We start from the raw sequence: 120,133 nt of genomic DNA, 5'->3' as shown, positions 1-120,133 counted from the left end.
ATTCATAGCCTCCATGTTGACCTTTTGCTTGATGATTGGGGAACACATGGTGTGAGAGATTTGTTTCAGAATGAAACAAGAGTTTCATCATCTTTGGGACAATTACTAGGGAACTAAATTAGGCTCTTGTAACCAACATGGCCGTCGATCTGGGGGTTATAAAAGTATTTTGAAAATACCCGTAATCTGTGTTAAATCAGCGGCGTCCAAACTATAGCCCAGGTTCCATTTTAAATTAAGATAGCAGGCTTACTATACAATGCTAATGCATTGGTTCTGAATTTAGTGATGTAATTCAGCTTCTGCTCAAGGATGACTGATTTGGTGCCAAAGGCTGCCCCAAACGCCTAAAAAAATTAAAATAAAATCCCAAACTATTTGCCTTACCTTAACAGAAATCTGTAATGTATCAGTTATTAAAAATAAGAAATTAAAAAAAAATGTAATTACTTGACAGAGATTGGTTTAGGGGTGTCAGGCGATTACATATTTTAATCGTAATTAATCGCACAACTTCAATAGTTCGTAATATTAATCGCAATTTTTTTATTTGTTCTAAATGTACAATAAAATGTACAATAAAATATTTTTTCTAACGTTTCATACTGTTAACATAAAAGTGGAAACATTTTAAACTAATAGAAATATGGGTACATCATTGATACAGTAATTTCTTAATAATTCATAAAATTTAGTTAAAATTAAAAAGATGTACTGTACTATAAAAAACAAGTGCGATATTGATTTGTGTTGAGGTCATTTTTCTGCCACTAGATGGCATAATGGGGTAGATGCCACGGACTTCCGACTTCCGGGTTTTACACATCAGCGCCGTTTCCGGCCACTGCTGGCCGCGTTCCAACATCGCACCCCCACCCCTACGCCCCCTAACCGCGAGCTCCCGCTCATCGGCGGGAGGGCGTCTCGGCTATCTGAAATGCTTCGGACACTGAGACAGACACTACACACTCGCAGCCTCGCACCCGTCGACGGGAACGCGCAACCGAGGGTCACAAAGGCGGAAGCGCAAGTACTGGGACGCGGCCCACATGTCGCAAACCGGAAATGGAAACAAAGTTGATGGGTGGAAACCCAGAAGTCGGAAGTCCCGCCTCCTCCGTGGCATACAGTCCATTGCATTTATAAGACGGTGACAGCTCAGTGTATTTTCTTTTCATATTAAGAGCTATCTAATCTTTAACATGAAGTAACTTGTTAAAATTCGGTGCATTTTTTAAATCGTAAAATACAACTTGACCTCCACAAATATATGCATTATTCTTAAATTTATTACTGCAAAATTTTAAGGTGGATGTTGTCTGCTCGTTAATCAAATCGCGGGTTCAAAAAATTAGTGGCATTAAAGGAACTTTAAATTAACTCAAAATTAACACTAATTTTGACACCCCTACGTTTAATCAATTAAAGTCAGTTAATTCATTAATTAATTTGCCATGGTCTGAGTTTTGTTTGGATTGGTTTCGTTGGATTTTGTCATGTTTTCCTTGTGTCGATCTCTCATCAAGTTGTATCATGTCCATCTGTGCGTGCCAGTTTTTAGTTAAGTCTAGTTATTTCCCCGTATTTGTTGCACTTGTTTTGGACATTGTTGGTTTTATGTTTTTGGGATAACTCGTACCTTGTTTGCCATTTTGTTTTTGTTTAATCAAACCACATTTTTTTTAAGCATATTCCTGCTTCTCCTCCCTGCTTTCCCTTCTTCAACATGGAAAGTGTCAAGCTGGATGGAATACATTTCCCATGGAACACATGGAGATATAAACCAGAAATGGTCCACACCACTTGACATAAAGGAGTATTGATGCACTTATCCTGTTTTGAGGGGCGTCAACTTTGCATTTGAAGTATTTGTAACAACTGAATTCCTTTGAAGAATCATTTTAAATGACTTTGCAGAATTATCATATTGTAATTGGCCTTGTTTGTCCGACTGGATCTGAGTGAGGACTTGTTTGAAAATAAAATGTAATTCATTAGAAATGTCCTTAGGAGTTCGTGTCATACATTTATACTGATTTGGAAAGTGGGGGTGGCTGCTCTAAATAAACACGCCCAAATGACTTCTGGGGTTTGCACGGGGTTCGACCCATTAGGCATTCCTTCTTTTGTCCTTCATCATTCCTCTCATCCACCCAGCACGGTGTATGAAGCATGACCTCTCCTCTTCCCCCTCCGAGGGCAAACATGACAGACTTCAGTCTGGTTTCCATGGATATTCCTCTTAATACGGAGTCAAGGTATTACAGTGGAATGAGGCGCTTTACAAATGCAGCCTCTTTCAGTGTGGTGGCAGATTTAGGCCTCGCCAAGAATACAACTGATCCAGCATCTCAATCAAAGCTGTGTTTATTCTGGGGTTGTGTATATTGTTCTGTGGAGACTTCAAAGTGGAATGAGTCACTTGGTTTGGTGCGAGTACCACTTATTGTTTTCCATTTTCAAATAGTTAAATCCATGATGTTGACAAAAGTATTGGGACACGACTTTTTCACAACTCAAAAGGATATTTTGTTCAATTATTATATATCGTCGCTGTCCTGTGAAAAATGTCATTTTTAGTTAATTTTTACGTTTATGGGACGAAACTGAATGCAGACAGCATTAAACAAGATAACATAAAAAATGGACAAGTGTTTTTCACAGGACAGCAACGATATACAACAAATCTACCAAATAGGCATTCATTTCACCAGGAAAAAAAGTTACATTTGAACTTTTTCCCATTCTTTCGTAATCAGCAATAGAAGAAAGATTTGCTTTTGAAAAAAATGCAGTCGTTTCTCCCAGTAGGTCCACGAATGGGGTTGATCTCACATTTAGAATGGTGCATCACTGCCATCTACTGGTGGTTGTGCATCAGTAAAGTTGTTTCGAAGCTTGAAATTTACAGAGGAGCACCATCAGACCCTCTCCCATCCATTCCCTCCCCATAGAAGAATGGAATTGACAAGTATACTTAGCAATGGCAATGAATCATTCATTCTATTAATGTCCCACGGACACTTCTACATTCCAGGAATTTTTCAACTAACATGATTCCGATAAAAGTAGGTGAAGTGGATACAAAAATACATAGTACACATTTATATCAATCCACTAGTTCTTAAAATGTGACGTGACGCCGCATGGTGGTTCTCTAGGTTCTTGGTCATAATGATGTCACCCAAAGTCCAAAAATCAAGTTTTACGGCAGGACAACTATCTTCTTCTCCATCTTTTGTTTGGGGAAGATGAAGCGTCGCATAACGTCATCCAGCTCCTCCAGAGCCAGCTGGGCGTGAAGCACGGCAACCTCATCCGAGTCAGATCGAACCACCCACTTTAGAGCCCGGTACAGGTCCAAAAGAACATCGCTGAGGACCTGATGGACACACAGAAGCGATAGAAGTTACACCGAAGCCAGCTACAATCTTAGACACACAAAGAGATCATCCTCAAAATGACCCTTCACCCTCCACGAGACCGTCACCACCTGGCTAACCTTTGTGATGTGTTTTGCCAGTGTCTGTTCTCATGTCATTAAAACGTGTACAGCTGGTGCACTGCAGCAGCTGTTCAGTAATGACAGGGCTTGGACTGAGATTAGCACCACAGCCACACCTGAACCACTCATCACATTTGGTGTTTTGGTTTGGGAGGTCAAGGGTTGGGGGTTGCACCGCAAAAAGGTTTTAATGACAAGTGCCTACCAGGGATTGACTATTAAAAAATATAGGATCGCTGCTTAATTCATGGATTAATTAAGAGCACGATAGTGGAATGGTTAGCACGACTGCCTCACATTTGAGAAGTTCTGGGTTCAAATCTCAACGAATGCCTTTTTGTGTGCAGTTTGCTTTTTTCTTTAGCTTTCTTCCAAATTGCTAAAATGTGCATGTTGGGTGGATGGTTTGATGAATGTTACCTGTGAATAACCGTAATTAAATCAACAGTGAGAAGTGGCCTAATTGTTAAAGGTGGAGGGAGTGTCCCTTCCTGTGCTTGGTGAGAAGCTGACATTAAATTCAAACATTCCCAGTAGACACTGTGGGGACACAGTGGCGAGATGAAAGGATTTGTCACTGTGACTCCAAAAGTCCATCCTTATGTTGCTCTCCTTCCTCTTCATTTCTATTTCTGGTGACATCACAATTACACAGGTTTCAAAATTACCTCTAGAAAGAGTGAGCTTTTGTCATGGCATTGAAAGAAGAACCAAACCTTCCCAGTAAAAAATGTTTCCATTGAAATTTCATCTGCAATTGGAATAAAAAGAGAGAGAGAGAAAAAAAAAGAGAGCGAGAAAGAAAGAAAAAGGAGAGTGCGTAAGAGAGAGAGTGAAAAAGAGAGCGAGAGAGAAAGAGAGTGCAAAAGAGAGAGAGCAAGAGTGAGAGAAAGTAGGAGAGTGCGAAAGAGAGAACGAAAGAGAGAGAGTGAAAAAGAGAGAAGTGCGAGAAAGAGGGAAAGAAAGAGCGCGAAAGAGAGAGAGCGAGCGCAAAAGAGAGAGCGAGAGAGAAAGCGACAGCGAGAGAGAGAGAGCGCGAAAGAGAGAGAGAGCGACAGAGAGAAAATCAGTTGCAACTATCAACCCTTGACCTGAACTATATTAAGAACTGTGGAGCTTTAAAAGGAAGCTGTAAGAGGGTGGCCGGCGGCATCCTTCCAAAAAGAAACTCTCGGTGCCAATTCTGACATGTGCCTAAAAAATATGCATTGTACAGTCTTGAAATTGATATTAAGGATTTTGAATGGAACGCACATTTCAGGGGCCTTTTTCACACTGCTCTTAGCAACATGCAGGGCTTTGTCAACGAGCCCATTAGTTTTGGACTACTAGTTGTTATTGTGTTTTGACATTTGTTTAAATTCAGTTTTTAGAATAGGTTTATTCGTTTGTCTAAGTTTTCCTTTGTATTTTTTAGGGCACACATTCTTCAATTTAGTTTACCGTATTTTCCGGATTATACGTCGTACCGGTCAACAAATGCATCAAAGAAGAAGAAAGAAAAAAAAATCTCTGGAGTATAAATACTTTTTTTGTAATTTTTTTTATTTACAATTTTTTTTTCAAAAACCGAGACTAATAACAGTAAAACTTGTCTGCCTCAAAATCCCCATCCTTATTGTGGGTGTATTCGGAAATACCTCCACTGCAGCCATTTAGAAACTCAGAGTGTCGTTTAAAGGTGCCGTTTGGTTAATCAGACTGTCCCAAAAAAGGAGTGCCAGAGCGCAGTGCATCAGGCAGTACAAGGAAAGGACACAGTACAAGCACTACTTCTTCTTCGTCATCTTTTTCAAGAAGAATCAGACAGAGAAGTATAACGGTTTTATTTACTATTTACAGCAGCAAAAGAAGCAATAACCGAACCGGATTCTTTCTAGCTTTAGCCACAGTGCGATGAGGGATTCTAGTTAAAGGGATACTTGACCTATTTAGCCATTTTCAGGAGTTAGAAGATAATATTTTGTTTATAATTAATGTGATAACTTCATTATTTTTCATGTACAATTAATACCTTTAAAAACTCATTTTGCCACGTGCCGTCGACGGAAGATGACATCATGCATGCTCTGGAAACAGGTAACAACCAATCATGGCTCAGTTTGCTAACGTCACATGACCAAACCCAGAAAACTGGTTAGCCGTGAAGTTATCAAATTAATTCTAGACCAAATAATCACTTTTTAGTGCTGAAAATTGCTAAATGAGTCAAGGATCCCTTTAAGGTAAGCCATTTTAAACAAATAACTACTTTAACGTAGTTAGAAATATTTATGTAGCATCCTGCGTATTACGCCGCCTTTTTGTGGATTAAAAAAAAAAAAAGTGATGCGAAGCGACATATTGTAATGGGAGCCACCAAACGTCAAACCTCGATCCAGGCTGACACAGTTGACATGGCTGTGTGTCCTCACGTTACAACATTCACAAGTGGCAAACTATTTTAAACAGTCAAGCCACACAAACACACAAACACACAAACACACACACACACACACACACACACACACACACACACACACACACACACACACACACACACACACACACACACACACACACACACACACACACACACACACACACACACACACACACACACACACACACACACACACACACACACAGTGATATAGTTAAACATGACAGTTGAGTTTAAATAGACTCACAAACACATGCAGGCACTCAAACACAACGACAACAAGTTATGTTGCAGGATAAAATTATTCATCACAATGCAGTACAATGTGAGTTCAGGCCTGTTTTTTATTGCCAAGCTTGTTTATGTTGATGACTGTCACCAAGTTCTAATAAACAATGCACTTTACACATGATGCTTTTAGATTGATATTTTGCTTAGTTTTTATTGAACCCATGTAATATCGTTCATGTATCAGTTTTGCAGTAGAAGCAAGTCAAATGAAATAACACAAAATACAATTCATTAATATGATGAGTAGTAAAGTATAAAAGAAAATATTAATTAATTAATACATTAATGACAATAAAGTCCATCCATCAATCTTCTTAAAGAATAAGAAAATAAGTATCAATAAAATAAAACCAATTGCAGCATGCAGACGCCATAAAAACACGGAAACGATGCAAAGTCTCATGCTGATTCAAAGACCAAAGAATAGATAGGTCTGACAAAAACCACGAGATATGACATTTTGTCCGTATCGTACAGCCTTAAATCCAACCAGCGAAGGAAGGCACCCCCCCCCCCCCAAATTTAATGCCTCCCCTGTAATTTATTTCTGCAGCCAGGTCTGATGTGGGTGTTGCGCTGGTGGCAAGTCCATTTTTGGTGGGGCCGGGTGGGGTGTAGATGGGGGTGGGAGGGCGCCAAGGGAATATTTCGCCCAGGGTGCAAATCTAGTCAGAACCGCCTCTGCATAAATGACATTTTTGTGACACAAAAATGTTGTTTCTGTAAAACGCAGGTGTCAGAGTCCGGTCCTCGAGGGTCTGAGTGCATGTTTTTGAGGTTTCTCTACTCCAACACACAGGATTCAATGATCAGGATCATTATCAGGATCATTATCAGGCTCCTGCAGAGCTTGCTGATGATCTTAAATCTGAATCAGCTGTGTTGAACGTAGGAAACCTCTAAAACATGCGGGACTCAGGCCCTCGAGGACCAATATATTTGGTGACAAAACTCTCCAAATATGATGAAAATTGAGAAAATATTGTGGTCCCGGTGTTGAGTTAATGAAATTTTTTAAAATAATTTTCTGAACGCTTGCACTATACCTTTCTCTGACTCACACAATACAGTACACACTAACGTTCATTATGTTTTTGTTTTTTGCTATGTCACTCACCCTCTTTAAACATGTTTAAAGGAAAAAACGTTTGAGACCGAGATAAAGATGTCAATAAAAAGAGATGAACAGCAAAACTCTTAGTTACTGTATGCAAGAGCAGTGTGGTTTGGAAAAAAATACTCATGTCATCGCTTTTGATACGGCCCTCCATTCAGTTCAATAGGACTTTTTTTACGTGGCTTTTGGGGCATTGGGTTGTGGCCGTGGCAGTGGAGACGCACTGCTTTTTGGTGTAGAGCAGAGTAGAGCAGAGCAGAGTAGGGTAGATACCGTCGGTGGAAACAAGGCTATATAGACACATTCTTTGGTACCTCATTTGTGGGGATACATTAAATGGTACATGCCCCCTCCAAAAAAACAAAAACGTCCGAATAAAGGAAAATAAGAAGTACTAGCAATTGTAATATGGGTTGCTTGCTTCACATGCAGTACCACTGTTAGTGGTTCCGCTTCCTCTGTAGCAGTCCCATGATAACCCATAGTAAGTTGAATGTTTGAGCAAGATTTTCCTTGGGAGAATGCAGTAAACTGAATGCATTGCCTAAAGGGCTGTGTGTTTGTACCTGGGTGGTTTTGTCACTGAGGCCTCGGAGCAGCAGGGTGATAACATGGACAGCAGCTCTCCTCACCTCTGCTTCCTTCTCGGTCTTTACCAGGGCAGTGAGACAGGAGCTCAGCTGAACAACAAACAAGTGAGATATATCTCTGCTATGATTTTTTTTTGTCAACAATAGTTCTATTATGTCATGAGTGGTTCACAATGGAATCAAGTTTGTATCTCGTTACTGTCAAAGCATTTGCAATCATGTTTAATGATGTCCATCAGACTAAAGAAAGGTACAGTACTGCCAATTGTCTCTGCTTACCTCTTGAGCCAGCGGACCGAGTGCATAGTCCAGTCTGTGGCACAGTTCCCCCAGGTTAGAGAGACTGCTGGCACGGACGCTTTGGTCAGAGTCTCTGGTTCCTCTCAGAAACACTGACACCAAGGGACGACCCAGATGTGGTGCCAAGTCTCCTGCAGGAGGAGAAGGAAAAAAAATGAGAAGGTGGTCATCTTTAATAAAAAAAAAATAGTTTTATTCCAAGAAATTATCCAGAATCTTCCTCCATATGCTTTCAATGAGAACAGCCAAGCCAAGACTACTAGAGACAGCCAACATCAAACTACGCAGCTAAAAAATGCAAAAAAGAAAAGAAAAGTAATTAAAGCTTAAGGGTGGTGAGGAATACAGTACTCTATCAACCAAAGAAAGATTTCAGACTATTATGTGCACTAGTTATAAATCTCACCCCTCTTTTACAAGCTGTGATTGTTGCTGTACTGGCAGTCTTACAAAAAAAAAAAAAACGAGAGCAATGGCAACTCGTTATGGAGAGCTGCCGATTGGCTTGTTGTGAGATCTGTTGAGTGCATCTGTAAGTTACAATTAAATTGGCCCCATTCAGAAACATAAACAGCTCATTGATCTGATTATCCTTGACCACATACAAGAATCCAAACAGACACACAAAGCTGAGTTAGCTATGATCTAAATCCACATCTCAGTAGATTGGACACATAATGTTTGTAAAGTGTGCTGAACAAACTAAAATGTCCAGCCAACTTCAAGACATAAAAAAAGGCTCTCTCATTGATACACAGCAAAGGCAATCTGGCAGATAAAACCTAGTAAAGGAATGGGAAGTTTTAGCCATTGGGTCACTTCTAGCCACAGTTGTGCATTTAAACATGACAACAACGTGGGTTTTGTGGTGAATATCATCTACCTACCAACAAAATTAATATATCTGCCTATGCACTAAAATATATCTGAAACATTATTTAACCCTTTCGTGCATAAATTATGATAACCTACATATGAATTTTTTTCCTCAACTGTTTTTACTCTTTAGGCATGAAAAAAATTGATCACCTTCATTTAAAAATAAAAATAAAAATTTCCAAGGAGTTGGTGACATGTCCACTAGGGTGGATAACATGCATTTGAGCAACTGATGAAATATGTTTGTAAGAAAAGAATAACAAAAAAACAAAAATAATGTTAACACTATAGAAAATGTCTGTTTGATTTTTAACATTGTGTTCACATATTTTTAACATATTTCAAAACTACTACATGTATTGCAAAAAAAATTTACCCAAAGAAAAATGAACTTTTTATGAAGTAAATATAGTAATTTTCTTTTTCTGGCAACCATTCATCATCACTACCACTGTCATCACCTTCACTCGAGTCAGATGGTATATGGTCGACTACCCTGTAGGTTTTGCTAGCACTACAAAACGTAAGGACCAGGATCCTTACTCTCATATGAGGATTAAAATCCATAAAATATTGCTATAATAAAAATGAAATGATGATTTAAAGCAAATAAATAAATAAAATAAAGTACTGCAGATGAAGTATTTTCAAAAGTCCAATTTAGTGGACTCGTGATCAATCACCATTTCCTCAAATTGCAAAATCAATAGACAATGTTAATTTACTAGGACGATGGATATTTCATAAACCATAATAATAAATCATCCACATCCTTATTAGTGTCACAGTTAAACTGGAGCCTATACCTGTATATCAGTTGACTTTAGGGCGAGAGGTTTGGCACACCTGAGACTGGTCACCAGTCAATTGCAAGCCCCATATACAAACAATCATTAACTCTCATATTCACAGACAAATAACCTAACATGCATGTTTTTCGATAGTGGGAGGAAGCCAGAGTCCAGAAAGGAGGAAGCCCAGAAATAAATCCACAAGCACAGTGATGGCATAGCAAAAGGACGTCCACAAAAGAAGGCCGAAGCTGAGATTAAAACCTTGAACCTCTGAGCTGTGAAGTAGACATGCTAACCACTAGGCACTGTGCTTGCTGTCTTTGCCTTGATAAATCCATAATACTTTTTGATATTGTACTTGGGCAAGCCAGCCTTCGTATTAACAGTTTTATGGTGAAATTGCAACATTTTGAAACATCAGAGAGGTCTAATGCCTGCAATTACTTGAAATAACCCGCATAGGGGCACAATAAACTCAGGCCTTAAACTAGTTTGTTGTATGAATGGGATGCTAAATGATTTTTTTTTTAAAGTAAACAGGAGGAAAACAAACATTGGTGCAAGAAAAATAAATATTTACAACACAAACTGATTTACAGAGAACGGCGTGAGGTTCCCCGAGCTATAGGTAACAGTTAATTTTCATTGTGCTGCCATAAAACTCAAAAGTTTTCTTCAACAGCTTAGGCTTTTTATTTACAGTATACTGTAATCATATTGTTAAAGTTGGATTGCGCATTTTCAATGCAGTATATTCAGCTTTGATGTTGTGTTATGGATAAAGGTTTATTTATTTCAAATATGTCAACTATGTTTGTCCATTTGATATTGAATTTCAGAAATGCCTGAAAAATACAATGATTAATATATTACTGATTGTGCAGCACTGATTCAGAAAATGGATAATGATGTAATGATGCTCACCCATAGCTCTGCTTGCCCTCATTAGGACTTCACCCATTTTGAGGCGAAATTCCAAGGAGTGGTCCTTGTTGGATGTAGAGAGTGAGGAACCATGCTGAAAGTCTTTTAGGAGTCTTTCCAGAATTCTCTCAGGATAGAAATCAGCCAAAGCAGCAAGTCCTACAGATAGTATGCATCAAGTATTTTGGACAGGAATTCATCACAACTTTGCATGTAGTTCACAAACAAGCTAAAATCGTTACCGTGCATTTAGGGCTAGGTGGTTTGATTATATTACCTTGAATAGCTGACAGGTAGACGAAGGAGTCCTCATGTTCCAGATTTTCAAGAAATAGCTGGGGAAAACAAATAAATTGCTTTATTAATCACCACATACTAGTGTACACTAGAAGATGATGTACACAGTTGTATTTTGACTTCCAACAAGTCAGACATTCCAACCAAAGAGGATCAAAACTGATAAAGAACAACCAAACTACAAAAGGAATAATTCAAAATTCCCCCCAGGTATAAAGGTAACCTAGGGTTATGATATGGAGAAAAAAAAATCATAAAATGACACAAATACAAGAAAAATCAATATTGGGAGGTTCTGCTGTCCAGACAGATGTTTGATGACTGTGACAGGCATGAAGACATGTCGATTAAAGAGAATATTAAAGTAGGCGTTATTCCTTTTATTCCTAAGCCAACTAACAAGTCCCAAGGTATCACCAATGTTGCCCCTCGAGGAGCAGGCTTAAGTGTTCATTCATTATACAGTACACGCATACATCGAAATGTGCCAAAAGACGCCGTCAAAACCCACAGTCTCCATTCTTAAAAATGGACATCCATTCATTGCACCGAAAAAAGGACAGAAAATCAAGATTTCAACTTACAATTAGGACTTTCTCCTGGGCTTGTACAATTTCTTTGTCTCTGGATTGGACCATTTGGGTCAAAGTCCTCAGGGCAAATGCTCTGGTTGGAACATCAGGGTGACATGCCTCGAGTAGCCAATCAGAAAATGCCTTCGATGAACTTGAAGTTTCACCTGCCACAGAGTCCCCAGAGGACGTTGTGTGTTTGATACTGGATTTTTTAAGGTTGTTGTTGGCAGACAGGAGTGATGGAGGACTAGTCTGTGATTTCTTTGCTTCTGTCTTGTTTCTTTTCCTTGAAGGCAGATTGTTCTTGGATGATAGGCCATTGTCTTTGGAGCCTGGAGCACTGGTAGTGTGGTTATCTGGTCTGTACGCGCCATGGGTAGCAATAACTGCTCTTAAATTTGAGGCCAGCTCCTGGATGAACACCTCTGGGTGTTGCTGAGAAAGAGTCTCTAGCGGCTGGAGCAGTTTTGACATAGAGGAGTAGACGTCAGCAGTGAGCTGTGGATATCATAGAATAGTGAAGAGGTTAAATAAGGTCAAATCTTGCCTAGTAGAGATTTTAAAAAGAAAAACCTTCATCAGATAAGCACAGTACAAGTGAATGATTTCTTGATATGCTGTTTGAGTGGAATGGTCAAGATCTGCCACATTAAGGTAAGTAGATCATTGCATTTTAGTTAAGAGTGAAAACTAGCACTAACAAGCAAAATGTTATCGCTTCTTATTATAGATACCAATTCTGTATGCGAGATACAAATATTACATCTCTTTATTAAAAAAATCAAATTACAGTACAACTTCAATGTCATGTTTACTGTTCAGGTCCATTGTGCTGGTGTATAAAGGTAAAAATCATAAAACTGATATTGCCCAAATAAATATTCTATAAAATACTGTATTAAATACTATATATTTGAAAATGTTTTTTGTTGTTTTTGACTGACTGACTACAGTATGTGTAATAATGGTAGACAGTAACTCTCAAAATCGAGTACCTGAGGTCCAGAGAGCAGAGTTGCCACCAGGCCCATCCCCATACTCAGTGTTTGGCTTTCAATTGGGTTTTCAGTAATCACACCATTTTCCTGATCCAGAACAATGCATGCCCTCTGAAGCAGTGAGTCTATAAAGTCTACCACCTGGACAGAAGACAACATACAGAATTAAATCAAACATTGTCTTTGGAAAAATTGAACATCTAAGTACATCATTGTGGAAAATAGAACAGCAGTCACTACTTTACAACAGTACAAAATGGTTGTGGGAAAATTCTGAAGAGTACTGTATCTGAAAGCCTTCAACATTACAATGTCCAGAGATCAGCGTGCTAGAAATGAGTTTATTCAGCGATGCAATGCCAATGTATGAGAGTCATTTCTTAATCTTTCAGGCATTTCAAGACAAATATATTTATTTACTGTACTTATCAAATGCATTACCTTTATAGCGTATAATGCCCCTTCCCTTAATCTGCTTCAACTGAATATAGCAACTAGTTTGTTCAACAGCATGACTCAACATGGCCTGCTCCCTAATCTAAGTCAAAGACATAGCCAAGTACGAAAAAAAGAAAGAAGAAAAAAAAAGCATTTATCTTCCTCTCTAAACTAAGGACTCTGTATATGTACCTGATTTTAAGACAACAAATCTTGAATAAATTTAAAAAGAAATGTCTCTTGGGCACAACCAACACTCATCAAGATCATAGTATAATCACAAATGGACAACAGGGATCATTTGATCATGTTTTGTTCATGAATGTACAGGGACACTCCTACTTGAGGGATACTTGAATACATTAGAAGTTGTTCTAGTTGTAGACAAGCCTTATCTATTTTGCGTGACGTACTAAAATTGCGTCTGTCTCTGCCATATGGCTCTAGAATGGTGAGCCTGAATTTAGTCCCATTTCTCTAGATTACAGAGCATTGTGCTGACATCTGGAGTTTGACAATTACAGAGAAATTGTTTGAACAACATGCATGTGAACGTTAAAACAGACAAATAACGGCTACGGAGCAAATAACGGATCATTCGTTGTGATGAAAATGGGACATAACCATAAAACATAACATCTGTTACTGTACCAATGTGGCAAAAGGACTTGTCATTTATTGTTAAGCATTTCCGATGCATCTGTTTGAGTGCACATTCTTCACAAACCTGTATGTTTTTTCTCAGTATGACATCATGCTGAAGGGACTCCACCATTATGGCCAACACCTGAAGCAAAGCCAATGTGTGGCCTTGTCTTGCAACACGAGCCTGTTGCTGCTGCTCCACCTCCAAGAGCGTCATGGAAGATATGTCCAATTGCTGTCCATCTTTCTCCTCTTCTTCCACCGCTACTGCCGTCCAGCTAGTTAGCTCCTGCAAAACCATTTTGAAAATTCAAAACTATTTGAAGTTCAACATTCTGCATTCATCTGTTGTGTCACTATCTATTATTCTGTATTAATGATATTTAGTCATCACAAGTAGCTGCAGACTTGCATTCATAAAGGAATATACAGTAAATATTACCTGACTAGTATTTCATTTCAGGATGCTTACAGTGCAAATCAGAGTGTGCAGTTCATGAGAAGGGTGACAATATGCTTTAGCCTCTTTTGAAACATTACTTCCACCAGTATGCTAACCTTTACCCCCTGGTTCATTTTGCATCATTGACCTATATAAGATTGGACTTGTAGTCAGCGTTCTACCGAGATGAACAAATCATGTGATTAAAAAAATTAATACATCAAAATCTGGATGCTCACCTGCAGCAGGTCAAGGAAAAAATCACCGGGCACATCACTGTCTTTGAGTTCAGCCAACAGGTGCGTCAGGCATTCTAGTCTCCACTGCTCCCCTGACAGCTTCTCATACAGAGCATCATCTTCATCACTGGAAGATGCAATACAGGAATTAAATGCAAGAAAGGACAAACCATGGTTAAGATTCCTATAGTAGATATATTTTGCAAAGGGCACTCCTTCAACTGGATCCATCACCTGCAGCCTTCTCTGCAGCTCAGTTGGACTCCACCATTGCTGCCAGGGGTTAAATGGAAGCCTGCTGATACATCATTCTTCTGATCCTGTATTGCTGACAGTTGCCTGAGTAGTGACAGGACTGCAGAGGTTTCTGCATGGCTCAGATACCACAACAAAATATCCTGACATGGGGCTCTGAGAAGCAGAAAACACACACACACACACTCACATTTGTCGAATGATCCATAAAAACAACAAACCATGTGACATTGCTCTCTTCTCTTATTGGTCAGGAGCAAGAAAGCATAAAGGAAGATTTGGAAGAAACACGAGGAGCGAAACTGGCCTTTGTTGATAACTTTAATATTTAACAGTTCATACTAGCAAATGCATTAGAAGTGTTGCGCCTCTGCCATGTCTCTGTCCTAGTGTGTGTAGATTGATGGGTGAGCGTTCAAGCAGGCATACCAAGGAGCTTTTTAAATCATGTTTCATGTTTTTCATGATCTCTCCATTGATTAAAAAATACAATTAAAAAAAATCAAGATCTAAAAGAAAATTCATTCAATCAATCCAATAGAGAGCATCGTAAAGTAATCAAGATGTTACTTTATGCATCTTTTTATGCTCAACCTTTGACCCAATAATAAAAATGTCAGTGACACAATGTATACGCAATGTATCTTTACTTCACCTGGCCTCTTGTCTGTTAATAAAAATGTCAGTGTGTCAGTAAACAAACTAATGTCCCTAATGTGTGTTCTTTTTTTTCTTTTCTTTTTTTAAACAGTGGCCTTGACCGAAGTACCAGAGGTGTGAATGCAGCCAGAGAATCACAACCTCAATGTATAAGAAAATTATTTCCTCACATTTTAAACTACTGCATGTCTCTTCATTTTAGAATAATACACACGAAAAGACAATACAATACAATTCAAACAACGACATCACATCACTTAATTTCATTTATGACACTAATGATAATCTTAGGTGTAACCTGAATATCCACTCTGTGTGGTGTGCAACAGAAATATACAGCAAAGAATCAGACCACACATGCAGGCATGCAGGAGAAATGGGGCACAAAAACTGTGTTGTGCCCTAAAGTTGGGGTAAAGAGAGTTTGGTGCCTTGCTTAAGGTCCTATCAACAGTAGTCAGGATATTGACTAGCATCTCCCCGACAACTGGCTTGCAAATTATTTTATCTGCAGCTGGATTTGAACCATGACACTCGAGTTAAGTTCTTACAGATGAGCTATCCCATCATCCCCAAATATGGAGAAACAAGGATGCTTTGAAGATACCATGCATAAACAGTTGTGACAGACAATCTTAATAAAACAACAACTGTACCGTAGGTTGGCGACGTTCTGCTTGGTGAAACAGAAGAGTGTGAAGACAACTGGAAGAACTTCTTCTAATGCTTTGAGAAGAGGAGTTGAAGGGCTGTTGCCCACAACCCAGATCTGACCACAAGAACACCAGTGAAAAAAAAAACTTTGAGATGCATGACATTTGAGTTAGTAGCAAATGCTTAACCCTACAAATTCACACATACAGTACTCAATATGAACACAATAGCGCTTTTCCACCTTACAAAGCCCTCAAAGCGCTTTCCATTCAACTACTCATTGACCTACTGATGACGCAGCATCAGGAGCAACTGGGGGTTCACTATCTTGCTCAAGGATACTTCCACGTGGTCAAAATGGCATGAGATTGAACCCACAACCTCTGGGTTGGGAGACGACCACTCTACCACTGAGCCGACGCCCCCCACGCCTGTCTCGTCCTATGGCGTTTTATGGTTACGAAGCTCGTCTACACACTTTCCGGTTGGAGTAAGGATAACAAATTGTTCTTTTTTGCTGCAGTTCTTCTTTTTATTATTTTATATTTATCATGTTCAAGTGTTTTTCACACCAATGTTGACTGTAATAACATAGCTTAGTGATAGAAACCATGGGCTCTACTTTGGTGCCCAGTGCAAGTCTGATGCGAGGGAAGATCTAAATCTGCGCTGGGGCAGGCTCAACTAAGTTTTGGTATTTTCGCAGACTTATGCAAGCAGGTGCAGCAGGGCGCATTAAAAACAAAACAAAAAAAACATTAAAAAATACAAATTTAAGTTTTGTCAACATCATCGGAATCAAACTCCATCATAAATCAAGAACAACCTATTTTTACCACTTTTATCTCACCTTTTTAATGTCTTCCACACATTGTGTCATCTCCCATTCCTCCACAGCAACTTGGCAGTGATCATCATCTGGAAAAAAACATAAAGCACTTTCTTTTATTGGCATTTTTCCGACTGAAACAACAACATTTTATTGTAGTATAGAATGTTTGTTTGCCGATGTTATACAAATTGTCATGTTTGTTCATTGTTTACTATAACCAGAGACATAGGTGTATCAATCTTCTTCATGAAAGTTGCATATAGAAAATTTTAAGCCAAGTTGCCTCAAGCATCTTAGATATGTTTCAAAATTTGATCCCACTTAGCCTGTAAATTGTAATGTGCTGGAGCCCATTTAATTGATCTTAACTGTGCGGCGGTACACACCCTAGAATAGTTACTCGTCATTCACGAGGCTGATATACTGTACAATAGACAACAATTACCAACGTACACAACAAGGGACAATTTAATTAATTACTTAACCCAAGACCTAAGTTTTTGGAATGTGGCAAGAAACCTGACCACCGGAGAAAGTACACGACAAACACAAAGCGTTTAACATCAAACTAATTCCTATTTTGGTATTTTCTTGCACATTATTTTAGTTCATTGTGTGAGATTAAGAAAAAAAACAGTTAGGCACAAGGTGGTGCAATGGAGTAGAAGTCGACATTCTTTGATGCGTGTTCTATACTTTTTGTCCTCATCCAAGCATATGCAAGCTGACTTTGCAAGATGCAGGGTACAAACTAGTCATCAGTCAATGGCATGGCACACATTGACACACAACCACTCATACGTCCACCTATGGGCACTTTGGAGTCTTCATTTCATCAACCAGGCACGTACCATATTTTAGAATGTGGGAAGAAGTCAGCGTATCTACAGAAAAGACGTTGCATCGTGCTCCAGAGCACCATCGTGTCAATACTGTCAAAATAGCTTAGATATTTAAAAACGATATGCTTGACTTATTTGCTTTAGATCATGGTTTCTTGAGACTTACTGTATCACAATTCTATCTGAATCAGTGGTATCAGGCTCAAGAAGAACAATGTAGAAATACATGTCACAGATTATGTCATAACTCTATGTACTGTATGATAGATTTATTTCAATTTATGACTACAGTGAAAATAAAATCCATTGCATAAAGAATGTGTGCAACTGTTACTAACCAGCAGCAGTTATGCAGCGGTAGAGAGGAGACAAGAGAGGAACCAGCAAATAGGGCTGAGCAAAATTGGTCTTCTCTTGCACCAAGTAGAGAGCTGCCCTGGTGGCCACACACTGAAACTGTTGGGCTGTAAGCTTGTCTTTGAGGTGCAGGAGCTCAAGGATCTACACCAACATAAACCAATTAAATTCATGCAGTTACATGAGATAATTAATAAAATGATAACAATAAACACCAGATCAAATAACCCAAAATGATGGAAACAGTTACATTACAATTCAGCTTGATAAGTGTTTCATGATGGTTCTATATGAAATATTCCAACAGTCCCCTTGTTAGAGCTTTGTGTGTGTAAACTGACCTGAGAACAGACTTGCTTATAGTAGGCGTCAGCTGATGCAGACTGCTGGGGGCATGCTGTCAGAATCTTGGCTATACTGTCACACTTTTTCCAATCTGACTCATCCCCTAGAGGACATGGGCGGTATCACAGGTTAGACGTTAACAGAACATTTCTGTTTGGCGTTTTCAGGCTTCGATTCGTGATCTGCCATTCGCCCACCTGTTCCTCCCTCCAGGATGGCTCTGACTACAGCCTGGACCCCATTAGATTGCATCAGACGCTCAGATAGCAACTGACCACAAAGGCGCCTCAGCCAGGCAGGAGTTGTCCTGCTTCTGGAACCACTGGAACTTCCTACTGGACCAGACTTATGGGAAAGACATAAGACATTCAGTGTCTTTCCCATGACTGCATTTTGGTCTTATCATTTCATGTTTTTCTTTTTCTTTCTATTTATTTCATCCATCCATTCTATATCTATATCACATATTGTCATCCTGGTCATGGGTGAGCTATCCCAGCTGATTTTGGGCAAAAGGTAAAATACACCCTGAACAGATTGCCAACCAATTGCAGGGCACATATTAAACCCCCAACCTAGAACCTGTGAGGTGGATGTGGTAATCATTCTACACCATGTAGCCTCTATTTTGTTTCTTTGATTTTCATCAAGACACAGACATACCTGTTTGGCTCCACCTTGTAAAATAAGAAGCTCTTTGATAACCACTGGCTGATACACTTTTACCAGAAGACTTTGGAGAGCCTCCCGACTGTTTTTGCGTTCCTCTTCTCTGAGCTCCTATAGAGGAAAACAAATATGGAGAGAGGAATATATATTCAAAAAGGCTGCCTTGGCTAATGATGCAGTTTTAATTGGCCACAATCGAGAGGCATGAACTGAATTCAATCATCAGAGAGCGCAAATAAAACAATATGAGGATAGACTACCTGAACATCCTTTGTGCCGCCTGTCTTGGACTTCTGTGGCTGATAGCCAAGCTGACAGAGTGCCGCTATCATATCTCCCAGATGCCGCGTGAACACCAGTGTGGCAAGAGATGACAGTTCAGCTAAGCGCAACAGGATAGTTGTTGTCGTCAGAAGCTGGTGTGGTGCACTAACAGCAGTTTGACCACATACCATTTTTTCCACCATTGTGCCAAATGCAGATCTCTGACCCAGTGGTACACCTACTCCTGGAGCCAAGAATGGGCAGAGCCCAAAAGACACCACAAACTGAAGGGCTGCCCCAATTGTTTTCTGTTGCGTGAAACTGAGGACGTCTGGCGGTAAGGGGGGAGCCATCTCAGGGGTGCGTAGTTTGACAGAGGGAGCAGGTGTCTGCTTGAAAAGTTCAAGTTCAGCAGAAAGGTGGCGTGCTAAGCTGAGCAGCAGAAGGAGACACTCCTGGACAAAGCCCCACATCACATCCTCTGTATAATTTAAGAACCAACTTGCGCCAGCTATCACGTCCTCCCTCAGTCTCCTCGCTTCCTGTAGACTGCTGTCATTGTGCAGCTTTTCCAGGAAAACATCTCTGTTTGTCTTCAGTGCTAGCAGAAGTGCCTCCTCCTTTGAGGCAAGTGCATTACGCCCAGACGCATCTGTAGACAAAACATTTGTATCATCATTACACATAACAATATTGTGCCATCGCTAAAACAATTAAGGTCTACAAATGACCACAGATCATATACTTCATTATACAATTGTAAAAACGCTAAGTGGATATTTTTGCCGTGGCCGGCAACTCTCCTGCTAACGCTATTTTGCCGTGGCCGGCAACTCTCCTGCTAACGCTATTTTGCCGTGAATCGCGCGAGAAATTAACTACAAGTACCAATTCTAATGCTGATAGCAGTCTATCTCCGGTAGCATAACAAAATGAAAACTTCGTGAAAAGACACAGGGGGTGAAGTGATACAGAAACCCCGCCGGTGACTGACCAATCAGAGCCGTTCACGGCAAAATAGCACGAGCAGGAGAGTTGGTCACGGCTAAATATCCACTGCTTTTTCTCAGTCCACTTGTTACTTGGGCTACAAAATGACACAAGTACTAATGTTTGAAAAACACAACTATTTAAAAAAACGTTACAGTTTAGTTTATATTAAAAATGTTTTCTATCATTACTTGGAGGTATTTTCAGAGCGTATTGTCACATTGGGACTATTCCAGTTACGCGCCGATTTAAAAATAAAAAAACTTAAAAATAAACTAACCACTTACCTCCAAAAGGTTTCGTGAGCACATTCAACGCCGAGATTATTGCCGCAGTCATCTTATTATCACGTACATACATATCATGTGAACGAGTACTTATTATGTCTTCTTAAATTGTTAGCCAACTTGCTAAAAACATGTTAAATGGCGCTGAAATTAGACGTCACAACACATAGGAGGCTGGTAACAAGGTTGCATTCAGGAACTGTAGGAAGAAAAACACCTTCGTAAAAGCCAACAAGCAATGGCTAGCGATGATGAACGAGCATAGAAAATGAACTTCTATTTTTTTTATTGGAAAAAGCACTAGCGTTTCCCAGAGCTCAACACAAGTTTATTATCCAAATACTGTATACGTATAATAATAATAATATACTGCAAAAATAAAAATAAAAAAGTGTTCCCTTAATTGTTTTGAGCAGTAGTGTGTACTGCAAAAAAAAATAAAATCAAAACAATTAAGGAAACTTTGTTCCTTTATTTATTTTTAGCAGTGTAAAATACTTAGGTATTAACTTTACTGTGCACTGTATAAAAAAACGTTTATAGGTTCTGCCTTGTTTTATTGCATTTCCTGAAAAAAGGTGTGTGAAATTGTACAATTAGTTTCAAAGTGCAGTTATTAGATGATGCTATTTCACTGTATTACACGTTGTTACAGGACTTAGCAATGTTACGTTTATGTATTAATGCAGTTTGTCAGGAACTGGCAATTTTGTGTAATTGATATTTTGAGCTATTAGGTGGTTAATAAAACAGAAGATATTCATATTGTTTAGAAATAGAAGTTTTTAGTTATTTACCTCATGTTCACTGGTTGATAAATTTAATACTGATGCACATCGGTAATTTTATTGTGTATTCTGTAGGAAAGACTTACATTATAGTGTGCATTTACTGGAGATGTGACCCTTTGTAAAATTAAGACAGTAAATGAGACACTGTATGGGTTTAAATATTTTATGTACAAATTCTGATAAATACAATATGGAGAACACCACAGGCTTTTATCTACATTCATTAAATACAAGCAGCATTATCAATTGCCAGGTGAAAAGTATGGCAAATATTACAACTAGACTTCACTTCATTATTTTGAGACTTCATAAGATTCCACGACTGGTGTCATAAAAGATATTACAAATCTAAACTACACGTTTTCCACTTTTAAGAAAGACTCATGGAATCTCACACTTTCTGGATTCTTCTGTGACGGTTAGAAAATTATTTGCACTTGGATGTATTCTATTGTAGAATCATGTGAACTCTGCTTAGCTTGCTCTGGTCTCATTCTTCGCTTTACTGACGTCACAGCATTACAAAATATTAAACATGATATATTTAGTGACAGCTGTTGCAAAGGGAAACTGTCTGTATATTGTATACATTTACACATAAGAAAATTTGTCTAGCTCTTCTTTGCATACTGCCATGGTGAAGCATGAACGCACTGAACAAAAAAACCACCGCATTATTTCTTCATAGAAATGGTGGTTTGTAATCTGGCCCACAGTGAAGGGGAAAGCTCATAGTTTGGGTTTGAAATATCTTTCCACTCATGGGCCTTTATGACACCGTGTATTCTGAACATCTATACATTATATACATGTGTGCCACCAAAAGCTGGATACAGAAGAACATACAAAGTAAGATAAGATACAAGAAACATTTGACTCAGATTTGAGCTTTTGCCAGGTTGCAATGCATAAAAGAGAACATGTTAAATCTATCACCCTGATCATCAAAATACACTGCTTTATCTCGTCAGAATTGTCAGCCCTCTGGGCTTTAATTGCACAGACGTTTCAGGTAATCCTGTGGTATCTGGTTTGAGGTTTCAAACTGAAACATTGAAACTTTCAATGGAGATGTTCATAGAAGCAGGAGAAAGCAGGGAGGTGCTACAGCTGACAGCGAGGCAAAATCATATTGTTAAACAAGGCTATGTCACGAATATTTATTGAGTGTCCATCACTTGTATATTCCTTTAGACCACAGGTGCAAATTCGAGACCCAGGGGCAAGATCCGGCCCACCACATCCTTCTATGTGGCCCGCGAAGGCAAATCATGCGAATCCATGTCATGTTTCTTGCTAGATACAAAATTGCAAATTGTCCTCACTTTTAATAATGTTGAGATATTACAAGCGTTTTTTGTTAGCAATCCCTCTTTTCAAATAAATTTGCCTGTGACAAAAATGTGTTTGCCACCCTTGCTTTAGACAAATTGTCCCTGCAGTCTCCAAATATCCGTCCAACAAAACACTGCTGTACTGCTTCAACTTCAAGTTACTATACAGTCCAGTCTCTGAATTAAGCACACCTGCACAATCTAATGAGATCACCAATAACCCGTAGTGCTTAACCAGTTCCCTGCTGCAGGTTTGCTGTGATGGGTCAAATGCAGAGGCCAAATTATGTGTACATGACAACCCCCCCCCCCCCAACAAAAAAGATGATTTGTCATCTTCTACATAAAGGCAAAACAATTACAAACTCCTAGTATGAAGCTGTCAAGTTCCGCACAACTGCAAAATACTACCACCACAAATATATTAAGTAAATATTTATGCCGGTGTCAATTAAAACTGGCATTTTTATGGGAAAGAAAGTTGGAAACACAGAATTTGGGGTAAAATTATCCCATTGGATCCGATTAGATTTTGCATTGGTACCTCTAATGTTGTAATTGTGGCTATTATCTGCATATAACCATAAAACCTTCATTTTATTTGTCCAGTTTTCCAGAATAGATGTACGATGCTACTTCTCCTGCAAGATATGGAACAGAAGAAAATGCCATTTGGGTTTTTTGCGCAAAATATAAAAATACAGAGAAATTAGTATTTGGAGCTCCATCTCCAAACTGCTAATGCATTTTATCACTCTGTTTGTAAAAGCAATGAAGGTTTTATTGTACCGTGTATTACTGTGGATGTCCTGCATAAGTCTCCTCCTCCATTCTCTCTTCCTCCATCTCCACACCTTCTTCCATCTTTTCATTCCCTTCTCCTGGCTCTGTCTCTTCCTCATCACCTCTCCTCTCTCCCTCTCTGGTTACAGCATGGCTGCTGTGTCGTCCTCGTTGCCTCTGGCCACGGCGTACCTTATGGGTAAAGCTTTTTCTTCTTGTTCCCAAAGAAGATGTCTGAGTTAGGGCTGTGGCTGGACTAGGAGACTGGGGCAATGTGGAACATAACGAGGAAGGCGTGCATGTCTTGAACCTTGATAACGGGCCCTGGGCTGCTGTTGAGACTAATAAAGAGGGACAATCTACAGCTGCTGAGGGGTCTGCACATGTTGACGTTATGGTTGCAGAAGGGTGCCTTTGTGATTCTGAAGAGTTGATGAATGTGTGGGATAAACATTTCATTGCATCACTCTCCAGTTCTGTGCGCACAACAGTGTGGGACGATGTGCAGACTGTGGATGAATCGGGAGGTACAGAGCAGCAAGTTGTTTCATCGTGAACTATGGATGGAGAGTCTAGGGATGGGGGGGGGGGGGCAAGCACATGCTGTTTTATTAACGAAACCAATCGTTTTAAATTTGGGTTAGAATAAGAAATATGTTGTGTGTCCTCTCACCGGGGCCACTGCTGGTCTGGGACTCATCAGTCATCAGTGGCTCTGCCTCCTCCTGGATTGTCGGTACTGATGCAAGCAGACCTGAAACACAAACAATGATTAAACATGATAAAATTACAACACAGAGTATATTATAAAAGAGACCCATCAACTCACTTTTACAGATGCATTTCATCTGCTAGCTTCTACATTGTATTTTTCTACAGTCTAAAAAAAACAGCACTTAGAAGAATACAGACTTCTGCCTTGCTTTAAGTGCCATGCCCCAAAGTAAGGAAAGGGAGGGGGGGAGTACAATTTGAATATAAAATGTTGATTCATCAACAAATGAGCAGAACTTGTTAAGTAACAATGCACCCGCTTTCAATACATACAATTACAAACTACAACTACTGGTAAATATTGTAGCTGGAACCTTTCCAAAATATTTTAATGAAGAACTTCACTTATGAGCCCCCGTAAAGCTCGCATAGCAATATGAAGTGGAATATATTTATTCCACAAAGCCAAGAAATGTATCAAGAAATTCATGTCTGCCATCTACCATGGCCTGTATTCATAACAATAATACATTCCTACATAAACAGGAAATGTACTTGTTCTTTGGCACAACCCTCGACAAACCTTTGTGGAAATGGGTTAAGTCGTCTTTAAGTTAGGCAAGATAATTATGGGAAAGGAAGTAATAAGTCAATCGCTTTGAGGTACAGTGGAACATCAGTTCAAATGTCCCAATCAACAAATTGGCTTATGAACATAATTTTCAGAAAAAAAAATACTTAGCCCTACTAAGCACCTTATGTTTAAAAAGGCTTTAATGCCATCTTTATATTGACTAGTTAATTTGACTCAGTCATTTTCCTCCGGGCCCTTATTTTGAATTAAAAAAAAAAAACATCGAAAATACTTGTATTGTGATACACTTTTCAGCCAAATTGCCCAGTCCTAATTGCTCATGACAATTTTAGGAGGAAGCCTAAACGTATGTCCACTCAGCAAAGACTACCCCGGAGCAGACAAGGCAAAGGAAGATAGCCGGTGCTAATGTGAAGTACAGTGAGATAGGGGACAGGAGATTTAAAATGTCCCTTCCACTAATCTTTATGGTTAGTGTGTGAGGTTACCAAAACAAAAACGGACAAACTAACCGCTGTTACCAAATTGCAGTTGTTTGTTCATATTCAACCTAATAAGCTGCTGCGGCCAATGAGTAACATCATGCACGCTGTAAGCGTGAAATTACTAATTCAATTTCCTGGTGCCTTTGCGCTGGTCAATGGAGACTTCAATCACGTTCCTATCTCTCTACTCCTGGGCATGTTTGCACATAAATAATAACAAGACAGACTTACTGAGTCCTCTGTAATGTGAGAGTTGCTGGTAAACTTGTTTCATCCTCTCAATGTTGAGTCTGCTGCTCCCGGCGTGGTTGATCATTGGTTTCGGATAGTCCACACCCACCACACAGTTTGCCGCCTTTTGGACTGACTCTGGCGCGTTCCAGGGCTCGTAGATGTAGTGATTTGGGTAGTCCTTTAAGATGGGGATGTAACGCCTGCAGGAGGAGTTTGATCTTTTACAAGATTCAGGTCAGACTAAACAGCTGCATTATGAAGGAGATAAAGTTTCTCATAGATTCAATATAAAAAAAAAAAAAACATAAAAAACTGCTTATCACTCTTATGCGAATGGTAGGGGATCAGGATCATGTCATAAATAGCAAAAATCTGCGAGGAATTGACTGTACTGCAATTGCCTATAAGATACCTTAAGATGGCAGCAACTACCGAAAGTTGCATAACTCACGTGAATATAGTTGTATAGCACCAAGATGCTGCCAAAGCAATACTGTATGAGAAAAGGCTTTGGCTTGAGAAACAATAATGAACTGAAACCACAGTACATTTCACGTTTATAAAATGAACACAACCTAAGTATAATTAGAGCGGAAATGTCCATTTGAATCTTTGGCAATTAATTTCATACATGAACTTTCTGGGTTTATTTTTGCATGCATTTATTACGGTTTTAAAGCAGCTATACAGTAAGGGATGTAATAATAACTGCAATATCGTGATATTGCGATATTGAAATTGCCACAATATCATCGTTGTCATGTCACGATATTAAAAGCAGCACATCTGTTAAAAAAAGGTGAGGCTGTATTCCATTTGTGTAGTTTTAGAACCCCTGGTGGTTAGTTTATCACTGCAGTTAAATATTAATTAGGAATATTTTGGCCACTTCGGTGATTATTCCTCATATAAAATCATACCAGCAAATATATTTTCAAAAATGTGGGGCAATATCGTGAGTTTTACACATGCATCACAATTTTTATATATATATATATATATATATATATATATATATATATATATATATATATATATATATATATATATATATCAATAACGCCAACCTCCCCACAATATTGTGATAATTGTCGTATTGTGAAGTTCCCATTGTGCAAATATGCAGGGTTTTCCATATAGTTCCTACCTGATGTAGTCTCCTGTTGGGTTAGTTCTTTTTCCGAAGCCAACAGGACAGTAGCAGTGGAAAAACTGTTGAAAGAAGGCACTGCAAGACAGCCACATCCAGCTGCCAGCATTTACACTCCAGTCTGCATCCAGCAGCAGCTCCTCAAACACCTGCAGAAACAAAATGTCACTCAATTCCAATTATTATATTTATAATACCTGGTAGGCAACTAAGTTTCACATCCTCTCCTACCTTCATGCCGCTCTCCCAGCTGATCCAGAGGTCACCCCTGGTGAGGAAACAAGCTACAGCGTGCCGAGCCAAGCGGTGGATCCAGCCCTCCTCTCTGAGCTGGGTCATGATGGCGTCAATCCAGGGGTATCCAGTCCGGCCCTCAGCCCATTTGGCTAATGCTTCTGGATTTTGATCCCAAGGAATCTGAAGACAAATTCATTATTATCATTTCTAACCCTTTGCATTGTCATGATATTTAATATATTCCTCCTGTTCTGGGGATAAAAAAAACCCCACACATGATGCCCACTATCTATCCAGTCATCCATTTTCTGCACTGCTTTTCCTCAGTGTCAAGTAAGCACAAGTCCATCCCAGATGACTTTAGGCAAGAGGCACAGTACACCCTGCATCAGTGGTCAACCAGAGTGCCCAACGTAAAAACTCTAACAGAAGGATAGCCGCTGTGCTACTTTCTTCAAACTCAAGCCCGAACAAATCACTGTTTACTGTCCACTTTGTTTCAAGTAGAAATCTGCACCAAAATTGCAAATGCTGAAGTTGGCCAAAAGATCTAAAAAATAAAAAATTAAGTAAAAACTGCAAAAAAATGGCATCAAAATAAATTCAAGAACCGAAAGGCAGGAGGAATTTTCGGACATAAATTGCCTCTCAATCTTCAATTTTCTGGCTGAATTTGGGGCCCAGTATGTAGGGGTGCACCGATCTATCGGCCAGCCGATTTAACGGCCCCGATTTTCTTCATTTTGGGTGATCGTGATCTTTCCCCCCAATCTTATCTCCCCTCCTAAGAGGTCTGAAAAAGTCAGCCACCGTCCTCTTCTGCTGAGATGACTAATAGGCTTGAATTTTTATTTGAGAGAACTACTTCATCTGCAGTTAAAATAATTGTATTATTTCACAGATAATAGTTCAATGTTTTCCAGTAAAACAAGATTGGAGCACTGAAGGTGTATGCTGCTTTTATGGGGGAAAATAAATAAATCAGGATCGGCTGGTCAGACGTTTTAGAAGATTGGGAATCGGCCGGAAAAATGTGATTGGTGCACCCCTACCAGTATGTCTCTGCACACAAGTACTCCAAGTACAGACATAACACTCACCACAAAAGCATCACTAGAGCTCAGTATCAGCTCCTGCATATCTCAACTCACGTAGTTCCAAGTACACACCAAATAGACACGTCTAAGACGTGACACCATTGATTGACAGTTCAACTTTCATACAAGGAGAGAAAAAAAAAATCCACAAACCTGCAAATATGCGGGTGCCAAACCGGACATATGTCCTCATATTCACATTGCTAATGACAAATTCATACCTATCAGGTGTCTGCAAGTTTGATCTGTGCCCACCTGAACACAAATTGGGTTTCCATCCATACGGTCAAAGTTTGGGTTGTTAGTAGCAGCAGTGTAGAAGAATTCCCTCCATAACAGTTGACCAAAAAGGGACAAAGGAGGACTGCAACGTTTCCGGAGCTAATTGCAAACAAGACAAGAGCATAGGGACAGCAATTGTGATCCAGCGGTTGAAGAAAGCAGAACAAACTAGCATCAGTTATATGTGGTACCTTCATGTAGAGCTCTCTGAGGTTGTAGTAGAGGACCCTGCAGGACAGGCAACCAAAGCGCAAATACGGACTCAGTCCAGTAGGACTGGCGTTTAGAGAGCACGTGTTGCCCCGAGGATGCTCAAGGTTAGCCACCCACACCTAAACACACACAGACACATTCAAACAAATCAACATGAATTTGTATTTAGTTTAAAGATACAAGAGGTACTAGGGGTTGTCAAAAGTATCGATACTAACACGTATCCGGATACGATACCACTTTGTCATGGCATCGATACTTAGATACATGGTATCGTTCTCGCAGCGCCCGTAGCGCAGCCTACTTGGCAGACGGCCTCCGGCGGCCGGAAAGCCAACTCCGCGACTTCACTTGCTCGGCTACGTTAAGCTGCTTTAAGTATGGCCAGTGAGGAAGCAGGACGGCCAAACCAGCCAGTCTTGCTGGACAAGAAAAAGCAAGATGCCTTGTTGTTTTGTTATTAGCCGTTAGCCGGCTACCGCGGTTAGCCGTATACTCAGTGAACATTGTTTTGTTATTAGCCATTAGCCGCGGCCTCACAGTTAGCTTCATGCTCAGAAAAAAAGAAAAAAGAAAAAAAAAAGTGTAGCTGAGTGCAACTGCAGCATTTTTACTGATTGTTTGTTTTTCTACCTCAAAATATAGTTCTGATTATTTGTATAGTAAACCACCCAAAAAAAATTCTTATGGGGTAGATGCCACAGACTTCCGACTTCCGGGTTTCACACATCAGCCTCGTTTCCGGCCACGTTCCAACACTCGCACCCCCACCCCTGCGCCCCCCTCAGCTCTCAGAAACGTCACAAACCGGAACCGGAAACAAAGCTGATGTGTGATACCCGGAAGTCCGACCTCCTCCGTGGCATATACCCCATTGATGTTTCCTATGTATGTTTTTACCTAAGACAACCAAAAATGTTGTCATTGTGGCAATTTTTGTATGACGTAGTCTTTCATTTGTGTTATTTATAATTTATTTGCATGTGAAAAAGTGATTGTCTTATTTTTTCGTTTTCTGATTATCAATACTTTATTTAATTGATTATTTATTTGCGGTTACGTTAAATAAAAATTTATTTTCTATGGTAAAATGGTATCGAGTATTTTCCTGGGTATCGAGCAAATACAGAAGAGCCAGTAGTGTTGCAGGGTTATAGATTAATTGAGCATTAAAAATGCAGCTGGTTGCATTGAACTGATTTTTGCCTCTTGAATCTATTCCATTCAAAATATTAACACGAAAAACAACAAGCAGGCAAGGACATTTTGCATGTAGATCACCTTTTTGTCCAAATGCTTGTTGAGTCTGTCCAACGCTTCGGACTCTCCTCCACGCCACACTGCTGGAGGCAAACCTTCTGTCTTGAAGCCTGGAGATATTGATGTCAAAATTAGTTCGGACAAATAGCAAAGAGAACCTCTTGACCATTCTACCAAGCCTGACTCCGATTCGTATTCACAATTCCAAGATCTGGCTGACATCTGTGATGATACTTGATGCTTTGGTGCAGAAATGATTAACACTATTTCAATCTAGACTTGTGGAATTTTAATGCATAACGTCATCTCTATGCAAAAGAAGATCAAGTTTCATGACTAATGTCAAACATCTGTTTACCCAATTCTTCCAGTGAAGGTATACTGTAAAGCTGGTCGTGGTTATCTGATATTTTAGTGTGACATATGTCCATCTGCTTTTGGTTGATGGGAGGCAGTGGTCTCCTGGGCAACTCCAGCCTGCTCACAATGGTCTGAAAACGTTTAAAGGTCAGAGGAGGGCTGTTGTTGTTCATCTCTATTATCCTGCAAGCAAAGGAGATTGAAAGGAACACATATCAGCAGTCTTGTCTAAGATACAATATCAAAACGTAAACTTTACAGAGACATGCCCTTCCGACGAGGCCAACGAGCAGACTTGTGGGTACAAACTAGTGTTGTCACGATACCAAAATTTTGACTTCGATACTATACCTGCATAAAATACCTCGATGCCGGTGCTGAAACGGTACCTCGACAAAACTCTAAAACATCAGCAAAAGCAGCAGATTCAAAATATTGGGATGTATACATGTTAATTTATGTACATACTGTATATATTATATATATATATATATATATATTATACATTTACGTATATACTGTATGTGCTTTCACATTGCATGCCATATTTTTGAAGTACTGTATTTGATGTCATCTGTTTTAAATATTGGCAATACAGTGGCACTCCAATGACTCAATGTAACGTTGCTTGAGTGTGCATGTCTCTGCTTTTCTCCATTTTGCTCCATATTAGTCGAATGCGTAATCAAATACTACAAACTGGGAACAAAATAATTCACACCACTTATTTTTAAGGGACATGTCAAAAATGTGTCACAACCTGTGTCTGTCGCTCTGTTAGTCGTCTGAGCTTTTTCATGCATTACTGTGATTTCCTACTGTGTGCCTGTTCATTGAACGCACCTTGAGTCCACTGTAGGAATGATTGCTGCTTTTTCTTCTGCTTCTCCGCGAAAAACATTTGCTCTTGATACAAAACGTTTCTAAAACTGAAAATTGAAAACGACACGTGTTCTTCATGTGTTTATTGAAAACATGCGTAGGCAATGCTAATGCTGTCGCGTGGCCTCCACTCTGCTTGCGCGCTCCCGTGTAGCCTTAATTAGCGCGTCATACTTCTCAACAAGGAGTGGACGTCCAGCGAGCGCTTCAGTGCGTGAAGCCATCTTCCTGCGCCCTCTCGCACGCACGCTGAAAGGAGGCGTGTCGCTTACTTAAGGCGTTTTCCACATATCGGTAGACAGGCGGGCATGCGTGTATGTGTACCCGCCATTAAAACAGAGTTGGCGGGTTGTGTCGTATTTATTTTTTTAAGTACCGGTACTAAGAAAAAATGCTACCGAAACGTGTTTGACCCAAGAACATTGAGGTACGATACTGGTACCGGTATCGCGTGCAACACCAGTACAAACATAAAATAAACGTACATGAAAACTAAATTTGCGGTTTCATCATTTATTTATTTTTTTAATCATAGTCTATCACAGCAGGTGTCCTAGCTTATTTAGTTTATCTGTACATTTCAATAGCTTGCTTCATCTTTTCTGTTCAATATATTACAATTTCATCATTTTCTATTTGTATTACTTTCCTTTAAACTTTGATTAAATACATTTCAAATTCAAAATATGTTGTACGCATGGTTGGGAGGGTTACTTTAAAAATGCATTCCGCTACAGTTACTATTTACCTGTTAAAAATACATTTTTAAAAAATACATTTAAAAAACTCACTCATTTTTTATCTCTCTTTTTGCTTTTCATTTAATACCAAATATACAATAATGGGGTAATATACAATACTGGGAAAAAAAGATTTTGCAATAAAAATACAAAACAAAATCCAATTATTTGATTAATCGATGGAATAACCAATATAATAATCTATTACAAAAATATTCAATAGGGACAGCCCTACCTGTCTGTCATTCACAACTCGCAGAACCGTAGTTACGTACGTCTGTCTTTACTATAACATGCAACAATCCTTCATAAAAGTGTGTAAGTTTCTGCTGCCATCTGCATTTCAACTTCATGGCTTATTTCTGTCTTGCCACTGAGGCTGATGACAAAGCAATGTATTTTTACTTTCTCGCTTATACAACCGGCGTATATCTGCCAGTACTGGATGCAGCGTTGCTGGATTTGCAGCAGACATGGCTTCCTATTGGTCATTTCACCGTGACTGCTTTGAATAAGCACAGTAAGCACATGTTCTCAAGCACCCAAGCAAACACCGTCACACACACAAACACTAAACTTCTTTCAGTCTCATCCGCATGTACGGTATATTCCTTAGGGCTGCAACCAACGATTATTTTTAATAAATTGATTAATCTGTCGATTATATATAAAAAAAACTTTAAAATGTCCATCCCTATATTCAATTTTTTTTTAAAATTAACTTAATTAAGATTCAGTTACTTGTTTCCTCCGTAACATGTCAGAAGATAAGCAAACTTGTTGTTCATGGTTTTACAAAGTAAATACGAATGTTTGCAAATGCCTTATTTTGATTGAACACAAAGGAAAGTCTGCTTTCATGGAGGACTACATGAATCGGAAAATATTTACTGTTGACAGGCTGAAATTCCAAGGGTTTTCACAATTTTTAATTAAACAAGGTCTCTTAAATGATTGAGTCCCAAAATCAATTGGCGATTAATTTGACAATTGATTAGTTGTCGATTAATTGTACCTTTATTCCAAACGATCATGTAATAATGACCCGAGTACTCCCCATGTAGCACAGCAGGCATGAGGAAAGAAGTTGCACAACTGGCATAAGGGTCTTTTGTCAACCTCCACACAGTCATCATTACCTCAACATTTAGAGAGCAGTGTGACCTAACAGGAGCATGAGATGCATTTCTTTCGCCTACTTTTGCCTTCTCGCTCCTCAGAACTTTGTGGGTGCCAATTTACATGCAAAAACAGAGTCAGTGGGATTACAACCAGTATGATTGTCGAAACATCAGCGACACTGCTCCTGTTTTGGAGTGCAGAGACTAGGATCATGATTGCATTGGCACTACTAGCTCTTAAGCGCAAGACACGAGTAGTGATCCACCATCTTGTTTCATAAGCGCAAACTGCTCAACCACTCCTCTAGCCACACTATAAAAATTAAAAAAATATTTTAAGGATTTTTTTTTACAAGCTGGAAGTGTAGAAATCTAAATCTAAATAAAGAAATAGAAATATACAAATATAAGTTAATTAAGACACATTTATTGATTTGGTACGTAACATGTCAGAAAACAGGCCAGAAATTATATTGATAATTGGTTTCCAAAGCACAAGGCTTATTTTGATTAAAGACAAAGAATCATTCTGCTTTCATGGTGGACGACAGAAATTGCACAATATTTATTGTTGAGAAGCTGAAATTTTGAGTGTTTGGACAAATTAAATTCTAAAAAGTATCTAAATTATGAATCGATTATCAAAAATAATTATTAATTTGATAATTAGTTAGTTGTCTAATAATCATTGCACCTTTAATGTGGTCCTTTTCTCCCCACTCCAAAATGTATTACATTGATATCTTGCGTGGCAGCATGATGGACTAGTGGATAGCAAATCAGCCTCACTGTCGAGAGCAGGCTTCAGTATTTTATCAGGCCGGCGGCCCGCCAAGCTTTCCTTGAACTGATAATCTTGACTAAATGTTTTGCTTCTTTCTCATGTCATCTTCCTAAGCTACCGCATCGCAAGCACTGTAGCTGGGGAGATTTGCGAGAACGGCCGGAGACGCTGCCATTGCGCAACGTACAGCCACCCTATTAAACCAACTGACTTTCACCCACAGCGTAGCATTCCACCCCACAGAGTAGACACAGCCCACCTAAAGCACTATAATCGCTTATTGGATGTGGGTGGTGACTGCTGTTAGTCTCCCCTTGTATGTGATCTGACCCATTAAGTTGGACAAGATTCCCATGGCATCCAACAACTAGTGGCATGTTTACTCAAAGTGCACCAGTTGGCTACGCATCCTCTAGATTTTGCAAAATGTCCGCAAAAGACCAGAATGGTCAGTTAACCTAATTAGTGTAGAAATGTGTAATTTTTAACCAGAAGAGACCCATTCAACAAATAAAAATGTGCTCCAACAAAAAATTGGAATTGAATATGACTTGTTTTGAGCTTAGCTTCATATTATATGTGCATGTATGTGTGTCACAAACCTGTCCAAGTTGTAGAGGGTATGAGAGTTTCTGACGATAGTCTCCACTCCAAACTCTTGGGCCATCTTAATAATGGCGCTGTCCCTCTCCTTCCCATACGGCTCTGGGTCATACTCAAAAGTTAACCTTGTCATTTTCCACTCCTGTAAAGGCAAAGACTTGTTCATTATCATCAGTGTTATTCACACTATACAATATAAGAAAAATAAAAGATGTAGAAAATGTAGATACAGATGTTGACAGATAAAAATGATATAATATTGATATAGAAAGCCTTTATTGTAACCATGAAGATTGGATAAGTGAGATAGACTACTCACAGTGTTGAAAGGAATATGAGTGTTAATGTTGCTGTTTTTATCAAAAATGTGTACATGAGCAAGTGGTTCCCATTATCCTACCATGTGAAAATATATAATCAATATGGATTCAATATAAAGGAACATTGATTTACTCCAAACACATTTTTAGATGGCTATGTTATCGGACATTAAACATTTTTTGACACAACCTTGTGTGACATGCAGGAACCGGGTGAAAGTAATAACCTTGTGCCTGCAGCAATGAAACGAAAATAAAACACCAAGCATACCACTTGTGCTGCATGATGAGGTTTTCATATGCCACTGTTCAAACTACTTAATTGCTTGCCATATTATGGCGGTATCATGTTGAGCACACTGTCATCATGACTACAGAACAGACCTTAAAAAGTCTTGGGAAAACCTCCGCAGGCTGCCCTCTGACAACAAACAATCTGGAGTTGAGTTTCTTCAGACTGCAATCCAAGTCCTCCAGTGCCTCCAGCAAAAACCTTCAGGCAAAAAAAGTGAGCCATTGGTCAGGGATTGAATCGCATCGGAGACAAATGCCCTCAATCTTGTTAAGTGAAGAAAGGGGAAGGCGTTATGGCAATGTAACACTGTAATCTACTGTATTTTCACAAAAGGATAGTTACATCAGTTTTGCGCCTGAATCAGATTCAATCATAAATCTGAAATAGAGATCTTAAAACACACACACACTTTTGAATGATTATTTTGAAGGCAAAATTAGCGTTTGTAGCTAGTTAATTCATTTATTTCATCTATGTGTATATTGCAAATATTGTATTGTATTGTATTTGATTTCGTTAGGTAACACGTATATACATTGATACTAAACGCGTCACAAATCCATTACATAAATCTAACACGGCAAAATCAAATTACAACCCCCGCTGCACGTTAATTATCAACGTTATATAACTCACTGACCGTAAACCTTTTACGTAAAAATTGTTTAAAGAAAATACAAAATCTCGCAGTATTGCTTGAAACAGCCAAAGTGCATCTAAACAAATTGAGTGTCTGCAGTGATGAGTGAGATCTGTAACTAACACATAGGTACCACAATTAAAACCATCCGAGGGTCTTATTATTTCAATCGAGTGAAAAGGCAAGCGGTTAGTAAGAATCGAATCAATAATGCATTTTCGACGAAAAACTAATAAAACATCGATCGACATCACTAAACGACCCAAAGTTAGCACCTCTCTCTCCATTGAAACGAGCATTAGCTACCTGACGGAAGAAGGAGGCCCGAGCCTGAACTCCTGACGTCGCATATCCAAAACGCAACGAACCATACAAATTGTGGGTTTATACGTCGTTGTAATCAGCGAATAATAGTAAACTTGAAAGTAGCAAACCTCCATCGGTTGATGCCCACGTTGGCAGCGCCAGCAAACCACGGGTCCAGGATATAAACACAACGCACTGTATTAGCTCCATTAAGGGCCTCTTGCAACGCCGGATTATCGTGCAAACGAAGACATTTGCGAAACCAGTGCACTGAATTCACCACCATGATTCCTTCTCATTCTATCATAAAAGCAAAATTCAGACGGTTCAGTCAAGAAATTACGAAAAAGGAAAAGATTATTGGTCTAAATTGGTTCCGAACGACGAGACTCTTCCAAAGTTTACTATCTGTCAAACTGGCCTGGAGGAGAGGCGAGTTGGCGTCACTTTGGCGGGGGCGAGACGGGAGCGCACTGTAGGTGTGGCCACATATCTCACGGCTTCGCTGGTTGGCTGTTTATATCATCAACAAATATAGCAGCATTTGATTGGTTTGTTTGGGAGACATTAGTGGACTGTTGGAAAAAGCAGTGTCATGCTACATTATTAAATGTCTAGAAATTTCCGCGAAATGTGTGACGTTTGCCCTTACTACCACGCATTCACACATGTAGAGATTTATTAATTTGTTTATTTATTTTCGAATAGCAGCCTCGCGATCTTTAAAACACCCAAAATCTCAAGAGTTAAATTCTTTCTCTTCTTATTTTTTAACGGCGATTGGAATCTGTTGTTGCATTACCGCCACCTGTCGCGTTTTCTCTCTGTCTCTGTCTCTCTCTCTCTGTCTGTCTGTCTGTCTGTCTGTCTCTCTGTCTCTCTCTCTCTCTCTCTCTCTCTCTCTCTCTCTCTCTCTCTCTCTCTCTCTCTCTCTCTCTCTCTCTCTCCCCAATTTCATCCCCACCAGCTGTTTCTAGTTACCACTGCCAATTAATTGGTTTGGGGACGCCTTAAAAGAGACTTTGGATTAGCTATGCAATTGCAGACAGGCTCCTTTGAAAGTTATTTGCTGTGCTCCAAGCAGGTAAGCAAAGTGTTTGTTGGCCGTTTTGAACCGCCCCCCTTTAACTATATGTATATGTATATGTATATGTATATGTATATGTATATGTATATGTATATGTATATGTATATGTGTATGTCCTTGCAGACATATCCTGACATCATTCCCTGTCCCCTCCACCAGTGTTATGTAAGTAATTTTGTTGCGTATGTGATCAAATGTACAGTGGACATGTTTGCGTGGTGGTAAAATGTTTTTTATTTTTTTATATATCATCAGGATGTGGATTTCATGTCTGCTGATTGGAAGCATAATCTGTAATCTTTTACAAAAAGGTATGATTACTTTTTGTTCTCTCAATGCTAGTGCTTTGGTTTTTATCCTAATTTTTATTTTTTTTAGATTATGGTTCTTGTGCTGCTCCCCCATTAGTTTACTCATCTGAGAAGGGTTATTGGCCAAATGTCTATGATCCATCCCAGTTGCATGCTCTAAGTGCCAGTTCCAATGCTGAGCCTGCTGGTCAAGAAAGCCAAAACGCACCTGCAGGAGATGCTCTTCAGCGTGCTGGTTTGGCGCAGTGGGCTGCTGTTTACCCTGGCACTAGTCTCGCTGACCGGTACGATGGTGCGTCCCCAGACCTGAATGCGTTTGCACCACCTGCTCCCCCACTAGTTTACTCATCTGAGAAGGGTTATTGGCCAAATGTCTATGATCCATCCCAGTTGCATGCTCCTCTAAGTGCCAGTTACAATGCTGAGCCTGCTGGTCAAGAAAGCCAAAACGCACCTGCAGGAGATTATCTTCAGCGTGCTGGTTTGGCGCAGTGGGCTGCTGCTTACCCTGGCACTAGTCTCTCTGACCGGTACGATGGTGCGTCCCCAGACCTGAATGAGTTTGTACCACCTCAGCCGGATCAACAATGGCAAGCCGCTAGCACTTATGATGCCAGAGATGAACGCAATAAGCCAGTCTTCAGTCATGTATCTCACCTAGAGCCAGTCTACTCCTTTGACTCTGGTTCAAGATACAAACGAGGAAGAGTTGTGTTTGCTCAAACTCGTTACTTCCCTGGTGAGCCCGTTTATCCCTTTGGGCCATTCAAACAGCATTTTGGCAAATATTGGAAGAGACCTGCTAAAACTGGAAGGTTTGGTGGCTTTTGAAAAGGTCCTGCTGGTAAGACTTAAACTAACTGCACAATTCATAGTCGGTCTGACACTAATTTAGTGTTTGTTTGTTTTTCCCTCGCTTTCCTTCTCCAGGTCTGGTGTTCAAAGGACTGACTGCAGCTTCTGTCTCCTGGAGGGCTGTTTCTTGGAATGCCAGTACAGTCTAAATAAAAGAACTTAATAAAACACAACTATTTGGGTTTGTAGATGCATGCCCGATGAGCTGGCGTCTTTAGTGGCTTATTTGGTGCTATTTCCTTGCTTTATTTTTGCTACAAGAGGTTGATCCACAATTTTAGAAGAGTAGATCATTAATGCTAAATGATGCAATGCTTAAAAAATAAATGGGTTGAGCACTAACTTATGCAGCTTTATGTCTGCTTGCGGTGAGTACAGACTGTCCTTCTCATTCTATTTCTGCCAGTATCACGCAGTAGCGGCCCTAGCCAGTTTTACCTAGGGTGGCGGGAGGTTCACTTGGGCGGGCAGACATTATAACCCTAATGCACAGACACATTTCCAATTCAGGGTTCATTTTCTGTATTTTGTGGCAAGTTTTATGTTAGAAGTTGAGCTGTAACCCAGGCCTTGTAGACTATGTAATCACAATTCTCAACTAGGGGTGCCACAAATGATTATTTTGCTTGACTAGTCACTGATATCCAATAAATTGACTAATCTGATCATGGGTAAATTGCAAACTGTTCTTGCATAACAATTGGCTTCAACTTAAAGGTTGAATTTTTTAAAGTTGCTTTATGCTGAAAATATAATTTTAAAAAATGCCTCTGCACACTCCCTTCTCCACATACATACACAATGCACGCATGATGTCACATCTGCAGACAGACGGTGGGAAATTTGAACCCGAATCCAGTCTGAAAGCTATTGGTCAGTAACTCAGTACACTTGCAGGAGTACCCATTGTGAACAGCTAAGGTGTTAATTAGAAGATGTTTGAGTCATAAATGGTCAAATAAAAAGGCTAATATATTACATAAAATATATTTTTGGGCTAATGTCTACATTGAGCACCTTTAAGCTAAAACGTAAGAAACCTTGCCATGATTTCTGACATGCTTATGATGGTGCATGTAGTGGACCAAACATGGACGAGGATAACGTTAACTTTATCTGCCATTTTTAAATTTAGTCTCAGTTTTAGTCCAGTTTCAATCACGCTGGTTAGTTTTTACCATAGTCAACCTCATCCCATTTTTATTTAGTCAATTTTTAGTCTATAAATCTAGCATTTTAGTCTATTTTAGTCCAGGAAAACGTAATTTGATTAGTCTAATATTAGTCAACATTTTAATATAATTTGTCAGGATAATAATTTTAACCCTGTGTTTTTTTGTCAGCAGATTATATCGAACATTTCGGATCTAAAACTATTTTACATACAATTTTCTCAACAAGTGGCTACTATGGCTCCATGCTTATGAGCTAGTAAATTAGCTAGCATTAGTTAGCGGTCGGATTAACATTATTGTTGGAACGTTACAATTGTTGGATTAATGTTATGTTATAACTATATTTTACTTATTTTTTTAACCATTCACCATGAATCCACCTCCCCTCTGACCCATGTGTTTTTGCATGTTGCACTCGCTAGCTGCAGATTTGAAAGAGGGGGGTCACATGACAGACATATTAGCACAGACAAGATTTTACAAAATCATAATTTTCATCTTGTTTTTGTTCAGGAGCTAAAATGTCCATAGATTTTAGTCCAGTTTTTATTAAATGAAGTACATTTTTGTCTCGTCTTCATTCGTCGGCAAAAATGCATACTGATTTAGTCCCAGTTATTGTTTATTAATGAGGATTTTAGTCAGTGACAAATGCGTGTTGATCAAATAAATTTTGTTTAGTTTTAGATAAGGACACAGGCCCTTCAATTTTAGACAAAATAATTTTAATCAAATCATAGAAAAACTATAACAAAAATTCCAACATCAAATAATAGCTAATTTTTTTGGCCCAATTTAAAAGAGGTCAACTAAACATAACACAACTCAAACTGGACTGATCTTCAAACAAACAACTCAGGTGGCTTAGACCAACCTAAATGAATGCAAATCAAGCAAAATTACCAACTTAATTCAATGGGAAAAAATCAACAAAAATAAATAACACTAACAAGTGAGAACTAAAGTGCATTTAAACCAAATTAACAGAGAGAAATACCCCAAACAAACCATTAAACAAGCACATTCCCCCCTCCAGTCTTAAACAGTGGCAGGTGCCAGATCTCATTCCACCTTTCGGCCTGGTTGCTTCCTTCAAACAAACAAAAAATGCAGTAAATATTCAGACAAATATTACCTAAAGTGAAGTTAGAAAACACGCGTCCAAACAAAACTAAGGACTTATGTTAACTGAAAATATTAAATATTTACCGGAGCAAATTCAAACAATACTAACACTATGGTGGTGGTAATGGTATCCACCACAGTGTAACTTCAAATGGAGACACTGTCCTTAACATTTTTGGCTTTAAATGGTAAGTGCGTTTTAAAATGGAACCAAAACCGATACACTGTGCTAGAGAGAGCTTGTGGAGGAATATACAGTAACTGCGCATAAGTGACTTTCACTAGAGGCAGTATCATCCAGGGTACAATATAATGTGAGAACTTAGAGAGGTTGGGGAGTGGTAGATTTGTGACCATGTGGGGGTCACTACAGCCTTGAAGTGCCGTGGTCTTGACTTCAACCGAACTGGACCACTCTGCTTTGATGTCAAACATGTTTGTTGCTCAGCATCCCTACTTAATTTCATTCATTATTTTGTGAAGGGATATTTGTCCTTCAAGGCATTCGGTACGGTGTACTCTTGTTTAACAGATCAACACTCACAGTGATTTCTGCTTACGGGACGCAGCATAAGCAGATGGAAGAGCTGATGATGTCATGCCTTGTGATGATTGGTTGGTTATGACCTCCTCTCCTCCCCCTTTTCTCCCCGTTTGCCTTCTTTTAACCGTCCATCCTCATTCACCTCATCGATCTACATCATCCACCCACTCTTCTCTCTCTATTTCCCATTTTACAGCCGTCTCTCTATCGCTCGAGTCTGCTCTGCTCCTGCCAGGAAGATGATGGTGACGATGATGATGTGAGAATGAGCCTGGCCAATGATCAAGCATGAAGGGAGTACAAGGGGTGTGTCCAGCTGTCTAGCTTGAGGCTGATTCAGGAGTCAGAGAAGGAAGAAGGGGAGAGAGAATCTGGGAGGTGGAAAAGACGGAGAACCTTCACCGGTTTAAAACGGGGAGAAGAGGAGGAGGAGGAGGAGGGAGGGTGGAGGCTCTCACCGCTCCACGGGGGCTCAATCTGTGCTGTCATGGACAAATATCGACCAAAGAGGCCCACTACGCTAGCTCTAATGACACAACGACCACAAGCCGGCACCCAGGTAGGGATTAGGGATGGGTCCACCCTTGTGATTTGTCAGTCATTGAAATGAGCTGAGGGAATATGTGTCTGTTTGTGTGTGTGTGTGTGTGTGTGTGAGAGAGAGAGAGAGAGAGAGAGAGAGAGAGAGAGAGAGAGAGAGAGAGAGAGAGAGAGAATGGGTGGATCCTTTACTTAGAAACAAGCATCATTAGTCCAAACTGCATGTATTAGTGTGTCGTGTGATGCTGTCTTCATCATGGTACAGCAATGCCTGTTTTTGTGTCCGTCTTTGCCGTCTGTTGTATGTGTGCACAGTTTCTGAAAAACATTAGAAATTTACCAGCAGCGGCCATTGAAAAGGCATTGTACTTTTTTTTTTTAATATATATATTTGTGGCAAATTCACACAAATGCATCATGTTGTCGCTGTAGCAGGTCAGTGCATAATATGTTATTTTAATAACCTCAACAGGAACATACACGTACTGCACAGTACAAGACATGCATACAAGCCAAGCCAAGCCAGCTGACTCATAGTTTCATGAAGAATATATAAACAAGTTTATAATTTGCAAGGGTTCAGTGATGAGAAGTGTTAGTAGGCCAGACCTAGCAGGAGCAGTACCCCTTTAAATGAGCTGCATCCTGTTTACGGTGTCAGTTCGTATCAGAGTGGAGTCATCTCACCGCAACATCCCTTCAGCATCAGCATCAGCATCCAAGTTTCTCTAAAAACATGTTCTGTCACTCCATGCAAGAATAGTAATGGACAAAATGTGTTTAGATCGTGTACGGAATGCAAACTCTGGTGGCGGTAGTTCAATCTGTAAAGACTTGCCATTTGAACAGAGGGCCTAACCCAGACACTTTTGATTGACTTATTTATTAGTTGCATGCATTTTTTATGATGAACGATAACATAGATATACATAAAATCCTTCAATGCCAGGTACATATTTCTTTCTATATATCTGTCTCGAGAGAGGGGGCGTAGAAGGAGAGAGAGAGAGACAGACAGACAGGTTTTTTTCCCATGTGGTATGGTAAAGGAGGGTCTGAAAATGGCTGGCACTGAATGAGTTTAATGTTACATTCCAGGAAGGTGGGAAGTCGGATTTATCCCACTCATATTGTGCCAGTTGCAACCTCAAAGTGTTTCAGATTCAGGAGAAAGTAAACAGCAAAGATGGCTGATTCCGATAAATTGTTTTTTGTTTTGGTTAGTTCAATCATTCTCAAACAAGGGGATGGACCCTCAGTTGGCGCTGTGCGATGCTAGAAGAGGGGCGAGTGACCCAAAGGAAAACTTTTTTTCCCGCCTGCAGCAAAGCGGAATTGCACATCCACTACAGTAGATGGCAGTGGCATCCTCATTTGTGTGTGCAAGGAGTATTAGCATCTCTGCAGAGGTGTACTTACAACAATTTTATAGACAAATGATGCTATTTATAGTCATGGTGGAAAGTTGAGGGGGCGTGAATTATTTTCTTTGGGACGTAACAAAAAATAATTGAGAAGCACTGGAATCAAAACACATTTTGAACTCTAGCAAACCTTCCTTCATAATTTCCTTTATATAACTGTCATACATTTGACCGCATAACTTGAGGGAGCTAGTGGTATATCTTCACGTAGTCAGTACAAATCACAGCATTATGTGAAGTTATATGGAGTAACTCAATTAATTTAATAATGAATATAGATAAATATGTTTCTAATCTTGTAAATTATGTTTGTCCATTCATGGTCTGTGTCCCCTTGGGGGTCGCCACTGTCGAGTGGCATCAGATTGAAGTCGGTTGGCGAATACTTTTTTTCTCCAACTTTGCGACTTGGACCTCCCAGTTGCATTCCACTTTTCTTTGTCAGAGGTTAGAAAAGTCAGACTGCCTACCTTTGGGGAATGCGCCATAAGAATTTGTTACACTTTAAACTTGGCATTTTCTTTAAGGCTACCTTTGTAGCCTTATTTGCACTGCAGATAGATATGGAAACACAAAGTACATAAATGTGTTGGTGGAGTCTAAAAACCTGTCTATGAAAATAAAGGTCAACAGTTATGTTGCGTGTTTCTTGACAAGAACTGTAGGCATGAGTATATTCAGGAGACTTTAATGTGACTTGATTACTGCAGCCTTGATGAGAAACTGAGCTCATTGGACCACAAGGACATGCAGTATTGCCAATTAACTATTGTGTCATTACTGACATTGTCTGTGACAGAAAAAATCAAATACAGTAGTAAAAAAATGTTGCACATCTGTAGAACAGAATACTTTTAAAGCACGATCCTGGTGAAACATATGGGTTGAAAATTGAAGCAAGGAGAGTGCAGTGGTACAATGGTTTTGACCTCTGCTATTTTTAAGCATATTGGATTGGATGTCTTCAGTCGGGGTTGATATCACTCAAAATCAATAATGGTTTTTTTTTGCACCGAGATGAAATGAATAATAATCGCATAATTTTATTTTGTGAAAGATTTGACATTTGCTTCAAGACAACTGGAATACCTGTTTCACATTAAATTGAATAGTAGGATTTGCATGTTTTAAGTAAATGAATAATAATTCACAAAGTCACCCGATTATTGTGATTGTAGTTGCAGCGGTCTGGAATTGTATTGCGCCATATTGGGATGTGCTGCTAGCACTGTATTACAGATAATGATTTCCATTTATTGATTTATTTTATAATTGAAAAATTTGTCTTTTTAAATTTAGAAATACATATTGTATAGAAAAAAAAATGTTTGCATGTATAAATAGGATTCCGGACCCGTTTATGAACAACATAACCCAATCAAGTGTTTTTCTTCATACAGTTACTTCAGAGCTTGCTATAGAGTCAGCTTTTGACATCTCTCATGGCCAAAAGCTATGAGTGCCTGCTATAAACTTTGTCCTCCGTAGCCACTGAGCCAACTGGACTGACCCCAGGATCTGCATTAGCCAGATCACACATACTACCACTTGCTGAAACACAAAAAAAATGAAACAAATGTAAAACAATACTTAATTCTTTGTAGTGAGTCTGACACCCCCCCCCCCCCCCCCACACACACACACAGATTGATTCTCAGGAAATTCGTTGTTTATGTTACAATCTCACAATTATTTTCATACTATATTATTCGTACTTGTAATGATTTCCGGAATAAACGGATAGGGGATCCCACAAACACAGAGACACAAAGGGTGTGGATTGACAAATTAAATTTGACAACACAAAGCGCTGGACAAAGCCAGGAGAAAAACAGTTAACAAAAGTCGCTTGCAAATTATGCAAGGAAAATAAAGTAACAAAAATTCACCCGAGGGCTGTAGAATTGCACAACACGAATAAGAAAAAACAAAATACAAAACAAGCTACATAAAGCAGATAAACTAAAAGCGCAATAAGCCGAAGAAACAACAACATAAAACTACGTGTCAAAAGACTCACGTGAGAAACTGGAAACAAAAAACAAAGCTAGCGATAGGAATTTGGAACACGAGGTCAGAATAAAGCTCTTGGGCGAGGACGTAGCAAGGTCAATACTCTAGCAAGGAGTATCAGCAGTTCCAGTCCTTATAAAGCGATTTGTGAATGAGAAATAGGTGCGATGCTGGAGGACACGCCCCACTACTCAATCAGAGACTGAAAAAAACAAAAACACAACGCAATGAAAGCACAACCATAACAGTACTTTTAAAAACAATGAGTTATGCTAAATGCTAAAATTACAGTTATAGTATGTGACTGGTTATTGTTATTGTCATATTTTATTCTCAGCCCAACACCATAGCAACACTCTTTAAGGAGTCGTCTGACTGTAAAATCCAAGTACAAAAGAGAGGTTAGCAATGGCTCTTTTAGGCTTGATTAACCCTATTCTGTTTTTATGTTACAGCATCTAGTACTTTCAGTGTAATCATGTAGACAGTTGTAAATAGGTGTTATATATCACAGAATTATAAAACAAAGCTGCAGTTATTTTTGGTTGTTTGTTGTTGTTTTGATTTGCAAAGACTGCAAAATCTTGTTTTCCCCCAATGGAATAAATACTAAATCTGGAGTGGGACTCATTTTCAGCCCCTGTTAACATTAAATGTTATAATGAAGATGTATAATTTTACCCTTAATGTACTAATCTAAAATAGATTAATATTTAACGGACTGACGCTAACTTCACGATTGCCCCGCAGCAACAGGTACATTAAAGAACGTCACATAAAACATTCATAGCAAAATACTGTGGTGAAAAACAGACTCAGTTTAATCATAGCAATGTGCTTGCATACATTTGCACATGAATTCGATTGACACTACTTACTGGGTCATTTTGTTCAAAACAATCCAAAAAATGTGTGTTTTGTACAAAACAACCCAGGAAGTAGCGGATCGGTCCATGTTTAAAGCAAATTGGTTTATTTATTGACCCAGGTTTTTAGTGTGTACAAAAACACTTGTAAACGGTGTTTACTGGGGTATTTTGTAGGGCCTGACTGATTAATTGGCCGGTTTAACGGTTTATGACCCTTATTTGGCCAATGTGTGTCGATTGTTTTTACCGGTACCTTTATTTATTCTAACCATTTACTGTACAGAAATTGTAGACAACATAACAGTAGACTAGCAGGCTGAATGAATACAGAATAACATGTATCATTTTGCAAGTTACAAAGTACAAAAATGTATATGTTGTTTTTGTTATTGACTATTCAAAGGACAATTGTCATTCCAAGCTAAATTATCTGAACTTTTGTCAGGTTTTCTTGGGAGAGCTTTCGGTACTTTGGTTTATTTGAGAGGTGTAATGGTATTGAGATTATGGAGAAAGGCAACACACGTGATGCACATCAACGCAACTGTAGTAAAATAACATTTTGTTCATCTTTGTGAACAACATGTGTCATTGTATGGTGGTGATAATTGTTATACTGAATTATGTTGTTCACTCTCACACTACAACTCTTTTCTCATAATTTCTCCCCAGGACACCATTAACAACAATTCTTTAGGGAAGAAGGACAGTTGGAAGGACTCCCGATCTTCATCTTCACACATTACAGGTAAGGACACTCTGTGTGGAAAAATGGAAACAGAATAGAACGTAACAGTATTTTGTAAATCAGCAGTCATGTAATAACTTTGCGACAATAATCGCCATGAACCTTACATTAGTTGCTTATAGTGCAAGTTACCGAAATTATATTAGATAAAGATCCCTGTCCCAACAAAGTAATCTAAAGAATGGGTGGAAATCAAGACTATTTTCTTGTGTATGGCTTTACCAGACCTTTCCCAATTTCCACATGAGGTTACCTAATAAATAATCTGATGCTTTCCTTTGTGTTTTAAGGGGATCAAACACAACCTGTTAGCCAATCAAAAGCAGAGGACAAAGTCCGACCCTGCACCCGCCGCCCAGCCCCTAAACCTCCATCTGCCAATGGGACCAACAGCAGAGCCAGCACTCAAGCTGCAGTTAGAGACGCGCGGGCTCGACCACGAGAAAAACAGCCGCAAGGAGCCACGCATACTCAGTCCGATAGCATGCCTAGGAGCCAACGGAGAGGGGGGGCAGCAGGAGCAGGAAGAGGTAGAGGGGGAGGGAGAGGAACAGTTGCGATGCGAGAGAGGAGCTTGGGGGACATCAGAGGGAAGGATGGAGTGGCATCAGGGAGGGAAGAACGAAGAGGTGGAAGACTGTGTGATGAATCCAAAGGGAAGGAGAAAGAGAAAACCATAAATCAAAGAGTGAAAGAAGCAAATGGACTTAAAAGCTCAGGCTCAGATGGGAGGGGAAAACTCTGTGCCAAAAAGGCTAACCTGGGTGGAAGGGGGAAGCCCAACAACTCGCTCCCTAACCAGGTTTACCTGACAGCCATGGTGGTCCCACGCACACCTGTAGCACCAAGGAAAGAGGACAAGACCCAGGTCCAAGGTAATAGTTCATCTATGACTTCAAATTGAGGATTTGCTTTATTGGTGTGTTAACTTCTTATGCAAGACACTTGATCATTAATAATCACTATATAACAAATTTAAATTGATTGATTAATATTGTGTTTGTGAAATATGAATTAAGCAGCATAATTCACTAATTTTTATCCGTCTTGGGGGCGGCCACTTGCTGTCAATTGAAAATAACATCACAGTGCCAAAGGCTCAGTTAAGCACCAATCACAGCTTACCTGCTTTCTGGGTTTGGTCATTATATTTTTCCTTCAATGTGAATCTAAACATTTTTATTCTGATTACTTTTAACTCATTAACTCCCAGCCATTTTCACTGAAGCAAACCCCTTCTCTCCCAGCTGTTTTACTGGATTTTGGCTGATTTTGCAACGGCCACAGAATATTGTGTTCTATTGCTATAAAAACATAGAACCTACTAAAAGAAAGATTTGAGTCTCTTCTTTCATCAGGAAAAAAACTTATATTTCTATCTGTTTCCTTTTTGCGTCAATTAGCATTATAATATAGCTAAATTTCATCATTATTCACAAATCTGTTTAAAACAATGGGGAAAGAGCCTTTTTTCAACATGGCTCTGGTTGATCTCTTCTACTTTGCTGCCACCTGCTGGCCGTTTTGTTTTGTAATAACTACATTTGCTTTAAGCAACCTCTTCAGGTCAGAGGCTAAATCAAAGCCTTCTGTATGCTGTAGCATAAAAAACATAAATGGCAATATTTAAAATAGAACGTTTTTGTCATGTTTGGGTTCTGTTTTTCCTTGTGTGTCTCCCTTGGTCTTGTTAAGTGTAATCCTGCCCTTCCTCGTGTCAACCAATCAGTGCCCTCAGCCACTTGTGTCTTGCCCCAGGTGTGTCTTGTTGTGTCATTATTGTTTGTGTGTATTTAGTCTCCTGTCTCCCCTTGTCTGCGTCGGTTCATTGTCATTTTCCTCCTGTCATGCTGCCGTTTTTTTGCCTTGTTGTCCTCCCCACGTTTTGTTTTACTGCCATTTTGAGTTGGCTTTTGTTTTGAATAATTAAATTCCTTTTTTTGTACATCACCTCTGCCTCCTTGCCCTGCTTCCCTGCGTTTGGGTCCTCCACCAAACTTTACCCTCATGATAGATTTTATACGTTTTTGGGAGAAAATTAGTTAGGGGGATAAAAGAAAATAGTCTCCTTATATAAAAAGTCACATTGATCTAGCTGATAAATGATCCACCAACTGGTTTGGGGATTACTGCCACAAAAGGCACCAACTAATTTAGGGCCACAACTCCAATGGTAATAGAGACATGGCCCACTCACTCACTGTCCCCCGCCACCCACGGAACATGGTCAAACATCTGCCCATACGGACACTCTTGTTGTTGAACATGTTGTTTGTTATGGACAATCTGTGCGTAGAGAAATCCAATAACAAAGAAAGCACTACTTGGGTGAGACAGTCCTCTAATAAATACAACCACATAGGTTGTTACATATTTTAGTTTAGCGACCTCTATCGGCCATGTCAAATCCAAAACTGAGACTTGAACCCGAACCCGCTATTTGTCCAGTGATTGCTTTAGTGTTGACTGCATTTTTTCTTAGTGTTGACTAAATTTTTCGGTCTACAATCTCACTGTGCCTTTTCTTAATCTCAACCATTAGTGTCTTATGTAAAGACATCAAGTGGCAGTGTTAGTGTTGACTACATGTTTTCTTAGTGTTGACTACGTTTTGTAACGGTCTACAACCTCACTGCCTTTTTCCTAATCTCAACCATTAGTGTCCCATGTAAAGACGTAACGTGTACTGTACAACCTCACTAAAAGCCTCATCCTAACCCCAACCATTAGTCAGACGGCGAATTGACACACATGTCAACACTAAAAATGAACAGTAAGCTCATTACTGGGCAGTTAGCTCAGTAAGATAGACGTTAGTCTTTCGACCAGAGGATCTGGTTTAGAGTCTAGTTTTGTATTTTTTTTGCTATGGCCAATAGAGGTTGCTAAACTACAATATGTAACACTAGTGACGACCAATGTGGTTGTTATTGTTGGAGGACTTGTTGACTTGGGTTCAGAACATGGCGCCTATAACACCTTCTCAATAAAAATTGTCTTGTAATATAATAAAAAATATTTATCAATATTCATATCTTCATAAGCTAATCTTTGTTTATTTGCTTGTTTTCCTAGGCCAGAACCATGACAGGAAAACTGTTCGTTCCCAGTCTAGCAGTGAGGGGGCTTCCAACAGAATGTCCCTCAGCTCAGACACTGAGGGACCTCTACCAGAACCTCAACATCCCCCTGTATCCAATCGAGCAAACCCAGATATCCACGAAGAAGAAGGGGAGTGTGCATTTTCCACTCAGAAAACCCAAAGTACAGAATCCTGCCCTGAAATTGATGCAAAATCAGAGAAGACCCAGTCAAAAACGAAGCCTGCGCATGGAAAGGATGATAATGTGACTAAGGCTGAGAGCACCAAATCTGTCTCTCAGGGAGGTCTTGTAAGCGCACAAACTGCACCAAAGAGTGATGCACCTGCACTGTTAAATTATGACTCTGTTAAATACACTCTGGTGGTTGATAAACAGGCTCAACTGGAAGTGGTTGGAGTCAAGGACTGCTTGCACAGTAAGAGTGGACACAATGATGACAGTGATGCAGAGACGGTCTATCAGTCAGCCAATGAGGAGGAAGACCCTGAGTATCAAGAGGAGAGGAAAAGGAAAGAAGAAGAAGCAAGGACACAAGGTGAGACATTTTTAATTCAAACTCGTGTGAGGAATTTTCATTCATCCGTCTGCTTTCTAGTGGTTAGCATGTCAGTTTGGAGGTTTGGGGTTCAAATCTCTGCTCTGGCCATCGCGTGGCGTATGCATGTTCTCCCTATGCTTGCGTGCAGTTTCTTCAGACTAGATGGATGAATGGATGGATGGGTGGACGGATGGATGGAGGTTTTTATGTGCTTCAAAGCCAAATGTAGCAACATAAAACAATCATTTTGAGGCCAAAAGAATGTAGCTTAAAGGCATGCTATTTTCATCAATGTTTGTCATTCAGATTCCCATTTTTTAGGAGTTTGAAAGTACTGTACACCAAAAGTATTAATTAAGTAGATCTGATTAGTTTCTGTGTTTTTCTTCTCCAAGGGAGGAGGAAAGAAGAAGAAGTGAAAAGAAAGGAGGAGGAGAAGCGAAAGATGAAAGAAGAAGACTTGAGGAGGCGGCGGGAGGAGGAAGGGAAGAGGAGGAGGGAGGTGGTGGCGAGGGTCAGCAAGCAGCCCAAAATGTCAACCAAAATATCAGACCAAGAGGAGTCTAATGGGGGGAGAGCAAGTGCTCCAAGAAGCAAGAAGTTCCTCAACCTGTTTTCTTCTGACGACTACAGTTCCACTGGTTTGTTACTATTTGTACTGTGGTAATTTTTTTTATCACTGAATAAAATATAGTAACAAGCCAAGCATTTCAAATGTGATATTAATGTGCAAAATTAAATGTGATGAAACGTGATAGAATGACATTGTCCTAAATTATCGAGTCTCTTAAAGACCTGATGTGGGTTGGATAAATATGGTAAAACAGAAAGGTGATCATGTGTATGATATGGATCCATATTTTTCAGGTGCTGGCTCATTTGGTGTGTTTTCTTGTGTTTTGGATGGAGTGGAAAAACAGCAAAGCCACAGAGCTGTGTACAGGTCAACACATTTGCATGTGAACTTTCTGACTGCTGGCCTGTGTCAATCAAAACATTGGACTGAAATGTGTTGCTCTTTCTCCATGATTAGATTTGTTCCCCGTCATTCTGATGAGCTGTACCTGGAGACAGATGACCCAGTCTTAATTCTCAACCAGTCTGAGGATCTGTGGTGTCAGGGTTACAACATGAGGACCGGAGCTACTGGAATCTTTCCTGCCTTTTATGCTGTCAGGTTAACCAAAAATACTAACAAAGGTGAAAAATGTAATAGAAATGTTTCTGTCTATATTAGTCTTGACATGGGAGTAGTATTAATTTAGTGCAATTAGTGGTACAGTGGCCATTGGTTTTTACTGTACTATCGTCTCAAAGCAAGTAGGTGACTTATTTTAATCTCTCAGTTCAGCCTGGAGTTCATACTGTTTATACCATATGTTAAAGTTGTGTTTCTCAACCTTCAGAGCCAAGGAACATATTTTACATTTTAAAGATCTTGAAATTGTTGTCACCATACAGCGGCTATTCATCCCCCTTCAATTTTTCAACATTTTGGCACAGTACGACAACAAACAAATATATTTCATTGACATTTTTATGTGAAAGTTTAACACAAAGTGAAACAAAGTGGATATCTTATTTCAAACTTGTTTTACAACAACAACAAAATGACATTTAGGGTGTGCAAAAGTATTCAGCACCCCCCATCCCCCTGTTTTGCAAGGAGGAATGGGCAAACATTTCACTTACTAAAAGTGCAAAACTGATAGAGACATACCACAAAAGACTTGGAGCTGTAATTAAAAGTACTAATTCAGGGGGGTACTTTTGCAAGGCGCTGTATGTCATTGGCATTGATAGATGAACAAGGATATAATATTTGCAGTAAATAAATAATAATTTTTGGGTTAACACTGGACTGATAGAAAATACCCCATTACTGTTCCATGATGCTGGCAAGTGGCAACCCATGCTACATAACTCTTGTTCTCCTTTAAGAGAGAAATTTAGAGGATTTAACTCCTGCTTGTCTTCTAGACTGAATGATAAAATATTTCTCTCTCTCTCTCTGTCTCTCTGTCTGTCTCTCTCTCAGGACAAAAGGATGGTTTGATTGAGCAGTTCCTGGTGCGATTTTTAGGTTCTGTTCAAGTCCCCATCCACAAAGGCAGTGCTGTGCTGTGTGCTGCTATGCGCAAGGTATACAAATACAAATGTACATTAGTACAGTACAGTACAATAGCCAATAGATACCGGTATATGTATCCTATCCACCCATCATTTTTTCCCTACGACTTGTCTTGACTGACAAGGGACTCATGAAGCTGGAGCCTATCCCAGCTGACATCAGGCGAAAGGTGACAGGGCATATAAATTCTGTAATAAGTAAATCCTAAATCCCATCTTCTTATTTTCCTTTTGGCTTTTCCCTTCAGGAGTCGTCACAGCGAATCAGTTGCCTCCATCTAACCCTGTCCTGTGCATCCTCTGCTCTAACACCACCGACCTTCATCCAGAAACCTCCTCTTTGGTCTTCCTCTAGACCTTCTGCCTGGCATTTGGAAATTCAGCATCTTTCTGCCAATATAGTCACTATCTCTCCTCTGGACATGTCCAAACCATCTCAGTCTGGCCTCTCTGACTTGATCTCCAAAGCCTCTAACATGTGCTGTCCCTCTGATTTACTCATTCCTGATTCTATCCATCCTGGTCACTCCCAAAGAGAACCTCAGCATCGTCATCTCTCCCTCCTGTCTTTTTCTCAGTGGCACTGTCTCCAGACCAAACAACATTGCTGGTCTCACCACAGTTTATAAACCTTTCCTTTCATTTGAGCTGAAACTCTTCACACCTGACACTTTTCTCCACCCGTTCCAGCCTGCCTGCACACGCTTCATCACTTATTTTCCACACTCTGCATTGCTCTGGACTGTTGACCCTAAATACTTAAATTCCTCCACGTTCTTGGTCTCTTCTCCCTGTAACCTCACTCTTCCACTTGGGTCCCTCCCATTCACACACAGATACTCCGTCTTGCTACGACTAACCTTAATTCTCCTCCTTTCCAGGGCAAACCTCCACGCCCCTAGCTTCTCCTCCATCTGTTCGCTGCTCTCACTACAGATCACAATGTCATCTGCAAACATCATAGTCCATGGAGATTCCTGTCTAACCTTGTCTGTCATCCTGTCATTACCATAGCAAACAAGAAGGGGCTCAGAGCTGATCTCTGATGTAGTCCCACTTCCACTTTGAACTCCTCCGTCACACTTACAGCACACCTCACCACTGTCTTACAGTCCTCATACATGTCCTGCACTACTTGAACATACTTCTTTGCTACTCCAGACTTCCTCATACAAAACCACAGTTCCTCTATGGGCACCCTGTCGTAAGCTTTCTCCAGATCTACAAAGACACAATGCAGCTCCTTCTGACCTTCTCTGTACTTCTCTATCAACATCCTCAAAGCAAATATTGCATCTGTGGTACTCTTTTTTTTGGCATGAAACCATATTGCTGCTCACAAATGTTCACCTCTGCCCTCAGTCTAGCTTCAACTACTCTTTCCTCTTTCTCATAGCTTTATTGTGTGGCTCATCAGCTTTATTCCTCCGTAGTTGCCACAACTCTGCGCGTCTCCCTTGTTCTTAAAAATGGGCACCTACACACTTCTCCCCTATTCCTCAGGCATCTTCTCACTATCTAAGATTCTGTTGAACAACCTAGTCAGAAATTCTACTGCTACCTCTCCTAGACACTTCCATACCTCCACAAGTATATCATCAGGACCAAGTGCCTTTCCACACTTCATCCTCTTCAATGCCCTTCTCACTTCATCCTTACTAATCTTTGCTTCTTCCTGGTCCACAACAGTCACCTCTTCTATTCTTCGTTCTCTGTCATTTTCCTCATTCATCAACTCTTCAAAGTACTCTTTCCATCTTCCCATCACACTACTGGCATCTGTCAATACACTTCCATCCCTATCCTTTATTACCCTAACCTGTTGCACATCCTTCCCTTCTCTGTCTCTTTGCCTTGCCAACCTGTATAGATCAGTCTCTCCCTCCTTATTGTCCAACCTAGCATACAAGTCATCGTAAGCCTTTTGTTTGGCTACTTCTACTTTCACCTTACGCTGCATTTCCCTGTACTCCTGTCTACTTTCTTCAGTCCTCTCAGTGTCCCACTTCTTCTTAGCTAACCTCTTTCTCTAGATCCATTTCTCCACCTCCTCATTCTACTACCAAGTCTCCTTATCTCCTTCCCTTCCAGAAGACACACCAAGGACTGTCCTATCTGTCTCCCTGATCACATCTGGTGTAGTTGTCCAGTCATCTGGAAGCACCTCCTGACCATCCATAGCCCGTCTCAACTCCTTCCTGAAAATCATACAGCACTCTTCCTTTTTCAGCTTCCACCATTTCGTCCTCTTCTCTGTCTTTGCCGTCTTTGTCTTCCTCACCACCAGAGTCATCCTACAGACTACCATCCTGTGCTGTCATGCTACGCTCTCACTTACCACTACTTTGCATTAGCTGATCTCCTTCAGATTACACCGTCTACACAAGATGTAGTCTACCTGTGTACTCCTACCTCCATTCTTGTAGGTCACCCTATGTTCCTGCCTCTTCTGGAAGAAAGTATTCACGACAGCCATTTCCATTCTTTTTGCAAAGTCAACCACCATCTGTCCTTCTGTGTTCCTCTCCTGGATACCAAACTTGCCCATCACCTCTTATCACCTCTGTTTCCTGCACCAACTTTTCTATTGAAGTCTGCACCAATGACAACTCTCTCACTTAAATCCCATAATACTGTATAATTCTAAAAGTGAGAAACTGATCCACATGGTACATTTGGTATGAACATTTTACAAGGCTTTTTCTATATTTCTCTTTTTGAATGATTGTTATTATCGTCTTCATTTGATTTGGTGATTCTTTTATTCGAAGAACTTGTGGATTTAAAACTTAAGCTATAAAATCCTAGATCGTAGCCATTCACTTGCTTTACAATTTGCAGGAAACAAAAACTTCAGCTTTGGTGAATACTTCTTAATTATTATTTTTTTTAACTGCAGGTAAGGCTCTTCATACAAGTTAAGACTGACATCAGAACTCATGTGCTAACAGGTTGCATATAACAGGCGATTAGCAGGGCAGCCTCCCTCGGTCTGCGTGGTTGATGTCAGTGTGAAGGGTGTGAAGATCAGCGTCCAGGACCAGTGTCAGTCTGCTCACAGGGTATGTCCACAATAACAACTGATCACTTTTTGTGCATTTATACTCTTTGTCTCTCTTTCAGGGAGACCAGTGTTTCAATTTCTTCAATTTGAAGAACATCTCATTCTGTGGCTGTCATCCAAAACATAGCAAGTAAGTGGAACTAATGAGTTACCATAACTGCATTACAAAAGTCATCAGTTGAACATTGTCTTATCAGTGTCAATTGATTTCTATGTTCTCTGCATGTGACCATAATTATTGTACTGCAGGTACTTTGGTTTCATCACCAAACATCCTGACCAACAGCGCTTTGCCTGTCATGTAATGATGGCAGACTCAACTTTACATCCTCTGGCTATGTCAGTAGGGTAAGCTGTTTTCTATTCTGCTCTGTCTTGCACATTATGCATCGTCCACTTCAGTTTTTCCAATTTGCATTAGTTCTTCGCGATACTATAATTTACTGACCATTTTCGAGTACTGTATTGCAGTCTTTCAAAACAAAACAAGTATTTAAAGTGGAAGTCAACCTTAAACATTTATTGACAATAATGATATTACATTTTTGGAATGTGAGTTATGAAGCAAAATCCAGCTGTTTTTATCCATCTTACGGGGCGGCCATTTTGCCACTTGCTGTCAACTGAAGATGACATCAATGTTGTCAGGGCTCAGGCAACGACCAATCACAGCTCACCTGTTTTCTGAAGCTGCGTTGTGATTGTTTGTTACCTGAGACCTGAGCAACATTGGTGTCATCTTAAGTCGACGACAGCAAGTGGCAAAATGGCCGCCCCTGAGATGTATAAAAACGGCTGGATTTTGCTGCTTAACTCATATTCCACTAACGCAATATTAAACAAATAACATATTTAGACTAGTGGGGCTGCATAGAACATATTATTGTCCCCCCCAAAAAATTGGGTTGACTTCTCTTTTAGAGGTAGGATTCTAAGATGCTGATGTTACACTTGTCTTTTATAACTATGAAACCAAATGAAATTTGGAATTGATCGTGCATCCTTTCTGTTTTACAGGAAGGCCTTCCAGCAGTATTACAAGGAACACATTGGCTACTCGTGTCCTACTGAAGACATCTTCATTGAATAACGCTTCTTTTTGCTTCAAGCAACAGTCCAGTATGTCTTATATATATTATTGGTGTGCATGTGCAAGTCATCCATTCTATTTATTTAGATTATCAATCACCTAGACTAGTGGTGCCCAACCTTTTTTGACTTTCAAGTTGCCAACCGCTCAAAATCGACCAGTTCAGTGTTACATAGCCACAAACCTTCTTCAGACTGCAGTAGCTAACCGCACAACACTAGACTTCACATTGCTCTCTCTGCTCCTCACTCACACACACACACACATGCACGCACACACGTACGTACACACGCACGCCATTATGAGCAATAGCCATAACTGACCCTAACATAAATGAGGAAAGAAAAAAAAAGATTAAAAAAAACCCCCAGCAGATTATTGCCTACTTTAGTGGGAGACTTGACGCTGGAGGGCGGAGAAATCTCTACGGTAGGCAGGGCAAGGCAGATTTATATATAACGTATTTCATACACAAGATAACTCAATGTGCATAGACTGAGAACTATGAAGTACTCAACTGTGGAGATAGAGGGTGCGTTCAGAAATTTACTCTGATGCCCTAACACAACTGTGAGAGCAGTGTGTTCGGAGAGGCAGAGCGCTTCCCTCCCATTAATTTCTAAACGTAGCCTGCTATGCTATAAAGCAATCAGCAACTCATGCTTGAACTGTTTCCATCTGTACTTTCTGATGCTCTGGGCACTCTGTGTTCCCTGCTGGAACGGCACTCCTTTTTTGTGGCACTCTAAATAACCGGACAATGTTCAGAGTTTCTGAATGGTCTGAGTGTGAGCAGAGCACCGTTTCCGAACACACCCATAGCGTTAAACTGTTTTTCTTTTAATTTTTACCGATTTGGGGGGGGGGGGGGGGGGGGCTGGCATGAGTCTCCCCTCTACAACTATATGAAAACTGGAGCACTTTTGTTCACATCAGTATTTCATCCAGCACAATTGTAACATTCAGTTAGCTAGCTAGCTATGGCTACATCTCAAAAATGGATCTTCACTTCGATAGTCCACAGGCCAGGCCACTGTAGAGCATCTTGTTGTCGGCGTAGCCAATTTAGAATGCCTTGTTGTCACTTCACAGAAAAGCCCCACAATGATGTGGGATAAACTGCAGCATTGGAGATTTTAAGCGCATATTTTTTGTGGCTCAAACATGTAGTTATGTGTAGGCATAGGTAAGATGCTAGATAAGTAGGTTTACTTGGCTAAGTAGACCGCCTATGGATTAATGAGAAAAGGATATTGGATTCTAACAAGATTTGTTAGTGAGTTGACAATGGTTCTGTGGTGTGTTTAGAAGAAATGTGTTTTCACTTTACAGGGACTTTAAGTGTATCTTTCAGCAAAGGAAGTGATTTGCGTTATAAACTAAAAACCATGTGATCACTTGTCATTCATTTACAACTCTTACATTTAGGGACTACGAGACAGTTTGAACAGAAGAAGCCTTTTGGAAAACAGGGGAAGCATCTTCAACCACAAAGAAGAAGTCCAGTTGCCTTGGAGGCAGTCTTGGTGGGGGATTGCGCCACAAACTGGACCACCTCGATGACAAATGTGAGACTGCTTGCATGTTTGATTTCCTTCTCGTCTGTATCCACATACAGGCAATTACTCTTGCCTGTAGCTACTTTATGTCACAGAGAGATGTCAAGATGGAAGTTTGGACCACACGTGAACCATCCACAATTGTAACGTACAACATACCTGCCCTGGACCACACATACTCAAAACAGAATGTACTTTATGACTAAGACTACTTAAAACGACAACAAAATACTGTTTGGTTGATCAAAAGAGACAATTTAGTGACAAGAAATGTGGGCAAGAATTTCAGATCAATGCATTCCATCAGTCGGTCAGACAGATCTGACCCTTTAATCATGTATGAATAAATACAAGTCACAGCCACAATAGAAGCTCTGTGAGCCACCTTTAACTGATCTATTTACATTCATATTGACGCTAATTGTATGTGTGGTTGTGCACTTGAACAAATCTGTGTTCCTTTAGTTCCCATATTCTACATTTTTATATCTATCTTTTTTCTTTTGACTAAAATGGCAGTTTGCTTTGCTGTAATAGATTCTTGAAAGCACACATTCACAGTTGATCTTAAAAAGTGGTCAAACTGCAATTGGAGATTTGAATGAGGCATGAAGTGTGCATCTGTCCTTAGCAAGACTCCTGCATCACTTGTCTGTAGTGTTTTGAGTAAAGGCAAGTCAACTCCTTGTGCCTCTCTCTTCTCAGTCAGCAAATTGTCTTCTTCATCGATTCAGCACAGCAAACAAGGGCTTCTTATTAACAACTTCCAGATGCTGTTTAAAAGCTAGCGCTAGTGTATCATAAAGTAATGGCCCTGCTTGTTTCTTTGCACATACTGTATGACAAAGTGTTTAAAAAGAACATATAAGAAAGTAAAACTGTTTATCTTATAACTCCAAGACAATCTATGCTTGTCCAACTGTTTCCAGATTAGTTGTCAGTAATATTCCTAACTAGGGGTTGCACGATTTGATTTACGTAGAAGAGACACAAAAGCATTGATGTGGGCGGGGACGATGCTTGAAACCTGGCCTTGTTTTGGACCCATCACAGCAGCGGGTTCTGCATAGTGGGAATTTGCCATGTTTGCAATAATGAGGGACCTTCTCCTACAGTGGAATAATTTGCCACTCTCCTTCCAATAAGATTGTGCAAAAATGTCAAAATTGTACATGAGCTCTGCTTTCTCCGCTAACACCCCCCCACACACACACACTTTACAAAAGCCACACATTCCGAAAATAGAAGACAATTTCAATCAATGAAGGTACTGGACCAGTTCAGCACACTCATTTCACCTCTGCCTCCTCTTCAAGTCAAAAACACGTGATTAGCGACTTGTCAATGTCATGCTTGAAAAACGATATTGTGGAGTTGTAAAGGTAACAAATTGACTGGTCTTAACAACCCGTATTCCCGGCATCCATGTGTCTTTAAGATCTCTACTGTGACGAGGCCCAGGTGTTCTGTGCAATCTAGTGTAACGTTCAAAACTGCAGCCTGTTGTCTTATCAGTCGACATCACCCTCCTCAGCTCACATGATCTTAGTTTGTTGTTTCCTGCTTAAATGTGATCAGAGTAATTATTGCACCTGCCTTAGGGAGAGTGATGAATTCATCAACCAGAAGAACGTGAGTTTCAATGTGTCCTGTGATTGAGAACACAAGCTGATGAGCTACGTATCGGATTTAAGCAGGAAATGTACGTTGAAGTGTTTTATGCAAAAAGAGTGCCTATTTATTTTCTTATATGATGATTTCTGTTCTGTCTGTATTTACTGTTGTCTTCAGATGAGTATCATATTTGCACAGCTTGATATTAATTGGTTCACTAATATAGCTACCATGGCTATTTCAGATGGAAAAAAATGGTAATAAAGTCAGCAAACCTCAGGGTTTAAGCTCAAGATAGAATTTTGAAGTAAAATAGAACGAAAAGTTACACAATTAACAAATTCTAAACTTAAGGAAAAAAATGGAGATTTTAATCATTTCCATGCCAAATATTCCATCTGCAGTGAACGTTGTTTTGTCCACTACAAAGTCTCATCTCTTCATTTAAGCATCTTAGGGATCAATTGTATATAATTATCAATATACATAGAGACTGTATGTTTGTATAGAAGTTATTATTCTATACTGGAGGTTTGACCAAAACGTGAAGAAACGCTGCATGATATTGATGTTGACTTATGCACAGACTGGCGCTGATGATGATGGTTATTCTTGTCAATAAAACACATTCACAACAGCAGAAACGATATCTTCATTTTTACGATATCACATGCTAACTGGACACAACATTATAACTGCTTGCACAAGCTTTTTTTCTTTAATATAATGTCTATACAAAGATCTAATACAGTATGAATTAATTTGGCCTGATAGCACTTGTCTTAGTGGCTATAATTTAGGAATGCTGCTTACCTAACCCAAATGTCAGAAACAAGTCTCAGTTATGACATTGTGCAGTTCTACATAATTGCAAACCACAACCACTGTCTATAATAAATGTATGACGCCTGTCGCTTTTCCAACATTGTCAACCAAAACTGAACATAATTTTTGTCAGCCGCAAAAATGGCATTCAAAAATTATTCGTCTGATTGCAAAAAACACATACAATTAAATAAGTGTATTTTCACAGTTATTAGCTAATTTAGCTTTTTTTAAATTTACTTAACAGCGTTACCATTTACGTTTTAAAAAAACATGCAACATGATTGTAAAATTTTTTTCCTTCTCAGTATGAGCAATGCGCACCATGCTAATAAACGAGAGAAGCTATTTTGTGTGCATTTGTTTTTCTTTCCCCCCAGTATGCCAAGTTATTAAAAGGGTACCACACTGTATACAACTGCTGTATCAATAAAAAATAAATGCTTTTCCTACATTTGATTCTTTTTTTTTTTTTTACTTTTACTGTACCGGTTTTGAATCATGCAAGCAGTGGTACATGCTGGATAAATGACACTGGGATACGGAAGCGTTTTGTATAGGATAATCCATTTTCTTACTATTTTCTTAATATGTAAATAAAACCAATAGTTATCAGCCCTTCTTACTACAGATAATCAGTGGAATTTTGCTAATCTGAAGTGTAAACTGTGGACAAAAAAAAACTTGACGTGCTAGAAAAATAACAGCAAATTTTTGAATCAGCATGCCAGTTTTAGTTGTAATTAGCATAAAAATCTAACTCAACAGAATCCCACCCCCTAATTGTTCCCCTGTGTTAAAATTAAAAAGGGCATCCAGCCTGAAAATTGTGCCGAATAAATTGCGTGAGTGGCTCGTGACAACACCTGATGGGACAAACCAAAAGTTGCAAAAACAGACAATGAATCATTACTACTGCTTTTATTTTAAGTATCTCTGTACTTCTTCTTAATTCAGTGTGAGCACATTTGCCTTTACATATTTTATTTGTCAATGGTGTAATCATTTGTGTGAGTATCAGAAATATCAGTCACAGTCTCAGCTACGTCTTTAATAGCTATTATATCCTTCAGTCCCACCAAAAATAATGAGCATAATGTAATTAAGTGTATAGTTAAAGGACAGCAGGTGACCTTTCAGGCACCGTTTTCTAAAACAAGCTTAATACGCTACATTTAGACAGTGAGGTCTTCTTGTCATACTTGCTTAAATTTGAGGTTCACGTATTTTCATGCCACTACACTACTCAGGTGGGAATCAAACTAACTAGTGCGAGTTGACACAGGCAAGAAAATTTCTAGTGCAACAGAAGCATGGCGGAAGGTGAAAGCTCAGTTTTCAGATGAGTCCGTCTCCTCTGTAGAGCCATCGCTCTCCACCTCCATCTTCCTCCTGTGGTGGATGTTCCTTCTGGGGGAGGCCTTTCTTTGCACCTCCTTCAGCATCCCCACCGCACTGCCACTGCTGTTGCTGCCGGGGCTGACTGAGATCTGGGCGATGCTTCAGGGAGAACGTGAAATTGGGCCAATTGAAGGAAACGGAGCAACGAGAACAGAAGGGGAAAGGCGTGAAGGAGGAATCCAAAAAGGTAAAAAAAAAAAATGATGCAGAATATCATCAACTATGCATAACTCACAGTTTGTCCAGTTCCTGGTCCATCTCTGGGTCAATCAGTACCTCCGTCTTACTCGGTAAGGCTCCTGTGACCAACATGTAAAGATGGAAAATTTCAATTTGGAATGTTCCACTTTTTAATCCTGCCTTTGGAGTCTGTGGTACGCTTATACTTCTAAACCAGTGATACCGTTAGAACAACTATTGTCGGCATAACATAGGAGACAAGAGAATATTTACCGATCATTTGGTTTATGCTTTCCTGTTTAGCCAGACCCATCAGTAAGCTGTGGTATGACACCTTGCCAGTCTCTTCTAGTGCTTCTTGTAAACAGGACCTAGGAGGGTGGCTACACACAACGAATGCACACACAAGCACATGGTTTTTGGTTGGGTAAACCTAGCAGAGTCCTGACCTGCACAAGGCGCTTGGATGAAGTGAACAATCAGAGGGAGTGGGAGATAAGAATGAGAGTTTTTACAAAATGACAAGTATGAATTTGTTGACAAACACAAAATGGAGAAAATAATGTATTACATACAGGTGCAACAATGAATCCATTAATGGACAAATAATCAATTATCAAATTAATCAATAACGATTTTGATAGTTGTTTTGAGACATTGTGTTCAATTTAAAAAATGTCCAAAGCCTCGGAATTTCTTCAGTCCTTCATAAAATAAGCCATATCATTGTTGTGTTTGATTTGCTTTTACTTTGGAAAACAATTACCAACATTTGTGCCCATTTTTTTTTAACCAAACTAGTAACTGAACGATAATTAAATTTGGCTTGTGCATTTTCGGCATTGTCAAATACTGTTGTTTTTGAATAAAGGCTGATAAACTTAAAATGATACTTTACTAATTTTGCAATTTTCAGGTAACAACCTAACAACCTAAGCCCTCAACACGTCATGTCATTTTCAGTCGACAAAAAGTGTCAAAATGCCTTTTTAAAGGTGTTAATAATAATATGACATTATCAAATTCAAATAGACAGCATATCTGCTTTTTACTGCTGAAAATTGCAAAATTAGTAAAGTATCCCAAAGGTGAATCATTGATTAATTGAAAAAACTGACAGATTCAGTATTAGTTAGTTATTAGTTACTTGCAGCCCTAGTACCTTAAAACAAAAGATTCTGAATCCTCACATATGCGTCAAGTTTTTGGTACCCCATAATGGCAACAAAATTGTAAATAAATAAATAGATGTGACATGATAATGTCACTGAATAGCATATTTGGATCTCCCCACAGATGTTCAATACAAGGACATTCAGAGCTGCTCCAAACCCATTGCAGTGCTTGGTTTCTGCTAAAAAAATACTTGGTAGAATTGAGGACAAAGATTTACACGAAATTTCATCAGACCAAAGAATATTATTCCTCACAGTCCTTCATGCAGGCTGTCTACGTGTTCCTGGCTCACTATTTATAGACTTTGTTTTATCTTGCCCTAAAAAGATTGGTTCAGTTATGTTCTTTTGGAACTTCCTCCCATCTTTCCAAGGGATCTCTGGAGCTGATGAGTTTCATGTTTTTCACGGTCATCAAGGTTCTTTATCTACAGTTGCACAAATCTGCAGACATTTTTAGTAGTTTTGCCACCTGTTTGTCAATATTGTCTGTCTTTAGTCGGTTCAATGGATGGCATTTGACTTGGTCTGTCAACTGGAACCCTTTTAATCAGAAGGATTTTTCATTTTTCCAAGCAAATTTTTTTTTCTGTTATTTTGGTTTGCTGAGTATTATTGATGATGAAGAAGAAATGTTTTACAATAAGGCTACAAATTAATAAAAGTTTTTTTATAGAAAGAATGAATTCAGAATATGCATATTCTGATATGTAGTGTTAAATGAATTTGGTCTACCTGTTTTTGATGTGGTCACAGAGGTCGTTTATACATTCAGCCAAAGTGGAAGCCTCCACTTCGAAATCCTGTTCCTTGCTATTTTCCTCTGTGGCCAAGCAAGGAAGCTGTTCGACGGAAGTTGATGTGGGGACAATGACGGTGTTTGGACTCTTCCCAGCTAACAGATCTTGGTAGATCAGCAACACACTATCCAGGAATTCTACAAGCACAATTGGGAGTAAGGCAACCACAGACAAGGGATGAAAGAATGTAGAGTTTCCATTAATTTTCTATTGTATTGTACTGTATTGATTTAGGAACAAAAAAAATGACTGAAGATAAATCTATCACTAAGTGTGATACGGCCTTGAATTAAAATAAAAGTTTTCTTCCACAAAATTTCAGATTTTATTGATCCCCACTTTGCTTATAGAAATAAAAATAATATCTGTTCGGAGCCAAGTTGTTAGCAGTGTACTGCACGCCAGCGGGCATACGAACAATACATTTTTCAAAGAAAAAAATAAAAGAACTCTACAAGTAACACTTGCATGTCATATCCTTGTGGCTTCAGAACATGCAAGCAGACATCCATGCATTCGAACCCGGCAGCATGGGCGGGCATTAGGTGGCCGTGCCCGCCCTGGCAGTCAGCTGTGCCTGCCTTGGGTTGGAAGCTGTTTTGAGAGCCCTCGCCAATACGCCAATCTGTTCTTCCCGTCAGTCACGTAAACTTGCGTTGCTTTTGCTTCAATTAAAGTATGGCTTGCCAACCAACCATAGCCTACACTTCCTTTCAAGTTTGGCTTTGATTGACAGCTAAAGCTAGCAAATGACAACACATACATACATAACAATGGATGGCGGGTGGGCGGTCAGACGCGCGTCCTTTGACAGACAAATCTAGTTCTGGGTTATTAACCAGCGCGCACTCGCTCGCTGGCCGAATGACCGCCCACGCAGTGGTGTAGTGGTCCCTGGAGAAGTGGGTATAACTCTCAATTTTACCCAGTTTTTTAAATTTATTTTTATTTTTAGTATTCCAGGAAAACGTCCGCTTTTAGAAACGGTGACATGTAAGAATTAAGAATCCGTCATTTGTACTTTTAACTCACAATAATAAAATTATCATGACTTGTTTAGAACAGTTTGGTAACAATAAGCAGCCTGAAATAATGTAAAATGTATTTATCATGAGGCAAGCACAAAGTATATGTTATAAAACAATTTTAAATATTTTGTGAATAATGAACAAAAAAAAAGTGAAAAACAGTCTGATTAGACTTCAGTCTTGTTTTGTGCATTCTTGTGTTTTAATTAACCGGTACTTAAAAATCAGGTACCAGCCAAGAGCTACTAGAAAACTTAACTAGAGCATGTAGCAGTACATGTAACCCGCAGCGTCCAGCCTGGCAATTGAACCCATGTTGTGATCAAGTATCCCGTGTACGAGGGCAAATCAGTTCACCTGAGCAAAATTTCCGGGTCGCCATTGTGGCTCGGGTGGGCATTTGAAGGATTGTTTTCCTCGGCATAACCCGCCCTACTCTGCCTCCAATTGGCTCATCAGTCCTCATGCCAAAAGTTACCCAATCTAATCAGCGTATGCATGGAGTAGCAGCCAATTAGAGGCAGAGGAGGGTAGGCCGTGGCTGAACGGTGTGCATCAGGGAGGATTTAGAAGTGGGTATACTCAATGCTGACTGAAAAAGAAGTGGCCGCGTATACCCTGGACTACACCACTGCGCCCACGTCATGTTTATGTAGGAACTGCTGCCTTTTTGTGAATAAAAAAAAAGTGATGCAAAGCGACATATTGTACTGTTTTTTATGTCATTGAACCCATATTATATCGCTATTGGATCATTATCAGTTTTGCAGTAGAGGCAAGTGAAAAGAAATAACACAAAATAAAATTAATATCATAAATAGGTGATATTGGCGATGATGAGTAAGATGAGATGAGTAAGCAAAGTTGTGTTGTCTTCTTAGTGTGTCGGGCTTGTTTAGTCTAATTGTATGTTTATACTAATTGTGTGTCTGTGCTGTACTTATATTTTTGTATTTTATTGCTTTTTTTTAACATCATGTCCAGGGGACTACAGAGGGAAAATAACTTGGCTAATTCTCCCTTTTTTAACTCATGAATTTCTATGCGTTTTATTTAATTGCACCGTCTCCTTTTAAATTAATCAAATCAAATCAAATTAGTACAAATACATTAATAACAAGAAATAGGGAAGTGAATATTTGTAAGTAAATAAGTATCAATAAAATGACACAAAATACAGCATGCAGATGCCATGAAACACTAAAAAAGTACCTTGGTAGTAGAATTGCAACTGGAAGGCGTAAAGAAAGTCCGAGAAAGACATCAAGCATTCTAAACCATCATTCAGCACAACAATTCTATAGGGAAAAAAGAAGAGCAGTTTAACACACTGTACTTACTACCAACAAGCTAAATGTACTGTGTTAATTAACATATTTATATGAATATACTGCAGAGTGCACACATAGTATAGTATATACTATATTTGCAATGAGTAAAACAGAAATACTTGAACTCAGTTAAAAGCCACAATTGAGTTAATCTGTTTTTTCTTTTTAAAATCTTAGTCAACTCTACACCAAGATTGATATTGACTAAGTAAGTGCCCCCCCCCCTCCCCCCAAAAAAAATATTGAGCAATTAAAGATAAAAACAAACACATATCCAGGAATTGATATTGACATTTTGTGATCAGTGATGTTGCCATTACGGACCTGGCTGCACTCTTTACTATCTCCATTGGGAAGTCTGGACAAAGCAGCTGGAGCAGGGAGCTATACTCCAAGATGGACAGCAGATCTGAAAGCAACAAACATAAGGACAAGAACAGATGACTTGATTTGCAAGATGCAAATCATAAATAAATAAGCTAATAAATAATAATAATAATAATGTCAATTGCAGTAATGAAATGCATCAATGTCCAAACACAATCAAGTGGTCAATTTGTATTTTTTATCCAAATCAGCATCCTGGAGAACTGTGCAACATGTCCTCTCACAGCTTTCAAGGCCATTAGGTAAAATATATCTTCTGACTATTTTTGTGTTTCTCTCACCTCCACTCTTGCCAATCTGCCGGTAGCATCTCCAGAAAACTCTGATGAATGAGGCTCTGTTATGAGGAGTGGCCCTGATGTAGTTAAACTCTCTGAATAGGATGTGGTTACCATTCTTTACACTGCTAAAACTACAGATACAAACAATAAATAAATACGTTTTAATCATCATAACCAGGTGTTATAGATCAGATTACACTCAATGTAAATGGGAAGCCGAATAAATGTGACATACTATTCAGCGAAGTAGCGGATGACACCAAAATGGGTGTATTCCTCTTTATGTTCCAGCAGCTGGGTCAGAGCATCACTCAGGTAAAACAACACATTACTCTCAGCTGTGAAGCAAATGAACAACAAATAAATACCAGCTTGAACCCGGGAGGCATGGTATCCTGCTGAAACGCAAAATTTCACTTTGGGTTCTCCCAAATATCCAAACTTACAAAGGAAAGAGCAACGTCTATGAGTCTCGATGGAAGAACCTACCGAGATATTCGTCAACCGTGACAGTCGGGTTAAAGCGATTCATTCCTGACGTCATATCGAGAGGAAAAAGTCGAACATTACATGAAATCTTATTCAAATGTAGGCAGCTAGAAAACTAATATACAGTACTCGCTCTGGTCGGTGTAAATGTTTGATGATGCAATCGTGAGATTTTACTACGTCGTTTCTCCCCTATCGATTATTCAGAAGAAAACGGATGTTGTGAGTCACTATTTCAATGGCGTCGAAAAACACAACCCAACAATTGGTTCCTGCACTTCTCTTTGGAAAGGCGAATGGGTTTGTTCACGGCAACGACACTTGAAAATGGTTAAAGGCAGTTGTCAGCTCTTTGGCTTTGATACAATTTTGAAGATTTTTCTTGCAGAGAGGTTATATTGATATATTGAAATTGTGGTCTTTTTATTATGATTATTTTAATCAAACATAATGGGACAATGAACTGTTATGGTTATTGAAAACATACCGTTAACATATATTTCTATATTTGCAAAAAAAAAAGAAGAAGAAGAAAAATAAAAAGAAAGGAAAAAGTGTGGACTTTTTAGTCCACTGACCAGTGCCAAGAGGGTGCCAGTTTGAGTCTTGTACAGTAGAGGGCGTCAATTATTTGTCATAATTTAAATTGACGTCTTTCAGACGCTGCCATTAAACTATGCCACTGCGTATGCACAGTGGTAAACATGGTTCTTTAATGTATTTGCATTATATGTCTAATTAATGTGATAATTTTCAATGGGCACATGAAATAGTAACTTCAACGGAGCCGTTTAATATAACATTGTAGTCCTTATGGCCATTAGAAAAAAGTTTTTGGGGGGGGGGGGGTATTGTACAATAGTGATACAATCATATTCTTTACTATCTTAAACCATAATATCGATACTTCTACTTGAGCAATAAATTTGAATACTATATTGAAACCTCTGTGGAAGTTATAGGGAGACCAGGGCTAGTTGTATCACTTGTTATACTTTTATCCAGTTCTTGGAATAAATACATCATATATAAACAAAATGTATACCAGATGAAAGACGTGTGTTCATGTCATTTTCATACTTTGTGTCAGTGCAGAGATATAAGCTATCAAAATGAGGGAGTGAACATGTGACATGTTGCCCATTCAATGGGTAAGTTGTCACACTGGATTTTGCAACTGATAAAATAAAAGGACAAAAGTATCCCTTTTATTATTATTGTTTTATTATTATTTTTTTTACAGCAAGAAATGTTTTTGTCATTGTTCTTGAAAATTTGCTGTAATCATTGAGCAAACTAACATAAAATATTATGCAAAGTTCTTAAGAACTGCTAGCATGTAGGTCATAGCTTTCAGCCTCAAATGCCTGTTTTGCTTCATTTAAACTGGACATTTTAGACTAAATTGAATATAGAAAAATAAAGCATTTCCGTTAATAGATTGATGGATGGTTCATCATGAAACTTAAACTAGTCCTAACATGTGAGCGTACTGTAGCTCCATCAACAACTGGAAAAATCTAACCTAGCAAACTAATTTCCTCACTCTTTAGACTCATCATTTGAATAGTAATTCTGGCATATGTAAACCGAGTTGTCAGAGGTGCATTTTTCATTGGCCCATTCCTTGCTTATGTGACAACAAACCCCAAAATGACTGAGACAAATTGCCCCAAACTACCATGTTGGCTAATACTTCCTCTAGTTTAAAGTTAGCTTAAAACAGAGCAGTGACTGAGGCATAACAAGATGCCTGAATCTCTCTTCTAACAAGTCCACACAATTTGCTGCTAGAATTTGTCTATATATGACACCAGTTTCAAAATATATGAAGTTGATTTTTTTTTACTTTGGGTTGTGCAAAACAGATAACTGGCCCTTATCTCAGCTCGCAATGTGCTATTTTCTTCTCAAACAGTACACAGCCCCTGGCCATTTAGGCGAAGAAAACTAGTATTCCACTATTTTCGTTGCGCCCTCTTGTGGAGATTTTTTTTTGCAATGTGACAATTTACCCGTGATCTAACTAGCCCCGGTCTCCCTACATATCGATTGAGAGATTTTATATCAACGAGAAATTTATTGGCCAGGCCTTCAGAAGTACTTTTTATTATTATATTATTATTATTTTTTTTTTTTACACTTGCTCATTTATCAAACAGTTTTCACCATTCTAAATTCAACATATTCCAAAATTCATGCCTTCCAGGATGCTATTTTTCTCATTCCAAAATATATTTTTTTAATCCCAGATTTCACATTTTGCACACCAAAATTAACGATTCATTCCCAATGAGACATTCAACAAACAGGTTTAATGTTTCACATAGTTCCAACTCAAATTTCAAAATATTCCGCTGTATCATTCAATTCACCTTTTCAACATTTCTCAACATTTGCTTCAAATTTCACACATGCCAAAAATTTCACATTTTTATACTTTTACAAGTATTGCACTTATTCTTTTTTTTATTCTTGTTTGAAATAGATAGAAGAAAACACATAGGGAAACCACAGCACAACCACAAAGGTGATGTGGCCAAATTTTAACTAGTTAAAACTGAAGCCGACCTCGGACCAATTAAAAAGTTCTTCATTTCGAAAGTTGTACTTTAGGGTGGGGTTTCGGTTCAAATTTGACCAATCACTGTTCGACACTCGTGACCTACGAAGACGTCCCAGGACCAACATGAATAAATAATTATTAGGATAAGCGATATTTGTGTAAAGGTAGTTGGCCTTATATTCGCATAGTTAAAAAAAAAGAAAAGAAAAGAAAAAATGACGGTTAAAAAAAAAGCTCAGCCTCTCCCATTCTTTCTCCGCCCTTCGAGACGTTTGAAATTATTGAAACAAGTTCGATTCAACTAACAGTGTCACACCGGAAGTAATACATATATGAATGCTAAATCATTGTAATCATTTAAACAAAATACTCATTATATTTAAATAGAGATCATTACTTTACAATAACAAAATTACACTACATAAAACACAACTTAGCTTACCAGAAGACAGTAAAATGTATAATTTTATTTTGTACCGGATGTTGTATTTTGAGTCCTGCGTGTGCGGTATGACTATTCTATAAAGCTTGATTGAGGCGATTGCATTTTCATCTCCGTCTTACCACCGGACGTCTGGCATCATACTGTCTCCAAGACCCCTCAAGAGGTATTCAATCAATATCAAATCAATTGTTGTCTCGTCTTGATTAAAACGTGTATTTGGCACATAGTGTGATAAGCTACTATGTTTCAGTTAGAGGCGATGTGCATTGCGTTGATAGGCCTGTTTATGTTGGCGCGGATGGTTAGCTCGCAGAGCAGCTAAAGGCGGCTACCGTCCGCTATGAACAAAAAGCTTTATTCCATGACAGTCACGCGGTTGGCATACCCCTCAACGCGTGTTTACTTTTGTTGTTGTTGATATACATACGTTGCTCAATAAGTGCGCGCGCGCGCAGGTCTTGCTTTTTCAGTGGAAATATCTTCACCCCGAATGAACGATGGAACGCGCTAGCTTGATACAGTCACTGTTGTTGTTGAGTGTACGACGTTCGTTCACCCACAAAAAAAAAAAACCCCGACAAAAAATATTTTTTCAGTTTGCCGACCGACAAAAGGGTTCCAATAGTCAAAAGATTTGTGTAGTGTAACACCCGGAGTAGTTTTTATTAATGCAGAATTCAACTGATCAAATTGATCTTTCAGGCCTGAGTGAATTCATAAGTGTGTGTGTGTGTGTGTACTTAAAAACGTATTATGCTGCTAACATTTTTGATTTAATTGGGATAATGATACAAATATCTGTGTAACTTCTTTCTTTGCATAAATATTGCAATATGAAACAAACTCAGATGTTTTTCTGTCTTCAATGCACGGTCGTTTCATTCTGCTGATAATATGGTCAAGTTTGCTGCTGCTGAAAAGTAGGAACGTATACATTACTGGAGCTTCATCTTAAAGGGGATACTTTGTGCAAAGTAGTCTGTTTTAATATGAAAAATTTGTATTTTTTGCCGTGACTGGTAACTCTTACTATTTTGCTATGAATCACACAAGAACTAAAAGTACAAATTCTGCACCAGTAAAAGCGCATAGCTTGTGGCATAAATGGTGAAAGCGATCACCCCAAAAGTGCGAGGTCACTGGTTCGATTCCCCCTCTGTATATTGCACGACAATTTATTCACAACAACCTATGCGTTAGGGTTAGGCTGATAATGCCAATAACAGCCAATGCTTTGAAGTTTATGGTTAGATAAGTAAATGCTAATAACAACAAACAGCATATGCTGTGATATGGCTATGGTTAGGTTTAGGCCGGTAATGCAGACAATCTTCGGTGGCAAAGCAGAATGAAAACTTGGTGAAGGGGATGAAGCGAGGCAGGAACCACTCCCAGTGAGTGCATGACTTGGTTCGGCGGTTGACCAATCAGAGCCATTCACGGCAAAATAGCGCTAGCAGAAAAATTGCAGGACACGACAAAAATATCCACTGACTTTTAATATACGTATAAAATAAATAAATAATAAAGTTATTTGCTATGAGCCTATTTCTCAAAATGTGCCCGTGAGCGTGCCATTCTGCCGCCTACAGTTCGGCTAACTCGCATAATAGCAAGTTAAAGTTCTTTGATGAGACTGACAAAGCACTCTTATGTCAAAATCAAAAGAAACAGTTCAGTGGCGGTATTCTGTATTCCCCTCGCACATTCTTGCATTGTTGAGGCTGGTCTTTCTTAAGACGCGTATTTATTCTCCCAAATTTTGGTGGGCTTCTGAATAGGGCTGGGTATCGATTCTAATTTCCTCAATTTCGATTCACAAGAATTCAGTTCGATATCGATTCTTCACGATTCAATTCGATTAACTTGAATTCATTTCGCTATTGATTCTTTCTGGAACATTAATTCTTCTTAAATATCAAGGACATAATAAAAACTCAATAAACATACAATTTTGCGAAGGCAGTAACTGGTTAAATGGTTTAGTTTATTAATGAAATGTTATAATCACTGAAATTATATACTATATTATACAAACATTGACATACGCAAAGATGAGATGAAAGTATTTTCATAACTCTAATTCAATAATTGTAAATATAAATCAAAAAGATTCAGAGTTATCATAAAGTGCAATAAGTCAGGTCTTCCATAAATTTAAGAAAATAGTTTTAAATTAATGTGAACATTAAAATTTCAAGAGAACGGTAACATACAAAAAAATGGCCTTTAAAATTAAATTTTATGGGGGGAGGGAGATATTGAAATAATCAATTCATTGCCTTATGAATCTATCAGGCATGAAAATAAGAAACGATTCTTTGTTGTTGTTGTTTTTTTTTTAACCCAGCCCTTCTTCTGAAGTATGCAACATTCAACTTTATAGGTTCCACATGTAATGTACCGTTTTATCTTGATGGAGTTCAGTCAATATAAAATGGAATGATAATGGGCTATCCTTGACGTGCATTAGTCAATCATGTGCTAATGCTTTTGTGCAAGTGGATGCAAGTAATGCAGCTGAATACATGACAGTATTTTGAGTCCTGTCCTATTGTGTGAAATTTGTGAACCCAATTTTGAGGCAATATTACTTTGTCTAAAAAGAGTGTAATTGATGATAGAGACGATAGGTAAGAAAGGGCACGATAAACATTTTTCTATCGTCATGGCGATATATATTGCCATATCTCCCAGCACAATGTATCGGTGCCAATACCAGTCTTATTTTAAGGTATCGGTATTCGTGGCGGTGACCTATACCATTATCGGCCGCCGTCCTGCAGCTATTTTATGATCAGGGACGAGAAATGAGAAATTAAATGAATACAAAGTTGCCATTGATTTTTGCCATTTTTTTAAAACTACAATCATTACAAATTCATCCACTATTGTTCAGTGTTTTTGTAAAAAACTATTGTGTTAATTGTATATACTGTGTTTTTATGACATTGCCGATGGCTGGAGCGCGCCACCTCTGCCTTACAACCATGAAATGAGCGTGTGCAACGGTTGCTCCATGATCTGTTTCTTCTTTGCCACATTAAAGTTAAAAAAAGAAAGCTATTTCTTCTTCGGTTGTTGCTTCAGGTCTTTCTGGTGAACTGCTGTTGATATAGCGCCACCATAATGGTGCAACACTGCAACTGCAGTTAAAATGCGTTCCTACTGAGCTCAATCAACACAGCTGGAGCGCTGTGTTGAGTGATATCAGTGGCTCAGGCTGTAGGTGGCGGCAAGTAGTTGTATTTGTAAAATCTGGTAATACAGGAAACCCTCGTTCATCGTCCCAGACCCTGCGATAAGTGAAATCCAGAACATAAAAATACCCCATTTAAATCCTTCAAAGGCATGTTTTTAATTGATGGGTGAGTAAATATCAGACTGATACCATCATACTGGCCTTATTTCAAGGTATCAACTTATCAAGTATTTGTGAAGGCTGTTGATACCAGTCACTGGTGCCTTCTTGTGGTCATTCTACTATTAAGAAATTAATGGCTTGGCATGCAGGCTGGCGGAACGTTTTTGTAAGTGAACTGTATCCATGTAAATCTTCTCAAATGACCATTAAGATGCAATTTATGTAAGTATACTTGCATGATTGTTCCTAAAGTTTATATTAATGCTTAGAATGAGTTATTTGCATGGCTGACAGTTTCTTTCTTGAATTCCATCTACTGTAAAATGTAGAGCTTTTCGAAATTAATCGATTAATTGACAAGTAATCAATTATCAATTTAATCCACAACTATTTTAATAATCGAGTAATCATTTGGAGCCATTTTTTATGTAAAATTGTCCAAATCCTCTGATTTCAGCATATCAACAGTAATTGTTCACTTATTTCTCTAGTCGTTCAGAAAATAAGCCCGATTATCTTCTGTGTGTAATCAAAATAAGACATTTGCAAACATCTGTTTTTACTTGGGAAAACAATGACAAAAACAATAACATAGTACAGCATCAAACCTCCCTTTTTTTTTTAATCACTATACTGTATACTGATATGAAGTACAAAAAACACACCAATCACTGGTTAATAAACAATAATCAGGAAAAAATGCTTTTGTAATACACTTTAAAGCAAAATTAAAATGAATCAGATTAGTCGCTTAAACGATTGAATAATTGATAGCTTAATCGATTCTAACAATATTCTATAGTGACCACACTAGTAAAATCCCATCTCTGCAACAATTCCCCAGTTAGGCCTGTATGGTAGAGTGGCCAGACAGAAGCCATTTCTTAGTAAAAGGCACATAGAAGATCGCCGTGGAGTTTGTCCAACGGCTCCCGAAGGGCTCAGACCGTAAGAGACAAAATTCTCTGTTTTGATAAGGCAACGATTGAGCACTTTAGTGACTGACTGCCCAATGTCATGTTTGTTGGAAAGCAGGCACCGCTCCATCAGGCCAATAAATGCCCTCCGTACAGTGAAGCATGTTGTTGGCAGCATCATGTTCTGGGGATATTTTTCAGGATTTAGGCAAAAGGAATGCAGCAATCTACAGAGACATCAGACAGACATGACAGTTCATCTTTTAGCAGGACAACAACCCCAAGCACAGAGCGCTAAGTTATCAAAGGAGTCTTTTTTTGGTCTACATTAATTGTGACAAAACCTGTTCTCAGTGTTCCAGCTAGAAGCCAGAATTGTATTTTATTGAACTTTACTAGCGCCTTCTGAAAATGCCTGATTATTGACGCCTCCACCTACGCAATGGAGCTTGATGGGTGTGAAACTGCCCAAAGCTACTGTAGAAGACTTGAGGGTTGTAATTGCTGACTAAGGTGCTTGAAAAAAGGCAGGAAATACTTGGCAGTGTTTTTTTTTTAAATAAATCTGCAAAAATGTCAACTTTAAAAAAAAAAAAAAAATTATTACTTGGTGTGTTGTTTTTGAGGAAATAATAAGAATTTCTTTCCATTTTGAAATAAGGCTGTAAAATGTGAAAATAATATCCATATGTGCTGTACATACAAGGGGACAGTACATGCAAAAAAACAAGGTTACTCTGTGTCCAATTTAATTGGAAACTTCTGTAGATTGGGAATATACAATATATATATATATCTTTTTTTTCTTTTTTCTTTTTAATTTGAGTTCCATCCATCAACTCAAATGTACAAGTCATTGATTTTTTTAAATTATTATTTATTATTATTATTTAGCTTTTAACGCTCACCATTTCCTGCAGAATTTTAACTGTGCTTAATGTTTTTTTGTTTTTGTTTTACATTTTCCAGTTGAGTACTTGCCGCTGCAAGTGGCAAAATGGGGGACGATAGTGAGTGGATGAAGCTTCCCATCGACCAGAAATGCGAACATAAGGTACTTGTACTCCAGTGATATTCTAATCTATATGATCCTCTCAGCCTATGACCAATTAGTTAGAAAATAGCAAAGTGGCAATGTGAAATCATCAGGTCATAGTGTAAATATAGCATTATTCCATAAAATTACACAGGAATTGTTGTCGGACTTCACATTGGGGGATATTGGCCACCCAAAATTTAGGGCTAATAGAGTGGTCTAGAGCCAGAATCAATGCTTTTGACAAAACACAGTTATGCATTTATACTTTTGCTGTGAACTTTTTGATTTCTAGGTGTGGAAAGCCCGTCTAAACGGTTATGAAGAAGCTCTGCAGTTGTTCAATAGGATAGATGACGAGAAGAGTCCGGAGTGGGGGAAATACCTTGGACTGATAAAGAAGTTTGTCACAGAGTCCAATGCGGTGGCTCAGCTTAAAGGCCTCGAAGCAGCCTTGGCTTACGTTGAGACTGCCCACGTAGCTGTGAAGTAAGTAATGAGAAGTTCAATTATATAAATAAATCCTTAAATAAATTGATAAGCAAAATATGGTTATGTAGACAAACGAAACATTTGCATTGACTAAATTGATTCAGACACTTATCAACATTGAATATCGAAATGTATTTGTCAAACACTAAAAGGTCTCAAAATAATTCATACAACAGGGTCCGACATTCAGCCTTGCCAACTGGGAGACAGTAGCCAAATAGCCGTCTTTGAATTCTTGTTTTTGCCTGAAAACATTCCTTTCCTATCCAATTCGAGCAAGATGAGCCGGAATTCCTTGAAGGATAGGTTTGTTTGAATTCTAGAAAAGCTTAGGAAGGTTAGCCTGGCAAGCTACTTTCTTGAAGGAAAGAAAGTGGATTTGAACAAGCTGTCATTGATTACCGTTTGGCCCGGTTCAAAACGAACCGTGGAATAATATTCATTTATTTGCTGTGACATATTCTACATGAGCAACGTTGCTTTTCGGCACCGAAAGTCCATCCTCATAGCGTTGAAAATAGCGGACGGGAGAGACAAAATATTTTTCCATTCAGCATTAAACTCATTTTAAATGACTATGAACAAATTGGCCATTAAAACCCTGGCGGCTGATGGCATTGGAAGCATTTATTTAAAAAGACATGTACTTCCACGAATCGCTTATCTGACTTCATGTTCGGTTTTTGCTGATTGGTTCATTCCATTGTCTGTTTGCTTGGGTTTGCCCCGCCTCAGAAATGCATTTGATAGTAACTGTGACCAGCGATGAGTCTGGGTTTCAGGCTATTGGAGAGGTGGCAAAAGGAGATTTGACTTTCTGAAAAATCCTCTCCACCATGTCTTTAGGTCCAAATCCGAAAATGCACTTCTGCCATTTTTACACAACGGAAATGTTCAGTGAGTTAGTGGCACGATCTGATTGTAGGTAGTGGAACTGGAACCACAAATAATATTGAACTCTGTATGAACAGAACTTGTCATGCAGCTTATTGTCCACGTTTTATAAATTAAATACATAAAAAAAGACTGCATATAGAAATATTAGTAGTCACTTAATATATTTTAAAAATAATCATTATTCTAATGCTTATATATTGATTATTAGATGTTGCGAGTGCTGGCATAGAGCATTGTTAATTTTTGCAGGACAACGGGTGACGTGGTGTCTGGTGTGGTGACCAAAGTGTTTAACCAGCCAAAGGCCCGGGCTAAGGAGCTGGGCACAGACATCTGTCTGATGTACATCGAAATAGAAAAAGCTGAGGTGGTGCAGGATGAACTTCTGAAGGGACTGGACAACAAGAACCCCAAGATAGTTGTGGCCTGTATTGAGACGCTCAGGAAGGCTCTCAGGTCAGTGCTACTTTCCAATGTAGAGAAAATCACTGTAATGTACGTTAAAAATATTTTATGAAAAGTACTTTCATACCTTTGCAAGAACAATTTGAGATAATTGTGAAGATGGTAAATTGACTGAACTTGAATCTACTGGTACTCAGAATATGTGACTAGCACAGCCAGTCATCTATTTCATTTTGAAACATTAAAAAATGCAATTCTCATAGCTTGCATACATTCATCATTTTCATGGGGTTTTCTTTCTTCCAGTGAGTTTGGATCCAAGATTGTGACTTTGAAACCAGTAGTGAAGGTTTTACCCAAGCAGTTTGAGTCCAGAGAGAAGGCGGTGAGAGACGAGGCAAAGATGCTTGCTGTAGAAATCTATAAATGGATCCGAGATGCTTTGAGACCTTCACTGCAGCATATCAACTCTGTGCTGGTATGACATGGCTCATCTCTGGAAACAGACATACTCGCTGAAATTATTTTAACAAGTGCCGTAAATGACACTGTCTGTGCCTTCTCGGCAGCTGAAGGAGCTTGAAGAGGAGTGGGTGAAGCTGCCGTCAAGCCCGCCCAAGCAAAGCAGGTTCCTTCGCTCCCAGCAAGACCTGAAGGCCAAGTTTCAACAACAACAACAAGCACATGGAGAAGCATCTGGTATTTATATATTAAAAAAAGATACTTGCTGAATTAGACGGTACGTATTATTTAATGATGTACCGGTAGTTCAATTAATTCAATATAATTAATATCCACTCTTGCTATAAATTTGTTTAGATTTTTGCAATGGTCTAAAACTTATACAAATATGTAGGCGAAACTGTAAAAAATGCAATTTAAGATTTATTTATAGTTTAATCAAACATTTGGAGATTTTTAAATGCAAATGACGCTTCTTGAGAAGCAAGCCAAATTCACTAAGTGCTATTTTTGGTTTGAAAGTAGGAAATCCAAAGGTGATTTAAACAAGTGATTCTTAACAATCCAGTAATTAAATAATACAGTACTTTGTAATTTCCAAAGTAATTTCAGCTTTGTAAATCTGGGCCGCAAGGGCAGCTTTATACACATGTAGCAGGGTATTTTTAAAACTGAATAATTCTAGTGTATTGTGGATCACTCAAAACGAAGGTCGTGGGAAAGAAAACGTCATTTGGTGAGGGCAATAGCTTCCAGCACAACTTTATTACGTCATCTCGCGCTCGAAAAAACAAAAACAGTCTCAACTGTCAGTGTTCACACATAAATGAAGGATTTTATAAAGCTTAACTAGATTTAATTTAGTTATTAAATACAAACTATAATAAATCAACATAAATCATATTTTATGAATGGGCCCGGGCCACTTTTAACAGGAAAAAGTTGGGCCCCAAGGTAAAAAAGGTTAAGAACACCCGATTTAACTCACTCACTGCCATAAATTCATCACAAAAAAAAAGATTATTAAAATTTAGGAGCAAGAGGCGATTACAATTTATAATTGTAATTAATCGCATGACTTGCCTAGTTAACTCACGATTAATCACAAATTTTATATTGGTTCTAAATGTACAATAAAAAAAATAGGTTTTCATACTCTTGTTAACAAAAGTGGGGAAAATTTAAAATTATTATTAATTTTTATTTTATTATTATTAATTTTTTTTAAAAGTGGGGAACATTTTTAAACTTATATAAATAGTTAAAATGATTTTTTTTTTTACGTTTATAGTCGTCAATGGCAGTGAATGGGTTAAAAACAACAATATTTATTTGATAAACCAATCTGACGGGGTTTCCCCTTTTTAACCCACCTTTTGCAGAAGAGGAAGAGGAGGAAACGGCAACAACAGTGGATCCTTATGAGCTGATGGAAGCTGTGGATATTCTTAACAAGTTGCCCAAAGACTTTTATGATAAAATTGTGAGTGTGGTATGCTTAACTGCATGCAGTGGCCATCTTCTCCCCATAAGGAATTAAGTTTTATCTATGCATTCTTTAACTCCATTTTAATTGTGAACCTCATTTTCTGTTTTTGCAGGAAGCTAAAAAATGGCAGGAGAGGAAAGAAGCTCTGGAAGCTGTTGAATCTCTTTTGAAGAACCCAAAATTGGAGAATGGGGACTATGGAGATCTTGTTAGAGCACTCAAGAAGGTACTTGGTCCAGTTGGTTTCCATCATTCGAATCATTTTATGATAACGAACTGGAGTATTAATGAAAACTCGAATGGCCAATTTCTGCCTGACTGGTGGTATTGTGATACTGGAGGATGTACGATTAAGTTAGAGTGCTGTTTGATGTGTCGTAGGTCGTGGGGAAAGATACGAATGTCATGCTGGTTGCACTAGCAGCTAAATGTCTGGCTGGGCTGGCCGCCGGTCTCAGGAAGAAGTTTGGAACGTATGCAGGGCAGGTAAGTTGCAAGAAAAATCTCATTTTAATGCAACTATTTGAGGAATCAGGAATCACCTGCAATTGTTGATTGACATTGAAATATCACAGCAGATTTACGAGAGGAAAAAATACACGCTATAATATTAATCAATCAATATTTATTGAACGCTTTTCATACATGACAATGTAACTCAAATGCTTCACATTGTTATAATCACCCCCACACCGCCATCATAAACAAATAAAAATGTAAGAGAGGAGTAGATTACGAAAATATTAGAGGCTGGGTACAGAGCATCTTGTGAGGGAAAACTTGCCTCATGGATTAGCATTTTTGTGTTTATTTTGCGTTTCTTTATTAGAGCAACACTAACAAACTTTCCGTTTGTTTATTATGGCGCCGCCATATGGACAAAAGCGGTAATGTTATGCCTGAAGGAAGAACTCATTTTCCATGAGGACAAGCGCATTGGGTCGTTTTTGAGCTCATGCCATTTAGCGTCGACATTCAAATTGACTTTCATCTTTGTAACGAATGGGGGAAGGGGGAAGTGATGTATGCCATAAAGCAGTCAGCACATTTGTATTTTTGTGTGTGGCAGTGTTCCTGCCTTCCTCCTCAAAGTTGCTTAGTGCCAGTAAAAATTATACCGCCCCCCTCAGACCATGGCAAAGGTATCATTCATCAAGAGTTATGATATTTTATTAAGGTTGAAAAGTTCCTAAGTGCTACTTTAATGTCACTGTGCTGCCATTTTTATTATTTTTGTTTGTAAAGTCTTTTTAGGAGGGAGTAGGAGTAGGTTACATTTTCCATGGTGGGCTCTGTAATGAAAAATTGATCCGTGACAGGGATACTTGACTCACTAAGCCATTTTCAGCAGTAACAAGTTAATATTTTGTCCATAATTAATTTGATAACTTCCTTATTTTTCATGTACAATTAACACCTTTAAAAACAAAAAATTCCACTTGCTGTTGACTGGAAAATGACATTATCTGTGCTGCGGAAATGGGTAACCCACAATCACGGCTGGCTTATTTTCTGGGTTTGGTCAGCAAACTGAGTCATGATTGGGTGTTACCTGTTTCCTGAGCACGAGTTATGTCATCTTCACTCGACAGCAAGTGGCACAATTAGTTTTTAAAGGTATTTATTGTTCATAAAAAAATAATGGTGTTATCTTAGTCATTATATACAAAGTACTGTATTATCTTCTAACTGTTGAAAATGTCTCAATAAGTTAAGAATCAAGTGTTATTTATTAAAATGGTTAATATCTATCCCTAAATAAGCGGTGCAATTTCCCCCGCTCCGCAGGTTGTTCCCACTATTCTGGAAAAGTTCAAAGAGAAGAAGCTTCAGGTTGTCCAAGCCCTGCAAGAGGCTATCGATGCCATTTTTCATACTGTAAGTATACACATTCCAAGCAGAGGACGTGTCTCATTTAACCATCTGAGGGGAAAAAATTAATACAAATAAGTTATAAAAAAAAAAAAGTATTTAATGAATTAATTGCACTGGTTGCTAGTTCTGGTACTTGTGACCCTTGTTAAATATCTGTGGCAATCTGGTTTGTAGAAGAAACTTTTTTTATGTTGTGAGACACACCATGAGCCACTCTCAATCCCCAATGAATGTATATTTTTCAGAATTATTATTTTTTTATCTTTAGTCACTCTGCCCCAAATGAAAGCATTTGCTCCCTATATTATATGCCAAGAGAGAGATCGTTCCGGGATGGGAATGGGAACACTTGCAGCATGGGGTTGAGCCATAACATTTTTGCGTGTGACCCCAATGTAATATGTAACTCTCTCTTAGACTACTCTACAAAATCTGTCGGAGGACATCCTGGCTGTGATGGATAATAAAAACCCTTCCATAAAGCAGCAAGCCTCTCTGTTTTTGGCCCGCTCCTTTAGACTATGTACTCAGGCCACACTGCCCAAGAGTGTACTCAAACCCTTCTGTGCTGCCCTTGTAAAGGTACGCGCACGCGCGCACATTATATATAAAGAAGGAAAATAAGTCTGTATCGCTCCTCATCATTACTTGTCTCTTTCTCCATCAGCAAGTGAATGACTCTGCTCTAGAGGTGCGTGATGCTGCCTTTGACGCTTTGGGTACAGCCATGAAAGTGGTCGGCGAAAAAGCGGTGAACGCTTATCTAGCTGATTTGGATAAACTAAAACTTGACAAGGTAAAACATGATGATCAATCTGACTGAATGAGATGCCCCTGCTCAGTTGTTTGACCCCTGTTGTCCTGTGTTGTTTGATGACAGATAAAAGAGTGTGCTGATAAAGTAGACCTTCCAGGAGGGAAGAAGAGTGCAGGAGGAGCTGCAGTAAAGAAGCCATCAGCTAAAGCACCACCTGCTGCTGAAGCTCAAACTAAATCCTCTGCTCCGCCTAAGAAGACCTCAGCTGCAGCCATTAGCAAGGTAACAAATTCACAGTTTCATAGTTTATTTTCTGGATCATCGAGTACGGCTTCAACTTAAAACACTTTACTGCGGTGAGATAAGACAAACAGTTGCAATCTATTAAATACCCTGAAAGGAGAATGAGTCCTGTAGGCATGAAAATCCCTCACCTTTCGGCGAAATTTGACGCGCTGAAACCAAAATAGGTCACCTGTGTGAGTCATGGAGCTCCGTTAAGAACATATTTTGGGAGGGGTGGGGGTTGTTTTTGGTTGTTCATGTTCTCTTCCAGCTGTCATTTTTTTTGCGAGATTTTACTCCGAGTTGGGTACAAATTCATCGCTCTATGCAGGCACGTTCTTGAAGTAGTTTCAACAATTGTGCAGTTGTTCCTTAAAGAACAAAAAAAAAACACCAAATACAATAATTTATCTTCTGATCTTGTATTACTGTTTAACCTTTCAATTCATTGTAAAGAACCTTGCTTCTCACTTTGTAATTTGCAATATTAAATTATTTTTTTGTATTATTGATACCTAATTGATGTTATACCTTGATTTATTTTTAATTTTTATTTTTTTACTCCATCTCCGGTTCATGTGTTTTTAAATTCATTAAGTTTTATTTAATGACAAATAACTGTAAAAGTGAATGTTTTTTTTCAATAAAATTTATTATTTTATTGTTAAATAAATTAACATTTACTACCACAAACAACTGAACAAAAGTACAGAAATTGGTAGTGATACCCCGATACTGTCAATTGGAACCAAACTGGTTCAAATGCAAAAGGTACCCATCCCTACTTGAACACAGCGCATGCTGATTTTTCCTACATCCATCCTTGGTCCAATAAATGTAGCAAAGATGTTCGCATTTTTGCAAACTGTTTCTCTCGACTCTGTAAAAATTTTTAACATTAAATTCGCCATCCCTTCGTCCACTGCATGCCCCCAACCCGTTTGACGAGTGCTCGACGAATATTAAAATTTTGGTCAAAGTGCTTCTCACCTTTTTCACCCCTCACCCGTTTTCAAGCATCCTACATGGAGAAATATTTTCGACAATTTATATTTGACAAAATTCGATTTTTTCCCATTTTGTAAATGTTGCCTTGTTCAGACTGACAGCCAAAATCAGATTTTTAACCCAATCAGATTGAAACTGGTTGGCTCTTTGTAGTCCGAACAGTCACAAAGCACATGAAATCAAATTAAAAATTTTTGTGGGACTGATTGAAACCACATTTGTGAAGTAATTTATAAAAATAGCGCTTATGGACAGCCTGAACACAGATATTTGTCTGTAATAGGTCAGTATCCGATTGGCTCCACTTGCCAGACTGGTTTCTTGTATGCTGTGGCAGTCAAATGCATAAAGTGCAACACTGCCTCGTCGGCACTTGGCAAGCGCAACCAGAAATACAGTGACAGTTCACTTTACTTACTCAAATGCGTAAGCTGGTCCCGCAAAATAAATAAATAAGGTGGTCATACTACGAATTTGTACATCTTACGGTCTCACACGCTTTTTAACGCACTTGCGAGGAATCAGTCAGGCAGTGCGGAGCGGTAAAAAAATGTCACAATAATATGACGTCAAACATTACATGTGCTAGGTGACGTCTCCGCTTGATGTCGTTGCGACAGCAACTTGTCAGATGCGCCCAGTCTGAACAAGGCCAGATCCAATGGACACTCAGCCCTAAAAATCGTATTTCAGGAGGAATCCAATTAGAATCAGACATGCCTGCAGTTTGAGCGCAGCCTTGGTCTGCTGTAGTCATGTGCTGATTTTGACATTAACTGTAAATTGTGAATCTTTCTGTAACAGTCTGCTGGTCCACCAAAGAAAGGCAAACAAGTCTCTGTTGCCAGTGGAAAACCCAAAAAGAACACGGAAAGTAAAGACTTCACAGAAAGCGAATTGTCGGTAAGTCGGAACTCTATTAGGGCTTTGTGGCATTACATGGTCACAACAGCTTTGTTGTTTTTCAGTCACTTGACTTTAGCTTGATCTGATTTTCAGTAATCATGTGGCAAAAATAACCTTACTGTCAGTCAGAAGTGGCCATCTAATGCACCCTCATTTAACAGCACTCATTTTGCAGAAGTGCAATATGATGAAAGCTTGTCCCACACAAAGCAATGCGGCTAAATGCAACTGGACGTTTTTTTATGAGTGGCTGACTGTCAGCAGTTTTTCTGCTATTTGAAATTTGAATCACTGATCAATGGTGACAGAATCCAAAGGGCAATTTCTGGGTGTGCCGATGTGAGTCATTGACTAGATTTTGTTAGTGATTGTCCAGTTTAATAGCATTTTACCATGTTGCTCGGTGTGTGTGACGGGCTTAACGAGAGCCAGTTGCTCATATTACAGCATAAAGTGGCACCAACCTCTTAAAATTGTACTTGTTTTGACTTGATGAATGACAATTACCCTCAACCAGTGACGGATACCTTTCCCAACGTCAGTATTTTCAATGAGCAAACTGAACCTCTAAGTAAATTACCTGATACCAGTCGGCTCGACTTGTTCTTGATTTTTTTTTCTTTTCTTTCCAATTAAAAGATTACTGTTCATGTTGATGCTCACGTGGTGGAAAATGATTACGAAACAGTCGAATATAATAATTAAGGAAGGTTTTCATCACAAAAAAACACTACATAGCTAATGCTATTAGAGCTCGGACTACATGTACATGAACTTTGACCTGCATTTGTCCCATCGCAGTGAACACTCACTGTTGTGGCACACACTAGAGCAGATGGGTGCTTCAGCGCCCGGGGGGCAATTTGGGTATTGGTGTTTTGCTCAAGGACACTGCAGCTGGGTGTCCGGTGATGGTCTTGAAGCGGGGTCCCCACAGTGGCAGGTGACAATGTTAACCGCTTGGCCATGGCTGAATCTGCTGTTTGTCAAAAACACAGGGATAAACCGGAGAGGTCAGATGAGTTCTGATGACAGTTTCAAGTTCAACCAATTTATTGGAATTATAAAGGCAAACTACCAACACAACATTTAGGCTGATAAATGACTACACAGCTATTTCTTTAGAAGTCTTTATGATTTATATCAAAGAAATTACCTTGTACAGTTTCTGAAGCAAGGTTTCATTTTTGTATGTAGCAATGGCCATTTTGTTGTTGACACTATTTTGTTGTTGAGAGAGTACCGTTGCTCGTTGACCCTATATTTTGCCATTCACATTTTAATTTCAGGTTGAGGTGTGTGAAGAACGAGCGGCCGAAGTACTTCCTGCATCCTGTCTTGAACAGCTGGACTCAGCTAATTGGAAGGAGAGACTCGCCAGTATGGAGGAATTTCAGAGGGTACTTTTGTTTGCTTTATTTAGGAAATCCTACCATTTTAAGTATATTTACAACATATTTAGACCATCATTAATATCTGTGGTTAATACCTATTTGTTTTGAAGACTTTTGTTGCCTGGAAAGCTGCTAAGCAGTGGAATGACTGTTCATGAATGTATTCATATTTCTTTCTAGGCTGTTGAGACTATGGATAAAATGGCAATGCCTTGCCAAGCGTTAGTCAAAATGTTGGCCAAGAAACCAGGCTGGAAGGAGACAAACTTCCAGGTAACATTTGTATTATTTTGAATGCAAGTTAAACTAAGCACCCTATTGAAATTATTCAGTATTTACTGTATCTTTGTTAGTATTTGTGATTCTAATTCATCCCAATGTTTTGGGCTGCGCTTTCTTAAGGTCATGCAGATGAAGCTACACATTGTGGCCCTTATTGCCCAGAAGGGGCAGTTTTCAAAGACTTCAGCCTCTATAGTTTTGGATGGCTTGGTGGATAAGGTTGGCGATATCAAATGTGGTGGAAATGCCAAGGAGGGAATGACTGCAATTGGAGAGGCCTGCTCACTACCATGGACTGCCGAACAGGTTTTTACCTATTTAAAAAATGCATCTTTTCCATCACAAAAAATAACATGATAAAATTAAGTTGTTAAACTTTATGGGTCGGCTGGTCCATATTTAAAACAGTAATGCTGCACACCCTCATGCACTTTAATCCTCTTGCCATGTAGCGTTGGCCAAGTGAAGCAAAGCGATCTCCTTTGGCAATGTTCAGTATGATTGATTTTCACCGGGCTTCTTTTGTCAAACACAAAACAATGTGAAATTATTGCGCTCTTCTTTTCCGCTTCGTGGTGGGAAGTAACTCGCTAGATATGTATTTATTCTTTTATTTTACATAGTCATTAATTTTATAAGCCAGCTCCTCTGTTTTCAGCTATGTTGTTAGCATGGCAGACTTTGACCTACAGAAGTCGCAAGAATAATTGTCCTGAAAATAATATTGTAATGTATTAATTAATTACTCCTGCCCCACCAGAAAATGAGCCACAGGATAGCATAGGTTTTGGAACGTTATATTGAGTGATTGGATAAATGAAGCTTCATGAAGCACTTGTGACATTTTTTGGGGACTTTTCTAGATGGTACTCTTTGTTTAAAGATGCAATTGCACTAGCCTTTATTGTTAAACCAAGAGCACTATCTAGAGGAGTAAAAAAAAAAAATATTGCAAGTGCTCCATGAAGTTAAATTTTTCTATTACTAGTATTTACATTGGTTATTTATTTGTTTGTTTATTTTTACAGGTGGTGTCCTTGGCATTTGCACAAAAGAACCCCAAGAACCAGGCAGAGACTCTCAACTGGCTGGCTAATGCCATGAAGGAGTTTGGCTTTGCTGGGTAATTAACATATGTGTTTTAGTCACTTGCAACTTAAAAATAATTCTGAGTACAATATTCACTGGACTGTAGAAACTTTTAGCAGGAGTAGAGTAAAAGGAAAAAACTTCAACAAAACTGATATGCCATTTTTCCTTCTCAGTATTAATGTGAAAGCTTTTATCAACAATGTGAAGACGGCCCTCGGAGCTACTAACCCAGCTGTTAGGACGGCGGCAATTACCCTGCTGAGTGTAATGTATCTCTATATGGGAGCGCCACTCCGCATGTTCTTTGAGGATGAGAAACCAGCTCTCCTGTCACAAATAGATGCAGCATTCGAGAAGGTAAAGCTTTTTGTGTATTACTCATGGTAACCATACAAACTACGATCTTTCATTTCTCTTGTGTATTTCTGCATCATAGATGCAAGGCCAGTCATCTACAGCTCCGACAAGATTCACCAAGAAGACTGGAAATGAGGATGAATGTGACAATGCAGAGGAGCAAGAAGAAGATGTAGGAGGACAGGACATCATGGACCTTCTGCCCAGAACAGCGATTAGGTGACTTACCGAAAATTAAAGCAAATTTTTGTATGCCTGAGTTGTGACTAGGTTCACCTGTTTTTTAATCATTCAAGTCATTTTCTTACTGGATACTTTATTTTGTACTTTTTGTCATCCAAAACTACTATAAACTGGTAATAATTCATTTTTGTTGTTGTTGCATGTACGTTTTTTCACCTTCATTGATCAAATTGTCAATATGCTCTACACTCCCAGTGTGTGCTTCACAAAACTGTTGGAGGGGAATGAGACCAATTTATTTTAGAAACAGACGGAGAACATTTGGTCTTTTCATCAAAATATTAATCTGAGACCATTTAGAATTAGTTTCAGCTATTTACACAACTTGGAAGGTAATCCCCTCTGTGTAAATCCAAGCTTTTTTATGTGAGCAAAAGTATTTGATTATAACTAGGGCTGTCACTATTGAATAATTTTTCAATAATTTTTACCCCTCCAGCCAATCACAGAGCGGGGGAAGGGGGCAGGGGGCAGGCGCAATGTTGACGAAAAGAGAGATAGTTGAGCCATGGGAGGAATCAGTTTTGAATTGGTTGTGTTTACAAACACAAACGGTTGTGTTTACAAACACAAACGGTTGTGCTTACAAACACAAACGGTTGTGCTTACAAACACAAACGGTTGTGCTTACAAACACAAACGGTTGTGCTTACAAACACAAACGGTTGTGCTTACAAACACAAACTGAAGACCCCACCTTTAATCTACTTTAATATAATGTTTTCCAATACTATCGATATATCTCACTGAAACGTTTAATGTTTGATTTCAAACGATCAAATGTTTCAGATGTAAATCCCTGGAAATAATAGCTGAACTGTTGATTTATTTTCTCAAAGTGTTTTCAGTCAAAAACCTTGCCAGTACTTTTGAAAATCACTCTATATGAAAAGTAAACAGAAACTAATTAAACTTTTTGTCCTTTCTGTTAGCGACAAAATCACTTCTGATCTGGTTTCTAAAATCGGCGACAAGAACTGGAAGATTAGAAAGGAGGGTCTTGATGAAGTGGCAGCCATTATCTCAGAAGCAAAATTCATCACAGCCAACATTGGAGACCTCCCTCTGGCCTTGAAAGAACGACTCTGTGATTCCAACAAGCTTCTGGTAGGTCTATGGGAGGGATGGGGCATGCTCACATTTGAATGCCCCCTCAAAATAATTTACAACTTGGCCAACATCCTGACTTCATCGGAATTGAGGTTTTTACAATTGCTATGTAACATCATTCTGTGTTCTGCAATACAAATGTATGACTACAACCACGGGGGCATACAATATAGTTTAAATAAGTGGTCTTTCGACCTTTAATTAAAAAAATGAACCTGCATGTGTCCAGGTCCAACAGAGCCTGACTATCCTGCAGCAACTTGCCACAGCCATGGGGCCTGGACTCAAACAGCATGTTAAAACGCTAGGATTCCCCATCATCACTGTGCTTGGAGACAGTAAGGTACATAAACTGAGGGAGGCAAAATATTCATGTCCATTATTTCAATTTTTTTTTCATAATTAAGACTGCATTGACACCGTATACAGTTCGTGCTCTTAATGAACAATGTTTGCTTGTAGGTCAACGTCAGGGCAGCTGCAATGGCCACTCTGCAGGCCTGGGTGGGACAGACTGGAATGAAAGAATGGCTGGAAGGGGAGGATTTCTCAGAGGAGTTAAAGAAGGAAAATCCCTTTCTACGTCAAGAGGTACAGATTAACTACAGTAAAGTAATTTCTGGACTACAAGCCGCTACTTTTTTCACTTGCATTTGAGCACTATAAAGGAAGCGCGAGAGCGTCAGGCAGAGCAAAAGAAACCAAGTGAGTCCAAATACAGTAGGAGAGACAGAACGAGAGAGCGACCTGTGGCTTATAGTTGGGTGCGGCTTATATGTGCAACAAAGTCGAGTATTCCCTCAATTTAGCTAGCGCGGCTTATAGTCAGGTGCGCTTTGTAGTCCAAAAATTACTGTAATTAATTCCTGATAGACAAATGGAGACCTATTGCTCTTAATGCCATTATTAGTTGTATTAATTATCATTCACAGCATAACTATTTCCTTCCTCTCAAAGTTGCTCGGCTGGTTGGCTGAAAAGTTACCCACCCTGAGGTCTGTGCCAGGTGATCTGATGGGTTGCGTCCCCAATCTATATGCGTGCCTTGAAGACAGAAACGGTGATGTGAGGAAGAAAGCTCAGGATGCTCTTCCCATGTTCATGATGCACCTTGGCTATGATAAGATGCACAAGGCTGCAGGCAAACTCAAGGTACCAGAAAATGTTTTTGAGCTTTGAATTGTAAAATAAATTATATATATATATATATAAAAAAACTGTTTCTCAACAATAATACATTACAGTGCTTCCTATAATACTTGATGTGCTTATCCTTGCCTCTTGTTAGCCATCTTCTAAAGACCAGGTTGTAGCCATGTTAGAAAAGGCCAGAGCAGTGATGCCAGCTAAAACTGCTGCTCCTGCCAAAACTGGAGGAGCAAAAGGCCCATCGGAAACAAGAGCAGGTTTGTATCATTCAATAACTGTATCACTGTGATGAAGCAGTATCAATCCTAATTCGATATCACGATTATACTGACCAAAACAATCAGTTATTAATACTGTATTATGCTATTAAGGGCTCTACAATACAAACAAAAACTGAGCAAAACTGGCATTTATTGATACCTGTTGCTTCTATTTTCTGGATAATGTGTACACTAAATAAAGTTTTAACAATAATTATAGTATGTAAAGGTTCTAAATGTTATTGTCAAACTGTAAAATACAGTACTCAGTATACCAAATTGACATTGCTTTATAACTTGTATTTGCTGTATTAATGTGGCTCAAGAGTAAAGACGTTATACTATTTTAGTATATTATTTTTGTGGTGTGTATGTCTTTAGGAAATGTGTTGTCTTTCAGATTTACACTTATGGCTAGGTTCACATCTATGGTGCTAGATAAGTAAAATCATACATAGTCTGCTCTGTGTGTAATTCACTAATGTTTTCATATTTGTTGCAGCCTCCAGGTCTCAGGCTGTCAGTGAGGATATGGCCGATAATAAACCTGAAGCCAAAAAGGTCAGAGGGGGAGTAGCTACTAAGAAGGTATGTATGTCTGTGTCGACGCGTGTTTTAAACACAGTAGCAGTTATTATTACTGCAATTTATGTGGATTTTGGATTTTTCTTCGTAGTCGTCGTTTCGTTTGTTTGCAATCGAAATCTGAGCATGAAATCAAATGTCTGCTTTTGAGAAAGACAATCTGCTATTTTCCACCATTCCGTCCGTCTGTGTTTGACCACGATATTCACGAAAAAAACTTACTATTACACCATATGTATAGAATTGAACGTGGATATATACAAACTGGAATAATTCTATTGATTGTAGCTTCCTAGCATAGTTTGCATGGCCATGGAGTATTTAAATAAAAAGGTGTCTAATTGGATTAACGGCAAGGTTTTCAGTTTCAGAGTAAACTCAGTTTTTTGGTTTTCACACAGGTCCTCTTTGTACTTCAGTTCTCATATCTGATATCAATTTAGTCGGTGTCATGCCTCTGCTAGCTTGTCTCCACAAACACTATGGTTTTATCATGTGCTACAATACTGACCTTTCAACTGTACTTTTTTTTTTATATTGCCTTTTCTAAATTTACACCAATTCAAATGTGATTTAAACAAACAAAAAGTTAGATACAGCTTGCTGTTAAGTAGCTTTTTGTTTTTTTAACCGACACAACAGAAAAATTTAAATTCAGCTAACTGGTGAGCTATTATTAGAACTGCCCCACAGGCTATTCGTGTGGTCTGTGGGGGCTCCCTGCCCACAGGCACCATGTTGATGACCCTGGTTTAGACATTTGGTTAAGTTGTATGTACTTTATGTCTGTGTATATTATTTGTCACCCCTCAGTTCGTTTTTGACTGAGTTGTCAACATTATTTGGTTTTTCTGTTCGCTCAGCAACCCTCTCTCCCTGAAGAACCTGAATCTATCACTCCCTCAAAGGACAAGGACAGTAATGCTAATAAAAAGCCCCTCAACAAAGGGAAGACTGCTGCTGGCAGTCAACAGGTAGATGTGGAACAGATGTGCTCCTGATGAGACAATTGTTACACAACTACCACTAATCAAATGTTTCTGTGCTCTCTTGTTTTCAATGAGGAATAGTCCAGCCAACATAGAAAAGTTTTGATAGACTAATAAGTGTGCACTGAGCTTTAACGTTGATCATGACCCTTGGCCTGGTGTTTACACTGTTGATTACTGAGAATGTAGTCACTAATGGCGGTGTTACTATTTAAATGTTTAATTTAACTAATACACTTCTCTCTCTTCGGTGAACACTTACTAACCCATCCACACATCAGTTTTAATTTAATCGTCCTTCTGACAAAATATTACCGGTATTCAAACCTGCATGCTTACAGAAATGAACGATCACTGTTTTCATATCACTTAACTGCATGAATTGAATTTGTTGCATGTTTAAGAGCTAGTCACCTTCCACTTGTTCTATCTCTCACACGTTTTTCTTTTCAGTGTGATGTCCATGTTTTGTAATACAGCAATTTGATTTATTGTGTTAAACTGATTGTTAGTATCAATGTCTGACATTTAGGCCTTGTCTCACTTTCAGAGTATGGCTACCAAGAAGCCAGTTGCCAAAGGCATGAAAGATGATGAGGATAGGTCTGGGCCTCTCTTCACCCTTGTCCCCAATGCCAAGGAGCAGAGGATCAAAGAGGAGAAGCAATTGAAGGTACCTGACTATAATTAAGAGAGCAGATAAACATCTGTTAGTCTTTCACTCACTATTGAGAAAAGTCTATTCAGGCAATGGGAAAAACACACTTCTGCACCGGTATATGAAATATAATGTGATTAGTATCACTGAAACAAGAACCTATAGTTTCTGGAACCTTAAGTAGAATGTAACACCTGAATTTAGCTTTGAACATGTTTTGTCCTAAAGTGAGGTGTTGGGACTTGTTGCGCACATGCCAATAGCTGTGGCCTCAAGTCCGGGTATCTCCGTGTTTGTGCTTTGGATTCGTATTTTTGCCGGGCGGGATACGAAAATGTGCATGACTACATACACACAAAATGAACTCCTTCAGTGACATAGGAGAACCGGTGGGATTTTTCATCAGATTCCTCGTGAGTTCAATCGGTCCTTCCGTGGATGTTGAGATATACTACGCTAAAGGCTATGAGATGGAGACAAAAGCTGTTCACAATGTGAGGAGATGGATAGAGATGGCTCCTGTTAACAGTAAGGTGTTTCATGAACAATACACAAAGCCATTACTGACTATAAGGGGGCGTGTGAAACCTGGTGATTCTGCCATGACCAATGAGTTTAACTGCTTCTACAGCAGTTTTGACTTTGTCTGGGTCCTTCCGCTTTCGGCAGCTGTTCCATCTTTGCTGCTGCGGCCTTCTGCTCCATCCAGCGGCTGTATCACCTTTTAGCAATCGGATCCCCAAACCGGTGGAAAGCCTCCTGCTTCGTGACAGTGCCCTATGATGGGGATGCTTGATGTCTGTGATTTATGAAGATACTTGAGAGGCTCTTCCTCGTTCTCCTGGGACCACAGCTGCAGCAGGCACTGGACCTGCTACAGTTTGCCTATTGGGAGAACCTGGGAGTGGAGGACGTCATCCTGTACATGTGCCATTAGGGTCCTCATTTTTCAATGGCATGAGGAGTTATGTGAGGTTAATGTTTTATGATTTTCTCAAGTGCTTTCAACACCATCCAGCTGCCGATTTTGAGGTCGAAACTTGGGAAAGTGAGGTTAGAAGTAGCCTTCATTAGGTGGGTTACAGAGGTATGTGAGACTCAGAAGTGTGGTCTCTGGTACTGTACTGACTTTCTCCGTAGCCCCCCCCAGGAATAATCTGACTAGTCGACTAATCATGCCAGCCCTAGTTGAGAGTAATGACAAATATCAGACAACTGACAAATATTTGGGTGTCTATCCACCTGGATCACAAACTGCACTGGTTGGAACATGCATTTAAATACTGCATACAAAAAGGGACTGAGCAGACTCTTCGTTTGTAGAAAATTGAGATCTTTTGATGTCTGCAATGAGCTGCTCTACCTATTTTTTATTTATTTATTCTGAGTAGTTTTGATCAGTGCCATATTTTTTGCTGCGGTGTACTAGGGGAACCGTCTCAACAAAGTGGTGAAGTGTGTTGTCAGTGATGGAGTAAGGTGGACTCTGTCTGAGAACTGGTGGAGAGTAAAATGAGGAGGCAGCAGCAAACATCCTCGCGACACGACACTGTGGCATCTCAGAGAAAAAGTCTTAGTGACTGATTCTTCTTCATTGTGCTGCAGGACTTGGAAGATTTGTACCAGTCGCCATTAGATCGTCAAACAGATGTTGTTAACATGCATTTTGGTACTATTGCTAAATTATGCTAATAACTTGTTTTTTTGTGTTTTTGTCCTTTTCTTGTTGACTTTCCATGGTGTAAAAGTGTACTTTTTGCTACTGGACACCTTGAATTTCCGCTTTGTGGATTAATAAAGTATTTATATATATCTAATCCATCTATCAGATTTTGAAGTGGAACTTCAACACTCCTCGAGATGAATATTTGGAGCAGCTTAAAACTCAGATGTCGACCTGCTTTGCAAAGTGGCTCCAGGATGAACTCTTCCATCTTGACTTCCAGAGACAAGTAAAGGCTATTAGTGTCATGATTGAGGTGAGAATGCATGTGTTGACGTTTCCTTTTTTCAGATGAAATTTCACGCATACGGACTTTAGGCCATTGTTTTTGTATGCATAGTTCACACTGAATCATCTAAGCAGTCACTTTGCTTGTGTTATTTAACAGAGGTTGGAGAGTGAGAGTGATGCCACCATAAGTTGTCTGGACTTAATTCTTAAGTGGTTTACTCTGCGCTTTTTCGACACCAACACGACAGTCCTCATGAAGGTGCTGGAATATTTGAAGCTGCTTTTTGCCATGCTCGATAGGGAGAACTATCATCTCACTGAGTATGAGGCAAACTCCTTTGTCCCGTTCCTTCTACTCAAGGTCAGCACACACACTACACTTGCCTAGACAAGCCTTTTCTCTGTGAATGATGTGTAAGTCTAGGTTCCTCTCTGTTCTTTTCTAAGGTTGGAGAGTCGAAGGACGTGGTTCGCAAAGATGTTCGGGCAATACTGACCATGCTATGTAAGGTTTACCCTGCATCTAAGGTCTTTCCTTACCTTATGGATGGAACCAAGTCCAAAAACTCCAAACAAAGAGCTGGTGGGTCGCTATAATTTTCCAGCTAACTTTAATTGCATTAAATTATTCAAAATTCATTGTTTTCTTACATTGTGTCTTTGGATTTATGTCTTAAGAATGTCTGGAGGAGTTGGGTTGTTTGATAGAAGGTTATGGACTGAATGTTTGCCAACCAACTCCAGCCAAATGTCTGAAAGAGATCGCAGTTCATATTGGTGATAGAGACACTTCTGTCCGAAATGCTGCTCTAAACACGGTAGTGGCCGTCTACAATGTCTGTGGAGACCAAGTGTATAAACTAATAGGAAATGTAAGTGTGAGCGTTGCAATAGTCTAGGCTTATTTAAAACTCAACTCAAAAATTGACGTTGCCAATCCATTATTTCTAGTTGTCGGAAAAAGATATGAGCATGTTGGAAGAAAGGATCAAACGTTCGGCAGCGAAAAAGACAGCTGCTACTCCAGCCAAGCAGAGTGCAAATGAGCGCTCTCAAAGAGATCACCCACCTAACCCCAATGGCACTTTCCTTCGCAAGTCCTCGCAGGAAGACCCCAACAAACTCAAGTAGGTCACCAAAGAGCCCAGAGTGGAACATTTGCACCATGGATGACCAATTGCATAATTCTCTTTTTGAGTTCGTGTAGGTGTCATGGCCCAATATAATACTTCTGTCCATATATGGACTTACTAGATAGGATCTGACAGTGAAAGCAAACCATGTGTGTCTTTTGGCTGGGAAGTGGGCCTGCATGTCTCTTAACTCCTCATCTTTTCCACCCTGTGATTTCCTCCTTTCTGTATTCTTCCTGCCTTCCTCTGCGGAGCAGAATTATGTATCGCACTTATAGGATGTGAGTAAATCTTCCTCCTGCTCCTCTTGTTTGTGTCCGTTGCAAGGAACTTAAATTATATTTTATCATCCTAATGCAAATGGACACCATCTTTTGGATTTGCCTCATTCAGTAGATGGTGCAATGCAAAGTATTACATTTTCTTTATTCAATTCAATCCAATTATCATCATCCATTTTTAGTTGCGCTGCATAGCATCATCAATAGGTCAAAAATTTTGTTTCATATAGAAGTTCGTTTTGTTTAAACGTGTAACAAGTCTCTTGCACCAAGTGGAACCAAAATTGTACTGTAGTTGTGGTGCCTCTAATGATGAAGCCGATTCCTAAGTTATGTGCATTATGTACAATTAGGGGTTGAGTTGTACAGTATTTATAATTTCAAGTAGTTAAATCACTCATTGGCAGTATGGGAATGTCTTTGTCAAAATTCAATACTTTTAGGGGTTGGCTAGTTGAGGACTAGCAACAGGTGAAGGTGATATAAGGAATTAGGCATCTGGGCTCATTTTTAAACATACAGACACTTCTGACACTTTGTGTCCTCTGAAATTTGCTGTATTTGTCCTGCTTTTTAAAGTTGTATTTGTTTTCCCCTCCAAGTCTTCCCCCCCACCAACTTGCACAGAATTAGACAACAATAGAACTAAAAGAATAACTCAAAACTAAATCAAATCCTCACCTTGCCCAATTATTAGTATCACACTTCAGCTGACATTTGGTTCTCTTTCCTAGCCAAGCCCGTCAGAATGCCCAGCACAGTGAGTCCTCTCAAATGCCCATCCCCAAGAAGTTCCAATTAGACCTGGATATGATTGGGATGGATCTGAGCAGAGTCACCGAATTGCCAGACCTTGTCCAGCACGAACTAGATGAGTTGCTGGAACCCATTGTCATCCCTGAGCCCAAGTAAGTTTACCTGATGTGCACAAGATGCGTCAAGAACAGATCTTGGTCTTGCAAGTTGATGTTCATTTGAATGCTGCTGCGTTTTGTCTTACCAGGATGCGTACTATTTCCCCACACTTTGATGACCTCCACAACAGCACTGCGTCCACTATAAACTTTGTCATCTCTCAGGTGGCCAGTGGGGACATTAACACCAGCATACAGGCACTTGCGCAGGTGAAGGCCCTCTACTGTGTGGGTTATTGCAACAGCTATCTGACTGTAGAGGCTTCCACTGTATTTAAAGCAGGCCACTTAAACCCAAATTCGATCTTAAGTGGGCCTAATAAGCTAAAAATAACGACAGGTCAAATTATTACTCGTTTTTGTGTCGCGAAAAACTTTCTGCAGAGTAATCTGAATTTTAACAAAAATGAGGACCAAGTTTTTGCATCAGAGTAATAGCCAAATTTCTGAATGCCAGTTAAGTGGTCGTCAGTCGACAAAATTAGCAACAACAATTAACTTTAGTGAAAAACTGCAGTTTGTGGTCTGTCCTCACAGGCCAGATTAGAGCCCCTTGACAGGCCGGTTCTGGCCCCGGGGCCGTATATTTGACACCACTGATTTAAAGGGATGCTTGACTCATTTAGCCGTTTTCAGTAGTAAGAAGTTAATATTTGGTCTATTATTAATTTGATAACTTCAATATTTTACATGTACAATTTATATCTTCCAAAACACATTTTGCTACTTGCTGTTGACAGAAAATGACATCACCTGTTCTCAGGTAATGACCAATCATGGCTTAGTTTGCTAACGTCACATGACCAAACCCAGAAAACAGGTGAGCCGTGATTGGTCACATTGCCACAGCAGGCATCGTTAAAGACTTATCGTTCAAAAAATGAAGCACAAATAGCTTTTAAAAAAAAAAGTATCTGTTGTGAACCCTGCTAAGTATTAAATCAATGCATGATGTAGACATTAATGCTGCAAAATTGTCTGTCCTCACAGATTGATGAAGTATTGTGGCAGGAAAACAAGGCAGAGGTCATGTCGGGACACATTGACCAGTTCCTCATTGCCACCATCATGCAGCTACGGCTCATCTATAATACCCACATGGCAGATGACAGGCTGGACAAGAAGGTTATATTTAAACTATATAGCTGCATCCTTGGCAACATGCTGTCTGTAAGTACCTTCCAGTCACATAGGAATTCAATTGGATGAGCTGGAGGTGGAGACACTGCATGCGTTAATGGGTCGCTTTATTTTTGCCTTCAGTTATTTTCTTTGGAGTCTTTGGCGAGAGAAGCATCCATGGGTGTGTTGAAGGACCTGATGCATGGCTTGATAACGTTGATCCTGGACAGCAGGGTGGAGGACACCGAGGAGGGGCAGCAGGTCATCAGATCTGTGAACCTACTTGTTGTCAAAGTGCTGGAGAAGTCTGACCAGACCAACATAATTAGGTAAATGAGCCCTAGATGTGAACAGAGTATTTTAAAGATTGAGATACAGATTATTAAATTGTATATGTTCATGTGTGTCTTTTTTTTTTTTTTTTTTTTTACTGTCAATTTGTTACTCTGCAGTGCTCTGCTGGTGATGCTTCAAGACACTTTGGTCCCAATAGCCGGGTCTCCCATGTTCTCTGAGCTGGTGATGAAGGCAAGTCTCTCAGCAGAGCACACCAACCTGACGTTGCAGAAACTGTCGATGCTTAGACGGAAATGAAAGCTAATGTGACGTGTGTTTACTCAGTGCCTGTGGAGGCTGATCCGCCACCTCCCGGAGACCATCAACAGCATCAACCTTGATCGGGTTTTATTTGATGTCCACAACATCATGAAGGTTTTCCCCAAAGAGAAACTTAAGCAGCTCAAGAGTGACGTTCCACACAGAACCCTCAAGACTCTATTACACACGCTTTGCAAGCTAACTGGGACTAAGGTAACAAACCTCCATGGACTGTTTTCCTTATTCCAGACTTCTTTGCCATTGAAGTAAAATTTCGTGTTACCACTGCATTAAATACAAAAAAACTGTAAAAATGATCAGTGATAGCGGAGGAACACTGTATAGTAAATACCACTTTAAGCACACGAGAAGTGTTCAGTTTTTTTGTTTTTGTAAATGTAGTTACTCATCTTTTTCTTAATCGACAGATCCTGGACCACCTTTCAATGATTGAGAACCGAAATGAGTCTGAATTAGAGGCTTATTTGAGGCGGTCTGTCAAACAATCGGGTAACCTGTTCGGTAGCAAGAGTGACCGAGGTAACGAGAAGGGTAGTCTGCTAGTGGTGAGTAACACACTTAATGCAAATTATTGTATAATATCCAATGTACAATGCATATTCATAAAATCTGAGGGTATGGATTATTTTGACTCCTTATTGCTGTTAAAAAAAAACACTCTGAAACTTCTTTATGTTTTAAAATGGGGAGATTGCATTTCATGACATTTTTTGTCAAAATCACGTGATCCACAAGGTCAATTTCAAGGTCAACTAAAACAAAAGATCGAAAGGTTACTTACACCAATTTTCTAAATGATTGCATATTTGAATTTTATTTTCAACAATGCCTGCTTTGTAAAGATTGACCCTTCCTGAGATAAGGGTTCAAATTAAGCGGTCATTTTGATTTTTGCAAAGCACCTCCCACCTAAAAAATAAATAAATCTGTTTATACAGAAGAATTTACAGTAAATATATTTTTGAGTAGGTTTTTTTTGTTTTCTTACTAGTATAAAATCATACAATAATTACCATTTGAATGTAAACAAAACTAAATAATTGCCTCAAACATCTTTCTGAAGCCTTAGTTGGCCACCAAGGTGCCTGACATAAAATACAAAAAGCACAAACGCAGCAAATAATGACTGAAAGAAAACACAACCTTAACCACATGAAGTTTGAAGGAACATGATTATTTGTGAAAGTTCTTCAAGTTTGAACATTCAGCTTCAAAAATCTAATTTTGTTCCCAGGAGGATGGCATGTCAAAGGCAAAGGTCCGCGACATTCTGAGTGAAATCTTCAAGAAAATTGGTTCCAAGGAGAATACAAAAGAGGTCAGTAATCGTTTTGGCAGCAGTTCAGCTTGATACTGTACAATATTCAGATACACTCTAAAAAGAGAATTGTTGAACCCATTTAAAATTACAAATTGAATCGTTCACCAACTTTAAAAAAAAATTGTTTTTATTTTTATCGCTTCAGTTGGTAACACATGATTTAATTAAGTTAGTCCAAAGTGAATATTTTAAGTTTAATTAATTATGAGTTAAATAAACTTAATACTTTGGATTGGGGTCACTTTGGATTGATTTAATTCAGGGGACTATTACGTTTAATGAACTCATAATTAATTAAACTTAATGTATTCACTTTGGCTAACTTAATTCATTCATGTTACCAATTGCAGTGATTTTTTTATTATTATTATTTCTTTTTAAGTTGGTCTACAATTCAATTTGTAATCTTAACCCCTTCAGACCCATACATGATTGCAGTGGACACAACATATTTGCGTGTCCAAACCAATAAAAACACGTAATTTGGATGATGTCAACACTTCTGGTGCATGATTGGATCCTAGCTAACCAATCACAAGTTGATTTGCATGATCATGTTAAATAAAAATGTTACATATAAGCTTGGTAAGTTTACAACACGTTACACCATATTATCCCGGCGTCCACTACAACAAATAAAAACATTGTTCTTATGTCGGAAAAGAGTCAAAATCAGTAAAAAAAAAAAAATTTTTACCCAGCAAAAAAAAAACGCTTGTCTAAAAGGGTTAAGTTGGTTCAAGAGTGTATTTGAGCATCAGTAGTTGCATGTATTTAAATACTGGACCTGAATATCACCAGGGTTTGACGGAGCTGTATGAGTACAAACAGAAGTGTACCGATGTGGACCTTGAGCCCTTCCTGAAGAGCACGACCCCATTCTTCCAGAGTTACGTGGAGCGAGGGCTTCGGATGATCGAGTCCGAGCGAGAGGGCAAACCTCGCATTCAAAACCCAACAGGTGAGAAAATAGACAAAACGTGTTCCCGAGCTTTGGCCACACGCGCAGAAATGTCAACTTATGTGTGATTATGCAGTAATTGCACAGCATGCTGCTGACAACAGTCTGAGCAGTAACGACGAAGATCTAAAGCCGGCCGTCTACTACGAGAGACTGAAGATCCTACGTCAGAGACAAGGCTTGGAAAACATCAGGGTGAGTTTCTCATGCACACTCAAATCACAGTTGCGGATGAAAGCCTTTTCTCGATCGTCACAAGTTTGGATTGCTGTGCGCCCAGAAAGCCTGAAATTGTTGAGGTTTTAAAAATAATAATAATAATGTTTTTACACAAAAAGCCGAAGGAGGAAGTTCAGGTTTTGAAGTAGTTCCCCCCCCCAGTTTCAATTGCAATGTTAACTCATTCACTGCCATAAATTCATAAAAGAAAACAAAGATTATTAAAAATTAGGGGCGATAGGCAATTAAAATAATTAATTGTAATTAATCGCATGACTTCACTAGTTAACTCACGATTAAGCACACATTTTAAATCTGTTTAAATGTACAATAAAAAAAATCTAAGTTTTCATACTTAACAAGTGGGGAAAAAAAGTTAAACTAATAGAAATAGTTCAAATGAATTGTTGACGTTTATTGCCGTCAATGGCAGTGAATGAATAAAAAAAAAAGACAAGATTATAAAAAATTTGGGGTGACAGGCAATACAATTTTTTTTATTGTAATTAATTGCATGACTTCACTAGTTAACGCATGAATAATCACAAATTTTACATCTCTTCTAGATGTACAATTAAAAAAATCCAAGTTCTCGCCCTCTTGTTAACAAAAGTGGAATTTTTTTTTAAATTAATAGAAATAGTTCAAATGAATTTTTGACGTTTATAGCCGTCAATGGCAGTGAATGAGTTAATGTGACACCACAAGAAAAATGAAAAGAAAAATCTAAAGAAATACAGCAGTTTTATAGTCTAATTACTTTTAACATCGTTAAAGCAACACTAAATAGGATTTGAACCTTCAATTCATATCTTCATAATTCTGCTGATGAAATATCGATTTACAGCTAGATTAATGAAACCTTTGTCATGGCCTGAGCGGGTCTGTATCATTTTTACTGGCATTAAACAACTTTGATGTGGATGGTGTGAACTCTGCCACACACAAAAAAAAAACTACAAACGTGCAGACTGCTTTACGGCAGTCCAAGTCCATAGCATGAAGTATACAAGGTTATTGTACAGATGTATGTGTCAATAATAAAACCATTCTGACTTATTTACAACTGCTGTACTGTATATGAGAGTACATAATTGGGCTGGAAAATAGCAATCACGATTATTTGATTGAGATTGAAATCATGATTAAAACAATTTGTGATTTAAAAACTTTGTATTTATTCAACTACTTAAAAATGTCATGGTAGCATCATGCCCGTTCATCCCTGCACTTAAATTAAAAAATTCAAGCCTCTTGCATTTTTATTACTCATTTTTATTTTAAGCATTAACCTTTTCTTTTATATATTTTTATTTTGTGTTATTTTCACAAGTCTTGGGACTTACTGGGCTAACCTGGTACACCTCGGTGATTGTATTTCGTGCCATGTTATGTGAAAATGTGTTAAGACAAAAAAAAATCCTTGGATGTTTGCATCCTTGAATTTTGAGAACATAAATGCTTTGAAATATCAAATTTAAATGTAACTTGAAAGGACAATGACAAAATAAAAATGTGAAATAAGAATAGAATATACTCAAATAATAGCAACTGAAAAAACAGTAAGAACAAATACTGACTGTTCCTGTGCGTGTTTGCCTCTTGGGGGCAGTATGGTGCCGTGCATCCATAAAGTGATTACAGAAGAAAGTTACGATTTTTTCGCACATTAGGAAGAATTTGTGCCTTTGTGTCGTGTTATCTTACCTGAAGGTATGTGTTCTCACACCATTTGTGATCCTGAAGTTGATGCTAACTTCCGGTTAGCATTTGAATGGGATCCTCCCTCCGCTTTTAGTATTAGCGCTAGGCTAGCGATGTTTTAAAAACGAAGCATGTTTTGTATTTAAATATACAGTGGATGTTATTCTTATTGTCGTTTTGTAGTTAACGCCAACTGTGATGTAATTAAACAGCTTAAAGGAGGCTTGGGGGACAATACAATAACATACGCTACACACGTGCTAATTGCTATTTATGATACGCAAGCAAACTGGTGCATTCAGGGTACTTTCACAGCGTCAGGCCCTACAAAACACCCCAAGAAATGAAGATTTGTGTCTGAGGTGACAATAATAATGATGATGATAAAAAGCCTACCTGGATGTGGATAAGAGCGCACAGGCCCGGATTTCACTCGCTGGCGAGGCAAAAGAAAACGACGCTGCCTTTGCGGGGACTCGGCTCTTTTTAGCACGTAGCTTTCCATGCTCAAATAAAAAATAACTATGCTAATGTTAGCTATTGGAAAATTGCGTGGTAGCAATAAATAGCCATCAACTTGATGGTTCACTTTTCCACACTGACCCGACCAGCCACGCAACACTCAAAAATTGTGTGCTTTCTTGTTTACAAATGCTTGTGAATGCATCGCGGGAGGGGGGAGTGCAGTCATTTGTGTGTATACAATAAAGAAGGTAATATCACAACCACCGTCTGCTGTTAACATACTTGAGAAACGTTAGTGCTGTATAAAGAAAAAATAGAAAATAGCCACTGGAAACAATGTAATTCAGTCCAACTGCGGGTGCCTGGGGCGTCCGGATTTCACGTTGATTATGCGCTTGGCCTCATGGTAAATGTGGTTCTTTCAAGGGGAAACTATATCGCTTTTGTCCAAAGGTGCTACCATAATCAACAAAAACTGAATTACTTTAAGGGGGCGTGGCCTAGTGGGTGATGTCATGAATATAGTCGATTAGCTGTGAGCGTATGGATGAGTTTTAGCGAGGGCTGCACCAAAGGATTATTTTAATAACCGATCAATCTATTTTGTCAATCAACCGATGAATCAGATAATTCCCATCCCGTTATTTTAAAACTGGTCATTATTTCAGGTTGACTGTGCAGAAAATGCACAATCATAAATAATGTTTGTCCATAACGTGTTTAAAAAAAACAAGCGCAAATATTGATTATAGTTTTACAAAGTAAAAGCAGAAGTTTGCAAACGTTTTATTTTTGATTCAACAGTCTTTTTTCATGAAATCTATGAATATTTTACTGTTGCGTCCTCTACCAATGTAGTTTTAGCTAGACTGTTATAAAGAATTTCAGATTTATTATACACGTTTTTGTCTTCTACTTTAAAATGAAGGCAATTTGAACTAGAGATAGACCGATATGCTTTTTTCAATACCGATACCAATTATCAGTCAGGAAGGCCGATATTTGAAGCCAATATAAATTTGCAAAAAAAGTTGGTGTCAAAAATATTTATAATAATAAAAACTCCAGCACTTGACTGCTTAAATGCCTTCAAGGACATGTTTATTAAACGGCTATTGTGATTTGCAACATGTTAAAGGTTTTTTTTTCTGCCATCAGCTTTTGCAGCAACTATAATGTAGCTTCCGCACGCTAACTCCCAAATGCCTGCTAATTCACGGGCTAACTGTTAGCTCGCGGGCTAACATTCACCCACACGCTAACCCCGGGATAACTCTCAAATAGCCGCTAAAAAACGGCTATTAGGTTAGCCTGCGAGCTAACCGTTAGCTTGCACGCTAATAGCTGCTAATTGCTGCTTATTGGCTGTTAGCGCCGCACGAGCAACTAATCAGATGGTGCTGTGGGCGGGCCCAATGCTGCAGGGAGTCAACAGCCGCTGACGGAGGAGAAAAGCGCCTGTCGGAGCAAAAATAATATAGTTTTTAACATATAGGGCATCAAAACAAAAACGGATGTTGATATTCATAAAATGCTGAATATCGCCGACGATTATCGGTCTATCCCTAATTTGAACCATGACCTTATATGGATTTCAATTACAGTTGTTAACTCACAGCACTGGAGGGATTTTGAACACACAAGTTTTTACTGAAATGTGATGTTACATTTAAACCAGATGTAATGAGATGGACTGAAAAAAGTTGTCTTTGCACATGTGTTGCAGGGCATCAGCAGCGGTGGTGATGACGAGCCGCAACAGAGAGCCGCGATCTCCTCTCTGCTGTCATCCAAGCCGGCGGTGGCCTCGTCCACCGACATGCTCCAGAGCAAGCTGTCGCAGCTCAAAGAGTCCAGGGAGCTTTATCAGCAGGAACACAACGCTCAGCCCCGCTCGCCGTCCAACGCGCACACCCGCTCGGCCTCGCCAGCGGCAAACGTGGGCGACCTGAAGGAACGTCTGGAGCGTATCAAGAAGAACAATCGGGAGTAGGAACTCGGCAAGCGTGTCACCTGTTGGCCGGCATCCTCGTTCTGTGGTTCTCTTCCTGCTCTCATTAGATGGACCTAAGAAGCATTTGGTACCTAAACGCCATTCTTCCTGTGTATAAAAAGAAAAAAGTCTTCTATTTCCAGTAGAAGTTCCAGTTGAAGTTTTTTTCTTTTTTTAAGATGTTCATCTGTTACATTGTATGCAAAGTGATGCATCTCAAAATTGACAGCGCTCTCAACCGAGGGGAGCAGTTCTTGTTTTTATCCTTTGATTAAAAAAAGTTGCCAGACTTTCTCTTCAACAGGTTTTTGGTGTTTAAAGGCTGTATAACCACTGCTTTTACTGTGGATGACAAGTTGCACAGTCAAGCCTAGTCTTGTATCGTCGCCATTCATAATACGCAGGGCCATATCGGTATGTGTTGAAGTCGATTGTGCTGTGCGTGGACTCGATATGGAACAATGTGAATTTCATATCACCATTATCGATATTAGGATATCCATTCATTTTTTTTGTCCTCACTAGGGTCGTGGATGTGAGCTGGCGCCTATCATGGCAACGCCATAGACTGATTGCAACCAATCACAATATTCCCAACATATGGAAACAAAAATCAAAGATGCAAAACAATCTGACAGGCTACATTAAGTCTCAAGATATATATATTTTTTTTTTACAATGTTGGAGCAAAAATAAGATTCCTTCCGGCGAATACGCTGATTTTTGAGTGGCCAATAGATACAAACCTATCACTTATAAATTCAAGTTGTCTATACTTTATTGACTTTTATTTGACTTTTGGTCAGCTCAAGTGCTTGGCTCACTTCATAACTGTTTGTAATTGAGGCTCCAAAGACCAAACGTCTGCTGCCCGAGAGCTAACGTCAGGGATACCCGCACTGGAGGAATAAGTCCCCGTTCCACAAACATTCAAGGAATGAATGGACACAGACCATGATTGTGGTCGTCTCCGTTATTTATGTGAAACGTACCGAAAGCCGTTTTTTTTTTTGTCACTCGCCGTGGAACAGTCCACGTACAGCGAAGCACATTAACGATGATTTAGAGTCGAAATGTTATTGCCGTTTAGCGAGTTTCATCCCTAGCGTGGGCGCTGTGAGTCCCTGTAAATACAGTTTTTATGTACTAATGTAATGTCTTCGTTTAACAGCGAGAGACGTTTTCTTTGGAACGCGAGTCCAGAGCCTAATGAGTGTCACGAAAAGCGCTTGAAACCAACCCTTTTGTTCGGCTCTTCATCCCACTGAAGGAAGTTCTTGCAGCCCAGGGTTAAAAGAGCATGGCATTACATCAGTGATTGTTTTTATTTTTGTCATGTAAATAAAGTTTACATTGCATAACATGCGTCTTAATTACTGTTCCATAAAATATTTATCTAGTTTTTACCACAAAAAAAATGCTATACATACTGCATGTGTACACATGTAGTGAGGAAAACTGATGAATCTATTACAAAAGAAAAAATGGAGCCATGCACTCCTGAAGTATGTCAACACTGAATTCCAGATAGAAAATAAATTATTCCTGCACCCAAAAGCTGGAATTTGAGCTTTTCTAAGTCAATGAATTCCATCAGATTGCTCAACCACATGGTTTTAGAGACACTGGGGTTTTGGGTTATTTTTTGCATAATATACATTTCTATGGACTAATTAATTCCCATCAGTGACACACATTTTTTGTATGCAGCTGGTGGAATTTTTCAACAGAGGCTATAAATATAAAAAAAACCTTCTACATTGCCGGTTCCAGGTTAGCGGACTATTATAAATAAAAACGATTTACAGTTCATAACTTTTTTTTCCTGCTTCCTGTTAATTTCATGTGTAATTCCAGCGTTGACCACTAGGTTGTGGCAAACTACGTGATTTCAGCTCAACCTACTTTTTGCTAAAGATAATTGCATGATGTCACGCCTCCAGAAAGTGACGGTAGTAGGTCCAATTTTAGAATACGTATCTTTTGGCACGATTATTAATGTCTTTCGTGAGATAAGCATAATCTGTTAGTTTGGAAAGAACAGGATTTGTTTACTGTAAACAGGGATCGTTACACTAATATGTGTATTTTATTCATTGATCTTCCTCTGTCTCGATATTGTATATGTTTGTATTATTCTGCATTGGACGATGGCAGGGGTGGTCTGGAACGTAACGCCCACGATGGACGGGGGTTACTGTACTGTACACCAGGAGCGGGCAAACTCGGTCCTCTGCTCGAAGGCCGGAGTTCTGCAGGTTTTGGAGGTTTCCCTCTTCCAACACAAGCTGATTTCAATCAACAGGATCGTTATCGGGCTTATGCAGAGCTTGCTGATGAGCTGATCATATATCAGCTGTGCTGGAGAAGGGAAACATCCAAAACCTGCTGGATTCTGGCCCTCGAGGACCGAGGGTTTGCCCACCCCTGCCTTAAGGATTCCTGGGTCACCGACGTCTTTACCTTGGACCCCCATCGGCACGCCACTAGCTGGATTTCAGCAAGACGAGAGCAACCAACCAACAGCTGCAACTATGTCAGTTGCAGATATGTAGTTGTCCACAAGGTGGCAGTACGCACCCAATCATTATGTTCTATGAGTTCTCAAGCGACCTGATGCAACCTCAGAGGACAGTTTGCGCATGTTTTCGTGATGTGCAGACGGTGACAAGAGCGCCAAAAAAGAATTTTCTTTTTCATGGTCCGAGTCCTTTATGTACCTTTTGTCAAAGGTGGGCTACCATGTGTCGTTTATGATGGACTGGCTTCCGTCTGGACTACTGGAGCTCAGGCCGAGTGACAATCAAGTTCTGGCCGGTCACCTCCCTCACTATTAGGCCCTTCTCCCCGAATTGCTCACTTCAGACGGGCGGCCAACTCTAGGACACATCCTGGTGTTTCAGAACTTTTTCCGTTTACAGATGATGGAGGCCTTTGTGCACAATGGAACCTTGGTAGGGTCAAGTAAATGAGGAGATTCATTGGATTTTTCTCAAGATTTATTTTACGAAAATAAAGATAACAAATATAATCTGCTGAAAGAATTGTACTGTATCTTTAGTACTGGCAGTTAAAAATAGAGTATTCTAAAGATAGTCAATCTAAAGTTGCTCAGTATATATTTTACAAAGTGTACACAAAATATTGAACTAAATATAAAAAGTCATATACAAAACAATGTACAGAGATTAGCTGCTGATAGAATAGAGGCAATTCACAAAGGCACCAGAAGCTCTTGTGGTTTTCACCATTAACTCATTCACTGCCAATGACGGCTATAGACGTCAAAAATTCATTTGAACTATTTCTATTAGTTAAATTGTTTTCCCACTTTTAACAAGAATATAAAAACCTAGAAAAAAAGTATTGTATATTTTGAACAGATATCAAATTTGTAATTAATCATGACTTGACTATTGAATTCATGCAATTAATTACAATTACAAATTGTAATCACTTGACGTGATAAAACAAGAAAAGAAAAGAAAAGATTATTAAAAATTAGGGGCGTCAGGCGATTATTTAAAAAAAATTGTTATTAATTGCATGACTTCACTAGTTAACTCCCGAATAATCAAAATTTTTATATCTGTTCTAAATGTACAATAATCCCCCCCCCCTTAGGTTTTCATACTCTTGTTAACAAAAGTGAAAAAATAAAGTAAAACTAATAGAAATAGTTCAAATGAATTTTTGACGTCTATAGCCGTCAATGGCAGTGAATGAGTTAATCATCCTTCCAAACTGACACTAAGGCAACTGTAGTACAAAGAGTCTTTTTCAACCATGCTCTTATGAAACAGTGATTTCTTCACTCTCTGACTCTGATTGTTTACTGGACTCTGATGGAGAGGAGCGATGATGTTGGCTATGATGATGATGATGATGATGAAGATGATGTGACTCGTGGCTCGCCAACTGTCCTTGGCCGGTCGCAGCAGTCCTCTCCAGGCCGTCGTGGCAGTAAGTGCTGCCCACATCCGTGAGGTCTGGGTGGGGGTTGGTTTTGGTGGGGAGGGTCTGCTGACGGCACCCCCCTGTCGACAGCAGCTCCCTTTCTTTTGAGTTCCTCCATTTCATCCTCCGGTTCTGAAACCAGATCTTCACCTTTGGGGACAAACAAGCAAAAGGTCAGTTTGTTTGCTGTATAGATGACAACAGGTCGGTCGGGTGAAAAATGGTTGATCATTGGTTGCTAATTGTAAGGCGTCCGTGTTGACTTGAAGTATCCATTCATGTTTAATTGCTGGTCCGCACACAATTAACTCATTCACTGCCATTGACGGCTATAGACGTTAAAAATTTATTTGAACTATTTCTATTAGATTCACATTTTTGGGAGCGTGACAACCTAAAAAAATGTTATTGTACTTTTAGAACAGATATAAAATGTGTGACTAATCGTGAGTTAACTATTGAAGTCATGCGATTAATTACAATTAAAAAATTGAATTGTCTGACGCGCCCCTAATTTTTAATAATTTCCCTTTTCTTTGTTTTATTAGGGGCATCAAGCGATTAATTTTTTATTGTAATTATTCACACGACTTCACTCGTTAACAAGATTAATCACGATTATTATATCTGTTCTAAATGCACAATACATTTTTTTCTAGGTTTTCATACTCTTGTTAACAAAAGTGGAAAAAAATGTGAAACTAATAGAAATAGTTCAAATAAATTTTTGACGTCTATAGCCGTCAATGGCAGTGAATGAGTTAAATGTTAACTTGACATGTAGGTGACACATGGTACAAATCTTCATCTGAAGTGAGAAATGACCGTGTTATATTGACCATTCACATACCCAATATACAAAAGTAAATTTGAGTTCATTTTGGAATGTTTTCATCAGTGGAACAAATCGCCATGTACCGGTAATAAAGTTCAAGGGTGTCTACACAATTTTTTAAAATTAATATTAAAAGATAAGTCAACCTTAAACATTTTCATCGATATTACATTTGTGGAACATGAGTTATGCAGCAAAATCCAGCCGTTTTTATCCATCTCAGGGGACGGCCATTTTGTCACTTGCTGTCGATTGAAGATGACATCACAGGTGCTCAGGGCTCAGGCAACGACCAATCACAGCTCACCTGTTTTCTGAAACTGAGCCGTGATTGCTTGTTACCTGAGAACTGAGCAACTGTGATGTCATTTTCACTCGACAGCAAATGGCAAAATGGCCGCCTTCTGATATTGATAAAAACTGCTGGATTTCGCTGCTTAACTCATATTCCACTAACACAATATTAACCAAAATACCATATTTAGACTAGTGGGGCTGCATAAAACATATTATTGTCTTTTCTTTTTTTTTGCTGTTGACTTCCCATTTATCCAAATGCACTAAATGGCCTTTGATAGTGTATGTACCTGTGAGTCTTTGAGTCCCAGTTTACTGGCCAACTTCTTCCTCTCTGGCTTGCTGATGTACTTCTGCTTCTGGAAAGTTCTCTCCAAGGCCTTTCTCTGGAGGTCTGAGAAAACGGCTCGTCGCAGCATGCCTCGTCTCGGCTTCCCTCGAGGGACCAGGGGCCATGAAAAGGTTCCTGGGACAGGGACCACCGAGGAGGAGGAAGCTGAAGTGACACAATACGGGAAAAGAGAATTTAAAGTAAAATACAGTGACATAATAGTACATTTACAGTACATATGCTCATGTAAATATGTGATGATCGAAAACCCAGTGAAAGCTCAGAAAACATCACCAACATTTAAAAAATATTTTAGAATACAACTTACCTCAATTAGAAATTCAACAGATTTTTTTGTGTTAATTTTTTTTCCTAATGTGCAACTTTGTCATTCCAACACTGACAACATTCTAAAAATAATAATATTGTATACCATTTAAAGTTTGCCCATGCAAAACAATTTGTAGCTCAAGTCAGAAGCTACGAGGTCATCATCTGGATCCAATCCAGTTCGATCATTTCCGAGCAATTTCATTGGAAAATGTAATTCACGCATACAAATAAAATGTCACCGTACATGTTCTCTACAGAGTTATTATGATATGACTGACTTGAGCGCAGTGAGCAGTTCTTTCTCATGGTACACTGAAATAAATACAAAACATGAAATATAATAAACATATTAGAATGAAGCTTGGACCTATGCATACAGTTAAACTTTCTTTCAATCCAGTATAGTACTTTTTATTTATTTTTTACTTTTCAAGTCCAGTACATTTTAAAATACAGTTCAGTTGTATTTAACTTTGAGGTACAGAAATATATTTTCACATTTTCTTATGACCCCCCCCCTCTTTCCTATATCTAGTAGCGGTGGGAATCTTTGAATGTCTCACAATTTGATTTGATTCCGATTTTTGGGTGTGCGATTCGATTCAGAATAATTTTTCGATTAAGAACGATTTTTGATTCAAAATGATTTGATTGACTGATTGTCGCTTCAATTTATAGATGTTCAAGGAATTGTAATGATCTACTCCAATCTGACTCGCTAATGCTAATTAGTGCGCTACTCGCGGCACTTTTTTCACTCAAAAGAACGGTTCCACACTGAAAAAAATAATACTTTTATTGGAATAACTTGATCGTGACTTTTTCCTTCTACTCTCTAAGCAAGTCGGCAATGATCACGCCCACAGCGGCGCAAACGTCCATTTCTAACTGCAGTCATCTGCGAAAATGCTCAAAGAACTCCACCCATGTTTTTTTTCCCCAGCATCTTGCTACTGCTCTTACAGCTCAACTAGAAAACCCAACGTGATGTTTTCCATTCAAATCACCTTTTAGGCTCTTTTCTGTTTTTCTTTGGCTGCCTCAGCGGTTTGTCGAGCTGCGCTCCTGCTGTCAGTAGCGGGACCAAGTTGGGACTTTCATCGTCTTGACTCTGCCTCAAATAGAATTGTCCTCCCTGAAATGTGATGTTTAAAAGTCCAATTTGTCAAGTGGCGCAAACAGAGCCAATGCTAATGAGAGCGGCTCTCCAAAGCTGCGCGCACACTACCTCTAATGAAGCATGAAGGCGAATTGTATAGGCTGCAAATGCATAGAGAAAGCTGATTGTGTTTCAAAGAATTGAGTGGAGAAGGCTGTCGACATGCCAGTATATTACAGGCCCATTAAAGGCAGGTCAGTATAATGTGCTACTGTTAAAAGGTTTGAGCTGCTGGGATCTGAGAGATGTCGCCACTTATGTACTTGCCTTCATCAGCTCATGCAGATGTCACGCGCTTCGTGTTCCTGTCCAGTCATTTTTAGCATTTGCTTGAGGTGAAGTCAGGATATGTACATACAGTGTAGAAAATACACTGTCGCGATAGAATAAAATCGACCAAGTGTGTGTGCGTAGGTGTTGTGGCTCCTATTGGTCACGGTGCTGGGAGTTTTGTGAGCAGTCGGAAGAGCTTGGTGGGAAAACGAGGCACTGAGTTCCCGAGCTGGGAAGATACCCGCCTCACATTTAAGCCATGACAAACGGCACTAATATATATGGAGCGTGACAAACTGGACTAATTTGTAGATAACAACAACTGGTGCTAATGTCAGCAGTCAGATTGTCCCCTAAATAGCAAATTGGCGCAGCTGATTCCGTGCTGCCCGGGGGTATTCCATTGCTAAAAGGCTGACAAAGCTCGTCATTGACAGTACGAAATTAAATGTCCGTTTTTTTTTTACCTTCTCAAACTATACAGTACATTTTGTAGAGTGCATTTTACTTTAAACAGACTCTATTTGCTCCCACTCTAAACAGAGTCAAATTTACCCCTTGGAAGAGAGTAAAACATTCAGAGTACATTTTAGTATTTACTTTGTGAATTTGCCCATCCATTTTACTAGTTTATTATTCGTATTTATTTTTTTATTCCTTTAAAGTCACACAAGGGTTGAGCAACAAACTCACACCCTTCATTTCGGGACACTGACACGACCACCTGAGCTATGCCACTCCTAATCTTTGCTAACATCCAAACGATTTCTTTGATCTTGCAGGTACTAAGATTCCAGCTGACGCAAGCAACTCACAGTACTAGAGTTGAGCTGCATGGCTCAGCGAGTAAATTAAAACCCGAAGTTGGGGGTTTGTTCCTCTACCCTTGAGTGACTTCTTTTTTTTTTTTTACATTTTATTTTAAACCAGTAAAATTTAGTCAAAATCTCTGCTTGCAAAACTTACTTAGAAATTCTGAATGAAGAATCTTTATTAGGTTTTATTAGGAGAATAAAATACTTTGAGTAAAATTTACTCTGAATCGTGTAAATTTTAAACTCTGTTTAAAGTGGGACCATATATAGTCTATTTAGAGTAAAATTTCCTATATATAATTTACTGTGAGAGTAGATTTTACTCTAAATAGAGTATATTTGATCCCACTCTAAACAGGGTCAAATGTACACTCGGAAGAGAGTAAAATATTCAGAGTAAACTTTTCTGAAAGTATTTTTAGCGTGCACGAGAGAACTGGCCTGTGTCCCATGACAAAAAACAGGTAAAAAAATAATAATTTCACTCAGAAATTCTAAGTAAATGTTACAAGGATTTTTAAAGTACATTTTACTAGTTTTTTTTTAAGGGTTGAGGAATGAACTCACGACCTTCAGCTTGCGAGGCTACTACTCTGCCACTCCTACAGTTTGCTACTAACCAAAAGGAGACCAAAAATATAGTTTATGGTCTCTTGGCGGTACGAATCCAGCTGACACAAGTGATATACTAACACACAGTATGGCTCAGGGACTAGATTGGCTGTCTCCCAACCTGAAGTTGTGGGTTTGTTCCTCAACCCTTGAGTGATTTCATTACAAAAAAAAATATATATTTTTTTTAATTAAATGAGAATTGCCATACAATTTATTTTCCTGAACTTTCTTATGGTGTCATCCAATGTAACAACAACAACAACAACAACAACAACAACAACACTCAATTAGACAAAATAACAGGTTTAATATTCTGGCTGTAGTTTGCTTTGTGTAAAACTGCCTTGCATCACACTGAGGATTGTTTCTAATATTTGGTTACCTCTTTTAGAAAACCGGAATATTATCCTCACCTCTCAGGATGATACAGAAAGCAAAAGACAGATAACAATCATGAAATGTCGAGCTCTGGAAGTCAACACCTCTTTAGATGGTGCAGTTTTACCTTTAGCCCGTAACACTCTCGGGGTGCATGCAGTGATTGTTTATTTTTTATTTTTTTATTATCAGGGTTCATTCAAGGTTGCAAAAGGTTGCAAAGACATTGAGGCCAGGCATTCGCAAACAGTTTTAACGGAAACATTTTTTCTTGACACGTGAACATGATCAAAATTTGATGGCTACACAAATGTACGGGAAAAAAAAAATCACCAAAACGTGTGTGCCGCTTCATTGTCAATGACTTTTATTAAGGGACCAGCCAGGTGTCAGTATCGGGCTGATACCAGGTTTTATTTCAAGTTGTATCAGTACTTGCGACGCTTACACTTGTGGTCATTTTACAAGCAGGAAGTATAAATGAGAAGAATAGCAAATTGTCAATCATTTCATGGAATTTTAAGGAAAAGGGCTATATTAAGTAAGGATGGGAGACTACCGATACCAGGTATCATATTAGGCCGATGCCAGACTTTATTTCAAGGTATCGGTCCAGTATCAGTCGCCCTCTTGTAACTGTTTCACGATCAGTAACTAGAAATTAGAAGAATAGAAAGTTGCTTTTAAATTCAAGTAATTCTCAGGGAAAATACTAAAGAGGGACATAAATATATTTCTTTAAAATGAACTCGTTTTTTTGTGGGGGACATTTAATGTATCAAAAGTACTAGTGGCATCAGTAATTAGCATCGGTATCGTTGACTACTCGAGAGTTGTGTGCTCGTGTTTGGTGTCAGTCTGAAAAAAAAAAGTTATATCAAACATTCCTACTTTTCTTATGATATTAAAAACCTGTGTCCCCGTTAGTGGTGTTATGTTTTCAGTGACCACGTCAATTAAAAAGTATGCGGTTTTCTGACTTAGAAAAAACATGCAAGTCCCACTTATGCCATCGTGAACTATTACCCAGTTCTAGTAATGTACTACAATGTACTGTAATGTGAGAACTGGGACATTGGATAAATCTAGCATTAAAACATGTAATGTAAGGGTGTAATAATAATGCAATGAATATTTCAGTTCTTGGCTGCCTGCGTGAATTTGTGAAGGACTCCCACCTGTGAAATAGGAAGCTCTGATGAAAGGATGAAGACTTGCATCCAAGAATGGCAGCGGGAAGGATTTTGTTTGCAAACCGTGGACCGGAGGAGAAGAGCAACCTGGAAAACATTTACAGGGCTTAAGTCAAAGTCATGCTGCATGTGAGGGTTGCTTATGATTGTGAAGCCATTTTAATATATACAGTCGCACGTATTAACATAACAAGACACCTGTATTTTTTTCAACAATGGACTTTTTACTTCTTGTACATGAAGCAATATGGAAGTGCATAACCTTGACTGATAAGCCTGCTGGGAACAGATTGCTTGCTTTCCTGTCTAGCTGACCCTCCTTTTCTCCTCCCAATACCTAACCAGGCTGCATAACATTTTTCCCATGATAATTTACTGCGCACACTCGCACAGATCACTTCTTGTAGACAGCTCTGTAAGACTTGTGTATATTTGAAGCTTCAAATATAAAGACACCCAAAAGACAAATTGTTTTCCAGACTGTTTTATTCATCTCACCTAACTACAGAAAATTCCACAACACCCTCACAGTTTTTTGTTGCATTTTTAAAACGTGACGCAGGGATATCAATACAATTCAGCTTCACTGTGCTTTACACATTGTTTCAATGTATTTGTACATGGTAGACTTATACAGTAGTAGAATTTGAAAGTATATTTGTATTCAAGTTAATTTTGCAAACAATTATCAGCTTACTTATTGGTAATCGACGTCGGCACTTTCTAAATGATTGGTTTAGGTATCGGTTGAAAATAGCATTATCGTGCATCCCCAGCTGCCACCTTTAAGTATTAATTAGATATTATTAGTAGCACCTGTGCCCCTAATCATGAGTAGGTCTTGAATTCAACATGCTCAGAAAGTCAAAAGAGATTTTGATATTATAACAAATCTATAATTTTATAAATAAATACATACATGTAAACATTATATCTTATGATGAATTGATACACAAAATACGGTCTTTATAAATCTGACAAAATGTGCATGAATATATAAAATATAAACATACTGGATGACAATTGAATATCCATCAATACTCACCACTCCGGGTGGACGGTGCCAGTATGGCGCTGACGCCGAACTTGAGACAGCTCGAGGCCGGACATGCGGACTGTGTGGAGCCGCCACCGCCGTGGTTCGGCTGCCCGGAGCACGGAAACACAGAAACGCTCGGTCCCAACGCCCGGGGTGAGGCGCCCTCCTCCGGGCTCATCGAGAGGACGTCCCCGGGGTGAGCGGCCGAGAACGTCCGCTGTATGTAGCTGTACGCCGGTTGGCTGATTCGGAGGAGATCTTCCACGCGGTAGCCCAAGGGCGGCGACCGGGGGAGAGGAGATGTCAGGGCGGCCGGAGGACGCAGCAGGTCCGGGTAGAGAGGATGGGGCAAGGCGCTGCACGGGAACATCATGGCTGGCCCTTGCTCACAACTAGCTTGTTCACCCTTGGCCAAATCACAGTCGTCGTCAACCGGTGTAACAGCAACTTATTGGGTGTTGGTTTGGCAACTTTTATAGAAGCGACTTTGGCTCACAAGTTCGACGCCCGGCCCATCATCCGAGTGGATGAGGCTGCGAGAAGGTCCATCATCAGGGATTGGTCAACACGTCTCTGCTCCTGGCCTGATTGGACTTGAGACCAGCAAGTAGGGGGATAAGCAAGTAGGGGGACCCCCCCCCCCCCCCCTCCTTCTTATTCAAACTTTATGGACTGACTTGTTAGCCCGGGGCGATATTTGAATGATAAAAGATGAACGGGTCATTCCAGAAATTGTGGATCATTTTGCCACCATTTTGGGGAAAAAACGATCATCTATTTTAGGTACAGTAGTTTTAAGAAAAACGGGCAGTAAACCCGAATTGAATGAATCAAATATAATTTAATTCGTCTGGCTAACCTGGTATTTTGCTGTGTTTTCCAGATAAGGCATGAAATACATTAAAAAAAAAATGCACTTCTTTAAATCATTGACAATTAAATGTAGGTTATGTTTATTAAATCATTGCAAATGTGATTTTTCTTAAATCGGGTGTTAGGTGGTGCTAAGATAGTTGTTCAAGAACAAACTTTGCAATATAAAATTCTAATTCAAATCTCTTTTTCTGTAATAAGATTGCACTGTACAGTACAGTACTGTACAAACTCCATTACGGTTTTAAAAAACACACACACTCGCACACATTGAAGAAATGTCAATTAGTTTGATTCTGAATCAGAGCTAAGCATTCTTTCTTCTATCTAAAACTGCTATATATATATATAGATAGATAGATAGATGGATAGTTGGATAGTTGGATAAATAGAGAGAGAGAGAGAGAGAGAGAGAGAGAGAGAGAGAGAGAGAGAGAGAGAGAGAGAGAGAGAGAGAGAGAGAATTTAAATATAATTTTTCATGAGTTTCTTACCAACATGTTTGAGGTGGTAGGTGGACAAAAGAGCTTTTTAAAAGAGTTGATGTGGGACTGAAGGCATAAGTCCCAGGGGGCACGTGACAAGAGGCGTGACTAATGGTATTTCATTCTGTCTATCATCCTTAAATTTAATCATTTAACAAACAGGAAATCTTAATCAGTGCAAAAAATTCGGTTTATTTAGACTCATGTTTATTGTCTATATAGCCCCAGCCCCACCCCCAAATATTTATTTATCTTGTCTTTATGTCCAATTGAATACAATTTATATCTGGAATACAAACAGCTATTAAGTTCCATTTATTTTGTTTTAAACAACACTTTGACATATTTACTAATGTATGATTAACTTGACTGAATAGCCCATGGTTGGGTATTACTGATCTGTTATGCTTTTGAAACGTGTATACAAATGTCAATTTGGACATTTGAAGCAAGTTACCTCATGATTAAATTCAGTAGTCATTCATAATTCACAATATGACAAAAAAACTGAAAAAACAAACAAACAGAAAAAAAATAACTTTTGAAAAAACAGATATACGCTAGAAGCGAGAGGTGAGCAAGGAGTGGTTGTAGAAAAAAATGCATATAAATAAATTAAATATAAGAGAAGGTTTAATGAGCTGAAATTCTCTTAACAAGCAAATGTCTAAAATTGAAAACCTTCTCAAGTTATTGAGGCAAACAGATACACTGGCAATTAAATAATTTTAATAGGCTATTCAAAACGCTAAATCCAAAAGTCCAAAACAAGATTGAAAGTACAAAAGCTAAACTGGGAATACATTTACTAACCAAGGAAACACAATGTGACATGTACATGACATGGACAATGAACCGACAAGGACTGAACGAAAGCAGGGAATTAAATACACACAACCAGCCGAGACAATGAGAGACACCTGGAAAAGTCACACGTGGCTGAGGGAGCTGATTGGATGCCCCAAGTGACCGGATGACGAGCACAGGTGGACATGAATGAATGATGAGGCAGACAATGCCTGTGTCCAAATTCACATGGCCTGGGTCCTCGGAAAACCGAATTTGGCGGCTGCATGACGTCACTCCCGGCGTGACTCGACAGCACGCACGGACTTATGACTGATGTAAACATGAATGGATTGTCGGTCAACGTACTACTGACAAGCAGTATTGACAATCCATTCATATATAAATAAGTCCGTGCGTGCTGTCAAGTCGAGTCGGGAGTGACGTCATGCATTTGGACACAGGCAATGACAACAGGAACACATGACAACTAAAATCCAACCAAACCAAAAGTAACACACATGGATCATGATATGACATCTCATTTTTATCATTTCATACATACAAAATTTAAAATCAATTTTCCATATAAATATTAAAGTCTGAGACATTTTCATAGCAAGAAAGAAAAATGACAAACAATGATCATATATGTATTGATACTCAATTATAAAAAGGGATCCATTAAAAAAACATAAAAATTACTATTTTTTAATTACGTACAGTTAAAAACAGCATTTATAATAGCGAGATAAATACAAGGAACACCAAACAATGATAAGCATGATGTTAGTGATACACTATGACATGCAGTACAGTATAACATTGACAATAGTGACTGTACACATTTCGGACATATAAAAAAAAAAGTAGTGTAAGTTTTCTACATTACTCATTACGAGGGTATTATGATGAAAGGATCCACTCTTCAACAAAAGGAGGCAATCATTAAATGTGCAGCTGATTCGCTAAGCACCTGACCTGCTGCGAAACGTGACACTTTAGCCAAAACTTTTTTTTCAAAGGGAGAGAAGGAGAAATTATTATGTTCAAAGCATTTTATTCCTTCACAAAATCCCTCTTTTGTATTGAAGTGGAGCAGATGGTTCTCTGGGAGGGAAAATGGACATCAGCAGAACTAATTTCTCCTCCTGGGTCGAAAAACTGAACAGCCTGCTCCGAGATTCTTAACAAACGTAACAGCTGTTAGTGAATTAAACACCAGTCGAGACTCATTTGAAAGCTCTTTGCTTGTCCAAGTTCTCCAACATTAACCCTCCCCTAGAACTGCAGCCTCTATAGATAACACATGCAAAGAAGGTCACACTACTGAGGCTGTGTGTGGAGGGATGTAATAGCTGTTTAATACTCATGCCAATGCATTAATTTGTGATTCCTCTTAATGAGCAAATTGATGGAGGGTAACTTGAAGGCCAAGCATGACAGAAGACAACACAAGGACTGTAAAACTGATGACGAGAAAATATTGTTTATTTTCCAAATATGTTCGTAAAGATGACTAGATTAAAATA

General features: G+C 39.0%; 6 protein-coding genes across 10 annotated transcripts; 2 read left to right on the top strand and 4 right to left on the bottom strand.

Moving 5' to 3' along the window:
• Positions 1 to 2,344: 2,344 nt before the first annotated feature.
• tango6 (transport and golgi organization 6 homolog (Drosophila)) lies at positions 2,345 to 20,760 on the bottom strand. Its single transcript, XM_086074886.1, has 18 exons — positions 20,612 to 20,760; positions 19,331 to 19,986; positions 19,065 to 19,181; positions 18,599 to 18,746; positions 18,398 to 18,504; positions 18,038 to 18,200; positions 16,876 to 16,943; positions 16,028 to 16,140; positions 14,691 to 14,867; positions 14,457 to 14,583; positions 13,858 to 14,064; positions 12,690 to 12,833; positions 11,704 to 12,192; positions 11,100 to 11,157; positions 10,823 to 10,981; positions 8,205 to 8,356; positions 7,902 to 8,015; positions 2,345 to 3,382 (listed from the first exon to the last, which is right to left on the bottom strand). Exons 1-18 carry the CDS (start codon positions 20,682 to 20,684, stop codon positions 3,206 to 3,208), a joined length of 3,249 nt encoding a protein of 1,082 aa, XP_085931012.1. The 5' UTR covers positions 20,685 to 20,760; the 3' UTR covers positions 2,345 to 3,205.
• A 791-nt stretch (positions 20,761 to 21,551) lies between these two features.
• On the bottom strand, positions 21,552 to 36,295 carry cry2 (cryptochrome circadian regulator 2). 2 transcript variants are annotated; one of them, XM_086072920.1, is made up of 13 exons: positions 35,966 to 36,295; positions 34,981 to 35,089; positions 34,276 to 34,418; positions 30,145 to 30,329; positions 29,808 to 29,896; positions 28,505 to 28,645; positions 28,287 to 28,412; positions 26,929 to 27,114; positions 26,695 to 26,846; positions 25,545 to 25,747; positions 24,193 to 24,273; positions 23,526 to 24,091; positions 21,552 to 23,377 (listed from the first exon to the last, which is right to left on the bottom strand). In XM_086072920.1, the coding sequence occupies exons 1-12, from the start codon at positions 36,121 to 36,123 to the stop codon at positions 23,532 to 23,534; spliced, it is 2,133 nt and encodes a 710-aa protein (XP_085929046.1). In that variant the 5' UTR covers positions 36,124 to 36,295; the 3' UTR covers positions 21,552 to 23,377; positions 23,526 to 23,531. The 2 variants fall into 2 exon arrangements, with proteins under 2 accessions (XP_085929046.1, XP_085929045.1); XM_086072919.1 differs by having other exon boundaries at positions 21,552 to 24,091.
• A 922-nt stretch (positions 36,296 to 37,217) lies between these two features.
• On the top strand, positions 37,218 to 60,904 carry LOC147176054 (uncharacterized). Of its 2 annotated transcripts, XM_086073545.1 has the most exons (15): positions 37,218 to 37,235; positions 41,131 to 41,493; positions 46,453 to 46,528; positions 46,819 to 47,403; positions 49,604 to 49,920; positions 50,008 to 50,167; positions 50,566 to 50,811; positions 51,038 to 51,113; positions 51,204 to 51,370; positions 52,209 to 52,312; positions 55,252 to 55,362; positions 55,424 to 55,494; positions 55,614 to 55,712; positions 56,382 to 56,483; positions 57,883 to 60,904. In XM_086073545.1, the coding sequence occupies exons 2-14, from the start codon at positions 41,422 to 41,424 to the stop codon at positions 56,452 to 56,454; spliced, it is 2,157 nt and encodes a 718-aa protein (XP_085929671.1). In that variant the 5' UTR covers positions 37,218 to 37,235; positions 41,131 to 41,421; the 3' UTR covers positions 56,455 to 56,483; positions 57,883 to 60,904. The 2 variants fall into 2 exon arrangements, with proteins under 2 accessions (XP_085929671.1, XP_085929670.1); XM_086073544.1 differs by having other exon boundaries at positions 37,219 to 37,235; positions 49,604 to 50,167.
• Positions 60,905 to 61,358: 454 nt separating this feature from the next.
• cstpp1 (centriolar satellite-associated tubulin polyglutamylase complex regulator 1) lies at positions 61,359 to 67,770 on the bottom strand. Its single transcript, XM_086073547.1, has 9 exons — positions 67,525 to 67,770; positions 67,271 to 67,373; positions 67,036 to 67,166; positions 66,692 to 66,776; positions 66,249 to 66,334; positions 63,944 to 64,145; positions 62,307 to 62,416; positions 62,089 to 62,152; positions 61,359 to 61,952 (listed from the first exon to the last, which is right to left on the bottom strand). The coding sequence occupies exons 1-9, from the start codon at positions 67,577 to 67,579 to the stop codon at positions 61,784 to 61,786; spliced, it is 1,005 nt and encodes a 334-aa protein (XP_085929673.1). The 5' UTR covers positions 67,580 to 67,770; the 3' UTR covers positions 61,359 to 61,783.
• Positions 67,771 to 70,612: 2,842 nt separating this feature from the next.
• On the top strand, positions 70,613 to 106,593 carry ckap5 (cytoskeleton associated protein 5). 3 transcript variants are annotated; one of them, XM_086073556.1, is made up of 45 exons: positions 70,613 to 70,698; positions 75,786 to 75,870; positions 76,148 to 76,341; positions 77,491 to 77,697; positions 77,953 to 78,124; positions 78,216 to 78,345; positions 79,491 to 79,591; positions 79,710 to 79,823; positions 79,979 to 80,083; positions 81,386 to 81,475; positions 81,890 to 82,054; positions 82,140 to 82,268; positions 82,353 to 82,511; positions 84,327 to 84,425; positions 85,718 to 85,828; positions 86,003 to 86,095; positions 86,225 to 86,410; positions 87,133 to 87,227; positions 87,370 to 87,553; positions 87,633 to 87,772; positions 88,729 to 88,903; positions 89,136 to 89,249; positions 89,369 to 89,497; positions 89,864 to 90,058; positions 90,195 to 90,312; positions 90,818 to 90,903; positions 91,764 to 91,874; positions 92,440 to 92,562; positions 94,377 to 94,526; positions 94,659 to 94,862; positions 94,949 to 95,084; positions 95,180 to 95,373; positions 95,453 to 95,628; positions 95,892 to 95,915; positions 96,650 to 96,823; positions 96,919 to 97,039; positions 97,820 to 97,999; positions 98,093 to 98,280; positions 98,404 to 98,479; positions 98,573 to 98,761; positions 98,977 to 99,114; positions 99,804 to 99,887; positions 100,692 to 100,851; positions 100,928 to 101,046; positions 104,966 to 106,593. In XM_086073556.1, exons 2-45 carry the CDS (start codon positions 75,814 to 75,816, stop codon positions 105,230 to 105,232), a joined length of 6,162 nt encoding a protein of 2,053 aa, XP_085929682.1. In that variant the 5' UTR covers positions 70,613 to 70,698; positions 75,786 to 75,813; the 3' UTR covers positions 105,233 to 106,593. The 3 variants fall into 3 exon arrangements, with proteins under 3 accessions (XP_085929682.1, XP_085929684.1, XP_085929683.1); XM_086073558.1 differs by lacking the exon at positions 91,764 to 91,874; XM_086073557.1 differs by lacking the exon at positions 95,892 to 95,915.
• A 2,415-nt stretch (positions 106,594 to 109,008) lies between these two features.
• LOC147176051 (homeobox protein DBX1-A-like) lies at positions 109,009 to 116,999 on the bottom strand. The gene is made up of 4 exons (XM_086074230.1): positions 116,464 to 116,999; positions 115,404 to 115,505; positions 110,612 to 110,817; positions 109,009 to 109,339 (listed from the first exon to the last, which is right to left on the bottom strand). Exons 1-4 carry the CDS (start codon positions 116,828 to 116,830, stop codon positions 109,025 to 109,027), a joined length of 990 nt encoding a protein of 329 aa, XP_085930356.1. The 5' UTR covers positions 116,831 to 116,999; the 3' UTR covers positions 109,009 to 109,024.
• Positions 117,000 to 120,133: the final 3,134 nt, after the last annotated feature.

This window comes from Leptonotus elevatus, chromosome 4, assembly GCF_054856555.1.
Source record: "Leptonotus elevatus isolate MCC_2025b chromosome 4, RoL_Lele_1.0, whole genome shotgun sequence".
Classification (NCBI taxonomy): Eukaryota; Metazoa; Chordata; class Actinopteri; order Syngnathiformes; family Syngnathidae; genus Leptonotus; species Leptonotus elevatus.
This window is presented reverse-complemented; position numbering and strand designations above follow the sequence as displayed.

What these genes read in the sequence shown, in the direction of transcription:
- LOC147176054 (XM_086073544.1), top strand. Translation starts at nt 41,422, where the DNA reads ATGGACAAATATCGACCAAAGAGGCCCACTACGCTAGCTCTAATGACA. An exon ending in TTCATCTTCACACATTACAG is followed by an intron (nt 46,529 to 46,818) that starts GTAAGGACACTC and finishes TTGTGTTTTAAG; the next exon opens with GGGATCAAACACAACCTGTT. An exon ending in GGACAAGACCCAGGTCCAAG is followed by an intron (nt 47,404 to 49,603) that starts GTAATAGTTCAT and finishes TTGTTTTCCTAG; the next exon opens with GCCAGAACCATGACAGGAAA.
- cstpp1 (XM_086073547.1), bottom strand. Translation starts at nt 67,579, where the DNA reads ATGACGTCAGGAATGAATCGCTTTAACCCGACTGTCACGGTTGACGAA. An exon ending in GTTGCAATTCTACTACCAAG is followed by an intron (nt 64,146 to 66,248) that starts GTACTTTTTTAG and finishes TTGTGCTTGTAG; the next exon opens with AATTCCTGGATAGTGTGTTG. An exon ending in AAGCATAAACCAAATGATCG is followed by an intron (nt 62,153 to 62,306) that starts GTAAATATTCTC and finishes TGTTGGTCACAG; the next exon opens with GAGCCTTACCGAGTAAGACG.
- LOC147176051 (XM_086074230.1), bottom strand. Translation starts at nt 116,830, where the DNA reads ATGATGTTCCCGTGCAGCGCCTTGCCCCATCCTCTCTACCCGGACCTG. An exon ending in GGCACCGTCCACCCGGAGTG is followed by an intron (nt 115,506 to 116,463) that starts GTGAGTATTGAT and finishes AATGTTTTCCAG; the next exon opens with GTTGCTCTTCTCCTCCGGTC. An exon ending in TGGGACTCAAAGACTCACAG is followed by an intron (nt 109,340 to 110,611) that starts GTACATACACTA and finishes TTGTCCCCAAAG; the next exon opens with GTGAAGATCTGGTTTCAGAA.
- tango6 (XM_086074886.1), bottom strand. Translation starts at nt 20,684, where the DNA reads ATGTATGTACGTGATAATAAGATGACTGCGGCAATAATCTCGGCGTTG. An exon ending in CCGCTGCATAACTGCTGCTG is followed by an intron (nt 16,944 to 18,037) that starts GTTAGTAACAGT and finishes GTTTTTTTCCAG; the next exon opens with ATGATGATCACTGCCAAGTT. An exon ending in CTCTGCTCTCTGGACCTCAG is followed by an intron (nt 12,193 to 12,689) that starts GTACTCGATTTT and finishes TGATATCCACAG; the next exon opens with CTCACTGCTGACGTCTACTC.
- cry2 (XM_086072919.1), bottom strand. Translation starts at nt 36,123, where the DNA reads ATGGTGGTGAATTCAGTGCACTGGTTTCGCAAATGTCTTCGTTTGCAC. An exon ending in ACAAGCATTTGGACAAAAAG is followed by an intron (nt 28,646 to 29,807) that starts GTGATCTACATG and finishes GTGTGTGTTTAG; the next exon opens with GTGTGGGTGGCTAACCTTGA. An exon ending in TCAGAGAGCTCTACATGAAG is followed by an intron (nt 28,413 to 28,504) that starts GTACCACATATA and finishes GTTTGCAATTAG; the next exon opens with CTCCGGAAACGTTGCAGTCC.
- ckap5 (XM_086073556.1), top strand. Translation starts at nt 75,814, where the DNA reads ATGGGGGACGATAGTGAGTGGATGAAGCTTCCCATCGACCAGAAATGC. An exon ending in ACCAGAAATGCGAACATAAG is followed by an intron (nt 75,871 to 76,147) that starts GTACTTGTACTC and finishes TTTGATTTCTAG; the next exon opens with GTGTGGAAAGCCCGTCTAAA. An exon ending in TCACAGAAAGCGAATTGTCG is followed by an intron (nt 84,426 to 85,717) that starts GTAAGTCGGAAC and finishes TTTTAATTTCAG; the next exon opens with GTTGAGGTGTGTGAAGAACG.